The sequence below is a fragment of the Lepidothrix coronata genome, unplaced genomic scaffold (genome assembly GCF_001604755.1).
Source record: "Lepidothrix coronata isolate B3197 unplaced genomic scaffold, Lepidothrix_coronata-1.0 Scaffold9, whole genome shotgun sequence".
In the NCBI taxonomy this organism is placed as follows: Eukaryota; Metazoa; Chordata; class Aves; order Passeriformes; family Pipridae; genus Lepidothrix; species Lepidothrix coronata.
Window position 1 is genome coordinate 656629 of NW_016690189.1, and position 144179 is coordinate 800807.

The 144179-nt window shown below is 39.2% G+C and overlaps 2 protein-coding genes across 5 annotated transcripts; both read right to left on the bottom strand.

Annotated features, from left to right (window-relative positions):
- Positions 1–11883: 11883 nt before the first annotated feature.
- BBS10 (Bardet-Biedl syndrome 10) lies at positions 11884–13959 on the bottom strand. Its single transcript, XM_017804248.1, has 2 exons — positions 13760–13959; positions 11884–13691 (listed from the first exon to the last, which is right to left on the bottom strand). The coding sequence occupies exons 1-2, from the start codon at positions 13957–13959 to the stop codon at positions 11918–11920; spliced, it is 1974 nt and encodes a 657-aa protein (XP_017659737.1). The 3' UTR covers positions 11884–11917.
- A 129-nt stretch (positions 13960–14088) lies between these two features.
- On the bottom strand, positions 14089–100292 carry OSBPL8 (oxysterol binding protein like 8). Of its 4 annotated transcripts, none has more exons than XM_017804415.1 (24): positions 100170–100292; positions 72773–72878; positions 67275–67311; positions 64843–64977; positions 45630–45700; positions 42215–42295; positions 41238–41339; positions 39644–39847; positions 35076–35160; positions 33800–33971; positions 30289–30523; positions 28754–28938; positions 27970–28051; positions 27172–27270; positions 26684–26780; positions 26274–26372; positions 24694–24791; positions 23218–23307; positions 22515–22651; positions 22021–22206; positions 19566–19653; positions 19060–19162; positions 18393–18498; positions 14089–18159 (listed from the first exon to the last, which is right to left on the bottom strand). In XM_017804415.1, the coding sequence occupies exons 2-24, from the start codon at positions 72812–72814 to the stop codon at positions 18024–18026; spliced, it is 2670 nt and encodes an 889-aa protein (XP_017659904.1). In that variant the 5' UTR covers positions 72815–72878; positions 100170–100292; the 3' UTR covers positions 14089–18023. The 4 variants fall into 4 exon arrangements, with proteins under 4 accessions (XP_017659904.1, XP_017659902.1, XP_017659905.1 ...); XM_017804413.1 differs by having other exon boundaries at positions 64843–64980; XM_017804416.1 differs by lacking the exons at positions 67275–67311; positions 100170–100292 and having other exon boundaries at positions 64843–64980.
- Positions 100293–144179: the final 43887 nt, after the last annotated feature.

The following is a 144179-nucleotide window of genomic DNA, read 5'->3' on the forward strand; positions in this document are numbered from 1 at the left end:
TCTCACCAGCCCAGACGGTGAAAAACAGGGGAAAGCAGGGTCAGCCTTCAGCCAGAGCCAGCTGTGCCAGCAGGGACCAGTGGCCTCCTTCAGGACTAGCTCCTGATGGTAGCTAAAGCCAGGTGAGGTTTTAATCCTGCACCATTTCACTCAGTGGGGCTTACAGACACAAGGGTTATTTAGAGATTCCAGCACAGTAAAGAAAAGCCTAGTTTGTACCCTGCTGTTTGGTAACAGCTCATTTCTAGGTCTCTGACTCACTTGAAGCACAGCAGCCATGTACATTGTTTACTGAACTGAAGCAAAATTGTGTGCAGTGCTTACAGATAGTGTCTGATGCTTTGTAGTGTAGCAGGCAGCAAGTGCCTGCTGTGGTTGATTTATACCTGAAGCACAGCAGAGGTACACAATGAAACTCAAAGTTGCAAGAAGGACTTTGGTTATTTCCATAAGGGCAGAGAAAGCAGCAAACACGTAACGTTCTCCTATCCACAGCCAACTGGAGTTATAGCTGGACCAACTTCATCTTTTCCAGAAGCATGTCATTAGAAAATGACTGGGTTGAAGCCATGCACAGAGATAGGCTTAAATAGTGGGTTGTGCTCTAAGAAGCCGACTGGGGAGACCAAATAAAGTCGTGACTAGGGAAAGGCCTTATTGTGAGGACACAATAAGCAATATTTTAAGACCATGAGTAGGAGTGCTTTTTTAGATAATTCATGTTACCTCTGTTGAGAAGGACAGCAATTCCTGCTCAATCTACTGTGTTACCTTATGACAATGCAGCAAAAACCATGCCTGCAGTATGCATCTCAGAAATTGGAGATATGCCAATCATTTAAAGGTTATTTGATCCCATAGCTTACCCAATAATTTCAGGACGCCTGAGGCTTGCTGCTCCTTTGTTGGTGCTGCAGGAGCACTGTACAGACAGCAAGGTGTGAAGGCAGTTGCAGTACTTGAGCACCGCAAGCCATGGTGGCATTTGCCTGGTGTTGCATCCCTCCACAGGGGTTTGGAGTGTGCTCTGCCATCCTCACTCAGAGGCACTGCCATCTCCTCAATGGTCTGGAGCCCCTCCAGCAGCTACTGCACAATTCCACTTTCCCCCACCAATGACACATGGCATGGAGTCAGATTGCTTGGGAGCACTGCTCTGCTCTGCTTTCCACACCTGCCCAGGGCATTGAGCCTAAAATGCTCCCTTCCTAAATGAGTCTTGAGGAACTGGGGCCCCTGCAACGCAGTCCTAAGCTCTATTTTAAAAGAAAACCATGTGAAAATGATCAACTGCTAATAAATACCATAGTCTTGAAGGGTTGCTTGTAGTCAAAGCATAGCATGTCTCAGAATGGGCTGGGAGTGATTTAATACACTGACAATCAAACACAATCCATGGGTTTCGGTAAGACTTCTGAAAAGTCTTCTTTGAGCAAAGCCTTGTGACAGAACACAGCTTCATTTTCAACTACAACTTTCAATACTTTCAGGATTTCATTCATTATTTTTCAGCCTTTTAAAATTTGGTTTTCAGATTATTTCTTAGCTGTTATTCAATGTTTTTATTAGTGTTAACTAAGCCCAGGGAGCATTTGCAGTTTTAGTCTGAATTAATCCTTTATTCCTCATTGTTTTAAATGCATGGAAGTCAACCAAGTTGTTTCGTTTGATGTTCTCCATGCCACGGTGAATTCTGTGCTGGTAGGACTATAAATGGGCCACGTTGTTCATTAATTACTAATCCCTGTCACTCACATTTTCTGGGGAACAAATGCTATATTTAGTCTTTATACTTGGAAAAACAAATTTGGAGAACTTTGAGGCTATTTTTCTCAATAGGAGCCTTTAGAATATTCCCTAAAAATGATAATTCAAGTCAGATAATTCAGTCACGTAAGTGTGAGTAAGTGCTATTCATTAACTATGGTGGAAATTAGACCCTTGAATTGAGAGGCTAATTAAGATAATTATATCTAAAGCCTGAAAGGAAACTACACAGACATTTCTTAAAATTTCATTTGTACTTATGTAAATCTGGACCAACTCCACTGTCACTTTCTGGATTTATACCCAAGTAATTGAAATCACTATTGAGCCCTTCTAAGCTCTCAATATCAGAAAAAGGCATTGAAGTAAAACAATTAACAGTCAGGCTGTGTTTTTCTCTGTAACTTCTAGATGAACTTAATAACACAATGCTCTTCTTTCCAAACATATTTTGCCATTCTGACGGATAACTTATTTTTAAAAAAACCAAACCAAAACCCATGATTAATTTAGAGGGCTGTCATCAATTTAAAGAGCTGCCAACTTTTACAACATTAGCAAATGAAGAAAGTTGAAATGCTCCAGTGTCAACTACTGCCTCTTCCAGAGGGGACATTATTTTTAATCTGTGTCTTTCCTATGACAGGAATTTTCTCCTCTGCTGTTTCTTGTGACTGACAACTTCAGAAAACCATCATTAAGAAAAAAACACTAAATAAATGCTGTACGTGAACCAAGTAGAAAAGTGGACACAGTCAGTGAGGAACATCATTAAATTATACACCGATAGGAATTTTAACAGTGTGCATTCATGTGCAATCACCTGCCATGCAGTCATCAGGAAAGTGAGTCTTTCTTGGCTTGCATTTGGTAGAGAGGGTTGGGCAGATTTCTGACAAGCTATTCTCCCTCCCACCCCATCCCAATGGGGATATGGCTGTAACCAGAGCTGTGCCAGTCTGTTGGACAGGGAGCTAATGTGAAATGAAAGGCAGCCTGCCCAGACGGCTATGAAACACTGAGCCCTGTAGTCTGCTTATCTCTTACATCCAAAATCTGTCATGAGAAACTGGGAGAGTTCATGGCACCCTCTGACCTGGCTCGCCTAAGACAGTTCCAGGGGACACATCCCTCACATCTAAAATCTGCAGACAGGCAGACATTAAAAACGCTAAAGGACCAAACCCTGTCCATCACCAAAAATACCATGTTATTCTATGTTTTGGAGCTGGTTTTCCTCTCAGCCTCAAAGAACTGAAGGAACCAAGAGCAAGAAGCAGCCTGGAGGAGACCAGATGCTTCAGTGAGAGCTGTTGGCAAAGAGTTTACAAAAATATATTAACAGTAAAGAAAGAAGTGGATGGAAAGAAGGGCACCACAAGATAACAGCAGGACTACTAGCTTAGCCAAAGGGTCTCTCCAGTCCTTTAACCTGTAGGTTGACACCTTCCAAACAAATGCTTCAGAGCTTTTCAGGATTCCTAGTTCCTCCATCATCCTTTGGTGACATTTCAAGATCAACAATGCCCGGAGCATGCACAACCTTTACTTGGTTTCGCATGTGGTGTCTGGAGCAGAAAGAAGGGCCTCCAGTGAAAGAAAGACGTTTCCTTTCATCTGGGGTAAAAAAGAGGTAGAGGGGAGCCAGGCTCATTTAGTATATAGGTGCCTAAGCTGCTTTTGCATAAGGCCCTGAAGAGTATCCAGGATACCTGAAGCAGATGTGGAATCTGAGGCTAACATCTGTTCTCATTACTGATACGAAGCGTTGTTTCTTTTTTAAAAATTCTCTTCTTTGGAAGGTTTTCTAGTGCTGCACACAGCAGTCAGAGAAAGACTGCCAGCCTCGGCATGGGAGGCTGCTGTGTCATGGGGAGTGTTAGTTTGCCTCTGGAAGACGGCCAGTTCTGTCTCCTGCAGCTCTGGCATCTCAGTGGGAACTGGGAGTCATTGCCTTGCAGACAGCAGATATCCTTGGCTCGATAAATAAGCATGGTGCTCTCAATGAAACCAGAGACAAATGCAAATAGGCCCCTTCAGTCCAACCCCTGACTCCCATTCCCATTTCACAGCACTTACAGTCTGAATTCAAATTTGTGGAGTCAATGCAAGCTCTCCTGAGTTCAGGATCAACCCTTCCCAAATGTCCTTTGCCTCATAAACCTAAAACCTTCAAGTTGACATCCTGTGGGAACCCATGTTCTGTAGAGTATCTTGAATTTAGGAAATAAAAGAGGTCTCCATTTCACCAAATGCAAAGGGGAGTTCAAGCTCCAGGACTGTACACTCTGTATCTTTTCCATTTGTACTCTGGATTTGATTTTTATTTATTAAGACAAATCACTGCAAGTGACTTCTTTCAGCAGGCAGTAAGGCAAGGCAGCTTTCCAGTTATGCACAGCTCAGGGCATGAGACCAGTCTGTCCCTCCTTGTCATGGCAAAGCCCAAAAAAAAGCTTCTCCCGCTTCCCAGTTTCATCAGTACTCTGACATTTAATGTCATCCACACACTGGTGTGGTTGGGATTCTCCTTTGCAGCAGCAGTCAGATTTTAATCAAAATCTGTTGCTTGATTTATGAGCAACAATAGGCATGAACTCTTTTTTTTTCTTAACATAAAATTGGGGTTTCAGTTGCTAATGGTGTATAATTCAGTTCTCTCTGACTTTTCTGTATAATCTTAAAGGTAATTAGTTAGCTTTTTTAATACAGTCATGCCTCTCTGTCCTTTTCCTTGCTGCTAGGATGCTCTGTCAAGGTACGTGAGGAAGCTAAAGTTCAAAGTCAGAGCATTGTAACAACCTGACCACAACTAACATATGTAACTCTACAAATAAAAATCTAATACTTTACACATTCAGAATACAAGAATTCCTATAGAAAGGGCAACCTGTGAATTAAGCATTCAACAGCTGACTCCCAAGCAACCCCAATCATCTCTTATAACCCCTAAAAGTGTTGCTTTTGGACCACTGGGACAAAATCTGAGTAAAATTACTTCCTCCTCCTTTGTAGATTAGGGCTGAAGCATTGAAATGGGTATTAGGATCCCAGATAAGTATTTTATTTTGAACTAGAGGTTTGTGTTGGACCTGTTATAGTGTAAACACAAAGTTTCTAGCATTTTTTAAAAAATGTGGTCTCCAATAGCTATGGAGAAAGAAGCAAAATATACTATAATATAAGATAAATATAAATATATAGGCATTGGACCACTTATTTTAATGGCAGTAGTAAATCTTCCAAAATGTGGACTATTTCACAAAGTTAAAATTTAGCAATCTAAGGAGAATTGCAAGACATTTTTACTTGTGCTGGTGATTCACAGAAGCAAATACTGGAATTTTGTGACAAGTATAACCCACTAAATGGTCTCTGTCTCTACACGTTTCATTCCAATGTAATCATCCAGTGTTACATGGATAGTCTGATGCACACTTAACTCAGGCTCCCAGCAAACCAAATGACACACTAGATAACAATTCAGCATGTGTTGTTCCCTAAACAGTAGATCTGGGCTTGGATTAAGGAACTAATAAATAAAAAATCAGGCTGCACAGGAAGAATAGAGAGCTTCCCAGGCAGTGCTTTTCCATACACTTCTCCTCCATTGCTTTTAGGAGACAGAGCCAGTGCCAGGCGGTATGGCAACACTCCTAGTTGTCTGACTATGGAGATCATATAATTGACCTGGACACCATTATACCACACACAGGCCATGCAAGCTACAGGAGTGAGGCAGCTTGCCCTTGAAGGCTGGCTCAGTCAGGGATACCAGGGCTTCTCTTCACACCTTTTGGAAGTCACTGCTATGGGGTCTATACCACATATCCTGATTTTCACTTGTTCCAAGCTGCTTGGAGTTCAAGTCATGTGCAATGGCTCAGGAAAACATAGGAACAAACACAGGGCTGCAGCAAGGGAAAGGGACAGGCTGATTTTAAACACTTCACCGTACTGCACACAGAAATCCTTAGTATGCGAGGGAGTCAGTGTTCTATTAGAAGGGAAAGGGACACAGCAGTGGTGCCTACTTCCTCATTAACAACTCAGTTTTCCTACACTAGTCACGGGTAAAGGAAAATACACAATATCTGCAATCTTGGCAGAAACAGTTTTCCACATTTTATAAAAAGATAATTGAGAGATTGAGAGGACATCCAATGCATTAATTTTTTTTTTAACAGACAATGATTGCACCTGCATCCATCCTTGAATTCCCAAAGATTTAAAGCACAGCCCGAACCCTTTATGAATATGAAGCCCACTAATATCTCATGACGAAAAATTATCACATGGGCAATAACTGACTTACTCCAGGCTTTGCAGTAAATAAGTGCCAGCAATGATAAAATCCCGGGGTCCTAAACTCTGACTCCTCCTCTAGCTGATGTCTTCACTCCATGATATTTAACAGCTATTCCTGCAGAAGATCAACTGTTGGTTAGTTATTTCTACAAGAAATGCCTGTCACTGTGAAAAGTCTGAAAAGTCCTCAGCATTTGCTTTCTTTAAATTGAATATTCATATCTGCTGTTCTCTATTGAATCATTCAATGACTCTTAAACATAATTTTTGAATAGGGCAATTAAAAATATCTGAACAGATAAGTAGTAAGCCAAGAGAAACTCTTGCATGTAAGATTTTAACAGAACATGACAACTTTCTACCTTCAGGAAAAAAACCAGATAAGTAATGGCCAGTGTCACATGGCACTTCAAAACAGTGCAAGGGAGGAAAACAAGTGAGGGAAAACACCTGTCACGTTATGGAAACTAAGGACAGGTACACACACACATATTTTTTTCCTACAGATGTGGGTGTTTTTATGAGTGGAACACATTTATTCCAAGTTCAAAACTGGAGCTTTTAGAAAGCTCACGATGACAAGTGCAACAACATTAGGAGCTGTAGAGGCAGCATTTCAAGGCACTAGCATTTATTCTACCTTCTGACGTGAACACCCACTCATTCTGACAACAGAAATCCAGTGGGAATAATGAGAAAGTTATTTCTCTGCATTATAGATTCAGACTTTGTTATGAACCTGAGCAGTGTCAAAATGTAAAGGTACAATTGTTAAAAGGTTGCATAATTTATGAGATACTAAACACAGTTTGCAGGTGCTGCTGGTTCAGGACCCAATCCTAATCTCAGGCACACATTGTTATAAAACTCTGGAAGACAAAATCCACTGGTTTTCCCCAATGGTTCATAGTATCAGATTTCCAAGATACTCAGAGATGTTTGCTGTGTTTTTATTATAATTTGATCTTCGCAGTTAAAATGTTACAGCCAAAGTCAGGCAGTTACTGAACCATTACGAAGCTTTTAAAATCCGATATTAATCATATTTACAAAATCCTAGAGACAGCACAGAAAAAATGGTTAAAGCACAAATATGTTAAATACAATAGCAAGAAAATGATCTATGATCTTGTTCACACATTTTATTTCAACCATGCATTTTTTTTTTTCTGTAGGAAAAACAATGAGAACGGTTATTAAAAAAAAAATCTGGTATCAATCATCATCTGCTCCAAAGTACTATGCAATTAATTTTACTGGGCTGGTAGCCTGTCAATTCAGTATCTTCTGATCACTTGAATACATTTGGATTAGAGGTCTGGAATCTGAGTACGCGAGGCAGAAATGTGCTATTTTCAGTGGGGATAGACCTTTTTCATGGTCACAAGTGCTAGCTATTAAACAAACAAGATGTTGACAATAACAGATTGGTATTGGAAATGTTGTAATCTATAATTTTTAGAATAATTGTTTCTCTTGAAACTGTTCAGTCTTATGAGAAGTCAGAACTACACAAGAAAATTAATTTTTCCCTACAATAAGGAGGCTAATGGCATTGAACTCCTGTTATAATTCACTATGAAAAACAAGCTTTGAGGTCCTAGACAGGCTTTCTATGCTCAAACATAAGTAAATTTAGATTCATTATCTAAGGCCTAGCAGATGGCAAATTTATCAGGCGATGATTTATAACTTCAATAACAGTTCATGCAATCCTTTTCAAAGCAGTAAATGCAGCAGCTTCCCATTACAACCCTGTGTTTTCACAGTATGACCTGTAACATGAACTGGCTCAGTGCTCTCCAGGCACAAGGCACCACACAAGCTCAAGCCCAGAACCTCTGCTCACCGAGGCTGGGGAGCCAAGCACTGTATTACTGATGACCCCTGCCTGTACTTTGCAAGTACCTAGGGATCAAAGCACATTCCAGAGGCTCGGGACAGTGAGGGCAAGATGTGCTATCTAAACAAATGTAATCCACACCCAGTAATTTCTCATCCCCTCCTAGACTCTTCAAGCCTCAGGAACAGAAATGTGCATCTCTTATCTCAGGCTGTCACAAGTTTACAGCCCAGGACTCCCTTGAGATATGCAGACAGGCTGTCTCCACAGCTCCTAATGCTTTCCAAGGTAGCTACTCTCCTACATCAGCACAGGAGAAAATTAGTTTCATGGATTTTTTGTCCACTTGGCAACCATCTTCTGCTAGTCTTCCAAGATGAGAGCAGAACTTAATGCCTTCCTTTTGCTACTGCATCCCAGGGAGGTAGGTGTGAAAGCTGAGGCTGTTTCTTCCCATTCATGGATCTGAGACTCTACATTCTTCCTTCTACATGACAGTCCTTTTCTATGCTCTATTCACCATTCAATCTTCATCTTTTCTCTGCTCTTCCTTTTGAACTGGGTCTTCTTATCTCCTGACTTCTCTTATTCTTGTCCCTCCTCTCCACCCACACACCCATGGAGTTATTACTGTATTACACTGTCTCATGAGCTTCACAGTCACACAGAATAGAAGCAACTAAAACAGGAGGAGAAAATTTCCTGCTTTCTGGATGATTAGAAATTGGCTCCTCTTCATAAATCCAAGTCATGTACATTCTGCAACATTTAGGATTATAGCCCAGGTGCCAAACTTCTGAAATAGAGGGGAGTTCTAGAACAAAAGAATGCTGATAATACTTGCTAATAACTGCTAAGGCTTAAAAAGTGTCTCACTGGAAAATTCTGCAAGGTGACAAAAAGGTCTCAAATTACAGGGAATGCACTTTCCAATACTTGCTCTATTATAAGCACCAGTAGTTGGAAAATGCCAAAAAACCCCTCCACTTACCTACACCACAGCTTGCAAGATTTACTGAGCTGCCAAAATTCATTCATAAACACTCTGGCAAGGTGAACTGTACAGCTTAGGCTAGGCACAGTAGGACCACTCTTAGGTGTGACTGCTGGAGCGCAAGGGCAGAGCTATCCCCAGTCCCAACAGGAATGGCAGAAGCCCTGCTGTGGGGCACTGGTCCTCAGGATTATACTCCTAACACCAGTACTTTAAAAAACACTTATGCCAATAAACACCTCTAGTACAGTCAACACTGATAACAGACTAAATTTTTTTGAGCATTGTGTAACTATTTTGTACCTTTTTCAGTTCTGCATCAGTAATTAGATGCCTCAGAGTATTTCTGATTTTAGAAAACAGCTCCCAAGCAGTTTATTTGCACTATGAATATAATCCAGCTGTTTCTACAATGACTTTCAGTGTTCTAAAAGCAGTGGCATATAAGTATAATCCTTATACATGATATCAGACACGTATCAAGTCTAATGTTAAAATTTTGGCAGACATTACTCTCATCTGGAACTGTCTGTTCTGCCACATACACTGAGAAATCCCTACCATGTGTTCCCTCTCTGCATTCCCATTTTAAGGTAATATTTAATCAGATGCTAAGCCTGCAAAATGAAGACATCCACTGAAAGTAGGTCATGATTATTATCAAAAGCAAAATCACCATTCTGGATTATTTTACTGGGAATCTCAAAATAAGAACAGATTAGAGATTCTGTTTAGTAAAACAATACCATTTTTAAAATACCTTAAATGGAAATTTTATCTTTTATAGTGATTTCTGCTGTAGGTGGCTTAGGACACAGCCATGCAGGACACAGTATTACTGATGTGCCCTTAATCCTACACTAAACCAAAGCCTCAGTGTAACAGTTCTTTTATCTGCTGGTGACTTTGTGAGAAATAAACTGTCTGCTGAACTAGCACAAATGGTGTTCCTATGGAAAACTATATTGCATTCTTTTTGACAGAACTGTTTTTAGAAAGAGTGCACTGCTTGATCTATCACAGGAATAAACACTGCTTACATAGTCTAGGCTTTTACTGAATCATATAATAAAGAAGGAGCTACTATATATTACATCTATTACATTTTTGCTATCATTATTTTTAGTTTTGGAATGAAAAAATTAGAATTTCTATTCCTGGATATAATTATTAGCTTAATATTCTCAGAGGGAAGTAATTTACATAATTCTAGATCCAAACATCTATTTCTAGTCTCATTAACAGACTATAAATGACACCTTGCACAAAATGATGCTGCAAAATTATAATTGTGTTTATTACGCCAATGCATTTCCAAAGCAACTGGTGATAAATTCAGACATTACTCTCTTGATTTGTTCAGTCTTAAGAGCAATAATGTGATAAATGCAATAGTAAATAGAGCAAGTATTTCATATTTGTGTTTACTAGTGACGAAACCACACTGTTTCTTAGATTTCAAGATCAAGATGTAAACAGAATTTTGCAACTGAATATTGAAATAGTTTCTCTCTTAGCATGAGATTTAAAAGAACCTCACTAAAAAAAAAATATGCAAGGGGATGGATTAACCTTAACAAGCATAGAAACAATTCAGAAATCAAAACAGGAGTCTCTACCACTAATAGCAGATTTGTCACATAACAAAAAGCAAATTTAGAACAGATGAATGGAATTCTAGTGAAGAATTTAATCTTCCTTAATCTTCTCACATGGTGTGATTCATGCCCTACCTTTGGGCTCTGGAAGATGATTTATAAAGATAACAACAGAAACCATGCAAAACATACAGAAAAATATAAAATATGCCACTATACAGTTATGCTCCTAAACAAAATGTTGCAGTCCCCTATTCCCTCTTACAAACGTGATTCAGCAGCGTGAGATTTGTGACACAACAGAACAATATTCTTTGTTGTGCCTGGTTCCTATTAACGATGCTCTCTGTATAGCTGCCAAAAGCGCTAAAGGTCAGCAATCAGCTAAGCATGGATGAAAATGTAAGGCCATACTTAGGTTGCATAACTTTCACTACAGAAACTAAGCAATGCCTATTTGGTAAACAGGGAGATAGTGTTCCAGAGATCAGTGAGAAGGACCAGGGAAGGTGTAGAGCAGGGAGCCAGCTGGGCCAGCGGCAGGGATGGCGGCTGGAGGAGAGCTGGGGAATGGAGGCTGTCTCAGTGTGATCCCAGCACCTGTAAAAGTCTGTTCAGACTCGACCCCCACACAAACCAACAAATAAAAACAGACCATTCCCATTCTCAAGAGTTGCATGCAGCATGCGGTTTCAATCTAGTCTTATTGTACATTACTATTCATGCATCTTAAAAACTGTTTTTTAATTAAAAAAAAAAGGAAACTACCTGCCTGTATATGTGAATCTGCTACCTGACAAATAGGATTACTTTGCTTAAAACGCACCTACACTCCTTGCGGTTGGGGTGAGCACCTTCAAAATAGTCTGCTGAATTTCACATGGGGCAGAATGTAAGTTTACCTAGGGCTGCAGAAAGGAGAGTTAAAACATCAAGATTTTTTTAAAAAACATTCTTTTAATCTTTGTCTATTAATACCAGTATGCCTGCACTTTACATGATATTTTGAGTTTGGATCTCAGTCGAAACATGTGTCCATGTGTACCTGACTTTCACTTTGCATGGAGGACAACCCATATTTAGAAATACAATAGAATAACCACACAAAACAGAAATAACCTCTGGGAAATAGTGCATGAAGAAAAACCCATAGGCTGCTACAACCTCAGTGCATGCCCAAACACACCACTCCCTGTGGTGTGTAAACTGAGTCAACACATTCTCCCAAGCTGTCCCAGGCTATCTTCAGCTGGTTAGCCCTTTTTTCCTTTTCTTCTAAAAGAAGTTAGCACATTAGATCTCTAGACTTAAAAAGATATCTTTTAGTCTCTAGCACTGAATTTTGAGACACATCCATTTGACAAGAAGACATAAAGACATAATCAAAACCATTCTTTATTAATGATTTCAAAAGTCATCTTCTGAATCATGGTCCTCAATTTTTTGCACCGGCTGCTTAATACCAATTATTAAGTCAATGGAGAGAAGCTCTGTAACACAATGAAGAACAGAAACAACTAACTGGTATTTGCAATACACTGACTCTAAGCCTTCCTTGTTCCCTGGCAGTGGTTGATTTTTTTGGAGTGAATTAACAGCTTTGAGATAGAATTTGGTAAAGCTGTCTAGTTCTGTTGTCCTGTACAAGGCCTTAGGGATACTTAGCAAAGCATCAGCAACCACATTAGATACGACAGCTACCTCTGACTGCTGACACTGTTTTGCATAGTACTGAATATAATAATGTAAAAGGATTTCAAAGTAACCTCCTACTGGCAAAACTGATCCTGCTTCTATGAGGGAGCTGGAATGATCCTGTGCAATACCTACACAACTCTCTTCCTGTTTAAATGGAACTATATTGCAACATGTTTTCTCTAGACCTTTGCCAACATCCAGGAGCTCACATGCAGTCACTGTATCAGTGTTACATGCCAACACAGCAGTGCTGTAGCTCTTCTGCTTGTCCACCAGTGACCTACTCTTATCAGGGGCTAAAATTTTTGTCTCTGTTTCATCACTAAGTGCTTTCAGCTGGCATTCAGAAACCTGGTTACTATTACAAGAAATATTTTCTACTACAATTTGTTTCTGAGTAGGTGAAGAATCCCAACTGCAAACATCTGAGGCTTTGTTCTGGCTTTCACCTTCCGCTTTGCATTCCCCCCTCTGATCAACTGTTTTAAACAGCTGCTGCAGCATAGTGAAGGCCTCTTGTAAAGCAGCAGCATGTTGCTCATTGACCCCATCGACTGGCCCGCAAAGGATCAGGCAATGGGGCTGGAAGGCACACACACTGGTGAAGCCAATGTGGACACATCTCTTGGAGCCGAGCAGCAAGGGCTGGCAAAACGATGCCACCGCAGTTTCAGTGATTTCCCTGTACATGTCATCACCAAAAGGTGCATAAGGCAAGACGCCTGTGATTTCACTGATAAGGGCCATTTCTTCCGACAATAAGCACTCTACAACAGAAACACCATATAGTTGGGCATAATAGATAACTACTTCGTCTTGCTTCTTGCTCGACAGTAACAGCTTAACGCCGTTGCTCTGCAAGTGTTTCACTAAGGCTTCTGTCCTCCTTGTGATCCAGCGCAGGGAAGCCTCATACTGACCCTCGGAGTCGACAACAAACTCGACGCCGGGGGCCGTCAGGGCGGGCTGCAAGGGCTCGGTGACTAGCAGGGCCCGCAGCTCCCCCTCGGCCGGACAGTAAGCAGCGAAGTCCCTGCGGAGGACGATGCCGGGCAGGATGGTGGAGCTGGCCAGGGGCAGGCCGGGTACGGCGGCGTGCAGGGCCGCGAACCGCCGCGCGAGGAGCCGCAGCGCCTCAGGGCGGGCGGCGGCGGTCGGGGCGCAGCGGCGGCACAACTCGGCGCAGAGCCGCGCCAGGCGCCGCCGCTCGCCAGGGCCCAGCCGGCCGGCCAGGTACGGCTCCAGCAGCGCCTCCAGCAGCGCCTCCGGGAGCCCGGGCGGCGCCGCCCGCCAGTGGCGCCGCAGCCCCCGCGCCGCCGCCCGCTCCAGCACCTGCGCCTCGAAGGCCCGCAGCGCCCGCCGCAGCCCAGCGCCGCCGCCCAACGCCCGCAGCCCGCCCAGCACGGCCGCCAGCAGCACCACGAAGCTCTTGGCGCCGTCCCCCGTCGCGGCGCGGTGGCTGCAGGCGCGGGCCGCCATCACCCTGCGGGCACACGGGCAGCGTTAAGGAGCCGCCGCCGCCGGCCCCGCCCGGCCCCCCCGCCGCGGTACCTGGCCGCAGGCGGCTCCAGCCTCAGAGCCTCCAGCAGCCGCCGCCCGTCCCGCGTCGGCACCGCCTCGCCCGTGGGCCGCAGCAGCAGCGCCCGCCCGCCCCGCGGCCCCAGCGCGCCGCGCACCGCCCCCGCCAGCGCTGCCGCCTCCTGCCACAGCCGCGGCAGCTCCGGCACGGGCTCCGCCATGGCCGCCGCCATCGCCCCGCCCCTTCCGCCTGCCGCGCGTCACGGCCGCGCCTGGGCAAGGGCCGAGGGGCGGCCCAGGGGGGCGGGAGAGCGGGAATCGGTCCGGCCCGGGGACCGGCGCACAGAGCCGAGAGGCTGAGCCGAGGTGCGACACATCTTTATTGGAGGCGGCGGCGGCGGATTCCGCCGCCCTATTACAGTTCAGATCCCTCACAGAGAGCGGTGATCCCGAATGACGGACTGCGCGGGACACGCGGGCACGGGGGAGGCGGGCGCTGTGTCCTAAGGGCTGATTTTCGCGCTTGGCAGAGCGGGGCAGGGCAGAAAGGAGAAAAAGTTAAAAGAAAAGGCCCAAATAATGTCTCCGTGAAGTTCTTACTTCATTATGGCTATTTCTGTATTACTACAAAGTAGTGCAGCTTCACTGTAAACACCCAAAATCCTCCACTTTCGGCTCACCAGCCAGAAAGAGGGAGTAATGTAATGCTTTAAGAGTTTTTTTTTCCCCTCCCAGAGTCTGACTAAGCAGGAAAATCAGTTCACAAAGACAAAAGCCCTAACAAAAGGTCAGATGTTACATATGGCACAAATTTGACAAATCTTTACATGTCTCGGAACAGCAAGAAACCCATCAAGAAGGCACTGTTTACAATACTTGAATATCTGCTAAATTTCCTGTGATTTGAGGATACTCTTGAAATAAAAATAATTAAAACTTACAGATGTACAGAATTCTTGTTATACGTTATTTACACAAACAGTGGTAATAACCAAAAGTAACAGCATTTAAGAAACTATAGGAAACATTGAATCCCAAGTCTATTTCATAAACACTAGTCCAGCAAAAAAAAAAAATTGCCAAAGGCACAGGAGAGCAGCAAACAACAACCAAACCAAACCAAACATGACAAGACAACCAGGCTATATACTCTCATGTAATGTCAACTATTTAAAAGGAATCAACATGTGAAATGCAAGAAACATCATCTACTGCTGAAAATGATACTTGTTGCAATTCACATGGCATATTTACTTTTTCTTAGCTTAGGTCATCTGTACCCAACTAGGCAATCTGTACCTAAATGGCAAATTAAAGGCATAGAGTGCATTTGAAAACAAACAAACCCAACAAAACCACATGGCAACAAATTCTGAAAATATTTCCTGTACAAGAGAAGAAACCCAAACAAAACAAGATTTGTAAATCAAATATGAAGTGCTGTTTTAAACTTCAAAAACTAGTAGGAGGCCACAGCTCTCTGACATCTGCAAACTGAACAATCCATTTTTATAACTATGAGCAGAACTCAGTCTTAAGCAGGCAGGAGAGTCAAGATCTGCTGTACATCATGGTTAAACAGGACAATGGTGATACTCTAAAGAAAAGGCTCCATACATGCCTGTGACCAGCTGTACTGTAAAAATTCAAGAAGTTTCTTTGTTCTATTCAAATGAGGGAACATCATATAAAACCCATCAGAATAGGAATTACTATGTTTTCACTGTACTTTTCAGAATTTATCTAATCATACACTCAAGAAGTCTGCAATTTTACTTTTCAAAAAGTTTCATCACACATCCTTTACCTTTTCAGATCATCACTAAAACCACTTTTACAACAGAATTCAACTCTAAAAAATAAGTTGAAGAGGAAAATAAGCATAGGGATTTTGTCTTGCTCTGTTCAAGTGCTTTACTTATCTTGAGCTGAGCATGAATTCCAGATATGGAGAATCTGTTTAGTCTGACATTGTCCAACACCAAGCTGCCAGCCAGCTTGCTGGGTCAAATCCAGTTACTACCACACGGTCCATGTACAAATACATGCAAACTGTGTTACCTACTGCTCTTGAACAGAAGTGATTAAAAAATGAACATGAAAAGGCAGAAGGACATTTCTATTTACAAGGGAAATAGAAACTTATAACTATCAGTCAAGAGTTTCAGCACCACAAATTTAGCAGAGTATTATTTCCGGGGATTGAAGTCATGGCCCAAATCTCATTTAGTGGATTATTCTCATGTACAGAATATGTTTAAAGGCTCGAACTGGATCTTAAGACAGGTGAAGCTTTGACATCTGAATGCAATAACGAATGGCCAAATTCCAGGCTGAGAACGTTAAATGAAAGCTATAATATTCTGCTTTCTTAATGCTATTTTATACATGGCTAACAACTTCAGTTTCCACTTAGAGACTTAGGCATTTGTAATTTTTTGTTTACAAAGGGACTTTGGTCTTGCCCACAGATGCAAGATCTGCTTAAGGTACCACATTCCAGAAAAATTATTCAAGACCAAACCATGCTAATGTGAAGCTGTAAGCAATATGCTGAAGTTGAGTGCTTACACAATAAACTTTTACATAGCTAAGGCTCAAAGAAGGGGAAAGGTAAAAAAGAAGGGGAGGTGTGTGAAGCTGTCAGCCACAGAAATATATAAGCTAGACAGATAAAAGAGTAAACAGTATTTTCACTAAATACTAGTGAGACTGATGCAGAACAGAAAGGCAGATCACCTGGTGAGTCAAGGAGGCTACTCAAGGCAGAGGGATAACCTGGCCATGCCAAAAAGCCAGACATGCCCTTTGAACTGTTCCACTGCCCAGGATGGATTTGATTCCTGAGAGGATCCCCTAAAAATGAACTTGTCTGCACTTCACATTGTGCCGCTCATCTTCCTGTTGTCTCATCTGGGTAACTGAGAGTATCTTTACAGTACTACAGCTTCTTCTTGACTTGGTATGCTTGACTGGCACAAGGAACTCACCAGATAAACACCAGCACTAAATTTTTTTGCTGAAATTTTACAAATTCTACACATGCATATATTTCTTCAAATAAAAAAAACATTAGGAACCCTGCTTCTGAACTGAAATTTTATCTTCACATTAATTTGTATGGCTACCGCATACTAAGTAGGTGTATTCATGTGTTCTGGTAGGTAGTATATACTTGCAGTAAGGAGGGATTTCCTTCCTCACAAATACTTAGGGTTTCCCTCTCATTTGTTTTGATATATGTGGTGTTAGCCACTGCAAAATTTCTGAACTTTGCCCTTGTAAACACACATGTTTTCATTTGCAAGTGAACTCATGACAGTACCTGAATCCTGTTCTACATTGTCTGCCTTTTGGGAGGTTCAGCTCAAGCTACACACTAAACACACCTCTTCGTCTTCACATTTGTTTCAAAAATAAGCAAGAATTCTGGCATCAGCAGTCTTACCCTGACATGGCCATACACAAATCTAAAGTCAGAGCTGTAGATTTATCAAGACTTACAAACATACCAGAAATTCTTGACATTTGCAGTTCGTGAGAGAGACTAGACCAAGACAGTACCTTCCTGGGTGCTGTACTGTTAAAAATGTGCTCTGTACAGTAGATGCAGGAATGTTTTTATGAAGAATCTGAAGTTTTAAAACTATAAAACAGCTGTCTTTCAAGCCTATAGTGATTCAGGATAAAAACTTCATACTTCCAAAACAAATCAGCACGGTCTGATGTTGCAGATTTCCCAAAGACTTCAGCTTTTTACTTGCCAGTTCCTAACGCTCATGATTTTTTGTATAATAATGTATTTGTTTGCCCTTAGGCAAAAGCTTACTTCCAAACTCCCAACGCCATTTACAAAAGCTGTTGGCTACTTCAAAAGTTCCTTTTTTATAAAAATGATAAGTTTATATGTAACGAAGTATGTTTGTTTATCATTCTACCATAACAGGAATCACATCCTACCTATGAGGTCTGACCTCTGAGTTTTTAACTTCATCTATTCTGTGGTGAAGATTGATCAGTACAGTGTATGATGTAATATAAACAGAAGGCTGATGTCGTATGACTACGAGACAGAGGCACACACCAGGAGCAAGAGTGTACTGGCACTTACACAATTCTTACTTCAACTGGGTAGACAGGAGTATGATTCTGAACCATGAACACTGACGCAAAGTTCTGTGAGTTGTTGCTACACGGTTCTTTTAGATAATATTGCATCATTTAAAGTCCAGCTTAAAATATGGTCCCCAGTAACAGTTTGATCGTTCCAGTTTGAGAAGGCCCTTGTTCACACTTCCTATTTGAACAAGAAATTAATGACAAGCTGTAGTAGAACCAGGAGTAAAATGAAGACATAGTGCTTAAACTGCAGGAAATGGTAGTCCACGGGTGGTGAATTAGAAGAGACTCTATTTCGTAGAGCCATAATGTCCCTGTAAGATAGAAAACAATATCCTGTAAATTACAAACTAGACAATATGGCATTTTCTACTACGTTAAGGCTCCCTATCGAAGGGAGCTTTTGAGAAAAACTATAAAATATCAATGAGCAATCAATATTTGTGAAGAAGAATAAAGACAGCAAGGCTCTAAAGCAGAAAATGGGAAAAAAAGCTATGGAATTACTATTCTCTAAAAAATTTTCAAGCATTTTGATTAGTACTACCTCTTAATGTCTTCTTGTGTTTCCTTTATAGATTCGATGGCACTCTGCAGTTCACCAAGGTCTGCCCCTTTTTTCCTTATTCTTGTATTATGCTTCAGAAGTTGTGCTTGAAGGATAGAAAAGCCAGATGTAATTGAAGTGACTTCAGCCAAAAAAGGAATAAAGTACAAATGACTAACTAAACCAGTTGCAAAAATGAGGAGAAAGTTTTCTAATTATTTTCTACTGAAACCTTTATTTTGGAGTCACCTATAGCACAGAAGGACAGCAATTTAGGCGCTTGAAATATCCTTAACTCACAATGTTGTTTAATTTTTGCAAGCATTATCAACAACAAAAATCTGCCCCCTAGCCACATACTAATCTACAAATTAAAACAATTCATCTTGTTTTAAGAAAGAAAAGAGTTTACAAACACCATTTTTTCCCCCCAGGTATTAAATATGTGCAGTATTTAAGCCTGCCTACCCTGCATTTAAAAGGAAAGTTTGCAATTAAAACCATGAGCTGTTCTGCTCCTTTGGTTTTCCAGAACGTGCTTCACATCGTATCCAACGTGATATAAAACATAATACAGTCACTGAGATAAGAAGAGTATGTGTGACTCTGAACTCTTTAGCTGCCAAATAAATTTATTATTTCTGTATGCAAATGTATCTTTTCATACCTTCACTCCCAGAGGAATCCTGGTTATCAGGCTCCGGAGATGAGAAACCACACTCTCCTTTCTTCTGACTGGCTGGCTTTCGTTTAATTTTTGGAACAGTAACCTAAAATTGATAAACCTACGTGTTGTTTCCAGAGAACCAGAACTGTAGCAAAACAGGACATTCTAACAGTTACAGTTAAAAGAATAATATTCAATAGAAGTCCAAGTTAAAATTTTTGAGGCATAAGGAGCCTGAAGTTTGTGCATCTTACCATTTATAGGATAATACACATTAAACTCCTGAGTTCAAGTTTGCATATTTTATATTCCCATCCATTCAAGTTCACATTTACTGCTTAGGATGCAACACACAAGTGAAAGACTATGGACTGGGTAAACAACATTTTTGTTGGATAACAGCATTTCCCATCAATCCCAGTGCTTTGATGACCTTTATACAGATAATGCATAATATATGCAAGTCCCTGGATCTTGCTGCATGTGCTATCAGAACTGGAACATACCATTGGTGTCCGATGTCGAACTTTGGTTTGGATTGTGCCATCTTTTTCAAACTGGATCATATCATTCAAAGGGTCCCATGGTCTGGTACTAGAAAAAGGAAATATTATTAACACTACAGTGATTTAAATATTTTCTTGCTCAGTAACTACTCAGTATGAAGAGGCTAAAGCTCTCCCTATATAAAAGTCAGACATGGAATAAGTGATCTGATCTTCCACTTATAGCCCAGTCCTAACCTAAAGGGCCAAGAGAGACAAAAAATAAACTTCACATCCAGGTCAAATCCTCAGCCAGTTGGTAAGAGTACAAGCTATTGTATTAACCAACAATATAATTATGAATTTATTTGGCCAGTGATATGCATTTGTCAAACATGGAGAGACTTCCTGCTTAAGATACAGTTATTATTTTAGAACTACAGGGAAATTAGGGGAATTTAAAAATTATTTTAGTTTTTGACCACTTTTTGTTGCAATTTTTTTTTCTTTTAAAAGATGCCTGGGAAGAAGAGGTTAAGAATCAGTTACCTCAAACCTGTTTTCATCCCAGAGGGGGCTAATAGTAATCAAGACTGGCTTCATGAGACACTAATGAGCTATGCACAGTTTTCTTGTTCTGATTTTTTAAGAATGCTTTTCCAAGTATAGCCTGATACAGAACTTAGAAAAAAAAAAAGCGTAAGACACATAGCTCAGTGGAGAGTAACAGAACTTAGAAAAAAAAAAAGCGTAAGACACATAGCTCAGTGGAGAGTAACAAGTAGCCAAAGGCAAAGACCAATGGTCCCACTAATTACAGCTCTTCAGTGGACTGTTTCAGGAAACTGCAAGGGAGCTGCATCAGGGTTGTTCTGACGTGCAGCTTTAGGGAGAGTAGATTAAGCATGGATTTCCTTTCATGTGCTTCTGTATGCCTTTTAATAGTTTGTAGATGTTTCATGTGTGGTGAACATAGTCCTGCACTTAACATCTTAGCTTAACCTGACTTGAATTAAATGCCATCTGAGGTAACTGGGTTAAGAACTAGGCATTGCTCTCTTCTGTATTTGTAATCCAGATGCCTAAATCTATAATCCAGATACCTTAACAAATGCCACAGCTCACTGACCACATCTTTCACAGCGAGCATAAAAGACTGCTCTCTACACGGACCAGGTGGTTAGCCAGCATTATATGTTTAAAGGAGACAGAAGCTTCTTCCAAGGAATGCTGACAGTGCAGGCTGCTTTCTAGCACATAGTAAAATTTCCATGGCAAATCCTTGAACCACAGGGCCTCAAGGACACATGAAATAATGCAGATTAGCAAGATAGGTATTAAAGCCGCAGGGAATAGTCTAACAGATTTGAAGTACAGTACTTTTCCTAATGGTTTTACACAGCGTTTGAGAGTATGGGCAGTCAATTCAGCTGGACTGTTTAACAGGAAGAGGCATCAACAGCACTAGAGGGTTCAAACCAAGAGAGGGTGTGTCACAGAGCATTTAATCTAGTTAGGGAATTTCCCTGCTGCTGGATGTTTTCAGTGCTAAGAGTCTGCACAAACTTAAAAGGAAACCAAGGAAATTCAAGGAAAATAAATTTACTGAGAGTTGCTAAATACACAGGTTCTCTGCTTGGTTCCAGGAAATCTCTAAATTGCAAATTTCTTGGAGACATGAAGAGTACTCAGGATTCTTGTAGTCTTCTCTATACATATACTTAGGCCACTGCCCCAGTATTTGCCATTCTTCTACAGAAAGGAGAAGGTCTCCCAGGTTTAGCCACAGGAATATACTTCAATCATCCATGGCGTCAGAGTTACTCAACTCGGTGTGTATCATCCTTGGATATTTTACTTTTACTTTTACAGTCTCTACAATATAGAACGATGCTGGGTACTGAAAAACAATCAGTAGAATGTGGGTGTTCTATGAAAACCATCACTAGTAAAGGCCTCAGCTCCAAGCTGACTTTTGTGACATTGGTGAGAACACAGAATGCATCCCAGCAGTCAGGGAGACAGCTACATCTTCATCTTCTGATCCAGATCATCACAGAGATTCACGCACACACACGTACACTGGGCATTTTCGACAGCCAGGCAGAGCCACCTGGTCCCAGCATTAAGCATTGCTGTAAGTCTGTTATTCTCAGAGTTATTCTAATACATAACAAATTAAACAGCTCAAATCAACTAAGCACAGGCTTCTCTGATTTTCAGACACTTGATTTTCTGATTTCCAGCTGGTATGGAAAATCTCTGTAGCTGCTTTGGTCAGTGTAGGGGAGAAAAAGGGAGCACAATAAACCCCAAGGTGCCATGCCCAAGAAAATCTAGAACATAGTATAGATTTGTCACTATATGTAAGCTGTACATCTCAGTACTTTTGCTCCTAAAGCCACACGAAGAGGCTCAGCAACATCACCTCAAGCACTTAACAAAGAGTTTTTGCTACAAGCACTTCAACACTCACTCAGCGTATTTGTAGTGCCATTCTCCTGTGACTGAATCCTGATCAAACAGCTTGCATGTCCACTCTTCACCCTTAAGTTTCCTCTCTTTGGCACTCTTTCTTTGAGCTTCTTCCAGAACATATTTCTCCTGAGTAGCTTCTGTTTGGTCTTTATTATTTATTGCTCTTGTCACTTGTTGCCAAAGCCTGACAAATGAACAATACACAGACAGAATCTGGATGACAAAATAATTGCAAATTATTTCCTCAATTATAGGCTAACTAAATAGACCACCCTCCAAACAAAACATTACCATTTGTAATATGTTTATCTACATTTCTACCATGACTTTCCATGATTGTAAAGTTTATAAATAATGATCTTATTAAGTGTTACTTGTTTTACAGGCCAGTATCATTAAACATGGAAAAGAAATTATAATTTGCTTATAATTTGGAGAAGATGATGAGTTTTATTTTGTCAAAATAAATACATGGTTCTAAAGTGAACTTACTTCTCTGACTCAAAGTCATCTTGCTCTTCAAACTTCACTGTGTATCTAGGTAATCTGCGCTGCTTGATATCAGATGTTGGGTTCCAGAATGTCTCTGAAACACCTGTCTTCTTGTCAGTAATAGTAACTTCACTGTCCTGTAACAGATATGGTTACCTTAATTGTAATTATATCAAAGAGTGCCAAAATTACAAAAAAGGGAGGAATAAGCTTTTTTTTTTTTTGTAATGAGAATTTATTTTCTTTTGAATGCATGCAGTTAAGGATATTTAGATATGCTAAGTTTAAAATTCTATTTCTCCCTTTTGTAGTAGGTTCTAACTTGGAACAATGGAATCATTACCACGTTCAAAAACCAGCGAGGCCATGTCACCTCACAAGAACTGGAACAAGCTTAAATACTTCATGTTGGTGCCATAACAATTCTTCATAGTACTAACGCATATACCAAAACATTTCACAAGCTTCATTGTGAAGAAACATTTTACTTTCTTCATTAACTATTCAAACATGCACAACTTCTCCATTTTCTAACAGCTACAAATAGCACTATGTTGATTCTATACCTTCTTGAATACTTTCTATAAAAGCAGTACTTAACTCTTTTTTTTTTTAAACTTGAGTCTTTTTTGTAACTAAGTGCTATTTTCACCTGTCTCAACTGTCAGCCAGAATTTAAAAAAGACCATCACTCACTACTTACCCAGTGACCCTCTAAAAGAGCCAGAACTTCTTTGCCAAGCTTAATTTTTCCTGATATTTGGTTAACACTGTCGTTGTTACCCAAAAAAGGCTGCAAAATAAAAATAAATGGTTTCATGTTTATTTTGATAATCTGTTATTTTTGTTTCTATGTTTAGTGTTAAGGAAAAAAGTGCTTTTATGAAATGTGCTGTAAACAGCCCTGATGGCTTTTAGTATTATTTCTTCCGATTTAATTCCCAAAAGAAGTCTAAAACCACAGTAAGTAGTTTCTTCAGGCTATATTTCAAAAGATTTGATGAGCAAAAGTATTGTCTAAGAAATGTGTAAAGAAAACAGTAAATAATGCAGAAAACAGTGACACAATAATATCCCGAAGGGGACAGTCATTTGCTATGGTAATTTCACCAATTTGCCAAGGACCATTTGTTACGAGATTAACTCTTGCACAAACACAACAACCGGGATTTTCTTTGGCCTTTTGACAGACTGCATATGTATGCTGTGGACTGACAAGGCAAAATTAACAAGGCAAAGTTAACACAGCCTCTCACCTTTTATGTTTCCCCTGTAATTTCAATCACATACAATTTCCCTCTCCAAGTGCACCCTTGTTGGCAACTATTTATTCAGCTTTAAATCAGTTTCTGCCTCAAAGATGGCAAAGGTATTTTTCAGAAGTAGAAAGTAGTAGTATTAGTAGAAGTAATACTAAAAGTAGTTTAGAAACGTTTGTTTAGCTTATGTGAACGGAGAGATGCTCCTACATTATGCTCAGCTGCCAAAAATAGTCCATGTAAACTGTTGCTTAGCACTGGGCATTAGGCTGACATAAATCTTAGTCAACTGTTAGCCTTGGACTCATTTTTATTTGAGGTGTTGTGAGCAACTTAAATTTACCCAGGATGAAAGAGGGGAACATAGGTGTGAGTTCTCCTCCATGGGCTCTCTAGGAGTTTAAAAAGACCCTGAACATTTTCAGAGAAAAAAAAACTACCAAGGTGTATTAACAACAACACACGAAATGCTTGAAACGCTGATCAGATCACTAAACACTTCCCTCTGTTCCTACACTTTCCTAGACACACACTGTTGCCACTGCTGAAGATGAGACAGACCATTGCTTTTTCCCCATTAGAGCTGTTCTTAAGAGTCATACAACTAACTATATGTTTGCATCTGTTATCACCAGACATGTATAGAGCACTGTAAATTTCAGTCAAAACCTTTGGATTCAGAAGAATACATTAAGAAAAGAATGACAACTCCTTTTATTAAAAAAATAAAACCATAAAAACATCACAATTTGCTAGATTCAGACATATGGAAATGTAGCAGTTAAAACAAAAATTCCTCTATTTTCCGAAAGATAATTCCATACTAGATCAGACCATATCTAAGGAGTCACCTAATGATTTTTTTTTAAGTATCACTATGTTCATTCTCCTTTTTGTGCCCACTAGCAGCATTTACTAACCTTGAGTTTGAATTCAATTGTTGCACTGTAGCCAGTTTTCTCACAGGTGATGTTCACTGTTCCTCCAAGCTCTAAGGTCATTGTGCCATAAAGAATTCCTGCAAGAGAAAAAAAAAGGTAAAACGAGTATTTTTAACGGAACAAAACAAAAAACATAAGCTACGTGGGTACAATTCCTAGAGTAAACATGCTTGTGCCAGAGGAAAAGTTGTATTTTCAGATGACCTTTCCTAACGATAATCATGATCTTTCTGCCAAATAAGATAACCCAAACAGAAACAAAAAGATCTAAGTGAATTACAGATAAGCAGGAAAAACAGTTTATGAAGACATATCTTTGGCAACGTACGCTGCTGGCTCTAGCAAGGGTGATGTTTAGTCTTATTGGAAATGATTGGAGAAGGGAAGCTTCTGAGGTTAAGACAAGAAAATAACCTACAACAAAAAGAACAAAGAAAAACTTCCCTCGAGCAGAAGCAGTATGTGCAATCAGACCACAGGTGAAGGCAATCATGGACAACCAATATAAAACAACACTGATCACCTCCCTAAAGACTTCTGGAAGTACAAGATTGACAGTGCTGAGCATACTTTCTTTCCCATGTCTTTCCCTTGCAATCCAGTGCTTGAAACACTGAATATATTTTACATACAGTGGATGGATGTGCAAATACCTTTGTTTCACCATGCACATTCTCCTTCCCTGCATATTCTTCTACCTTTCTCCCTCTCTATTAGCTTTACTAGTCACACTAGTCCTCCTTCTTCCTGTTTGACTTGAATGTATGAATATACGTTATCTGGTTTAATTGTTTAGTATATTTTAGTCACCAAAGCCATAAAAAAATTGAACATAATATTAAAAACTTTAAAAAACAATGGAAAGAGAAAAGCCTACTAAGCTCATGTCAAATTATCTAATTCTTCTAATTGATCTTCATACACCTCAAATGAAGAAAGTATTATATTTGCTGCCTTTATAGTCGGCCTTCTGAAAGAGAATTCTAGCTATTCTGAATGAGAATTTTGGAATATATGGGTAGACAATCCTGAATAAGTTTCACCTTAAAAATAAGCAATTCTACAATGTATTTTGCACCACTACTGACCTTCCAGAAAGCTTTAAAACCACTGACTGGTTTCCCATAAAGACAAATGTTCGTGATTTACACTTGAATCACAAAGCGTAGTGTAGATACTACACTGCCTTCCATGTTTACAAGAGGAAAATATTGGAAAAGCTCAAAATCGTTCTAACAAAAAGGCAACTCCAACAGTAAATTAGTATCATGTAGTGACAGCTATATATATATATATGCTCTTACTATTTCTTACTTTTTATGGAAAAAAATCTTTTTCTGTGCCAAAAAATAAAACATGGCTTAAGCAACAGATGTATTTTTCTCCCTATAAAATATGCAGAAGCCTAAATCCACCAATGTTGCCAGTGTTCAGAACACTCTTCTCAGATGACAGGCTTGAATCCAACACAGTATGTTATTTAGAATAATGAACTATTTAGAATAACAAACTTCTGTTCTCAAAACTTTACCATCTAAAGCATGAAAAAACCCCACTACCTTTGCAATGAGCATATGGCATTGTCATTACGTAATCTTCTCCCCTATTTAAAAATGTTAGCCGTCCTTCTCCATCTAGTATGGCAGATAATGAATTCCCTGAAATTCAAGAACAGAATATCATATTTCTCACCCTGAAAGACAACAGTCAATATTTCCTAATAACTGAGCAATAAAATTAAGAACATCAGTATATTTAGCACTGCAATCTGTTCTGTCTAGTGAAGCCACTATAATACAGTGTCTCCAATTAAAAATTAAAATACTCTAAAAATAGAAATTAGAAAAGATAATACAGCAGTCAAACATTGATTCTTCTAACAGCCTTCTTTCACCCACAAAACATAGCTCAAGTGCACCTATTTTACATTCCTCAATAAAAGTACAACCAAAAAAACCTCATTATTTACCATAGAACTTTGATTTGGCCAGAATGCTACCACTAAGGCAAAAACCATCCTTGCGGTTGCTAACATAGAAGGCAGATATTGGAGGGTGATGTGATACCTGTGGAAAAAAACCCACATATTTAAAAAAAAAAAAAAGAGAGGAAAAAAGAAAACCAAGAACATGCAATATAGTATAAAACATGAGCTAATAATGACAGAATGTAAACTTCAGGCTGCACATATTAGAATACAGTTAATTTATGTGAAATGTGGCTATAATCTTTTAGAGACAAAGATCAAGCAAATACCTACTGAATTTCAAGAGTTAAGAAAATTAGTATCTGACTTTTCCTGGAGTAAGAGGGAACAGAAATGCTGTAAACACCAGTTTTTTGGATACTATTCATACATTTCAATACATTTTCCGAAACTACCATGTCATTTCGCTAGCACAAATATACAACACATTTATTTTTCTTAAAAATATTTGTTCCAGTCATTGCATCTACCTGTTCTGCAATATAAAAAGTCTTGCTATTTGTCCTTGGATGAATCCACATGCAGCGGAAAGTCTCTCCAAGTATAGGATTGTACGGTTTTTTTAGTCCCTAAAAAGAAATAGAGAGTAACCACACTATGCATGTACACAAGCCACAGTCTGTCACTGAAGATAAGACACACACACAAAAATAATAATATATATGCTGAAGTACATGATATATGTGCTAAAGTATATAGTATTTTATTTCATCATTTCAATATTGTGCTCAGTTACTCTGCTCTTCATTCTAAGGAAATTGTCATACATTTAGTACATCCAGAAAACTATTCCAGGCTACATGTAAGGACACACAGAATATAAGATTTTTTTTGGTAGAATTATTACAGAGCTCTTGTCTGAAGTTAGGTAGTAAGTACTTACTTTCAATACTGTTTCCCACCAACATGACTATAAAGAGTATTTAGTGAAAAGCTAAATGAAGTAGTGGAAACATTAGTCCTCCAATTCCAGAACGTTATCACTGAAGAATGATAAATATAGAACTGGTTTAACTTTATCAAAATATATTTAGCTCAACTTCTACTCCGAGGGACAAAAGAAATTGAATAGAGTCTATTTTAAGCATGGCAAGGGACTAGAAAGTTCCATGATCTATTTGTGTAAAAAATAAAACCTAAACACTTAACCTTGCTTTTTTAAAAAATGCATAACAATGTAATTTAAAAGGAAAAATTTACTCCAGCACAATCCTAAGCCCTCAAACTAGACACAATGACTAACAACAAAATAATACATGGAAGTACACCTTTGGCTTTTTGTAGAATCCTGACAAATACCACTTCACTACTTTTTTCATGCGGTTGTAAGCATTCTCTTCAAGAGCAGCTCTGTGAAACAGAACACACAGACTGTCAGCTTATTGAGACAACACAATCAGTATTGTCTCAGCTATAACACACTATCAAATGTTATGACATATCTTGAATCTGTGAGCTGACTAAAACAACAGGTTTATGATTTGCAGTACTGTAAAACTTTCAGCCTAGTGTCACCAAATTCAAAGTTTTCAAATAATTTTCAGAAAACTGAAATCAAACAACAAAATCAGAAATCGTATTTCCATATTTGAGTCTGTTCTTTGTAACAATAAATTCTGTTCCACCTCCACTAAAGTCTTCCATTTATAAGATACTACTCCAGAGAACCAGCCCACTCATGTGCAGAGCTCTGACTTGAATAATATTTCAATTTACAGTCTTTAATTTATTAGCTACATTTGAGCAGGCAACTATAAATCTGGACAGAACTTAACACTGTATTAAAAGTTTAACTGGTACTGGATTGCCATTTTAAATATGCTTCTTTGAGAAAAAATAATTAAACTAATTTTGAGAAGTCTTCTAACCAGTCTTCAGAAGCTAAACTGCAACATGATTGCTATTAAATGACTAAGAGGGGCCAGACTTCAAGATGTACTATATGAGTTCTTAGGCAGTTAGCTTTCAGAAAACAAGGATATCTCACACTGTTGCCCTATTTTAATTAAAAAAAAATGGAAAGAATGAAAACCAGAGATAGAATTTACTTACTCAGACAAAAAGTCTGCATGGTAGTAGTAATCAGACAGCTTGTCCAGGAAAGAGCGAGGTTCCAAGATAAATGTAGGCAGTACAACCTTGGACAAATCCATTCCTGGCCGGACTTGCTTTAATAGTGTCCAGATCAAACTTTTATTTTCTTCTGACACCACTTCTGTCTGAGCAGCCTCTCCTGCCTAGGATGAACCAAAAAACGCTTACAGAAACGAGAAAGAAAATAATCCTCCACAAGACAGGTCAACATTTCCTATGGTTGCAGTGAGAATGGAAAATGGATACTTAAAATGAACCACTCAGAGATGCTGAAGTAACTATGGAAGAAAGATCAGGTTTCTATAAATACACTTATGATACATATTTAATGAAGTATGATAAATATACTATTCAGCATTAAAAACTGTTTGCATCAGCCCTAGACAAGAAAATCTTGAGGTAGAATATTGTTCAGAAAACCTTCCTTAGTCCTTTCCTAGGCATCAAGTGCATTACTCTGTTCTCAGTGCATGACTTATACACCAAAGGGCTGTTCATTCTACCAGCTTTTCCCAACCATGAAAGCTGACACATTTATGCTTTTCTCTGCCTTGACCAGTCAGCAGTATCAGTGGTTTTTCTTAAAAAAAACATATGACTTAAGGGTAAATGAGCAAAATCAGCAGCCACACTCCAATATGCTCCCTTCTGTCTGAGGGAAGATATTCTTCCTTACAGTTTCTGAAATCAAAAGCAATAGTTGTAGGAAAAGCAAGGAAAAACACCTTTTCAGAACAGTTCTAAAATGCATATTCAAGAATTTGTTGTCATCCTAAACTCCTCAGCTTTCCTAAAATATTGCTTTGTCTAGACACAACAATAGAAAGCACTAAAGCATAAAGTATGCAAATTCCATAGGTATGAAAAAATCTCATAGTTAGCACTTGAGGAGAAAGAAGGGATTTTAGAAGAAAGCTTATCTCTATTTCTGTTACTAAGCTTTTTGGTTTACAAATCCCTCTCATATTTGCCTGTGTAGATACATAAAACAACCTGCAGAAGTGGGATGGTATCTGGGGTATCATTAGAATGCAAGGTGACATCAGGAACGCAGCAAGCTTTCCACTAAATTCTGCAGATCCCACAGCTGCTTAACTCCTTGCTTGCAGTAGAAAAAAGAAGTGTCAGTTTGCATTCAAACCTTCAACTTGAAGATTTTTACTTGAAGAAAAACCAGGACTAAGTTAATAAAAATCAAACAGAAGTAACAACAAAACAAGTAGTCATGGTCAACTTCTGCTGCAGGTGGCCCTTTCAAACAGCACCTTCTCTCTAAGCAATATTCCAGATAATTTCATTATCTCTGTTAAAATCTCATACATTAGCACAAGAGTGGCAAAGCAGAGTGGGTGAACAGAACCTTTTCCACTCATTATTACTGAAAATATGGAAAGCCAATCCTGCAAGTCAGCTTTCAAGTGTAATCTGACCCCTAAAATACCAGCTTTCTGTTTGGAGAAGCTGCTTGCTCACTACATCAACAGCATTTATACCTCCCCAAGTTCTTCATGACTCTGTTCTAAGTAAGTAGTTTCCTTGATATCAATTGGTTCCGGATCAACGAAAGAATCATCCTGTCGCTCTGATGTGTCGCTGTCGCTTTCTTCGCTTTTCCCCAATCCTTCATTATCAGACTCCTCGTGGTCATGGTCATTTTCTTTATCAGATTTGTCAGAGTACGTATCTTGATCTTTAAAGTGCTGTCTTTCAACTTCACTGTCATTTAGCCTATTAAAAAAAAAAAGGCTAAATGAATCTTCAGCTTTACACAATAATTTCATTGTTTCCAAACTAGGATCTTAATAAAATATATACTAAAATTGCCAATATCAAGCCTCATCTGGCAGCAGTGTCAAACTAGTTTTGCTGGAAACATATAGGATGTCCTCTTCTCACTGAACTGTCAAACATACCAAGTTTAAAACAGTTACACTGGAAGGGACCTGCAAGTGTTCTGGTCCAACTGCCTGACCAACAGTTGAAGCACGGTATTAAAGGCATTGTCTAAATGACTTTTAAACACTGATGAGCCTGGGGCATCAACCACCTCTCTAGGAAGCCTGTTCCAGTGTCTGACCGTCCTCTCAGTAAAGAAATACTCCCTAATGTCCAGCCTAAAACTCCCCTGATGCAGTTTTAAACCATTTCCATGCTTCCTACCCCTGGATACCAAGGAGAAGAGTTCAGCAGCTCCCTTTCCACCTCCCCTCCTCAGGAAGCTGTAAGAGAGCAATCAGGTTGGCCCTCAGCCTCCTCTTCTCCAAACTAGACACACTGGAAGTTCTCAGTCGCTCCTCACAGGACATGCCTTCCAGCTCTTTCACCAGCTTTGCTGCCTCCTCAGGATAGTCAAGAACCTTCATATCCTTCTTAGATTGTGGGGCCCAGAAGTGCACACAGCACTCAAGATGAGGCTACATGAACACTGAATACAGTGGCATAATCATCTCTTTTGACCAGCAGGTTATCTGGGTTTGATGCACCCCAGGATGGGGTTTGCCCTCTTGGCTGCCAGGGCACACTGCTGATCCCTGTTGACCCTGCTCTCAGCCAGCATCCCCAGACCTCCTTCCACTGCCCCTCAGCTGGGCCCTAAGCCCACTTCATGCCCAACGATCACCTCAGCACCCCCAGGGCTGTGGTGAGAGTAGGGCTGGTCTCCAGCCACTCTTCTCCCAATTTATACTTGTGCCCAGTGTTACTCTGTCCTAGGTGCAGGCTCCAACATTTGGACCTGTTAAATTTCATGCCTAACACTCCAATCTACCCAGATCCCTCTGCAAGCCCTCTCATCCCTTGAGAGAGTCAACAGCACCTCCCAGTTTGGTATCATCAGCAATTCCTACATCCAGATGACTGATAAAAATACCCAACAGAACAGGCCCTAGGATTGAGCCCTGAGTGACACCACTGGCAACCAGCTGTCAGCCAGATGTAGCCCCATTCACCACATCCCTTTGAGTCCTGCCATTCACCCAGTTCTTCAATCAAGCACATTGTGACTCTCCTCATCTCATAGCTGGATAACGTGTCCAGAATGATCTTGTGAGGGACAGTATCAAAAGCCTTACTAAAATCCAGAAAAACTACATCCACTGCCTTCCTTTCATCCAGTAGGCAAGTGATCCTATCATAGAAGAATGCCACATTAGTTAAACATGACTTTCCCCATGCCGACTGTGCCTAGTGATTGCACTGTTCTTTAAATGTCTTTCAACAGCACACAGTATGACCTCTATAATTTTTCCAGATACTGAGGTTAGACTCACAGGTCTGTAGGTTCCTGGGTCTTTCCTCAGGCCTTTCTTGTAAATCTGAATACTGTTGGCTAATTTCCAGTCAGTGGGGTTTCTCCTCAGACTCCCAAAGACTCTTGGTAGATGCTTGAGAGATTTCCTGCCATAACATCCACTAGCTCCTCCAGTACTCTGGGATGTATCACATCAGACCCCATGGACTTAAAAACATTCAGCTGATACACTGATCTCTTAAAATTTCAGTGTCCACAAATGGAAATTCAGTACTAGCATTATTAATGACTGAGGCAAAAAAAAAAAAGCAGCATTGAATGTGCTTGCTTTTTCTTCATCCCTGTTTTTCAGGTGACCATCTTTAACATATATTGGTCCAATGCTTTTCTTGGACCTCCTGTTGCTATTAACATACTTAAAAAAGCTTGCTCTCAGTGGAAGCTAAAATTGCTTTCATCACCTTTCTTCTCCTTCTTCTGCCAACCCCATTAAAGCTAGAGCTGCCAGGTTTTCACTTAGATAGTTAAACACATTAAATAATCTTAGAATATGCTATATCAAAAGATCTACTTAATTAAAGCATTAATCTTAATTAGACTCAACAGCTGTAGCTAATTGCTGTGATTGCAATCAAGGCCAGCAGCTGATATTAAACTACTTTTCAAGAGTACAGATCTCCAGCTGAATTGTACACAGCAGTTATATTGTTTCTACAAGATAACAGAAGGAGCAAAACTGTAGCTGAGCCAAGCTTGGTCATCTGGATAGGGCCTTGAATTGTTGCCAGAGGCAACAATTTGCCTTTTTTGTGCTTTTCTCAGACCATCTATTCCAAAAATAATTACATTTTCCCAGCTTAGGCCTCTGTCTCAAATACAGGAGCATACTCTTAACAGCAGTACAAAATTCCTGCCCTCTCAGAAAAGACAGATGGACAGCAAAGTCTTCATAGGTGGGAGATATTTGAAATAAATATATGTCCACCTGAAAGTATATTGAATTACTGGAAGTCTACTGAGAGAAACTGTTCATAGCACAAGCTTCAGACCCAATTATTTCAAATACAGGACTAAGTCTGTTATAATTTCTAATGCACTTTGGTAACACAGTTGAAGCATTTGAAAACACCATTCATTCACTACACTTGTTTAATAATGTATTTCCACACAAGCTTATGCTCTCAAAAGCTGGCTGAAAGCATTTATTGAAATAAACAGGGAGTTAGTCAAGGGCACTCACACATTAGATACCAAGTGATACCAGCAATTTTAACTTCTATGCATTTAATTTAATAATAGGGTGACTGAATACATCCATGGTTCAAAGATGAGACATGCTGAAATAATTTAAAGAAGATTATTCATTTCTATTCATCCATTAAGAACAGCAACTTAAATTCACATCTACCAACTTGTGCCACATGTACTAAGCTTCTTATCTTCTGGTGAAGCTAACAAGAGACATCAACTTAAAATTTTCATTTTTTCTATCTTGAACAGTTTAACCAAGTACTTAAAACTTACTGATGTGATACTCAGCTTCAAGTTCCTTGGGCCAAACTTTCCTCTGGATCCACTTGGCTTGAAAAAATATTTTTTTTGTTTTATGTGCAGAGAATAAAACACAGTGCAAAGAAGGCATGTAAAGAGAACTCAGGAGCAAAATGAACTGCAGCCTTAATGTCCCTGTGGAGAAGTCATCACTACAAGGTTCTGCCAAAAAGACAATCAGGTTTAGTAATTCATTTACTTACGGTAGGTTTTCTCCACTGTGCATGTTGTTGGCACGAAGCAGACCATAGAAAGAGACATGACTACTGTCTGCTGAAGAGTTCAAATCGTGTTCTTTACCTTCCCTAATCATTGTACGTTTAAGCAGACTTGAACATTTCAGTGCCAGCTCCAAAGCATCCATCCAACACCTGCCTAAAAACAAATTTAGTATTAGACTAAAAATTAAGGATTGAACAGAACTATACTACTTCCATTTTCTAATTGGGAAAATTAGTCTTTAGGCCTGCTTACATTGCCTTTGAAGACACACTTCAGAGTTGTTCCATGTTACATGCATTAGATTTTATAATCTGGTAGGGACATAAGAACAACTTACAACTACCCAGCTCTGGTACAAGGATGGTTCAGAGCAGGACATGCAAGGTAAATCATAATTACATTAGAGTATATTTCAGCATTTCTTCCTTAATAAAAGTCTGACTCCACCCAGGCCCTGACTGTGAATGCCTCCAAAGTTGCCTGCAACCCTGCTCTAATTCTGAAGACGAAGTAACTGCATCAGTTGGCAAAATTTGCCAAGTAATATGATAACAGTGTGGAAAAAGACAGCATATAAATACTGTTTCAAAATATAAAAAGCAGATATTCTAATTTTGTTTAGAAAAAAAATTACTAAAGAAATTTGTGTATTCTTTCCACTTCATAATTTTTCATTTCTGCATATCAAATCAATTTCTCAATACAGAAGGCAAACTATTTTTAAAGTCTGCAGGGGTATGCTTAGTTAACTAGTAGATGAAAAAGCACCTGCTAGAAAGGGTAAACAACAGTCTTAAATTTTGTTTTCACATTGTAACCTTGGAAGGTACTTGCACTGATCCCCACCTTCCCAATGAAGGGTGTTACAAAACTACGTCTTGAGGGAATTTTTACTCCTAGAACTCTATGCAACTGCTGCACTTAACACACAAATGCTTTCATGAGAATGCATGCACATTAGCACTTTAAAAAGGCATTAGCTTGATATTTAGACATACATTAATATAGCTAAATCATAAATAACCCCTTCCCCCTCCTCTACCCTGTCAACACAAGGCAACTGCAAGGAGTTTTCCTTCAATGACCAGGAAAATCTACTAGTACCAACACAAATGAATGTACTAAATTAAGGGAGAACTTTAACAACAATTAAACTGCAATCAAAGTGCTGTAACAGATACAATAAGACAACTGAAACCACCTCTTTCTAATAACTAACTTTTGTCACTGCTGAAAAACAATGAAACATCTATTTACCATCTGATTCTGAAGCGGCTCGGATTATCAAATAACTGCTGGGCAATGGCTGAGTTATAGAACCAACTGCTTCACCTTTGGGACCCTTGAAACAGATAAAACAAGGAATAGCATCAGATATTTTAACTCAGTTTTGCAGTTTATCATTTAATGTAATAACAAGTTGACACACTGCAGGGCTATTTACTGTCAGCAACATCTAACAAAGACATGAATGGAAAGATGGACAGCCCTCTTTTACTGGATTTCTTCTTCAAAGTCTTCATTCTAAGCATAGATAGAACCGAATTCAAGCCCACTTTAAAAAGAATGGTCTTTGGGATTAAAAAATTTTTGATGTGTTTTTTTCATTTTTTTTTGTGTAAATCAGACTTGGCATAATAACTTGGAAATGCTCTGCTGATGCTACTTATAGCAAGATGACAAAAGCATCAAAAGGAATGGCATGGGGGTCACCCTCACTGTACAGGAATTCCTGCAGATCAGTGTAAAGAGATCACAAAGGACAGGCTATTCCTCTTCCACTCAGTATTTCAGTTGAAGAGGTAAGACTGAAAACAAGCAAAACAAAAGACATGCCTGTGGGCTGATATAAGTGAGTTGATTTACAACAAATATTGCCTAGCAGAAGACCCCACATTTGTACAGCAACTGCCTTTTCTCCCCCTCAGCTGTCATTTGCTCTGGATGAGAGCAAAGATTTCTCTCAACTCATAGAAGGATGCTATGGTTCATAGAATAGGGAGACACCAGTGCCAGCCAAACCCTTGCAAAGAATGGGAGGTCTTACTCAGGGGTCTACTTAATGCTTATTTTATATGCCAGTGTGTTTGGTGTCTCAACAGCATCCAGAACTGCACAATTTTTGCCTGTCTTCAGAAAACAGATGAGTCAATTGTTATTTAAATAAAAGGGAAATAACTGCTATGTATTGCTACTGAAACCCACTAAGCCTTTCTCCCTCCCTCCTCCCTCTTCAACTTCTCTACCTATGCAGTAGTTAATTCCACAAAATATTCAGATGCCTAACTGTAAACTTGTCATTTTATCAAGAAAAAAACAAGATGATGACTGGGTCCAGAAAAAAGACATTTAGATGCTTAAGTCTCTCTATAAAGGGCATCGGCAACCGTGCCATTAAGTTCAACCAAAAGATACACAGAGGATATCAAATGCCAAAGTTTTATATTCACTATGAAGTTCTTCATATTTCACATTAAAAAAAAATAAAATCCAAAAGACCTTTCCATTTCATTTTGGAATAAAATGTTAAATAACCATTTTAAAGCCCCTTTCAAAAAAAGTTTACATATGGTAACATTAAGACAATTGATAGGCAAAGAGGGCTGTATAAACATACTTGAAGCTATCACTGAAAGCTGGGTTAAGTCTGCCTAACTGATGAGTTAAAACACTTTGGTCTTCACTGATTTCCCCCAGAGAAGCCTAATGAAAAGCCAGTACAATGTTTAGAAGAGGGAATTGGAAAGCCAGCAGAAGTTTTGAGCAAAAGCAGATAAAGGCAGATTATTTTAGAAGCAAGCAAATGAAACAGCCAGAACGTTTCTGAGGGTGAGAAGCGGGTAAACAAGTAGTCTTGGTGGCACTTAAATACCAATATAGACAAGCTAGTGCTGGTGTAAATGATGTTCAGAAACTCACAAAGAGTCAGCATAGAGTAACAGCAATTGGGTGTTAGAAACAAGACTCCAAACCTCAGTCTCCCTCTTAGTGAGCAGAAAGGTGTGCCTATGAAAAGTCTTTGGTGAAGCAGCAACACCGGGATTAGGAGTTAGTGGGTACCAAGAACCAGAAGGGGCAACCCCATGCATGGCCACTGCTCACCCTAGGGGTGGGAAGACAAGGAAGAAGCCCACTCTCACCTGAGGAGGGGAGAGCACCATGGCAGAGCACCACACCAGGCAGGGGTGGGAGAAGTGCTGGGGTGCTGCACAGAGGGGCCATGGCACCAGCACTGTGCACAGGCCTCAGCCATCACAAGTCCTTAAAACTCTTGGGTCACAGGACATGGACTAAGGGCGGATTTCTGCTCATGAGATCTGTCCTTTAAGTTCATACTGTGGGCACTTTAGGGTATGCTACTTACTCTGTACCAAACCACTATAATTTAGAGATGAAGTGTGGTTTTGGTGTCTGGTTTTGGTTTTTTTTATGCAAGAAAGTTACGGTCCCCCAAGTGTTTTAACATTACATTAAAACCAAATGAGTAATTTATAGCAAACATTTACGTATGTTGACTTAATTTAAATAACTGCTCATGGATCTTGATTTCCTCTAATGGATTGCTGTTCCAAAGGCACTGGATACTTTTCTTTGATACCACCCATTATGGTTTCAAAATCAATTTTCAGTATGTTAGTGTTCTGTACAAGAGGCACATTAGTCTCCATGTGCTAGGTAACTTTATGTGGATTGACTGCTCCTGATGGATGATGCTACAACTACTCCGAGGCAATGGTCAAGTTAAAAATTCCATGAGATTAAAAAACTTTTGAAGTTTACTTCCTACAGTATATTCATGCCAATAAAACTCAAATGCCATGAACCTTCATTCAAAAACAGCAATGAAAACTGATAAGCAGCCAGCCCTGACTAAATTTACTCACAAAAAATTATTCGCATTAACTTTTCTAGTTATTAATTTTAGGAAACTGAAATGGCATCAGGACCAGGCACATGAGAAAGACAAAACAAAGTACAGTGCATCAGCTACCTCATCGGAGTGTAGGAGGAACATCAAAGACCACAGCAACAGGCTTAAGGGAGCATGTGAAGTGACTGGTCACAAACTACTGCAGGAGAGAATTCGCAGTCTGCCACCACACTACAGGAAGTGTGTTCAAGCGAGAAAATCTCTCAGTACTTAACACCTCTGTACCTGTTTCTTGCAATGCCGTCTTCCTGCACTGACTTCAAACAAGGCTCATTTTGCCTTAGACTTGAGGCTCTTTCTGGTAAATCTACTCTAGATCAGTCAATTGCTATTACACTTATGCAAGTTTGCCTCATGGTAATAAATCTAGGACATTATGATTGACTAGGTAAACAAGGCAGAAAAAGATTTCAAACTTCAAGGCCTTTCATCTAATAAAATCCAGTAATTCTCAACTGCAAATAGCCATACCAAAATGAACAAATGCCACTCCAGCTCTCAGCACATTTAGAATGGACAATATCAACTGGTTCAGGTTTAAAATTTGACCTACCTTAAAAAAGTAAAAATCTGGTGGGGCATGTCCTCTAAACTCTAAATATCTAGTTAAAAAAAACAAACAAATCCATTTCTCATTGCCAAGCAATAAAGAAATATAAGACTGATTTCTGATCTTCTGCAGACAGGCCACCACTTTGCAATGTATGTATACATGTCATAAATAAGCACATTAACACCAAACGCTATAGCTTTGGAAAAGGATATGAAGTTTGTATTCTGAAACTGTGAGATCACTAATTACTGAAAAGTCCTCCTAAGCAATAATAAAACAAAATTATTCAAAAGCAAGTACAAATTATTTGATCCACGTTTGGTAAATTTAGATAACATTGATATTGATAACAATTCAGAATGATCACAAGCATCAGGAATTATACTGACTGACTTCCCTAAGAAAAGGATGACAAAATCAATTCAGCATATTCAACAGATGTGACAGTACATCCGTATCAATTTAAGATTTAGAACATAAGATAGCTACTAATTGTACGATTGTAAGATGTTGCAGAGGGCATAATTAATTAATTATGACAAGGTTCCTAATATTGTACGGTAATCTCATCTAATGCAAGATGTCACTTCAGGAGGAAAATATGTTCACTTGTGCTGTGCTTCCACACCCCCTCTCCATGTAAACACAAAACAAGGACTACAATAGTTTATCAGATTGTAAACAATGAGTAATAGCAAGCATTAAAGATTCTTTTGAGAAATTAAAATAAACCTTTGCTGTGCAGAACACACACTGTGCATTTCAACACAGACAGGAGCCGCTCACAATATTATGCCATCTATGACAAGGCAAACAGACATCAGAACTGGATGAAAATATTTATCTTCCTAACATTGTAGCCAATACCGAGTAGACTTGGCTAACAAGTTGCAATATAAGCTATTATTGAACAAGGAAGTTACTTGAATTTCTACTCCTACAAGCAAATTGAACTAGGGTGACATTTTATTACAAGAATATAGAGTTGGACATCAAAAAACATTTATAACACAACTCTTTTTCATTTTGGCAAATCCAACCTTAATTTCTCAGATTTGATTGATGTAAAATACGTTAAACACTCATTCCTTCTGCCAGTGATGGCATTACCCTCTTTAATGGGATCCCTTTGCACACCACACTTCTAAAGCTGTTTACAGAGCAGCATAAATCAAATAGTTTTTCTGATGAACAGGACGAGATGTTGAAGGCTTATATTCAGAATAAAAAAACCACTAAAGTTGTAACAGAAAATGCAGTTCAGTTTTTCATTACGGTTGTCTTTACTCATAGCTCGCTAATGCTACTCATCCTTTAAGAACCATGCATGCTACCACTAACCTTTATAGCCCATATGGACTGCTCCAAAGGATGAAAAAGTTTGAAACAAAAGCCATCTTTTTTAGAAGGCCTCTCGATGAGTTCACAAGCATTCAGGAGCACTGTTCCTACCCACTGGCCATTTTTGGGGGTTTTGTAAATAAGCAACACTCCTGGTTTCAGTACACACCACAGTTTGGTCCAGCTTTTCAAGGTACCACGAATCTAGAAGATAAATAGTTACAGTTATATCTGAGTGAAATCAATACCAACACCATTCCCCTTAACAAAATTAAAATTGAAATTATTTATTAGCTTTTATTTCAAAGCAAAGTTTATCAGGTCTATCAAAAGTTTATCCAGGTTGATCAAAGAATACAAAGGTACAATTTCAATGCTCTCTCTTCTGTTCTCTCTTTATGAGTACTTAATTCTACAAATGCATATACACACATCCAGATATAGGAAGTATGACAATTAATCTGAAACCTTAATGAATTTTCCTATCTGAAATATATTTTATCACTAGCATGAAGACAGGATAATCTTTGGAAACAGAGCTCCTCTGAACACAGGGCAGACTTAATAAGAAAAGCAAGATATTCACAAACTAACTCATATATATTTGAATTTCTTAGATAAAAGCTTTTAGAACAAGTGTTAGCTTCAACATGTATGTGAAATAAAAGAACCTTTCAATTCTCTGAATTTCCACATCTCATTAGACTGCTTGCATCAATTCTGTCAATTCTGGATTGAATGACAACTTGATCTCTGGGCAATATTTTAGCCTGATTTTTGCAAAAACTGGATAAATGTTTTCCTGGCAAGTTACTGTTTGTTTNGATAAAAGCTTTTAGAACAAGTGTTAGCTTCAACATGTATGTGAAATAAAAGAACCTTTCAATTCTCTGAATTTCCACATCTCATTAGACTGCTTTATTCACTTCTGTGTCTGTAGGACTGAATGACAACTTGATCTCTGGGCAATATTTTAGCCTGATTTTTGCAAAAACTGGATAAATGTTTTCCTGGCAAGTTACTGTTTGTTTGTTTTTTTTTTTCTTGCACTATTAGTACAGTACTACTGTACCATTTCTATCCAAAGATTATATTTACAAATGTAAGGAATATGTACAAATATATTAACTGCACTACTGTTGATAACGTTGACTGCTATCTTTGAGAAATTAATTCCTTGCCTTTTGTACCAGTTAGTTCTTAATAGAGGAAAAGAAAATCACCAAAATGCAGAAAGAAACATATATTCAAATATCTGACTGAATCATTTTCACTGCTGTTATGGATGTAACAGAGCTTCACCTCAAAGTGTAAAATGAGAAGGACAAAATAAGAATTGCAAAACCAACTCATCCAAAGTTAATGGCTATACGTGCAAGATGCATGTGACTAGGGTGACTGCAGCAAGTGGCAGTAAGGTTCCTCTATTGCTCCCCTAGGATTTGGGCACAGAGACCTTGGGATGCAATTAGTGGCTGCTGTGTCTGTAGAAAAACATTAACAGCAAGTAAAAGATTGAGCCTTTTCTGTTCTGGTCAGAAAGCAGCAAGCAGCTGCTACATTTTCAACTCAGGTTTCACACTTGGATTCTGACCTTCAACCAGTCAGCCATAACAATAACTGATGGGTCCGTGATCGTGCTAAGTAATTCTTTTGTGGCTCTCTTCTTTTCTTCTCTGTAATTTTTCTTTTGAACCTGTAAATAAAAATATTTACAATGTCACAGCCATAAGCCAGTTATCAGCATAAAAAGGCATTGACCAATACAAGATGAGGAAAAACCTGCTAAATTCCATTTGCAGTACAGATACAGAGAAGTAGCTTTAAAACACAGTATTTGACTTCAAGGTACAAACAACTATTTCATGCTCTGTTTCAAGGACAGCTATGATGTAGCCAATTTCAGATTCTTCTGCAATTTGCTTTTAAAACTGAGGACTTTAAAACTCCTGTTAGAATCACACGGGAGAATAAACAAACAAACCAACCTCCCTCCCCTCTTCCTTTCCTGGTGTAAAGCAGAAAATGAGAATTGGGGTAGATTCAGATTTACAGGTACATTATCTGATCAGTAGTCTTTATCCATCAATTATGTTTCCTCCCCAGTAGAAATTTGTAGCAATGTATCTCCCTCTTTTAGAGCCAAATAATTTTATGTTTCTCCTGACATGGTATCTGCCAAATAGTGGAGTATGGTATTGTTACAACACAGGGGGAAAAAGGCAGTGGAAAAACTACAAGTAATGCATTCAAACTGTAATTTTGATAATTCCATTTATCATTTCATTGCATGTAGATAATATCCTGAGGTCGCTGCTAACCTGAATTATCCTGTAATCTTCTGAGTTATCTACAATCGTGTGCCATCTTAAAGACTGCATTATAGAAGCCCATTATGCAAGTAACAGTACAGTAAAATTTGAAGAGACTCAACAGCACAACTTCTCACAATACATAAATATTCAATAAGTCTCATGATTATTTGGCATTTTTGTCTTCTCATTAGGGAAAAAGGTAAAATTATGTGAATACATTTGTAGTTCATAAGGAGTTACTAGAAAATGAATTCACCTTGAGAGATTCTTTTTTTGTGAGTTTGCTTGAAGGTGAAGAGATGTCCTTCTCAGAGCCATTGAAAAGCTTGGATTCAGACTGAAATTCACAAATCACATAATAAATTACAATGATAGATACAAGGATATATTACTGATGCAGGCACGTTAGAAAGTGTTTGCAGTGCAGTTATGTTTGTAAGGTTCCCATTCCCACTCACTTCTCTACTGTTTTCCCCACGTTAAAAAAAACCTAAAGCAACAAGCCACAACTTGTAACATGAGCTGTTCACCACCTATTTATTGAGTCTCTTTTCATATAGGTTTTATGGGAAAGAAGTCTGTGATTCCTTCAGAAACAGCTGAACTACGTACAGGATGTATTTAGCTCATGTAGCCTGTTACTTGATAGAGCGGGCTTGAATAGTTTGGCATTATTTTAGCAGAGAGAGAATGTTTTAGGCGAATCCTGGTGTTTAAATACAAGAGTCGTTCCCATGATATATGAATCCCAACGTCTTCATCCATTATGAAGTCCTCCAAATGGACTGCTGTAGAGGCACTTACCCTGTAACTCATGCAGGAAAATACAGCCTCTTCAATCTAAGATTCAGTGCTTTATAAATCACCAAAATAGAACTGTCCACTAATGGCACTTGTTCTGCTCCTTGCTCCTTAATCCCACACTATGATTACTTTGCAAGTCATCTCCAAGAAGCTCACAGTGGCAACAGACAGGGGAAAAGACTTAGGTTTGTTTATGACACACAAGTCCTTGTTCATGCAGGACAATAAGCTGCCTCAGCACCACATGATTTCTCCCCCCCGCCTCTTCCACATCTTTTAAGGTTCAAAGTTTACTTGTTGGCACTTGTTGTCTACTAGTTAAAAGGGAAATCAAGCCACCAAATAGTCACTGTGGGATACGGCAATCTTTGGGGGGGGGGGGGCAAAAAAAAGGGAAAAAGAGGAGTCTATCACAGAGTTCTCACATCATTCCTACTGGAGGTCAGAGAACACTGAGTGGGTATCCACTACATACAAACTTAGATAAATTACAAAGAGTTCTATTTCTTTGTGCACTGAAACATAAGCCTTTGGGTGGACCCAAAGCTTCTGCCTTGTCAAAAAACCAAATAAATAGGAAAATCAATGTAACATTCTAAACTGTGTATTCAATTCAAGGACAGTTCATGAAAACTGCTTCTCAAGCTGCTCAGCATTTCAAATCTCAGACTACAGTGTAAAATCTATTCACCGAATTTGCATTCTGGAATACTATAAAATGACAATCAAAAAATATGCAAGCTTTGAGGAAAACTTACTGCAATAATAAAAACAGTGCACTTGAGCACTCTTAACTCACAAGCTGCTCAAAAAAAAAAGAAACAAAAATTAAAGATTTACAAGCAGAATAAAGCAATTTAACTTTATTCTACTTTCACACCTTTTATTCTAAGGACTAAGACTTTACAGGAATCTACTTAGTTACTGTACAAAATATGTGCAGTAACTGGAAAAAATTGTAGTGCAACATTATTTCAATGGTACGTAAATGTTCTTTAATTTCCATACATATCTTAGAAAAACGAAGCAAACCTCTTCATTTTGTAGTAAAGGTATGTTCTTGACATTCAAAATTTAGCTTTAATATGAGCATACACCTTGAAATTAAATTCCTCTTTCTAGATGTTAAAGGAAATACAGTACTTTAAATGTAATAACAGAAGAGGGGAAAAATGCTTATCACTGTCACATAAGAAGAGGTAATGAACTCATTATGCAAGCTATAATGGAGCAACTTAAGCAAAACATTCATAAATATTCTAGTTGCTCACTAACAGAAAGCTAAGACAATCCAAAGGTCATGCATATAAACCAGTAAGTATCACAGGCTACAAAAACTCATTTTCTCATTGTCTCAGTTTTAAAGCTCACTAATATGACACTGAGTAGAGTTCTACATTTACCTGTCCAATGGATTATGAGACAGGTCAGTGATCCGTGTATTTTTATGCTAATAACTTCCTCAGTGTTACATCTACACAAAGCAGATGGGATAAAAAATTTAGAAGAAAACATTTTAAAAGAACCTGCTGCAACTCCCAGCAAGGTACATTCAGTACCAGATTCCAGGCAAGTCTCATCACTGCTTTTCCATTCTCACTTAGAAAGAAGGGCTGCTACTTCATCTCCACTAGTATAATCAAGCGTCACATGCAGTAATTGCAAAAAGACAGATGAAGAAGAATATCTACTAGCAGAAGTACGAATATTGATCTCATCTTTGATAGCAGAAAGACACAAACAAAAGTAACACCAAAGAACACAAAGACTTAAGATCCTGGAAAGAGAAGAACCAAGAAAAAAAAATGTAAGAAAGAGAAAAAAGGAATTGGATAGTTAAAGAGAAGTGATTAAGAGTGTCTGAAATAAATGCAAGTCAAAAGAGACCATATTAATTTGATTTCCAAGTCAAAAATTATTTAGATTTCTGGACCAAAATAAATATTTTGATCAGAAGCAAGCTGGATGGTAAAGTATACTTCCTTGATATTCCTGACAAGGAATCCATTCTAGGATGCAGTAAAGCTAAAAGACACGAAGTTTTGTAATTCCAAGTCACATGTAAGACACCAACAGCTTGAAATGCTTAGCTACACACCAAAAAATGCACCATCAGCTCCAGAAGCTAATTCTGGAGATACCATTTCAACCAGGAAATGCTACTGTAATCTTTAAGTCTCTTGGTTTTCCTTCAATATCTTTGTAACGTTTCCCTTTAAGGCTCTGACACATCAAATATCACAGAAAAATTTGTGTCAAGACCTCGAGTGCATCTCTTCTGTTTCCAAAGTGCGGCTGCCTTGGCCAGGACCACCTCCAAGAGGTGCAGTGCCCACCTGGCAGCAGAGGGCTGTGGGCAGAGCTGTGCGCGAGAGTGGCAAAACACAGGCACGTCTCCCATTCCCGCTGGGAGCTACTTGTGTTCAAGCTCAGGTCCTCACCTGCTAGAGCAGCCCATACCTGCTGCGCCCTGACAATCTGTTTAAGTGTTTGTTATCACATTTGCCTCTGTAAAAAGACATCCTAGCAGAAAATAGAAAACCACAGAACAGAACAGAAACACAGCTGGGTAAGTTAAAGCTTTTAAACTCTACATATGGCAAAGCAACATCCCACCCTAAGATGACAGGAAGAAGAGTCCATATTTCATTTTCACTACTTTGATCTTTGAACCATAAACTTTCACGTGATGTCATCCAGGGAACTATATTAAGAAATTCACTTTAATCTTTACCTATTGCTGATTCTGAAGAGTAATCTTCAAGATTATCTACACAAAAGTTAAGTATATTTGCCTTTAATTAAAAATGCATAACTCCTTTACGTACTAACATTCTTAAGCCAAATTAGGAGGTTGGTTTCCTTACCTTACTTTTTGACATAGAATATGCTGCATCCTCTTTACTTTGTGACACATCATCCTTCCCTCTGTCAAAACCTTAAAGAAAAGACAGCATTGTTGCAATGATCTGAAGATATTAACATTTTGTATGAGCTAGCCTTTGAATTAAATTTGCAAATTGTGTTTAGCATAAAAAGGCAAAGTGCAAGTAGATCGGATTTTCAAATAATGTGTACATACCAGTCTGTCTCATTGGCTGAAAATGTATCAGCTACTACAATATACACTAATTTAATACCCATTAAGAGGCAAGAACAGTCCACTGTATTTGGAAAATGCTGCACCCGATCCAATAAGCTGATGCATTGTAAATATAATGTGCCAACTTTTGTCCTTTTATCTTCTCATTCTCTCCTGCTGCATGCATGTAGGTACAAAGCAGAATACTAAATAAAGCCTTTTCTGATTTGTTCATTTCTGTAGCTAGAAATAATTGTTACATAGCACCTACATGAAACCCCATCTGATCACCAATCATGTTTTTTTTGCAAGAAAATGGAAAAGGTTCCTTACATTAGCCTTGAATTTATACTTTCAACTTGACACTGAATAAGCCTAAGTACAAGGTTTTATATAAAACAGTTGTTGAAATCTCACATTTATCTTCTGTTACTTACAGTACAAACCCCACACTTTCCCAGTATCCAAAAAGCAAAGTGAATCGGTGTATGTGCAACTATGGAAAAGAGGTTCACAACTGGCATGGGTGCTGCCACACAGCTGCTACATGCCACAGAACATACACTGAGAACCTAGCATCCTCTTGCAGAAAAATCATCTACTCTAGTTACAAGACACATCATCTCAGCAATCCATTTTATTTGACAAGGGTGGTGGTAGCCTAAAGCTTTTATAAACAGGAACAAAACAAGTTGTGCAATGCATTTATCCGAGTAAGTAAACATGCCATCATTTGCACACTCTCCGGAGAGAAGGCAGATAACTGTGAAGTCATCCATGGATTTCAAGAACAGCCCAGGCAACTGAGAAGCCTGGTACGGGGGTGCCCTAGAGCTGCGGCCCACCAGAGGGCACTGCACCAGCAGGCAAATTGCATCCACAGACACCACAAGCGCTTCAGAGCACCCGTTTGAACAGGGTCCCAGCTTTGAAACAGAAATTGGTACTTAGAGCTCTGAAGTGAGAAGAGTTATCAGAGAAACTTCTTGATTTCACATTCTTCAGGAGAATGTGTGTATGTGCAGGCAAACTATAAGCCTTGAAAGAATTTTTATTAACTCTCTGTAGAAGTGTTGAGTAGTTTGTTCATTGTAGGATTTTTTTTTTAATTAATATCTTCACCCTTCCACAACTTACAATACAGAAATTATTCATTTATCACAATTACATACATTATTAAAACTATACACATCTTGGGAAGTTTCACAGACTTAAAGAGGCATTAGGTTGATCTTCAAGTTACATGAGAAACTGGAGATTCCTCTTGGTTTTGGTCCGGTAATCAGTCTTTTGTTTCTTTTTGGTTCAGTTTTTGGAGGTTTTTTTAATTATATTTATTACCTTTTGCAAATAGTCTTTATTAAGACCAGGTTTTTAAAAATTATATACTGCAATACAATATTTCATTTTATGTTCACACAAAGGAAACACTACATGCCTTAAAAAAAACCAAACCAAACCAAACCGAACACCAAACAACTTTATACATCTTTGTAGAAGCCATTCTATGCACAGTTTATTAAACCCTTCATTTTGGAATTCTTCAAACACATCTGCAATAGGTTTGTTCAGCTAATGAAAACCTGTAACGCAGAAGACCATTTGATCACAGGGAAGAAGTACCTAGACAGGCAGAAGATTTGTAGGACTAGGGAATCCACAAAAAGGCATGTCATGATCTAGAGACCATAAGCCACATTTCATATGTAACACTAAATACAAAAGCACTTTTTTACAGCACTAGTTATCAGGTGCTGAAACAAAACAAAGGTTGCTTCAAGCCTCAGAGATCTGCCTTAGTTCACTGAGAAGTTACCAGATCAGATGTCAGGCAGTCAAACACACACAAGAACCATAGTACAGAGGCTTAATCCTCACCCCAAAACACAAAAGAAATCTCTCAATAGGAACAAACTCCTACTGAAAATGCAATGAAGGCCTTTTCTAGTCACTTTCCCATTTTTACTGATTTATTTAATGGCACATACAGAAGACATAGTGATGGGAATCAGCAAGAAACTGCTAAGTCAGCATTATTTTAACAGAAGAGAAGTTATAATTCACAGTGTGCTTTCTAAAGCACAACGGCTTTAAAGATTTTATACATCCTTATCTAACGGACATACATTTTTATTTTCACAAATACTTTTTATCAGTATCACCAAGCAGAAATGAAAACAGAAAGAGCTATTCTGTCCCAGAGAACTGGACACGAAGACCAAAGTTCAGTTCCATTTCCATGAATTTCACCTCCTTCCTTTCAGTGCCTTGAGCCCAAGAGGTGTGCATGTCTGCTGATTCATAAACATGCCACCACACTCACTGTTTCCTTCCTCACCCACATGCACAGAAAAGGGCTCTCTCAGAGGTTCTTTAGCAAGGCCAAGTCAGGGTGCTGCACCTGCTGGTGCACCTTGCACTGCTCCATCTCGGCCTGTGAGGAAACCCAGTCAGTCAACTTCACATCCCACATCATCCTACTTGTAACGTCCCTCTGTATAGAAGGGATCAGCTCACTCACAATATAGACGGCTTTTCTCCCTATGTGCTAAAATGTACGTTAAAAAAATTAATCCTAACTCAGGTGCTAATCCAGACACAGCCTCAATCACTACAAAGACACGTTTTTGAGGGAGCCTCTATTAAGATGGAGACACCCCAATACTAGAAAGCAGTCTTACTTCTAACAAGAACAGTTTGATACTAACACCTGGAGGTAAATTTGTACTGAAACATCACAAAAAGTTATATGTGGGACATACACACTTTGCCATGGAAATACTTGGTCAAGGAAACAACAACAACAGAACAATTATACTCACAGAATCATCAATAAGAAACACTGTTTTCACTCTTCCTGCTACCAGTTATGAAGAATAAATCTATGGATTTCTGACAAATACAACAGCAAAGCCAAGAAAGCTGCATCTCTAAAGGTGGGGTTTTTTGTGCTTTTGTTCACCCCAACAGTACTAAAAATTGCACCACAAAAAGTCATTGAATCAGTGTCTGGAGCAGAGACTACCAGGGTATGAGAGGCTAGAGGCAAGGTCTGATAAAAAGAAAGTGTTTCAAGCTTTTCAGTGCTTATCAGCAGTGGTCTTGGACTTAATATTTTAGTTTACCTTCTCTTTCCCATCTTGTAATTCAATCAGAAACTCGTCAGCAAAATAACCTGAGGTCACATTTCACAATGGAGAAATTCAGGTGTTGGAGATGCAGTCCCTTTCTCTACTTTCCTCTCTATTAAATCCCTCGAATTTGTGTATGATTTTCTATCTACAATCCTGAAAGCAATCTTCAGAGTTAAGAGCTCCACTATGTACTGTCTAAAGCAGTTCTCAACACCAGGGATTGTGTTCAAAGCAATATTATATCTTAACAGACTCTCTCCCAGTGTGGCCTTCCATGTCTTAACAGCACAGGCCCCATGGGCTCTGAAAGTTGATCCCAATGCCAGTGCAGTCAGCTGCAGTTCATGGTTCCCTTAGAAGCCAAGGGAAACTCTCCAATAGTGTGTTCCTACTGTGAGCGCTCATCAAGTCCTTTCAAAACTTGCTGGCCAAAACCTACATAAAAACTCGTGATGAGCTTTCACACCGATGCAAGAGCCTGACAACTGCACACAGTTGAAGAAACTAGAACCCTTTGCACACAAGATGTCGATGAAAAAAAAAATCCAACAGTGCTTCTTTAGAGACTGAGCCAGAATATGTAGTCAATACCAAAAGAAAAAAAAATCCTTCAAAACACTGTCGATTACAAACAATGAGGATTAAGTTAAGCTTAAAGACTGTTTAGGATAGAGTCTGTAGTAGAGTACATTTTCAAACAAAACTGTCCAGTTAATACATTTCGATTTTCAAGCGTAACACAAGGATTATTCTTTAAAGTTGCACCCACAATATGTCCCTTTAATCAGTTTTGTGGTTTTGTTCACCCCAAGGGAAAAAGCAAAACTGACCACATAACTCCTACATCTCAAATACTAGTTTTGTACCTCTCAGCAAATGCCATCTGCAATTAGGACACATGAAAAATTACACCAGAAAAACACATGTTACTTTCTAATGTCAGATCTATTTTATCCATAAAAGAAGTAATACCTATTCACTGGGAGATCCTTTTCCAACATACAAAAGAACCAGTAAAAAAGCAAAGCAATGCATTAAAAAATCATAAATAGCAAGCCAAGCAACAATATTACTGACTACAAAATGAAAAGAAAGGAAGAGCCCAATTTGATTACTGGTGTGCATGTGCAGTTGTGAAGAACAAATAATAGAGCTGAAAAATTATATGCTTCTGGAAGAAATATGAGCTACATTTAGTGGGAAATATCAATACTGGTGCTGTACAATAAACAGGTCAGAAAAAAACCAAAATAATCTTTTTAAAGAATTGAACACAGGGAACGATAGTCTTTTTAACTGACTGATTTTCAAAAGCTTACTGACAACCAGTTTTAAGAATACAGTCTCGTATTAACTAATTCAGATTCCTCCATGGATTATGAAATCGAAGTAATCAGAAAAGTAAGCAAAGTCCTTTTTATTTTCTCACAGCTGTGTTTTCTTTTGTAAATGTCATATAAAATAAACAATAACCAAAGACTGTCAACACTAACTACACATGAGCATCTTTTAGACAGGCAACAACTACTCTTTTTTTAAACAAGTCTAAAAGACTACACCTTCCAGCATACTAAGAATGTTTTAAATTCTTCAGAGATATATGAAAAATTCCAAAAGAGAAAACATTTTTAGTTAAATGTTTACACTTGAATTTTTTCATTAAAAAATGCAGAACAAATGGAAAACAGTTAAGAAGTCTTCCATTGTCCACTTACGGACAGCAATCAGCTTCAATTGCAGAATTCTATATGAAGGAAGCAAATACAAAACTAAACCTTTTTTGCTTCAGTAATTACCAGATTACACATATTTGTTTTAAAGGTAGGAAGGATCTGTCTAGTTGCCAGCACCATGCTTTCAGGCTTTGAGATCTTTATTTCCTGAGCAGCTTGAATAAAACAGTGTTACATGCTTGGCACAAGGCTAATCATTTTCTGAAGCAGAGTGAAAGGAAATGTTATAGGGTAAAACAGGAAGTTTAATAAGATGTCATGTCTCCCACCCGCCTGAGGCTGAACACACTGCTCCAATGATTCTGCAAGCCAGGATGCAGAGAGACCCCTAATCACCAGTCTGCAACCTCTCCTATGCGCTGCACCCAACTCTTCTCCACGTCTTCAGAACCAGGGCTTACAAATTCAGTGAGCCCTACTGCAGAAGATGTGCAATACAAAGTGAAAGCTATTTTAGTCCTCCCTCCCCTTCCACCCACGGGACTATGCAATAAAGTGCGTGCGTGCGCATGCACAAGATAAATCACACTGTATACAGAGTAATTCTGGTAAGTATGCACAATTTCTACAGTGTTCCCTTTCAGGAAGAGGTGACCTGGTAACACATTTTCAAGCATTGAAGCTTCCCGAAATAAACTGCTGAAATTCAGGTATCTATATCAGAGGGACACACTATGGACAATGAAACTCTACAAATTTATTTTAATATTCCACTCCTGATTTTCAGGAGACAACAAATCTCAGCAAAAGGCGATTCAAGCCCTTTCAGGGGTTATAAATCTTAAAAATCTTGCACTACAGACTTTAGCAAGGCTATGTTTTCAGCCCTCATTTTCTACCTTGTTATTTTATGTCAAACCACTGATGACAAGCATGCAGATTCTCCTGCAGTTCGAGCTAACTGAAAACCCTCTGTTGTACCTTACTATTTTAAAACAAATCCATTGTGGGGGGCGGGGGAAGGTAGTGAAATGCACAAGGGAGGAAGGCATTTATAAACCCCATCACAGAACACCACTAATTAAAGTCCAAACAACCAAGACATTCCAGTCAGTCTCCATGCATACACCAGTGCATTTTAAAGCAAGATTTGTAGCAGTGTAAAAGCTAACTTACTTATTTGCCCATCTGCAAATCTTGCTACTATGAAGAGCTGTTACCTAAATGCACAGAAGCAATACTCTTTCTGATTTCTACCAACATCTCAGTACATTACTTTCATTTAAGCTTAAAAACTGGAAGTGGAAATTATATCCTATTCTGTATACTTTAAGAAATGCAAGACCAAAACAAACCTGGTAAAGCAGGAGACAGTTCGTTATATCCTCCAAACGAAGCATTCCGGACAAGCTTTCGGCCATCAGCTCTTGGAGAAAACACAGATGAAACCCCAGCACATGAAGAAAACCTACGTCGCACTGGACCCTCTTCCTTCATGAGTTAAGATGTTTGTGTAAGGATTATGTTCTCTGTGAAAGCTGGTTAGCATTAGCTGCTTGGAATAAGAGTGTTGCAGTAACAGCTTTTTACCTCACATTCTGATGAGTAAGATATAAAAAGGGGGGGGAAGAAACAAACGAAGGGCACACATGAAAAATGCAGTGAAGAGACAGAGGCTGCCAAATCAGCAGCAAGCCAAGCAACACTACACTCCTCTCATCAAAGCCATTACGATGTTTAAAGTGGAATGGCTTTGCTTCAGGTCTTCTTTTCCAGAAATACACATCTCATTTTTTACATCTCAGTTTTGGTCCCACTCATTTCTAAGCACACAAAAATGGTGTTTATTTACGTTTTAAGAATTCCTTAAATCAAGTTCCTTTTAGTCTTTCAAGTCCTAAATTTTGACTGCAGAGAGCACAAACTCATGAGCTATGTGGCTTCCCCATTTGATATCGTGGTACACTACAAAAATCTGAAAAGGGAGTCAATGCTTTGCATTATGCAGCCATGCTGAACTTTCCTGTTCAGGACTTACCTAACTAGTTTTTATCAACTGATTACCATAACCTAAACATCTCCATTTCTTATTTAGAAGGTGAGGTGATTGCTTTTTCTTCTCTAAAACTCTCTCATATTTATATATACAAACCAGCCTGACACCCGGAAAAGTTGTAATAAATAATCTCCACAAAAAAGGTTTTTTATTGTTAATGCTCCAAATATTTTATGCAATGAATAAAACACTTAAATGGACCAACTTAAATTTTAGGCTTAAAAAATATTCCAGTAAATTGTGCTTCAAGACTAGAAATCTCCTGGTCCAAACTCTTCTTGCTGACAGCTACCAGAATAAAGTCAAATAAGCTCTCCCTAACCTCCTTCTCCTTAGTTCACCTGCTTCTCTGCCCTGATGACTACCTTGCATGGGCACCCTCTTCCATATTTGCAATTTCCTTCCCATTTGGTGTTTCTCTGCTGATCCTATTTTCCCCACCACACCTTATTTCTGACAAAATAGGTTTTGAAACCTTCTCTGTTTGCAGGAAAGCAGAAAAATAAGACACTAAGAATTGGCTTGCAAATAAGAACTTGCCTTCTCCCTTACTCCATAGTAGATATCTCCTTATCTTACAAAGTGAAACACAGCCCACAAATTAAATCAATGGTAGCGTGAATGTGATTAATTCTCAAATAATACTGTTTACTCCACCTGCTTATGCAAAAGAAAAAACCAAATCACTACAATTTCTTCATGCCTTGTAAAAAACTAATGTCCCAACATATGACAAGGAGAAAAAACAAACATGAGGCATTAATTAGCCATCAAGAGAAACCATTATATGAAATATGACAAACACCACTCACTTGAGCACAGGGAGTGGGAAAAACTGGATGAGCATGTCAGATATGAAACTCTACAAATTTATTTTAATATTCCACTTCATTTATCTTCATTTATCCATTACTGTGTCTCGCACTTCTCTCAGCTGAAGCAGCCCTTGTCCAAATGTCCCGGAAGGAACAGGAAAAGCAGATGAAAAACTAAAGGAGTGGAATGCTGGGGCAATCAGGAAGAAATGCAAGGAGGGAGAACAAAACTTTTTTTTCTCTCTCTTTTTTTTTCTCTTTTAATAAACAGAGCTCTACATCACTTCTCCAAATCTATCTGCTTAACTACCAAACAGAGTAACTACCTTGATCCAAATCTATTCAGAACATGTACTTTCTTTTTTTTTTTCTAATTAAAATCGAGAGAAAGCTGCAGTAGAAGAACTCTCCTTACACCCAGAAGGAACTGTATCCTCTCATTACAGACCTATCTTGCCCAGTTAATGGGGTTATTATCTCCTCTTTCAGAGTCAGGGTTATGACCCTGCCTGGAAAGCTCTGCTGACACTGGTATCAGGATGCTTCCATGTCTTGTACCAGAGTAGCTGCATCTCACAGACTAACGGGAGGGGAGGCTCCAGCATGAGCCGCCCACACACCACTTGGTCTGCATGTGCCAGTTCTGGAGCCCTACTGACCATGACTCTGCTAGGGTGGAAGAACCTGCCTACTTGGTTCTTCCACAACTTAGTCTTCTCTGCCAATTTATGTCCACATTACGAGAAAGTGAATAGACTTCCAGGGGTTTGACGAAACAACATAATCTTGAAGGCCTTCCCCTTATGTCTCTCTATGCCCTCTCAGTTTCCTTGACACTATTCATGTAGCCAAACTGTAAACAGGAACAGATTCAAATACCTCTTTCTCCTTCCTATGACCTTTCCTCCATTTAGAAGTGAAACTGAAATCTAGGGTAGATAAAATTAACATTTCAATATGGATAATGTTACATTTCCTCCCTGTGAATCCTTCTCCAATCAGAGAAGCTGTTACTCAGGTATTCTAAGAACCTTGGACATCGACTAAACAACAACTGCAGGAAAGGCAGGCTCTGTGCCTCTTGCCAAGATATGACTCTGTCTCACCATCACAAAAGAAGAGGAAAAGCGAAAATCAAATTTAAGCTTCCTCCTTTATCTTCCCCTTCCCTCCCCGCCCATCATCTTCATGTTTCACTTAAATCTGCAGCGGTAAAACAGTTATTTATAGTCAAACCATGTAAAAATTCACTAGTTCTCCAACTTTTCAACACCTTGTGATTTATTATGCCTGTGAATACCTCTATACACATGCTCATTTGCTTCTACTATTTTAAAGTAGTATGTGTTGCTCCAGAGACACCTGACAAAACTGAAAGGTTGTTAGAGCAAAAGGAATCTGCAACTTTTAATAAACATCAGGATTCTTCTACATGGTGTAATTCTAAGCTCAATTTTATTTTAACTCTTGAGCATCAGCCTGCGATATTAGAGGAGTTTCTGCTCTCCATATACTCAGTGCTCAAAGCTCTTAGAAACCCTTTTAATTCCTTGCAATAAATTGGATTTCTGAAAGGAAGAAGAGGTACTTTTAAGTAGTTGAAAGTGCTTTTATTTGCATGTTCTGTATATGACATTTGAAAGGTGCACTTCATTAGCCATCACGTATTAGACAAAAAACCCATTAAATCATTCTTCTACTTCTCCCATCCCTGAAAATAAATTTAGACAGAACAGATCAATGTACTGATGAAATCGGACTTCAGTGATCTTAGACTAATGTCCCAGGAAGCCTTCTATCCTTTTGATATTAGTTCCCAGTGCCTTAATAAATTGATATAAAATGTACTAATATACACAGCTCAGAAGTGTACACAGTTTCAGAATACTCAGAAACACAATTACAGCCAAGTCCAACTGCAGAAGTCAGACAGAGCTAAAAAGCCAGCATAAAAAAGAAAGCACCTGCATGCTAGCCTAAATGCATCAGGTGTGTGCCAGTGTATCAGTACATGAAAATATGAGTTTTCTCATAACAAAAGTTTACCACATGAAAGTAGGCACTGGACTAAGTATAACACTGAAAGGGAGAAAAAGCATCCTGGATTTCTCTGTTTTATATAACACCTAAATCAGTAGGAAGATAAAAAAGCCCATATGACTGAAATATTTAGTTCATGTATCTCAGGCTAGAGGGATGGGGGAGCACGAAGGGAAGAAACCATTCTCAGTCAATCTGTTGAACACCTCTCTAGAGAAGGAAAACTTATCTGTTGTATAAATTTTTCTAAAAGGCAGAATGCATTTCTTATATCAGCTATCCAATCAGGGCTTCTTCGGTAGTAAATGTTGGCTGAAAAACAAACCATAATCCTATGTTTAAGACATTCTTCCAGGATATTGCCTGAAGCAAAATGTAAATCTCAGTATACAAAACAAAGTCAAATAGAAGACACGCAATTCGAACAGCTCATGAACGCTTTTGACAAAGCCTGGTTTTAGCTTTCAAACATTTCTCCAATTGAAAAATACTTACAAGCTGAGAAAAACATAGGTTTATCAATAAAGACATCTCTGAATTGTACAGGTATGAGCTCCAAGCATGGAAACTGAACTCAAATCAAATCTAATTGGACTATCCAACTCAGAAATTTTAAATGTAACAATCCTTTTTATACAGATTTTAGCAGTTTAAAATAACAATCACATTACACAAACTGATACTAATGCAGTAATACAACTAAGAGTATATCTAGTGATACAAATTGAAAAAAAAAATCCTTTTCCCCTTAGAGGTATGTACAAAAGGAAAAGCCAAAATCTTCTTAAAACCAAACTCTGTTAAAGGTAAAGGGAAAAGAAGGAGGAAGGGAAACTGTTGGTGTAGTAGAAGGCAGCAGAAGCCTTTTAGACTTGCATTTCAATTCTGACAGTAATTTGCCCTGACATTTTGACAATGCTACCTTTCGCAGTAGAATTCTCTTCCCAGTCCAAGAAAAGAAAAGGTCATAAATAATTCTCTACAGGCAGCATAAACACACACTTTGCAGCACACAGAAAACAGGAAAAACAAGAAGACTGTCATACCTATAAAATTTTTATCCAACACCTGATTTTTGTACATGAACTTGAAGTGAAAGTAGTTTTCTCCTATTTAACAAAAAGGGTATTAAAGATATACTTGCCTTCAGCACTGATATTTGATTCAGAAAAAAAAGATACCTAAACCATGAGGCTACAAGTTGGGACAGTAAGTTTCTTTCACCAAATATTCTTCTGTTCTCTGGTATTTCCAAGTCCAGTGCAGTTTAGCTGAAGAGTAATTCCAGAGGCAAGCCTGAGAGTGGTTTTGAATGACCACCACATGCACTGTTGACAACTGTACTTGGCTGCACCTCCTCACTTGCTAACAGCCTGCTCAGCTGCTCCCACAGAGAGTAAACAGGCCCGCTTACTGCTCAGGTCTCAACCTTTGTCATGTCAGCCCTTATGAGATTCTCAAGGTCACAGCTCAGGTTCAAGTAGGCCAGAGACTGTCATGGGCAACGAGAAATTGCTTGAGCTGTTTCACAGCAATCAGCCTTGCTGTGCTTTTGAAACTCAGTAACACACTTTCATAAAGCTATAACCCACACAGAAGGGAGTACATGCAATTTACCGGAGCCACAAACACTGGGTGGAGTAGCATTGGCAAGTTTTAATAAACACACAATGACTTGCAGAGAGGATTGTGCCAGACTATGCATTACAGTAAGAAAGCACGAGGTCAAGATAATATATTCAGGAGACTAACCACACACAGCAGAATTTAAAACATTTTATAAGAAACTCAGTCTGATAACACAGACTAAAATCAGATTATTTAGGGCTCAAGCTCCTTCCTCCATTACTATGACCAGAACCCCACTCACATCCCATTTGAGACAAGCATCACTAAAGTTATTTGAAGTAAGTTATACAATTTTGTGGAACTGGGGCTTCACCTTCGTGAGGAACTCTTTGTCAAAACCTTAAAAGTGACCACCTGTGTCACTGGGGTCAGGTCCCTGCAGCAGTACAACAGATATTAATCCAGAACTACCAAAAGAACAACCAGTGCACATGGCTCCTATACACTGCTGATTACAAGATACTTCCTCATCATCAAAAGACAAGGCAAAACAAATTAAAACACCTCCCAATGAAGCATCAAGACCAAGAGTCTGCGAGCATGACGGCTTGCAGGGTTTTAGAAAGAATTCCTATGGGGCAGGAGAAAGCAAGTGTTAACATTTTTCTAAGACATTAAACCCACTCTGGAGAGAAGGTGGCTTACTTCAGAAGTAATACTTACTGTTAATATGCAAGTATTAAAAAAAAAAAAAGCTTTTTGGAGGGCCTCAAGAAGGCCTTTAACAGTTTCTTGTCTAGTGCTGAGACAATGAGACAGACTTACGGGAAGATTAAGTGAAGTAACAAAGCATGACAGCCTTAGTAATAAATTGTTCTTATTGTGTCAAGATAGTAATTTAGCCATTCTTCAGCTTCTCTATTCAAAGAACAGACATAGTGAAGGGAAACAGGAGACTGCATGAAGTTACTTCCATGACTAAGTTTGTCTAGATGTACAGAGTAAGCTCAAAGGAAAACAGAAATCACTATCAAAGATTAAATATAACCCAAATACTCAAGAAACAGCTTGATCTGGAAACAGATAGATTGGCAAGATTTTGCCATCTGCAAGCCAAATACTATTATCAAAAAGAATTATTAACACATTGAAAGCACTAGTTGAAAAAAAAAAAAAGGCAGGAACTAGCATTTAAGCAGTGATCAACTCCCAGTGGAGTTACATCCTCCCCTGTGCTTGATGCATCCATCTGCTATAACTATGGGCAGCGGGATTTCTCTCTCCAGCTCCAAGGCAGTTCCTCTCTGCTGTGGTGCCAGTCTCATGCATCCACATGAAAGAACAGGCTCCTGTGACCTCTTGGCAGAAACGTGCTCCAACCACCGAAGCCAAGTGCCCATCTCAGGTATGAGTTGCTAATACTTTGAAACGGGTTCCAGTTCACTGACATGGGGCTGCATCTTTCCTTCTACTGGTCCACAGCAACCTGTCTTCCACTGACAGCTGGTTAAGAGGAGGTGTGTGCTATGCCTCAAGGGCTTCTTGCACACCGACCACCAGTGGCCCAAGAACAGGGATGATGGGTCAGGAGCTCCAGACATTTACTGCCCAGCGAAACAAAATGTGCTACTGCTATCAGCTGAGCCAAACAACCAAAACGAATGTTTTTTAAAAACTGCAAGTTGCACAGGTCAACAACAAACCAGCTTTAACTTGTTTGCTGCCTCAGGCAGACAGTCAGTAACATGTGAGTCTTGTATTTTCTTGGTCATTATGGATCCAAAGGCATCTATCTCATCCCTTCAACAGCTAGTAAGTGTTCTTTAGGACATACTGCTTGAAAACAGCTATTCTTCACTTTCCACCTTCTCTCATATACAAAAATAGTTAAATTTGTATTTTCTCCCAAAATGCAGCATCCTGTGGATTAAAATCCTAGCACTACCACATCCTTCAAATGTTTACTCTGGAGTTGTTTAAAGTACAAGATCAGCACAGCCAAAAATGCCCTCACTCTTCCCCAAAAAATCAGCTTTACCTCCTCCTTCCAAGTCATGGTGATCATCACTACTGGGTGACCTCTAATTTTGTTTCCACTGTCAACCCACCTCCCTGCACCTAAGCCACTTCATTTCTCAGTCACGTAACACAGAATATGTTTTTATCGTATTGCAAATTGAATTAACAACTACTTCTCTACTGGAAAAGAGGGGCAGTTTCTCATCTCAAGTCATGCTCCTTCTGGGCACACACTTCCTTACACACACACTGCTTACCCTTACTTGATCAGCTGACCGGAAAAAGTATTAAAAAAAAAAAATCAACCCCAAAACCACCAAAACCCAAGCCCAACAGCAAGAAGCTGCTAATTTAGCTGAAAGATTTACATCCCTCATAATGCTTTTCCAAGATACTACTCACATTTTCATCCCATCTGCATCTCAATGTTTTGAATAAAGATGGGAAAAATACAGAAAAGTCTGACATTTCAAGCATCCTTTTAATAATACTATCTTAACTAGATTTCTCTCTTTACCACCAATAGAGCTTACTGCTATTTAAGCATCTATCCTGTTTTCATAAAAAGTCTGCAGTATGTTTTAGGAACATATTTATAAGTTAAAAATATTAAAAACCATTTATGAGGAGACTTCTGATTTTTTCATAAATTTTAAGTAATCACTTTTTCTATATTAAACCACTTTATCAAAGAAATAAATCAGTTTGTCTGAGTTAAAAAGATTTACAAGAATCCAATTCACCAGGGATAATTTGACAGATTACATCAGCATGCACAGTTCTGCTCTACAACTTTTGAAAATGTAGTCTTGTACTTGATACTTTTCATGCTAATTTTTTAACTGCAATAAAATAATTTTTTCAATTATTGCTTTTGGTCACACAGCAAGTTAAAAAAGGAAAAATTCCAAAAACAAGCTTGATAAAACTTTAGTTGTTTGTCCATTAATAGTTAATAACATTTTCGACCACAGAATGCAAACACAGAAAATGAGCTAAACTGGCATTATACAGTCTATGTGTCAGCTACTAGAACTGGAAGATGATTTAGTAGTACTAACATCTATATGCACTACACTTAAAAAAACCTGGTCTTGCTGAATTGGCAAGGCCATGCTGCTCACTAAGGCCTAAAAACACACCATCCCACAAACAGAAGCAAAGCTTTACAGATAAAGCTAACTTCCCAAGCTCATTAAAGTTTCCATCGAAAGGCTACTGAATTATTTAGGTCCAATTCCAAGTCTGACAATTCTAAATAAAATATTTACCAAAAAACATACTATGATAATTTAGTATGTTCAAGACATTAATTGCATTATGATCAGGACTAGGTTATTCTGACACTCTAGTTAACTACTTGATGGGCAAGGCAGAAATAAATTAATCCACGACAATTAGAAGTCCATCTCGGGCTCAGTGCTATATATGGCTCACTTAGCATTTCACCACTAAAATTCTAAACTTTCTACATAAACAGGTTAAGATCATATGAGAATGTGATAGTTTCAGCCTAGGCCTTCCTGGAGATGTTGTCTACCACGTGTGAGGGTAGAGTACTGGGCCGTGTCCAACTGTCCTGCTTTTTCTCAAGGGAAGTGGTGAGATTTAACTAGTTCTTTATTTTGTTAGTTACCAGGTTTCTCGATTGTGCATACCTGTTTTGTTTTTGTCCCTTTTTGCCCCTTTTTCCCATTTTCCCTTCCCCTCTCCCCTTTCTTGGGAGTTGTACATAATATCCTTACTGTATATAACTGTATATATGTAAAAATACACATATATTTTGGTATAATTCACTTGGCTTCGGTTTCTCTCAGTTTCTATAATAATTTTTTTTCCCCTTTCCTTTCTTTGCCGAAAAGGGGAGGGAGGGGAAGGGCTTTTGCTGAGCATTGGAGATTTTGGCGGGAAGCCAGCTCAAAGAAAAATCCCTACCATTATTTTTTTTTTAATATATTTCCTTGCTCAGAGAAAAATCCCTACCATTATTTTTTTTAATATATTTCCTTCAAACAACCTTGCTGAACCTTTCTATGGAAGCGAGTCTGACCTCCACACCTACACGTCAGTCAGTAGCCTCAAAGGTAAGCTACTTCAGCCTCAGAATAAAGGACAAAGATTATACAGAACAGCAATATTGTAAATAGACTTTTGCTGAACAATCACTAGACAATGCTGCCAGATCAAACTGTTCTCTACCTTTGTAAAACAAATCTGCACTGGACTCCTAAAAGAAGATTCCTCATCTCCGGCTCAGACAACATACAAAGTTCCATCTCACAAGGTGACAGGAGTGAGGAAAGAGGAAGACGTGTCTTAAGCTAAGCAAACAAGTACAGGAAAACAGAAGCTTTCTGAAATCCAGAACTATGGTCATACAGTATTTATACATGGGAGCACCTAAAATTATAAAATATCTACCACTTACAACTTTACATTGGCACATTACATGGTTTTTCTTTTTCCAAATAGAAAGTCAATGGCCCAAACTGACATTAAATGTTTATCTCCACTTCCTCATATTAAAACTCATCTAGTTTCAACCGTATTTGTAATACTTGTCATTAGGATCTTACTTGAAATACAAGCAGAAGACACAAATGAGGCTTATTCCAGTACATTTGCCATGAGATGGAAAGCATGACTCTCCTTGGACAGCTGCTGGCCAGTCAAAGAATCCAGCATGCATGGTGATGTTTCTCTGCTAATATCAAAGTTAGTGCTGGATGCTCCAGAGATTGCCTCTTGATAGGTTTTGTTTCATTCCAACTCACCTGGTTTTGAACTACAAGCTCTATACAAAACTGGCCTTGCAACACAGGCACTTTTATTCAGGCAGCAGGAAGCATAACCCAGGTAATAGGAGCCAAATAGCATTCGACAACATCCAAGTGTCCAGCACCAAAAGCTAAGTACCTATGTCCCAGCTTTCCTTTATATACATGTAATCAGTTCTTTGTAGACTGTACCACACATTTTTTTGTTTTGATTCTCTTTATCCTGTGCCCAGCATGATTTTGAATTATTTATTTACATTATCTATCTCCTAAAGATGAATTCAGGTGCCAGTGACTAAAAGTAATTCACAGTAAATGCCTTTAAATTCTGTATTTAAACGTTTCCTATCTCATCATACAGGCTTATTGTAAATACCTTTGTTAACTGGATTTCAGTTACAACAATTAACCTCAAATACTCCATCACTTTAAACTCTGTTTTACTTCATATTTTTCAGGCTTCCACAGCATCTCTTTTCCCCATATGTAATAAGCTCACATTTTCTCTAGTACTGGAATTTTGCCATAGGAATAACTACCATAGAATATTCACCCAATTTTTACATATGGGTCATCCCCCTCCGTAAAAATCAAAGTTACACCTCCTGAGTTGCAGATAAGCTACAAGTTAGTAACTGTGGGTTGCTGAAGCCTAGCCCACATCCTATCTTTTCACTACTCAAATTGAATGCAAGCCAAATTTCTTGTTTCATGAAACTACAGCTTTATTTCTAGTAGTGCCCCTGGAAGACTAAGACAGTGATGACTGATGCTAAAAAAGGCACAAATACATTTAACCATCTTAAGTTCACTTATATCAGCCCTGAAATAATCAGAGGGAAAAAAAATAGTCAGGAGAGAGGACAATCTCTGCAAAGAGTTTGATGTAGCACCACCAAGTTTTAGGGCATTTAAAGCCCTTTTTAATGATTTCCTATGAGTGAAAGCCCTAAAAAAACCACAACAGTTTGACTTCATAGATTAGTGGAAATAGCAACACTAAAAAGAAGACTTTATTAGAATATTCAAATACACATATAACTACAGCATTTGTCTAATAAGGGATACAACACAGCAAATAGGGAGAATAACAAAAAAATTTTTAACCCTAATAAAAATTACAAACAAGATATATTTCCAGAAAATATTTCCAGATTAAGCATAACACAAGCCAGAGAACATCAAGAGCTGTTCCAGTGAGATAATAGCAGCTATTAGAAAATACATCAGAGCTAGCTATGGGTAATACTGAAAATACTACCATAATAACTTAAAATACGCTAAAAGATTACTACTTTCAGCATGGTAACAACTATCTTTTGTTTAAAAGTTTTTTTCTTATCTAAATAGTACTGAATGAGTGTGCTGGTTTAAAGGTAAACCAGCAGGGGAAATGAACCCAACTTGAAAGAGAGATTATAAGTCAGAATAACAATTTAATAAAATAATAAAATAAGTACGATTATACAGACAAACAATTGGTTTTAACCCACAAAACCCAAATATATAATCCAGCACCCTGGGGCATGAACAGAGTGGTGTTCGTTGGGCCCCCTGAGTCCAAAGGAAAAGGAGAGGGGAAAACCTGTTGGTGAGAGTGCTGTTGCAGTGTGGTCAAGAGTGGTGATTGCAGTCCAGTTGAAAAGTGGTGGCTGCAGTCTGGTTGAGAGTAGTGGTCTTCAGTTTTCCTCTGGATCCCACGAGTGGTTAAAAAACTCCCAAAACCCCAAGATTATATATCCTCCAGTTCAGGCAGGAGTGCCCAGTAACCTCCCTCAGGGCGGGGAGTTCCACAGTGGGTGTGAGGACAGGAGCATCCTCCAGTCTCGCAGGCCTCTTAACACCCAGCTTATAGCCTGAGGAGTCAGGCTGCTCTGGGCAGATTGTGTAAATGGTCTATTGATAACAGTTTCTGGGAAATGGCATGGAAGGCTATAGAATACACATTTTTGGGTTACACCCATACAGTGATGAACTGGTCCCAGCTGCTCTAACTAGGACAATAGGAAAACAGGAAAATGATTTAAAGTTACCTGAGACACTGCCTTTATTACTCTGACACACTAATATTACTTTGACAAAGCAAGCTATGGGAGTTAGGGAGGTTCATACCAAAAAAAGTAAAAATAAAAAGCCATTTCAGGAACACTACTCACGGGAAGAACTAAAGGAAGCATAGATGACTAGCATGGCTGCCAAGAGTAAAAGGGAAGAGAATATTAATTTTTAAAGCCTGAAGTTTTCAATAAGGACTTCACACCCCCTAATAAACACATCTAATGATATCCTAGGCAATAAGACAATGCAAGCGGTATCCAATGCAAATAAGCACAAGGAGAGCTTGTTTATTTGCTTGGTTTTTTGTTTCTTGAACAGACTATCAACATGACAGGTCTACTAATGAGTTTCACTTCGCATCCAGTCAATTCAGATGGATCCACAGAGAGTTTGTTTTCAAGAGGTTTAGCAAGGCAGAGAGACTGAAAGCTGGCAAAAAGTTGTGTTAAGGCTTTCCTTTTTTTCACTTTTCTAAAGAGAAGGATCTTTCTGTTAAAAGATCTTTGCACAAAGATTCCAGGCTTAGGTGGTACATCATAACACTTCTGCATAAAGACACAACTTAAGTACTGAGAAAAGAATGTTACCATTAGTTACACACAAATATGATTTCCCATTATATGGCCTGTTGTCCCATCATAGCATGCTTTAATAAATTAGTGCACCACATAATGAATTTTTTTCCTGTTTCAGATTAACACTTAAGGATACAAATAATTACATACAACATTTCAATATGCTTTCTTTCTTACCTCTTTATTGTAAAAAGCAGTGGTTTTGAACCAATTTTTGGAACAGATAACTAATATCAGAATTTAAGTTCTTGAAAACCTCTGTAAAAACCAGCTTTGTCTTACCATGGCTATGGGAAGTTCCTGGGCTCAGACACGGCTGGAGTAACTCTTTGGTTGGAGTAAAATAGGCTTCTTTCCCCTGTTGCTGGTTCATCTTTCCTGGAGTTACAAGCTGTGATTCATCGCTGTTTGTTACCACTGCTGAAATACAAAATGATGCTCAGTCAATGATGTTACGTGCTTGTGCATAGATTTCTATTAAGAACTTCACTGCTATTTATGAAACTGGTATTCAACTGCTGTCTTGCAAAACATTTCATTGTAGAAAATGAGGTTTTCAATCTAGAAATTTGCTTTGGAAAGGATGGCTAAAAGAAGCCAATAAGACTGGTCTAAGACACGAGACACGAGATGAAAACAAAACTAGGAGGAGGTGAAAAGGTTGCTACTGAATACAGATATAGCATTTAGCTGTAACTTCTGAAATACTTCTTTCTTTGCCACTTTTGTGATAGCCACAATTCAGTCAACCCAGGAAACAGCTTTGCAGTGAAATCTTGGCAAACTAATCAAAACCTGTAAGTCTCAAAACCCACACTCAGTTTCTGACTCATCTTCAAAGCCCTTACACTTTCCAATGAATTTACATGAGAACAACCGAAATAGGACTTCTATGGGTTTTTTAAAATGTCCCTGGGGAAGGCCTCATCTAGTGAAATTATGAGGGGGGGAAAAACACATCCTATGAAGAAAGTTAAGAGAGTTGGGGTTGATCAGCCTGGAAAAGAGAAGGCTCTGGGGAGACCTTACTGCAGCCTTTCACTATATGAAGGGAGTTTATAAGAAAGACTTTTTACCATAGTCTGTAATGACAAGACAAGGACAATGTTTTTAAACTCAAAGAGGGCAGGTTTAGATTAGATATTAGGAAAAAATTCTTTACTGTGAGGGTGGTGGGGCACTGGAACGACCTTCTCTGGTTGCCCAGAGAAGTAGTGGATGCTTCATCCCTGGAAGTGTTCAAGGCTGGGTTGGATGGGGCTCAGAGCAACCTGAGCTAGTAGAATATGTTCCTCCTTACACCAACGGGGTGGGTCTAGATGATCTTTAAGGTTCCTTCTATTCTATTATTCTAATTCTTCTTAGGTTTCACATGCCATTTCTGCCACTTGAAAAAAAGATTTGATATGCATATGCTCAATGTGTCTGAGAAGACATACAATGGCATTGCCAACCATTCCTTCCACTCAAAGGCCTCAAAGTGGTGATTTGTTTTTAGACTTTCACTCAGGCTTCAGAGTAGCCACCCAAGAGAAAGACCACCTCTCTTCCTACCTTCCTTCAACTGAGTGAGTTTAAACTCGTATCATCTATCTTCTTGAAGACAAGTAGAAGATAATTTTAGAGAAGAAACATTAATTAGTAAATGCCAAAGCCTCCTCATGACTCTTTAGAGGGCGCATTTCAATACCAACAGAACTGTTATAGTTGAGAATACATACTTTGTTCATTTTCATCATACTGGCCATCAGATTACTAATACACAGTTTTTCAGTACAATTCATGCATCGAAGAAATACAAATCAGGGTATTTACAGCCAATTTATTTCAGGTAAGACTATGAAAGAAAAAATCTGAAGTGTCAGATTCCCAGTTCTTCTGTTTCTATAAGGAGCATATGAAAGTGCCTATACCCCTGAAAATAGTACAATGACATCAGATATAGGAAAAGGTTTATTATGATTCAATTCAACATTGTTTTCTTAATGTCTGTAATAAGTCACGTCAGCTAAGACCACAGCTTCTTCACAGATTTCTTATCAAAAAGAAACAATTTTTACCTGCACCTCTCCTTTCCCCACGCATGCAAACTCTCAATCCCAGGCAAAACTATTCTGCCAATCATACTATCATCCTAATGCCCATGAACCAACAGCACCAACAAATCCTTGGCTGAATGCAAGCGTATAAATACCCACGTCTGAAGTTTTCCCTATCACTTCACCAGATCCATTTCTGGAGTATTACAGTATATACGCCTGGTCAGTTCTGAATATGTAAAATTGTTGAAATTAAGTAACCATATAGCACTATAAACAGACAAGCTCAAAAATAAAAGCACTTCTGAACCATTATTTCCATATCTTTACTATCTATACTACAATAGCATTTGAAGGTTTCATTTCAAACACATAAAAATAGCTTCTTCTCTTCCAGATAAGTAATATAAGAAATATATTTTTGGCGGCCATGACTGAGAGAGGTGAAGAATAAACTTTTCCCGCTTAAAAAAAAAAAAAAGTTAAGGTAGGGAAACAGTCAGATGAGTGGCATGCCAGGCAAAATACTTTTCCAACAGCAAATTTTCATCATACTTCAAATTGTCAATTATGATACAGAAGAAAACCTAGTATTTAACCCAGCAGCCCCTATGCAAAATATATGCTATTATGAACATATATGCAAACATACTGTAGGAGAGAGGAGTCACTTACTTGATGGTCCATGAGAATCTCTGTTCTCACCATGTTGCTGTGTACACATACAATTGAAGAACGAAGAACAGCAAACATAAAAATCCAGGCCAGGAAGAAGCAAGTGCACAAAAGCAGCAGCAGCGGGAAAGAAGAAAGACAATTAAAACAGTGTTAGTTCATAACTAAAATACAACATGCACCTCAATGCCAAAGGCAAGACCTCAAGAGACTTAGCAGACCTTAGTTCAGAAAAGGTGAAGCAACAAAACTGACAAATATGCTTATAGAAAAGCCATTATTAGAAGCTATCATTAGTAAACAGCAACTACCTCAACTGCTTATTCTGAGTGGAATTTTTCCACCAGCAATTTAGTGCTAATATGACTTGATGCACAATGTTTTCAAAAGACTGAAGCTCTGAAGAAAGCTGAAATAACACAAAATTTGTTTCCAAAACCATTCCACTTTCAGACAAGAGTTTTGGAAAGAAAAAACCTTTAACACCATCAAAAACATGCAAGCATCCACTAATGCTTGATCCAAACCTAACTGCTTTTGCACACAAACACAAAATTAGAAGCCACGGATTCAGCTCATCTACGAACACAGGTAATATTTTAAATGGCTTAGGATGCAAGACAAGCAGTGCAGTTTTAAATTTAAGAGGACATTTTACATCATCATCATCATGGCTAGGCTTCACAAACGAAGATTTGGGAAGGACATCAAAGTACTTCCAAAGAATCATGTAAAAAAAATTATTTGTGGTCCACTGAATGCATCAAATATAGGTCCTAGTGAAGGGTAACTACATCGTAATAGCCTGTACTCCTTTCTGATATCTGATCTGAAATCTTTTTTAAATCATTGCTAACCAAGACCAAAATCAAGGCTAAGATCCCACTGTGCTCAGCTATGTACAGATGTAAGGTAAGTTCCACCTACGTGTTAAAGGATTTACTACATTTGAAGTCTGTGAAAAGGAGAAAACAAGTATACTGATCAGCATGAACATTTCCTCCTTAAAAATAAATCCAAACATGATGTATCTTCTATATCCCCAAGAAAAAAAACTTATATTCCATAAAGAAGAGAAATTCTTGCCCTGCTTTATAGAGGATCCAATCTTGCCTCTCTTTATCAGGACTAAACAGCAGGAAACAAAAGAGAAAAATCATAATCAAAATCTTTGCAAGTAAGTGTCTTCGCTTGCACTCTTGATCTCAAAACAGATTTTTTAATATATTTCTTTTTGTTAACTCTCACATCTGCCTCTGGGTGTTAAATTGACAGTGCAATGTGCAAATGTAAAGTATTGCAGTGAGAATATAGCAACTGCAGTACACATCATTAGAAATGTGAGGCAACCCTTCTTTCATAATTCTGTAGTTTCCGTAACAAGATTTGATTAAACAATGAAGGCTGAAATAAAATATAAGCAAACGTGGTAAATAACCTTCAATTCCTGTCAGAGACTAAATTTACATCAGAGTGAAACCCTGCTAAGCAACCCATGAACTTACCAGGCAGGTTTCGGTACTAGTACATGAAAAGTATTGAAGAATTCAATGGCTTTCAAGGCAAAGTGTTTCTTTTAACGTACAGATAATATAACTGCAGATTAGGAAACAATTTATGTTTTGACTGGAACTGTACTACCCTACACTGATTTTAGATTCAAGAGAATAGTGACTGACAAGAGAGCAAGAAGCCTGCAGTAACTGTACAGAGATCCAGCAACTGACTGAAGGACAGAAAAGAACACTGCTATTCAGCACTTCTCTGCTTTATTTCACACTAAAAGTTGGAAAGCAAGAGCACAGATCTGGAAAAATACATTGTAAATGGACATATAGGATCAGAAGTGTCAGAGACTGAGACAGCATGTTCACTCGCAGTGAGTACTTACATGTTGAAGAAATAAGAGTGAAAAAGCACCGCAGCAGATTCGGTCTCACTGCCTGCCTCTCAAGCAGCCCTGGCCAAGATACAACATGACACCACAGAGCAGGGTAACCTGTCACCGGAGACGATGGTGCAGGGGCTTTTCATGTAAATATTTTAGCATTGCATGGTTAATCCTATGAACTGGTACAAACTGCTCCTACACCAGAGGCTGAAACACAAGCCTGTCTAACTCTGTCCTTGATCTTCTCCAACAGACATTCTGTTTACACACCAAACTACCTCCGTTGCTGGTCAACCTCCTCTCTTCATTAGATGTATTTGGGCCTGTGTATTTACCTAAAACATGCAGAATATATATTTCTAAACACTGATGCAAGATGTTAAGGTACTGAAATGAGATGATTTTGGGCAAAAAGACCTCTTCATTTTCTAGTGGCCTACTGCACCTCTGTCATCTGCAATTCATATATCTGCAGATTTGGGATCCAAACCACTAAAGGAACAAAACATGACAGTTCTACTACTTCAATGTTTGCTCTGAAAAGAATGTTCTCAGAACATTCCTGTCCATCGCCTCCCACAACTCTTATTCTAAATATGCAAAATTAAGAGAAACATATGCATATTTCCAGAGACACAGCCTACTCTTACTTTCACATTATATAATTGATGACTTTGATTATTACAGATTACAGAACAAGTCCTTTGACAAGGCAGGTTCTCAACACTACATGTTTAATTTAGCTTCTACTGAAGCACAATTTCCTTGAAATGTCACTACCAAAACATACAAAACCTAGTCTTCCTCACAGTAAAGTTTTTGAGTAAGATTTAGGAATGAAACCAGCAATATAAAGCATCCCATGAGACAGCAGCCATAATTCTGGTTTTATACAAAGGCAGCTCATGTGCTTCAGAAAAGCACTATTTTTAGACATTCATTTCTCAGAAATAAAACTAATAACAACTGCTACTAAACTTTAAGTTACATCTTCCAAGTTGTCCTGAAAAACAAAATCCTTTTCCTATTGAATATTAGGGGAAAAGAAAAAGCATATGTCATACTAACATGTCTGAATCTCATACTACAAAAGATAAGTTTTTTAAATAGATTTACTAGTTTTACAATCAAAACCTACAGCTACATTTTTGATAGAGTTGAAATGCACATTCTAAAGCCAAGTTAGAGTTTTCAACCCTGCTGAAGATGGACTTTTCCTGAAGGCAGTCACTGAATATGTGTAAATCATTAAGATTATTCCAGTTACATTTAAATTCAGGACCACTAACCCAACCTGCAAGTCTGATCAGTAGAGAGGACTTCTATTCTATGCTTCAAGAAAAAAAGGTACTTCTATGTCTATTGATGTATTTAAATAGCAAGGACTGACTGTACAAGCTATATCACAGGCAATTTATTTATTAAATATATGTTTTGGTAAAATATAGAGGCAACTAAAAATTAGTAAAAAAATAATTTTGAAATAGAATAGTTTTTACCAAACATTCCCATGTAATGTTCTGAATTCTGAGCCAGTGAGGGCTGTTTAAATTAAACTACTATTTTATAGAAAGATAGGCAAAAACTGTTCTCAAACAAGAACTCAAACCAAAGGTTCTAGTATTTTGCATTGTTTTAATGGTGCCAGACTACAAAAATAGTTTGCTGAGTTGTCACAGCCTTTGTGTTCAGATTTATTGCAGTATGTATAAACTTAATTGTTAGAAAATATAAGAATTTAATGTAAGACTTTTCTCCCTATATTGATTCCGAAAAGATCACAGTATTAAGTTCTGTAATCTCCTCCTCCGTTTTTTGGTTGGTTGGTTGGTTGGTTTGGTTGTGTTTTTTTTTTTTTTTACACACAAGCCAAAAAAAACAAATTAGAAAGCTGACACCTCTAAAAAAAGGGCTTTTTCAGGTACCTCCTAGAAACATCCTGAAGAACTTAAAATGGTGGGAAAAAAATGTTGATCAGTATTCATCATGCATGTTCCACCTCATGTGTTTAATAAATTTTCATCAGACACATGGAACTTAAAAAAACCTCAAAACCAAACCAACCTATTGCAGCTAAAAGTCTGGAATACAGAAAACTTTTAAACATGATTTCAAAAAATTTAAAATTCTGGGAAGAGTCAGGATTTGCATTGATTCAAGGTCTTCAAAATTACTGGGTCGATCTCTCTTAAAATGTATATGGGGGTTTTAATATTTAATTTTCACTTTTTTTACTATGATGTACACCAGATCAAGAATATTAGACTACCAGATAAGCTTTCAAAAACGTTTTTAACACCTGCATGCAAAACAAAAAACTTGACATTGTAACTGCAGTTAAGACAGACATTTGCCCAATAGCTGATATTTTGGTAAGAAATGCTTAGAGTAGCCTATAACAGTATACCATCAGTTAAAAAAAATTATTCTGAGATTACACTTTAGGTGCCTAAGCACATAGGACAAAAGGCAATCTATTGTTACACTAACGATTCTCCTGAAGGAGACTTGGTAAGACACACAGGGACTCATTTCAAGATACCTTTTAAATATCATGCTATTCTGAATGCACGTCACAAAAAGAAGATTAGCACATTTTATGTTACTTTGAAGTGTTTTGTAAACTGGTACTTTTTTATTTTAGGAAACAAGGAGCAGAGCAACTGAACTAACAGGATTTTTTTAAAAAAAAGTCAACAGTCGATACTCATAGTACGTTGCATCTGGGATATAGATGTGTTGTCCATGCAACAAAACAAGGAATTTGTTTATTACAGGAAAAAGTCAAGGATTTTCTTAATGCACTGCAAAATAGTTTTTCTACAAATTCATCACTTCAGTTAAAAAAAGTAATAAAACACTTGAACAAATTAATAGCTCTGTGTAGTAGCTGACTGTCACAAATAAAGTTTGTCACTAATGAAGTGTTAAACTTGACCTTCACCACAGTTACAGAAAATATATCTTATTTTTGCCTTTGGGAGGCAGTGCTTTCTATCATAAAGCAACTCTGGAAACTGAAAAACATTTCCTGCTTCACCTATTAGAGTGCTTCTACATAACACAGCTTGTGGAAAACCAAATTCTTAAATAATTTCAATATTACAATGATGATGAAGTGTGATACTACTCACTAGCCTTTCCTGGTTTTAAACTGTGCTTAGAAAGAGCTTCGCTACATCAGAAATTTTGTTATCAGTACAGATTATCAACTCTTAACCTTAGATTGCTCTGATAACATATAATTATCACTCCTCCTGCCTTTTCTCCTCCTCATTCCACCAAGAAATACATTATTTTTACTACTGTCCATAGTCACTACCTAGCAAAATGCCAGTTAGACAGAGGAATACTTTTTTTCTTTGGGACTCTGAGATAAAATCCAAAAAAGTAAATCAAATCCAAAATCCAAATGTTTTTTGACATTCAGCCTTCTTGCCATGAGAATCTAGGAAATGGTACATGATACTACACGATATTTGAAATACATTCACCAGAAAAGTATCAATTCAAACCAAAACTGACAGATTCAAGCCATTTTACCCTCTCTCTGCAAAAGTATCTACACATTCACCTCATTACACAAAGGCACATTTAAGTTACTCACTGAATTTCTATCAAATTCCCCATCAACTGGAGTCGTCTCCATGCTGAAAGGGCCTGTTGTCTGTTTCTCTATCAGTTAGAGTTCTTCCATCCTGCTGCTCGAGATCCTAGAGAAGAAAAATACAGTAATTCAATTCCAATCTGTTAAGAGAGCTACACTTTATCTCCCATAAGTTTTAAGAGTGTAAATAGTCCTAAATGCAAACTCTGCATTTTACAGTTGCTTGCAAAACATGGACATTTACCCAGAAAAATCAACTTTTTAGGAATGGATAGAACAGTTTCAAATAAAATGGCCCATACAAAAGCTACTCACACAGGCAAGCATTAACTATTACAAATAAGGAAAAGTTATGCAAAAAACCCAGAAACCCACAGGTTTCTTGCTGTATTTCCCCTTGTTCCAGAGTTCCCAGCAGCCACAGCACTCCCACCCCACAGGCACCCCACAGGCACACAAGCTGTTTGGGTACAGAAAAAGCTATTCCAGAGCAGTCACAGTTGCGGGCTTCCCAGCATAACTCCAAAAACAGCCATGTATTGCTTTGTGGAACCAAGACACAGAAATTAAATAATTTGTGCAAGCCAGCACCCTCTGTGGCAGAGCAGGCTCTCAGCTGGGTGTCACCACACACAGACAGAAAGCAATGCCTCATTCTTTAAGTGTTTCCTATTTAATTTTTTTGCAAGAGAATGAAACCTACAATGAATCGTAGTATTCACAGCACATTTGAAGTCACAAGTGAGACAAGAAAATGCTTTGGAATCAGGCAAAACTTGGTGGAAAAAAACATGCTTTAACCACTTATTCATTTAGTGGGTTTCAGGAGAGAAGCAGATCAAATTGGGATGCGCCTACTGAGATGTCCAACTACAGTCAATGCTCTGCTGGTCTCTACAAGGCCTCCATCAGCAAGATACAAGCAGATGAGAAAGCTGTACACTGAACTGTGTGAAACAGGACAGTCAGTATTCCGCAGGAAGAAAACCTTGTGGTTCCACTTTCAGCAAAGCCATGCTCTCTCCACCCTTACCACCAGCCAGAGAAAGTGTTTGATCAGAGAATTACCCCAAGGACACGTTTTTCCCTTTCATTTTGTCTTGGGTGGGGTGAGGGGGCAGGAAGCACTAAATTACAAACTAGATTGCTAAATCAACACTTGTGCAAGAGCAGGGGTAGCATGGAGATGGTGGGGGTTTTTTAAGATAGGATGTTATCATATCGTGCTTAATGCATATATCAAGCTACAGCAAGCTTTAGTAGAAACAGTTTAAATGAGGACAGAAGGGTGAGGTGGGAGGAAGTATCCCCACCAAGGAACCTGAGGAGCATCCTGCATGCAGGAGAATGGGAGAAAGTCAAACAGATGACCAGAATACGCAAGGTCTTGTGTTTCAAGGCCTGCCTAAGAAATAGACACTCATGAAAACAAATATCACTATAAAGAATAAACATTTATTCAACTACTTTTAATGTTTTTATTATCCTGTTTGTTTTGTATTATGTAAAGCACATTAGAATTAGAATTCTTCTTCAGGAAAAACATACAGTATTAACACACTATAGCAATTTACCATATATCACTAAAACACAAGAGGAAGCATTAAAAAAAGTTTAACAAAATGACTGAGTGCTAACAAAATTGCAAACTTAATAGTTCCCTATGACTTAGTCCAAAGAACTGATGAGGATATTACTCAAGCCCCTGAGTAATTAACTGAGGTGGCATGTAACTGGAAAGCATAACTGGTAAGTGTATGGCTACATGTTCTCATGTAAATTAGAAACAGCAGACATCTGAAAGGAGATTACTACAAGTGATTAATTTGTATTAATAAAAGGAAAGATAGCATTACCACAGAAGGAGGAATTTGCCCCAGAAGGTCTGTTTCCTGGAGCAGCAAGCACTGCGACGCATACCTTCCACATCCCAGCGCAAGGATGCAGAACTGGGTAATGACTGTTCCTTGTCATCTCTCCCCCACATGCCCATTTTAGGTTCTCTTATTAGCAGGAAATTCAGCAACACCAGACTGCATGCATATTCAATTTACGGAAACACTAAACTCTTTTAAACAGGATGAAAAATGAGTTGCATAACAAACAGATGTATGCACTGATATTTAAAGCAGTTTGCCAGCTTTTTTTAGTTATGCAAACTTGCAACCACACTCAAGTTATCTGAATAAACAGATCTTTCCTGACACAGGAACATTTACCCTAAAAAACTTTTAACCCATCTCTATATTTAACATTTTTCAACTCTTAATTTTTATTGTCAATGCTCCTGGTGTATTCTGCTCCTCCATTTGTTCACATGACCACAGCCACTACATCCCCTCCTTATCTCAGTCTCAAGAGCAGTATCATCAGACAGGTACCATACTGTCTAATCCCTAGCATTCATGGCCACTTGTGGTGTCCAAGACACTCATAATCCAGCAGGGTCTCAAAAGCTGCAGTGAAGTTTTCTGGGAGAAAATTCAGCCTGCTCATGTTTGACCAGTAAAGCAGGTGCAGAAATGGTTAAGGACTACCTTCCCTGACATTGCTTAGCTTATGAGTAGACAGCCAGCTTGGCTTATTTTTTTTGGCAAAATGAAAGCTAAAAGTGAACAATATTGCTTCTGAAATATGCCAAAATAAATATCAAGGAAGGAAAAGGGCTCTATCAGCAAAAGAAGAACATATTTATTTTGAAAATTACAGAATGCTTCTAACCATCTGAGCCCCGAGGCTTTGAAACAACGTTCTAATCAATGTAGGGAAGGAGAATTTATTTGTAAATGCAGCCAGGTTACTATGAGGGGTGCTTCCACAAGTCAACAAGCTCTTTTTTACTTCGGCTAACACAACATTAGATTTGAAGATACAACCAATATATAATTGTTTGGTTTTTTTAGTTTGTTTGGGTTTTTTTTAGCTTTTGGGGGACATTTATGACATGCCTTTGCTGCTCTCTCCACATTCCCAAGTGTTTGCAGTTTGGTTGTTTTGAGGTTTTAATTAACAAATGTTCCTTCACAATCAGAATTCTTAAAAGCTTAAGTGTTCAGGAAGACACACACACAAGCTGAAATTATTTGAAAATAACTATATGATGGCATCCAGCTAGTCATCCATTTTTCTTTTATAGACAATGGATACAATCCAGCTCTTACAAAGGTATTGCTTATTTTAACGCACCTGTACCTATCAGACAAATCATGCCACAAAAGAAGCTATTTCTCTCCAACTGTGAAGAAGGTTGAACAGGTCAGAAACATACCTTTAATGCAGAAGGGAAATGCATCCCTCTTATCACATGATCCATAACCCGTTCTGTTAACATCTGTATTCCATCTTAACTTATGTTTGATGATGATACCAAAGTGTGTGGTGTAGCTGATGTCAAGAAGGACAAAAATGCACCCAGGTCCTTGCTGTGGTCATCCTCATAGTCAAAAAATGTTTCCTGATGTTGGGACAAAACCTCCTGTGTTTCTGTTTGTGCCCATTGCCTCTTGTCCCATCACTGGGCACCACTGGAAAGAACCTGGCTCTGTCACCTTTATACCCTCCCTACAGCTATTTATACACATGGATGAGATCCCCCTGAGCCTTCTCTTCCCCAGACTAAACAGTCCCAGCTCTTTCAGCCTTTTCTCATAAAAGAGATGATCCAGGCCTTTGATCATCTTCATGGCCCTTCATTGGACTCTCTTCAATATGTCCATGTCTCTCTTGTACTGGGTTGCCCTGAACTGGAGCCAACACTCCAGATGTGGACTCACCAGTGCTAAGTAGAGAGGAAGGATCACTATTCTTGACCTGCTGGAAATGCTTTGTCTAATGCATCCAAGAACACCATTCCCCTTCTTTGTGGCAAGGACATGTTGATGACTCGTGTTCAACCACTCATCAGGATAACCAGGTGAACCGTAGGTAAGCAGTTCTGAGGTGTGGTTATCAGTGCATTCAGTTCTGTAAGGTCCATAAGGAAGTTTAAGCTAACACTCTTAAGAAAGGTATCTAAGTGCTGAAACAAACAAATAAAAAGGAACAAGTTTAATAGAAATTAAGAGCTAGCAGGTATAGGATCAGTTTTAAGAGATTAAAGGAAATCTACTTTCTAAATCTAACTAGGGTGATCAAACCGAGGCTCTCAATCTAAGTGTAACTCATGCTGTCATTGAATCCAGTGGACCAGAGGAACTGCAGCCTCCTAGTTGTAGCATAAGGCCACAGATCATCCATCTCTCTTAGCTAACAAGTCCACACACCAAGTACACTTCATTAACAAGCTACAGATGAGGCCAATTTCTTGCACATGATACAGTGCTACTGCATGCCAAGTACTCTGTGTTTGTTGTGATTAGTTCCAAGAAAGCAGGAACTGAAGCTCAGTTACTGGTAAACATGGAGGAGGGACAACAGGGTAAAACGATTCAGCAAAATATCTGGTAAACAAAGAAATCACAATTTTTCCTCAGCTCTCAAGCTAAGCATCTTACACTATTAAGAACTTGGAAGAACTAGGAAGATGTTGCATTGTGCAATTCTAGAAGAGAAATTCGAGAGTTGAGTAAATCTCTAGGTTCCTTCTACTGTTAAATCAGTCCAAACAGAAGAGCTTGACAAAAATCAGTAATTATATAGGAGAAGTCATAGATGACAAATGACAGTTACATTAACTCTGAACTGGAATGTTTGAATGCTCAAAAGTCTGCTATGAGTATAAGCACAGCAGAACTGAACAACTGCCTCAAGTCCCCCAGGTATACTGTGATCACTTAATGCTATCAGCCACCAAATCTACCTTGTACATAACACTTCCTTCCACCCCAGGTTTCATCACCTGCCTCTTCATTTCCCAAACAGTCCACATGCAAAGAACACTATTTCCTCTGTTTCTGTAGTGCTGTTTTCAGAAGGGGAAAAAAATATCAAATACCAAAACACCAAAAAAAGGAAAGTTGAAGCTTAAGAAAAAGACTTGAAAACATCTCTAGAAATAAGTTAGCTGAGGTATCTGGACTGTGCTTCCACTTGCCATCTTTTGAAAGAGTTAGACAGCAATGAACACCAAGGAAAGTGTAGCAAAGTTCTGAATATCCACTGCAACTTTAATAATTACTACCTTAGAGACAAACTTTAATAGATTACTACCAGACACAAACTTGTCCTGATAAAAATAGAGTACAGAAGAGATGGTAAGAATAACCATCAGGTAATAAAATCCATCATCCTCTCCAAAAGCTAAAGCCCAAGGGTTCAGGAGTCCTTTGGCCATTGAAATACACTTCAAAGCTCTCCAACCTGTCCAGCTCTTCAAGATATATATTCTGCAAGACTGTTCCCATAATTCAAATGAGTTGTTAGACTTAACAGTAAAAATGTCTATTTCTTCACTTATAGGTGTCTAGTTACTTGAAGCATTACACAGTTTGCCTCCACAAGACATTTTTACCTAGGGCTCAATCTAACTTTTGAGTATAAGAATAAGAGAGGCAATAAATCATTGGTTTTGTTCATTTAAGCTAGAATCAGAGAGATCCTATGAAGCTTCATAAAATATCCAGAAGATTTTTTTTTTGCTTCATTGTGAATTAGGCAAAGAAGATTTAATCTAACCTTACAACACCAAATCTAGCATTTTATTTTTTACATTATTTTACTGCAGTACCAACCAGTAAAATAACTATCTGGATGCTATACAGAACCTTAAACAAGGTTAAATTGGCCAATGACAGTTTTGGTTTTGAAGAAAAAAGGATGCACTCAAAGTAATGGTTAGACACATTGCAAACCATATTCCTTAGACACATTCCAAACCATATTCCTTTCAGAACTCTGCCCTGCAACTTAAGGGTACATTTGCTATTTGGGCCTTGCATTTTTCACAACAACAAAATCTAAAAAAGGTTTAAGAAAGCAACATGTTAAATTTAGTACTTTAAAGTCAAGGAATCCTGCCTTTCTTCTAACAGCATTAGCAGTTTTCTTTCACATCTGTGAAGGTAATACTAATAGTCTTTCACACACATGCATCTCCTCAGATATCTAGTTAATTCATGTTCATCTAGAATTTTGCATTAGAAACCAAGATGCCTCTCATAATAGCTCAGAGTACACAAAAAAAAAAAAAAAGAAAAAGGTTGTTCTGCACTGTGATGAGAGGCCAGATGGCACCTTGTCATTTTTTCTCTCTCATTTTGGCAGCTGTATGAAGATGCAGTGTGACACATTCTTCTAGAGACAACTGAAAGGGATTAGGAGATTACTAGTCCCCCACACCTAGTCCTTACCACCTCTTTTCCCACTGTGGCTTCTGCCTTTCTGAACTGTCTGTGCAGGTGCTCCCTAACCCTCTTCTGTCACAGAAACGCCCCTATTGCAAATTATTTTAAACACTCACAGAATGCACATAATCTAAACTGAGCTAGGTCATAGGACTCCTACAGGTCTGGCACAGCAGCAGTAAAGAACAGTTGAGGGTCATCTTTTAACTCACCTCCCTTACAACCATAACAGCCTCTGTAAGCACAGACTGTGCTTAAAACTACACACTCGCCCAACACCTGCAGGATATGAAGGGAATCGAGCCAAGGCAAAAGGAAAAGCAATGTTGTTTTTTAAGGTTTTTCTGAAATGAAAAAGTAAGATAAGTCAGCAGATATGTTTCCCCAGTCAAGTTGGATAGGTGGCAGAACAAATCCTTCCATTTCTGATGCCGGAGTGGAATCAGTTGCCATCCTGAGACAGGAGATAGATCTGGATTTCCTCTGCATGGAACATTCCAAAATAAAATCCAACCTTGCTTTTCCTAAAAGAAATACTTCACCTTGGCAGACATTACTGTCAAACAGAGAGTCAAAGCATTAAAAAGAAAGAAAAAACAATACTATTTCAAGACTATGAAAAACATTTAAAGAATATGAATAACAATTCATCCATTGTGCTGAAAAAACCTCAAGAAGGTATTAAAAGTCTAATACATCAAATGATGTATCTAAACATCTTACAATGAGATGATAGATATAGAAATATTTTAAGCCTTACTTGCAGGTCAAAAATACAATCAACTGTATAAGGAATAAAGTTGCAGAAAGCTGTTCTGAGAGTATATATAAACGATTGCTTTCAAAGGTAGCAAGCACCGCTGGAAGTAGTAATAATTTTTTTCACCAGCAAGTACTGTTGAAGAATAGCATTAATGTGGAGTGAATAAAATATATGATCGTTATTCATCCAGAGCTCCCAAAGACCTACCAGTACAGAATCACTTTTCTGTACCCCAATGGCTGTTTCAGCGAAATAAGAACTGATATTACCTCTCTGGGTCCTGCTAATGAGCATCATGAATGTATTTCACAGGAGCTCAGGTAAGAGAGTAACAATCCTAATTTCTGCTCTAAACTGAAATACAGAAAATAGAAAAATCAATGGAAGTTCTAAGATTAAAAGTGTGAAAGAAGACTTAACACAGACAAATATGTCTGAGTTGAGCTGTGCTTAGCTGCAACACAGTTATATTATGTTTGAGAGGTTTTTAAGAAATGGACTTTCTACAGGATTAAATTTGGATATTTCTAACAGGAACCTAATGTTTATTCTCATGTACAATTTAATTTCCGTATCTTGGCAGCAGTGCCTCTTCTTGATATTAAAATAGAGTTGATGACAAAAGAGATGGCCTTCATTTGGATTTCTTTTGGCTAGTGCTAGAAGGTAGTTTCCACAATTTGAAGATAGATGATATCTGTATGAAAATTTAGGAACAAAAGGTCAGAGTAGCCTACTGCAATAGGAAAAACTCTAAAAATCCTAACTTAAAGTAGCAGCAGGTTCAAACAGGCAGTGATACTATCTGGCTTACACATCATGGTTTATTAAAAAGATTTAGAAAGTCTAATTTAGATTTCCATTGTTGATGCCAAGTTTATTTTTTTTTCACTCTAATACTGAATTAAAATAAGCTGATGAACATAACTTTGCTTTTCAGGTGTCAGTGCTATTCTACACGTTTGCAATTCAGAATCTTTCATAGGTTTTTTGTCGGGGTTGTTTTTTTATTTGGGGAAGTTGGTTTTTTTAATAGGAGTTTTTGCATTGTTTTTGTTCTGTGGGGGTTTTCTCAAGACAGGAAAAAAATATTACAAATGGACTTTGTACAGCCTTAACAAGGACTAGTGCTTTTAGCACCAAACATCCAAGCTTGTCTTCTGAAGCTACTGAGTAACTGCTGATCAACTTAGATTTGGAACTGCTGCAAGAATCTTACACAGCTTTTAGTTAACCAGGATACCAATAACATTAAAATGACATAGCTTGATCCACTGGAACTGTAAAATATTGTTGCATTGCAGACTTGGCAAGTGACCTAGCACTAAACCCCTTGTTTACCCACCTATTTCTACAAATTACATGCTCCTCCATGACATTTCTTTGGACGAGGAGAAGCACCTAGCCTGCCACAACAAGCAGCTATGGAAGAATTACAAGCGTTATCAAGTGACAAGGGACCTGTAATTCACAGCCCTCAGAAATCAGGCCAATATCACTGCCTAATGGAAGTCAGGCAACTGCTCACACTCTTTGCAACAAACAAACAAGAAACTTATAAAAAAACAATTTTTGACAGAGCTGAAAATAGAAGGTAAGCCTTTCACACATCAAAGCCAGCCCTCAAGCACAGGAGTTAGACATTTTGTTCCCAAAGCTATCCCATTTCTGAAGAGCAGAATGCTTTTTGCTCTCAGTATTGGGAGGAGACACCAAGATTCTTCACAGCAAGAAACACATATCATCAGAGTACATTTAACATTTTGCTTCAGGGACCAATAAAGGAGATACTTTCTTCTCTGCCTGCATGAATTTAGTACATGTCATGGTTGGGATAAAGGGTTCTGTTCCCTGACAACCAGGGAGTGGTTGTAAGCATGTACAGGAAAATAAAGTCTTGACACTTCCTTGAAAGTTCTTTGAAATGCTTCAGAGAAGAAAACAAAGAGAGAAAAAAAAAATAGCATCCTGGACAAAGAATTATTGTGTTCAAGGCTAAACAAATATTTAATGGACAAGGCACCTCCTCCCGCCCCTTCCACCCAGTCTACTCAAGTAGTGAGAATTCTCTTTCCCATAAAATGGTTTAAGAGGGCCATCAGATAGCTTGAACACCTGATTTAAAGTGAATACAATTCTCTCAGCTGTGCAATACCATAGCATTTTGTGATAGGAAGTTTTGAATCCTGCTTCTCCACCATCCTCTATCCAGCCCCCCAATGCTCATTTAGTTAAGGGAGTCAGAACAGCACGGTGTAGGTTGTGAGAGACATCGCAGAGTTCAGGAATGCAGGGTCAGACAGAAGACAGGCACAAGTGCTTAGAAGGAAGGATGCAACACTTGTGAGCTCAAACAAATTCTGTTGCTATTTTTATAATAAGTAAGAATAATTCCAAGAAAGAATGTATTTATCTTTCAAAAGAAAAAAACGACATCCCTCCCTTTCACTGCATTACCTCATTCCAGTACTGTCACCCAAACTGACAAGAGTTATCAGTTAATAAAATTTTATAATTTACTTTCATATTTAAAATTACACACAATACCAAGATAACACGAGCTAAACTACCAAGATAATATTAGCATAAAGCAATTCAATACCCTGTATCTCTGCCACAGCAGTTAACTACACCTCTGTGTATAATGTTACACATTTTATTCCCTTGGAAATACATGCATAAACTGCTTTCAAGTCTGGCATGTAGGAAAAGAATGAAACGCTAATTTCTATACTTCACAATGTATATGGAGCCAGGCAGCAATAGCTCAAAAGCTGTAACTGAACAAAAACGCATGTCCAACTTACTCATAGAGTAAGAGTCTGTTCCTGGGGCACATCCCATCTCTGACGCTCACTTTCACACATTGCACTGGTATGTCAGAAGGAGGAAAACTGCATGTACCCCTTTAGACTTCCTGCGGGAGCAGCTGTAAGAGTAACCAGCACTACATGCTTCCAACTATGTGCAACACTAAAAGGGGCGATGGGAGAAGCCTTGTGGTCCTGCATTTTCAGTTCACTGTTAACTGAGTGCCCAGACTGAATATCCAAAACCAGCTGTCACAGATACAAACCAGTCAACTTCAGCAGGTACACTGCAGTTATGACTACAGTCTTTAACTTCCAAAAACTCTGATTTATCGAAGAAATCTTACAATGAACATGTAGGAGAGTAAAAGTTTGTTGGTTTGGTTTTTTTCTCAAAATTGTCAAAAAGCACATGTAATATTGATTTCAATGACATCAACAAGCATGATCTCAAAAACACCTCAAAACACCTCAAAAACACAGGCATACATAATCTTTCCCATAAGAAAGGATTTTGTTCCTTCCTTTTGTAACCCTCAACAGAATTCAGAGAAGGATGAGTTGTCCGCCTCCTGATGATCACAACCTGAGAAAAAATACTGCAAGCCAGTAGTTCTTAATACGATGGCATGTTTTACACTTCCGTGATGGCTTCTAGAAAGTCTGTGATATTCATAATTTCAGCATTTTCATATTCAAGTTGTCTGCAACAGACACTGAATATAAAATTAAGGTAACTCCAGGAGTGCTATTAACTTGATAAAATCCAGATTTAAAGTGAAAAGCCAGTTGGATATTTCAAAGCCCAAACTGTAAAATAACTGAGAGGCTTACCTATCGAAACCACCTAACAACAATAAGCACACAAGCAATCCAGATACATGATGAAGTAATAAGCAATTTCCGCCCCAGGAGAAAAGCACTATGCCAACACTTCACATACAAAGACAATTGACTGTTCCCAAATGTTGGTAAGTATAATTAACCTTCATAACCCTGTCTTTGGCCTTGAACATTAAAGCTGAATTCATCTTGAAAACCAATTAAAATGCTAAGCAGTCTATCTACTCTGAGACTGGAGAATAGCATACTGCATTCAATCAAAACACAAAGCATAGCACAATTGTCTCCTTAGACACCTTCAAGGATCTGTTAGCTGTTTAGTAAAAATCATAATTCATAAATAAATCACATTTTAAGAAGAACTGAAAAATTCTTTGATTCTTCACAAAGATCCCAAAACACATACAGTTTATGAAGGCAAAATTGAAGGTTTAACAGAAAAAAATATCATCTTTCCTAGATGATAGTTATTTCCTCTTAAAAAATCATGCCTACTTGCCATGAAATTCAGATGCATGTGAATCTCTGATGATCAGGTTTCTTTTCAACGCCTTGGTTTTGTTGCAGCTGGGGCAATCACTATGTTACTCTATTACTACACCCTTGAATAATGAAGGGAATAGAAGACTATAGTCACACTCCTAAATACCAAAGGAAACAGAAGACTGTAGTAAACATATGCCCAGTCACTTACAAGAGCCTTTCAGAGTACCCAGACTCTGAACAAAGTGCTATTCCGCATCACAAATGCTGTCACAGGTGCACACCAAAAGCACTCTCTAGGTTTGCTTAAAAGTAAATTATTACCATTCCTGGTTTCCAAAATTTTCCATTTGATGTTGAAATTCATATTATACTAGAAGATTTTAAGCCAGGTATGAAATTCTGCTCTTTTAAGGACAATACAAGTTTTTCTAAGCTGTTCTGGTACAGGAGGCTGTTGCATCATAACAACAGAAAAAAAAAATCTGTATCTCTCTGTACTTTCTTGTTGCATCTATGCCTTCATATTAATCATCATTATTAGTGTTTAGCATCAGAACAAATAAAGTCATGCTTTTTTTTTTCCAGTTAAGACACTAGGTAGAAACATTACTTTTTCAACAGAAGGAAAAGCAGGTAAAGCAATTTGTGATTGTTTAGTGATTTTGAGCTGATGAGCACCATTTTATAGTTACAATTCAGTTTAAACATCAGAATTTTGTTTCCAGTAATATACATGCTATATCTTACTATAACTTTATTCACTACTGAAGTTCAGAGTGGTGTTAATTATTTTTTTCCATTTTTAAAATTTATTTTCAAATATACACAATATATCTGCTCAACAAGCATTTGTTTGGGTATATAAACAACTTTGAACTAGCTCTTCATTTCAAAAACAGATCCTTTATGAGGTGGCTAAAAGTCAGAATCATCTCCATGTTCAGTTAAGTCATATTTCAAGTCTTACAACTTCCAAGGAGTTCTTTTGGTTGCTGTTCAGTTACCCTTGACAGTGCTGTAGATGGCAGTATTTCACAAAGCTGACCTCCCTGCCTCAACCCTGGGCAAGGACCGCAATACAGAGAATATTGTTGAATATTACTGAAATACGCTGTAAGGGTGCTGCAAGAATCTTCAGTTCAGGCACTTCCAGAGCATACCTCACATGGTAAAAAAGTATGCAAGATGCATTAATTTGAAAAACAATTTTCTCAGCTCACTAAAGAAATAGTAATAAATAATGCCAGTTAAACAAAAATTTTTAAGGTGAGATCATCCTTAAAACAGAGATTCACAATAAACTGTTCCTGCTATGGGATTTGAGCACATTCAAGACATTTCATTTCAGCTGACCAAAATGAAATTAGGTTTTCTCTAGTAACCCTGAAATCCTGACGAGAAAGTGCTGTTCTTGTGCAGGTGGGTACACCTGGACCCTCTGAGCTTTCAATTGACCTGAAATTCGGGCACTTTCCAGAAAATAATGGCCTGCACAGCAAACATCTCAGTTTCACTGTGAAAGATGGCTAAACACACTAAACTGTCAGCAACACAGTTTCCATGTAGAACCTCCCAGAAGCAGTCACTTTTGTCTTAAAGTTGATTGTCCACATCATGAGCTTCACAAGAACAAACTACTTCTCGCTCCTGGAAACAGAAGTCACATGAATCCATGTATACATTGCCTTGACCCATAATTCCCTTTCTTCCTAAAATTTTAACTGTAGTTGACAAAAGCAAAGTACGTTCTATCCCATTGCAAAAACTCTTAGAGATTCTGCTGCACATCAGAAGCAAATTGAATCAAGAGCAAACTATGCAAATCCCGTGCCACCATCATGGGGGGTTCACATTATTTCATAATGGGTAGAAAAATGGCACAATCACTACCAAGTCAGTAGCTTTAGGAACCACCTCACCAGCAATTTCAGTGCTCCCCCAGATAAATGCCTCCTCCTAGCTGCGAGCCTCATTATGCATCTCAAGCGAAGTACAAAAACACTAGCTCTCAGAACACAGAGCATGCAAGCTTCTCTTTGTAATGCTCACAAATCAGAATTCATAAGAGGTTCATTTCCATTCCCTATGAGGAAGGACGGCCTGCTAAAGATCAAAATTACTTTCTTTTCTACTCAGCAAAATGTTTGCTGGCAACTAGAAAATGCATGAGATAGCAGAAACAGTGACAGGAGGAGCAGAAGCCAAGACACAAAATAATATGTCATCTTCGTTAACTCTGCAAACAAAGTCCAAGGATGTAATGGAGAGCAGACTGATACCACTGCATTCCACCAGATCTGGTATCAGCAGTAGGGCTCCTACAAGTAGTGCTCCTAGCAAATAAATTTATGTTGATGACAACCTCCCTGGACACAGTTTTGGGAGGAGTGGAGTGTTACTATATTTGCTTGTACAGCTTATGCTTGCAGTAATTTGTTTGAGGAGGGAGGAGACGCTGACATAAGCACCTGCACTGCAGCTTCTCTCACACTGTTACAATAGCAGGATCTTTGCAAGTTAAGCAGCAAAGACTGCCACGCACAGGATTCAAATAGACATTTAAAATTTCACAACTGCAAAATATGCATGCATCATGCGAGCTTACATCAGCGAACACCTGTATTTTCCTTCAGAGAAAGTAAAGCAAAGAACAAGAACACAGAAGAATGCTACTAGGTTTCTGAATTGCTAAGACAGATAGGACAGCAGCAAAGAAGAAACAAATATGCTACTATATGCTTAAGTGAAAGAAGAGAGCTAAACGTGTGAGGCTAAAGATAAAACTATTATGCATGGAATACTGCTGGGATGGAAAAAAGACATTTAGAAGTGTCAGAAAATTATAACCAAAACAGTTAATGACATAGAGTCATCGCCTAAAACATGGTTCCAGCAGGACAAACACAGAAATAATTTTTTTAAAATAAATCTATTTTTTTAAAAACACGGAACAAATTTCAAGCAAACATGACCCGTAACAGAGTGGTGACTAAGGCCCCCAGACCTCAAGGGGACTTTCATTCCGTATTGAGGGCAACAGCAACATTGCGTCAAAAGGAGGACAGGTTATAAGTGAAGTTGGAAAACCATACCTACTACAACTGGAGGTGGTAATAGAAAAGCCCCATTATTTCTTCTCTCCTCCTTCAAGACTCAACTCTTGGGACCCCTGACACCAGAAAAGGAGGTGAGGACTTAGTGAGAGCTTTCAGATTGCAAATTAAAACCCCAATAACATGCACACACCTTCCTTTACTCAGGTCTTTTTCCAAGTCTTCACCAACATCAAAGTTGTTTAGAAATTACTTTTCCTACTCTACAATTTCCCTTGTCTGGGCTGCCCTGCTGCAGAACACAGTGTGCAGCCTGCAGAAGGTCAGCTATAGCAAGTTACAAGTCATAGAAACACCAGCTACTCCCTGACAAAATAAAAACAAACAAGAAAATCACAAAAACCCACCGCATTTCTCTCTTCCTTCCCTCCTCCAAGAGTTTACAGACAGAAGTGCAAATTCAAACATCATCTGCCTATCAAGGCATTAAACCATATTCAGAAATTCATTCTACAAGCCAAGCGCTCACTTCTACAACACTTCCCCCAACACCTTAAAACCAAATGAATCATATAAGATGCTACTCATCTGGCAAGAAAGACAACCCATGCTTCTTAAGTCTGCATTTTTAACATCTGCTAAACAAGAAGTTTTAATCACCTACAAGAAACTAACAGTGAAGGACAAAAACAAAATAAACACCAAACTGTTTAAATGAAATTGTTTGTTAACAATGGAAACTTAAGCATTTTTTAAAACCCACAAAAATGTCTAGAAAATGCCTATAATGAATCACAGTCCAAACTTACGTTTAATACCTCAGACATGTTTCAGCTATCATTTCTGGACACTGTACACTAAGAGTAACGTTAGGTCTCTGTCACTCTAGTTTCCTCTTCCTCTACCATGCCTGCTGGCACAAATGCTTTTGTACAAACTAAATTCACAAAAGGTCAACTGCCAGACAATATTCTGTATACAGAATTAAAAGCAAAAAAGTTAAAACTCATTGTCTGTAGTTCTTAAGAACAATACACAATCGATTTACCCTTAACACTGTTTTTTTAAGATGCAACAAGCCTTAGCTTCCTGAAGTTTAAAATTAAAACCAAAAATGTCAGTGGTTTGAGGAGCTGTTTGAGAAGTGGTTTGAGCCTGCTGTTACTACAGAGCAATACCACAGTGTTACAGAAGAATTACTGGTCTCTTTTACGAAAAGTAGACTGAACCATGCAGTCATCTAATTTTTCTGCTGGATCTTCATCAGCCTGATGCATAAGCTATTGTTGCAAGTTCTGATGAAGAAGACAGGAAGATATAATTTTTAACTGTTCACAGCATGAGAAGTGTCATACTGATAACTATTTCAGAGGCATAATGAATTCTTGTAGCTGTAATAAGAGGAAGGAGGAGTCCACAAATTATAATGCAGAATAATTAAGGAATGGAGTTCAGAAATAAATCCATGTAAGGGAATAAAGAACTATAATGCAGGAAGATAGGCAGAGAAAGATCTGCAATACATTTGTCTGAGATTCCTATTGGCAAATATTTAATCTATAGAGCCTGTAAAGGTAAATAATTTCTTCTCTCTTCAAATGAAAGACTACAGGTGCTACTTGGAAGCACTCACAGACTACAGCAACTGAAACAGTACAGCTCAATGTTGACTTTTACCTTATTCTTATTCATGCCCCAATTCCATCTATGCCGTTTATATGGCAAATGCTAAAATGGAGGTTATTTACATTAAGAGATAACACAAGTCCTGTTCACAAGTGGGTTATATTTACAAAAACAACCTGTCAATCAGAGAGGAAAGTGACTTAAGCAAAAAACAACCAGTTTTCTTCATTTCATAAAAAGGGATGAAATATAATTTGATAACTGATAAAATAAACAGTAAAAAATGTGTATTTAAGTTCTTTTCTGGTCAGTTAGTAACAAAAAATAAATACTTATACGCAAAAAATGGTACAACATGCAGTCACTGATTTGTTACGCTTGAAAAATAACCCCCACCTACCAGATCTTTAATCTTTTTGACATAAATCAAGCTCTGTATAGGAAGAAGGTAGAAATCAACAATGAGATATACAAGGACAAATTTTTAAAGTTCACTGAATACAAATATTGTTTATAAGCCAAAAACATGAGGAAAGTATTAAAGATTGTTTTAATTGAACAAGAATGTGTCTGATCAGCAAGGTAGTACAATTTGTAACATGTGATCTGAGAGTGACTAGAGCAGAGATCTCCAAATTTAAAAAGAAAACAAAGCAAACCACCAAAAGCCAAGCCCTCTGACACCACAGGCCTCATTTCCTTACACCAGTTCTTAACTTGCATAGAAATAAAGTATGTTTCCCTGCTCCGAGCTGAGAACCAAACGGAGTATATAACACTGAAAGAAACTGATTATTAAGCTTCAAAGAAAATATTCTTGTTAATGAACAGAGAGGAATATTGAGCGCTGTTCTTTGAAGCACTGACAGTAAGTGGGCATAGTTAATATTTAATTAAAGTAGCTGACATGGTACAGACCCATCTGAACACTCTCTCAGGTTTCTTTTTCACCATTTTTTCTCATTTTATAGGGCAGCTCATTGATCTCTATTCTGTGTTCTACCTTGATTAGCATGTACAAGCTTTCTGCTACGTGCTTCTTTGCCTTAGCAGACTTGCTTTTTTAATCAAAGAAGAACTTTTTTCATCAAGGTAGAACATTCATTCTTGTTGAAAATTTCAAAATTATGTCTTAGAACCTCTCCTTACATTCAGTAATTTTGTGCACCATTTAAATAGATGTAATCCTCATTTCTGAAGAGGAGGTGTCTCCACTCAGCGGGTTAGAGCATGGTGCCAGTAATGTCACAGTTGTGGGTTCAATCCCTATATGGGCTATTCACTTAAGAGTTGGACTTGATGATCCTCGTGAGTCCCTTCCAACCCAGAACATTCTGTGATTCAGCTTACAAGTATCACAAGCTTTAAGTCCATGCTTTCCCCTTATGATTTTCTATTGAAGGTATTTTAATGTAGCTGTTTGCATTAAGGTTTGTCCTGACCCTTTTCAAGGCAGCACAGTTTAGTGACAGTTAAGTATAACTACAATCCTATTTGCAAGATACAATCAAGGTACTGTTTGTAAAAACAGCAAGCAGTAAATCTTTACAGGTAGGTTAGTGCGGGGTCCTTAGTTCAAATATTAGTTTATTGGCTTATCTCTACAATCACTAGGAGTACGTTTTAATTACCGATGAGATTTTTCATTTACTAACAAAAGAAACACTACAAAATTGTAATTTCAGTACAGGAAATATGTGCTATTACATGAATCTTTCAGTCTCCAACAGATCATAAAAGACAGCCAGCAAGATCTTTAGCGTTAGAATTGCAACTTTTTATGTATTGTGCAGATCCAATTTAAAGTTGGATTTTTTTTTTTTAAATACACTAATTGAAGCAAAGATATACCTTCAAAGTCTACAATTTGCATCATACAGATTAATAAAAGTTGCTTTACTTACCCATACAAAAAGCTTCATTTCTCTAAAGAAGGCTGCAAATAATGAAGTTATTTTATATGTATAATTTTATCATACATAGCATATATATTTATATTTATAGTATAGAATATACATGTTATATTATTAAATAATATTTATTAGTATATAAATAATGAAGTAAAAATAAATTAAGGACTCCAGGTCACAGCTACCCCAACTGTTGTGTTAGCCTAAAGACCTAGCTGAGAGCCCTGAACTGAGGATTGCCAACTAGCAGTTCACAGGAGGTCATCTCCTTCCAATGTCTTACTAGTATGTTTATTTTCAATGCAAATATATACAGGCACACACGCAAATTATGTTCAGGTTCAGCAAGTCCTTGCAGTGAAGCAGATACTGCATGGGCACTGTGTATATCACATAGAGACAGCACACACTACTGTCTAAATAACACAAGGAGGCCTATCGCTTCAGAAAAAACAAACAGAACAACTAAAAAGCCAATCCCCTCCCCCAGCTAGTAGTCCTCCGCAGTGTCTGAGCTATCTGGAGAGAATACAAGCCACAGTTAGTCAGATGGTGCCTACAGTTACAAGAAATGAGAAAGAAAATTCCCTGCAGCACTCTGATGGAGACCAAGCCAGGGGAAAGATGGAAGCATCCACCAAAATTGGAACAGGTAATGTAGCTGGAATTGCAGGACAAAGTAGACAGGTCATATCTCGCAACAGAAAGCAGTAATCCCGAATGCTTTTTTCTTCAATAAAACTAACAAGAAGGCGGCCCTCGCTATTCTACTTACACAGAAAAAATGGATGGAAAAGAAGCAAAAAGGCCACCTCAACATTAGCACAGCAGATGCCATTACATTAGGAACGTGTTGGAAGTCTTCTTCAGTCACAAAAGATATTCCTCCATTAGTGATGTGCACCTTTACATCCACCCTCAGCATGTTAGACATCAGCTACAAGAAGTGTGGCCAGATGTTCAGTCACACTAAGTTAACCCTATCTGTTACTTCAGATAAGAATTTTAAGACTTCCTCAATCCTCCTGCCCCTTTCCTCCATGTTACCATAATTTTCATGACATTGCCTTAATTGGAAAAGAGTATGATTAGGGACAAAAACCACAAGACAATACCACAGAGAACCACAGAGGATTGTAAGGTCTCCCCATAAGAAATGGAATGAGCAGAGGAGCAGATAACTCATTCAGAGGATTACTAATGGTCAAGCATCTGAAGAGCTGGAAAATATGCAAATCTAAACACTATTATTATTGTTGCTGAAATTTCCTCTAGTAAACCTTGTATTTTGGCTCCCCAGCACAACACCTAAATGACTTCTGATGTACAGACTTCTCTCTTTGCCTCCCAAAGGGGAAAGACAGCATTAAGAATAAATAGCACTAACTTCTGCTGCAGCATAATCAGTTATTCAACTGTACAGCTCATACTAGCAAAATTTAACGTGTTTTCTAAAATTACATTGTCTGGTATACTACACTCAGAATAAATGTATGGTGGCTGTATAGTACATATAATAAATCCACTAAGATTAGTCAAAGCCAAATTTTCACTGCATTTGCCCCAGTTTTACAGTGCAGAGTATTAAAGTTTAGCTGGTGCATAGTACATCCATGTGCCAATATTGTCCAGAAAGATAATAAGCAATTGACCCCAAGTTGCTGCCTATTTCTGGCACAAGTCTACAGAACTTTTCCCTTGCATTTTTTCCTCCCAATAACACTAGCTATTATTTGAAGTCTTCTACAAATAATTTTTAAGCTTTTTTTAATTTATTTAACTCTGCTTCAGCTTCCAGACAAAGCTATTTCCTCTGGACTTGAATTACACATATTCACAATTACTCAAGGACTGTTTGCTAAAAGGAGCAATAGCTGTGCCATTTCCAAGTCTTGTCATTTTTATCATGTTAATATTTCAACTCTGGATCACTCCTATATTTTTAGGACTAGTATACTACAAAAAGTTAACACTTCCCTTAGTTAGCAACCGGATGTCTTCAGATACTTTATTCCATATTTATACATGGACTACGCATTAATAAAATCAGCATGTTTCAAGTACTTAAAGTATATATCCTTTTTTTAAAGTTACTCGGTCCTTTTTGAAAAAAAAATCCAGTAAACTTGAGTGTCCAATAGTCCCTCAAAAAGTGCAGTGCAGCAGCTTCCATGACATATGGAAAAACAGGGCAACATTGGCATTAGTGTTGCCAGTGTATAAGAGTATGTGATTTCTACCAAAAATAATTAAATTATACATCCACCTACTTGGGGAAAAGAGGTCCACTTTATAAAGCACTTGGTTGACTTCACAGGTTCTCTTCACCTGGAAATGAGGAAGGCCTGAAACAAGGCTTCCCCAGGTGTTCAGACCGCCTCCACCCAGCACCACTCCTAGCGTTTACATTTAGTTTAGCTCCTAGTTGTAACTCTCTGGAGTTACTCTGTGTTCAGGCAAGGACACATACAAATGCAGCTTCGAGTTCAGCAGCCATAGTGTAGGTGGCAACACTGGCAAGGAGTCTGCACTACTGCCGTGTTCACAGGAAGCACAAAGATTATCTGTGCCTGTCCATGAAGTAGATACACCAGCGGTAAACTGCCTAAGAAAGAACAAATAAATGAATCCATCAAGCAGGTGAGGTGCCTCATTTTCATACTACACATGTGAGGGTTGGGATAAGGGAGAAGAAAAAGCTAAGTGGTTCACTCTCAAGAGTCAAGCCCAAGTAGCACAGACTGCATTATATGCATTAAGGTATAACACATTTGTTTCAACCAAAACATTATCCATGCATTATACAGTCAATTGCACTACTCTAAATAGACATCTAAACTGGCTCAGTGACACAAATAAACTTGTTCTTGTGATTGCTTTCCACTGGAAAAAATACTGAAAAAAATATCATGAGAGGCCTGCTTACATCAAAAGCCTTAAAACAGAGCTCTTATGAGACAAAGGTAAAGTCGTGCAAGGAAGGAGATTGGTGATCTTCTACAACAACGCTAAATATTTGGGTTTGCTGTTATGTATTTAGAGTTTCAGACAAACTCTAGTATGTTTCAGTCCCTCTCAGACTAGTTCCCAGTGAGGAACAATGGTAAACCCGCTCTCCTGGTACAGTATGGTGCTGCTGGATGCGACTCCCACAGTTGCAAAACAACAAACTGCAGTTTATTCAGGCTCACTGGTTTAATGTCTAAACAATATCCTAGCTATCCCTTCTGTGTTAAAGAACAGTATTTGGTTTATGCAGCATAAAGGTTCACAAGTTGCACCAAAATCTCCACTGCAAATAAACTGCCTCCTCCTTCTCCTCCTAGCAGCACTGGCATTCCACTGCACAAAGAACAGAACTCCTACGCTGCTCCTCTCCACCACCCATCCCCATGCACAGAGGAGCACGGCGCAGCAGGTCCCTCAGGCAGCCACCTCTGAGATGAGTCTGGGAGGAACAGCTTGAGCAGGGGGTGACAAATTTGTGGAGATTTATTTTGAAAGCTTCATATGGCTGTGAACATTATTTTTCCCTAGCTCCAGTCATACACTTCACAGTATTTACATCCCCTGCAGAAACAAACCATGCTATGGCCTGCTTCTAAAGAAAAAAGAATGGCCCATAAGCAGCTATTTACATCAGAACTAAATGTGCAAGAATAAAGAGAAAAATATGCTATTTAATACTTAAAATGGCTTATATCTATTACCACGTATCCTCATACCAAGTGATCTTTCCTGTTACACTTCAGTTAGACAAGGGAAGCTAAGGTTTCAAGTTTCTTAATTCAGTGCCATTTAAGGAGTATCTAATCACAGATTTACAGCATCATCACACTTCTTTTTAAAACCTGTAAGGACTGTAAGACCATAAAATATGAATATATTAACTAAAAAATTAGGTCAATGTAATATTTAAGCAAACATCACCCATGTTACCAAGAAGAAGTATTCATTTTGCCCATAAAAGCATCCTTTCTACTACATGTCTTTGAAGTAATTAGGAAGAAAAAATCCACAAAATTTCAAGCAAAGGAACTTGCTGTGTACCTGGCCGAAAGTATTTCATGAATCTTAATATGTTGCAATTCGCCTTTAGAATAAATCCAGGAATCTTTTATAATTCATGAACTAGAAACCAACTGAATCTATAATTTACCACACAAATCTTGTATCAACAGTATAACACTCTTTTTAAGTATCACCATCTAGTTCTAAGTAATAAATTGTTTGCCTTAACTCTCCAAATCATCTGTCAGGAATATAAAATCTAAAGAATATTTTTTGAGGAAAAATATGCAATCACTGAGATGTGGCCACATGAGGTATTTAGAAAAAAACCTACTGCACATGAGACAAAGCCAGGTTTGGAATGATACTTATGCTACTTGAAGAGTCAAGGAAATCATTTACAGGTATAATTCATTATGTTAGGGTGGAAGGAGAAATGAAAAGTGCCCTTTAATTTATTAAATCTTGGAAATGCTTTATCTTAGGAATAGATAAATAATGCCCAAGCCACAGTCAAGTACCCAACCTGCTTTACTAGACCACCTTCTTACTACCAGTTAAACATGTGAATTCTAAAAAAACCCACCTATTTTCTGATGCGTACTTCCTTAAATAACTAGAACTGTCAATTAAAAGAAGTGTCCTACAACACACATGCTTCCATAAGCTGTGCAAGAACACTAAATTTAATAAAAATATTTTTTTTACATGTTCAAATGACCTGTATTACAGCTGCACGTCCAGGTTCAATCCTTTTCAAAAGCAACTCACTAGTCTTTTGAAATAATCTTCAAAATACCATGGCTTCTGTTTGCAGGTATGCAAAAGATAACTCTGGAAAGAAACATGCTGGTTTTCCTTATCTCAACTGAATAGTCATATTAACAGCTTCTGCAGTACTACAACACAAACACTGGGTGACAGGATTAATGCACTGGAAAATGTATGAACATACAGACAGCATATGAACTACCTCAAGCTTCGATGCAATGAGAACACTTTCAAATGGACGAATGAATGCTTGAATGAAAAAAAGAGTAAGATCATATACACACATTCCACTACTGTGTCAAAGTCACTGTTAACCTTTAAGAATTTCCAGACAGATGTAGTATTTTTAGTGGATGGATGATCAGTGCTGTATCCTGTACTGACGGAACATGCAGACATAAAACCTCATATCCACAGTTAAGAGTGTGAAGAAAATGAGGTTTATTTATTCCTCTCCTAACACCAGAAGTCCAAGCTATTTCCTCAAAATTAAAATCTCACTTCCAAATGCCTCTTACCATCTGTCAAGCAGTTTTAGCTGTTCAGAAGAGGCTTCTTATGCTACTGTATATGTTACATCTGCAACAGATTTTCTTCTTGTAGAGTACAGATGGAATAAAACATTGTTTTATAACAAATATAGCAAAATACTGCACCGGATTTCAACTGTGTACAATTCAGAACCAGTTACTCTGAATAAAACACTTCTAACATATCTGCTACTAATCAGTGGCCTATTATGAGCACTGGGTTTTTTTCCAAACTTCACTTGATCCATTTAGAGGATTCAACACCGCACATAGGCCTTTTTTTTAAAAGTCAATGTCAGTCCTCGAAACATCAAGATCCACCAAGTCTCTTTACTACAGTATGAAATTACAAAAATGAGAAAAACCACATGCAACTTGCTGTTCCCACAAGCTGAAAAAGTGTATGTTTTAAGATAAAGCTACATAAAGCTGCTTCAACTGTGTCTAAACTGATGGGGTTTCTTAGGCAGAGAAACCATCTCCTCAATCAGAAGCTAATTTATAAAAACATCCCTGAAACTATGCAGATTCTTCAAGTCCGGGGTTCTAATTAGTCCATGAGGCTGCAACAATATATCTCCTCTACTAATTATCAATACCTTGAAGTATTTATTATTCAAAGTCAGTGACTTATTTTTTATACTTTCTGGTTACAATTAAACCATCTAAGATCTAGAAAACTTGCAAAAGTCACACCAGTCTCAATATTTGTTCGTACGTTCTCAACAGAAGCAAGAGCTTTACAAACCCTTCACATTACTCCAGCTTTAAACTCAAAGCATGACTCTCCACTCTGTATAAGTGGGAAAGCTGTAGGTAGCAGACGGAAGGCAGGAAACTATTGACAGGCTGAAGCTAAACAGAGAGGTTATCAACCCAAAACAAGAGAACAGCGAAAGAAATCACTCAAGCAAAATCCAGAAACAGTCCTCTAAAATGAGTCAAAGCCTTTGGGAAAAAAAAAAACATTTTTTGTTGTTATGGGGGTTTTTGTTGGATTGTTTTTTTCTTTGTTTTTTTTTTAAACCAAACCAAACAACCAAGACTGCCTATCACCTCTTCTATCTTAAAGGATATATATTTCTGAATTATATTAGCACCAACTACCTATTATAATAAAAGTTAATTGTAAATATTGTCTAAAAAGCCAGGAAAGATTAATTAATTCAACATCATTATGACAACGTAAGAATATGGAGGGGAAAAAACAGTAAAAACAGTTCAGTCCGGAAAAAATCTAACGAATCACTTGACATTTAGAAGTGCTTTTTTTTACTTCCTCACCAATTCACTGAAATAGCCTAGGCGAAGAACTACGCTGCTTCACTTCCTGTAAAAACAGCAACTGCACAAATACCTGCCTCAAAAAGCTTTCTATTACTGCTCCTCTCCTCTCCAACAGTACATCTGCTGAAGAAGCAAGATCTTCATTAACAGCATACTGTATTATGAACCACAATTTACCCAACCAAGATGTCCACATTACAGTTTGGGGAACAGGATCATTGACTTCTATGTTTATACTACTTCTATCACACTGCATAGACTGAAGCAAAACCCACACTTGTAGGTAGTAAGACTATGCTGTTTTCTACAGCTATCACTATTTCTTCACAAGGTCTTTTTCTGTCTTCCTTTACAATTCTCCATTTTGTTGAACAATAAAAATTGTGTTTAATCATAAATTTGACTAATGAACAGCTTGATACATGTTCATTAAAAAGAAACAAAGAAACAAAACTAAACTAAACCCCATTGCTTGACCCATTGGGAAGTTTTAAGTATATGACATCAAGTAGTTTCTCCAAAAAATTAATTTTCTGTTCTGAAACAGAAGACCAAGAGACTAACAGATAAGTTATCTGACAGCCAAGATCTGACAGCAAGAGGAATTTCACAGCACTAGGAGGGAGAAGTGAGCAAAAACCCTTAGAAAACTCCCCTGCATGCTTCAGGAAACAGAATTTGTGGGAAATAGGGGGGGTGGGGGGGCAGGTGGTAAAACAGTAATCAGTGAAGAGATGAAAGCCTAATAACTGACTTGACACAGTTAATTAAAACTTGGCTGAGTGCTCCATGCAAAGATTTACTGGATGGAGAGGAGGCTGGGGCACAGCTTCACAGAATACAAAGTATGCATTTTCTTGTACTAGGTAATTGCACAACCATTTCTTTGAAAGCATAACAGCACACAAAAGAAAATGGGTAAGTGCTGCATCACCTCAGACCCTTTTTGATCACTTCAACAGAATTTAAGAAAAGGCTATCTAAAAATGAGCAGTCTTCAATCAACTTCCTTTCTCCCAAAATTACTTTCCAATAATTCCTGCATTTTATTTCCCTTTTGAGCAAAACCCTGAGATTATACAGCTAGCACTATTAAAAGAACGGGAGAAGCCTGACTTTCTGTCCCAATTCAGTTCCCTGCAAAAAGTATACAAGTCCAGCATTTTTTCCTGCAAATTAGAAAATTCCTCCTTATGTTGTAAGAGTTAACAAACTTTCACAAACATTTATAGAACAGAGTTTGAAGTACCCTGGAAGTTTACACGTGCAGCAGAAATATGAGCTGGATGGCCCTTTACTGAAAAGTCAGTTTTTAACTAATTTGACAGAGCAGCATGTTTAAAAGGAGCTCTTTCCCTCACCCATGATTAAAGTAGAAAAAAAGATCTATTCATTGCTAGGTCTAAGCTGTATCAGCCTCGACAAATTCAGTTTACTTACAACACGATTTTTAGAGTCTTTTCCAAGCTAAACGACTATGCTCTTCACAACTCTACAACAATAAAAAAAAAGGAACCAAAGAGCCGACAAGTGACCACAATCACCCATCTCTCTTTTCCCAACTAGTTTCAATCCTGAAGCAGATGTATTAAACCAGCATCCGGAAAGGAGGGCTCTAACGCCAAGTTTTGGAAAGTTGTATAATCACAAAACAAATTACTTCAAAGTTCAGGAGTTTTGATTAAAAACTAGTACATGGCTAAAACAACAAATGACCTCAAAAGCTTTCAGGGAACTCTAAAACAAAATAGCACACAGAAAATTTCACCAGTCCCTTCTACAGCTACTTGATAGCCAACAAATGCAATTATGTTCTTCTCTTCTTTTTTATGTCGTTTAAAACCAGAACTGTATCAATTCTCAATTCTCACTTGCTGACGAACAGACCTGACAAAGACAAGTGGGAAGCACGACTCCATATATACTTCTGCTACTGTCCATTCACTGCAGACTAACAACTCAGTATCAACTCCTGTCTCTTTAGCACTTCAAACATGAGGTTGATAATTAACAAGCATCAGCAGGGCCACAAATACATTAAAACTTAATGGATCAAACAGATTTATATTTTCTATGATTAAATTGAAACGATTAAAATTATGAAAATTGACAGATGAAAACCAGCCGTTCTAAAAAGGTTTCCTGTCCTCGGTCCCAAGAACTGTCTGGACAGCAGCAGCAATGAAACTCGTTAGAAACATCTTCAGTAACACATTGAATTGATGGCTTTCCTCCTCTCACAGAAGGAATTCTATAGCGCGTTGCTGTAACACACAATTTATGAAGACTACTATTTCAAGAAAACGTCTGAAGCTCATCTGAACGATCACCGAGTACGTTAAGCCCAAACGCTCTCAGACAGGAGGGGAACGCGCTCTTTCGGAAGTGAGCCATTTAGAAGGCCTGCTAATAGAGTCACAAGCGCGGCTGGCAGCAGCAAGGGACCAGGGACAGTAACACGGATCTAGGTTTCATTCCCCGCGGCATTGCTACGTTAGAAGACTGTTTTCCCAGTGGGAGGGGAAGGAGGCTGCCGACAGTCAAAGGAGCTAAATTTTAACTGCATTCCGCAGGCGGTTTCCACCCGTGGCTGGCGGACCCCGGGGTGTCCCGGAGTGTGATCGCGGCAATCAGAACAGCCGGGGATGGCGAGGCGGCCCTGCAGCCCCCGGCCGAGGTGCCCCGCCTCACCGGGAGCGCCGGGGTCCGATACCGACCCGACCTGTCGCGCCCCGCTCAGCCTCCGCTGCGGGACCCGGTCCGGCCACCGCCGAGCGTCCGGCAACACCCACCGCGGGCCCAGCACTGCCGGAGACTCCGAGGGGCTCCCAGAGACCCCTCCCGCCCAGCGGCGGCGGGGCGGCAACACACACACCACCTCCTCCTGCCACCGCCGGCAGCGCAGCCCGGCAGGGACCTGGGTGGCATCATGACACACCCCCACCCTGACTCCTGTCCGCTGCCCCTGACTCCTGTCCGCTGCCCCAGACTCCCGTCCGCTGCCCCAGACCCGCCGCCGCTCTCACCTCTGCCCGCAGCCCCGTCCGGCGGGAGGCGCGGAGGGGCAGCTGTCCGGTGCGGGGTGGGCGGCGGCCGGGACCCCTCCCCGCCGCCGGCTCCGCCTGCCCCGCGCGGCACCAACCGCTCCTCCTCCTGCCGCCGCTCCTGCCCCGTCCCTGCTCCTGCCGCTGCCGCCGCTCCGGCCCCGCCCGCGCGGCGCCACCCGGTCGCCGCTTGATCCGCTCATCCGCTGCGGCGGGAGCGCGCGCGCAGGCGCGGCCCCAGCGGTCCCGCCCCGCGGCCCTGGAGCCGAGCGAGTCCCCCCGGCCGGGAAACTGCGAGTTGGGGGAGCCCGTGAGTGAGCCCCGCAGCTCACACGGACGCTGCGGTACTGCTTCCTTCCAGGCAGCGCTCTTCTTGCAAGCAGGAGCTCTATTAGCGTGGTGTTAAGGAATAACATAGGAAGCCGAAAGGTAGTAACAATGGAAATAATATGCGGTCTGAAGGATACCTGTAAGTCAGCGAGAGACATGGTCTCTCCCAACATCCCAACAGGAACCCTGCATTGCTTTTTTTTTTTTTTAACTTCCATTTTTGTTCCATCTCAAAATGGGACTTCTCAGAATCGCAGAATCAGTTAGGTCAGAAAAGACCTCTGAGATCATCGAGTCCAGCCTATGACCGAACCAGCCTGTGGTCTACTAGACCATGGCACTAAGTGCCACATCCAGTCTTTCCACACCTCCGGGGACGAAGTCTCCACCACCTCCCTGGGCAGCCCATTGCAATGTCTAATCACCCTTTCAGTGAAGAAATTCTTCCTGATGTCCAGCGTACACCTCCCTTTGGTGCAGCTTAGGGTTGTGTCCTCTCGTCCTGTTGCTGGTTGCCTGGGAGAAGAGACCAACCCCCACCGGCTACAACCTCCTTTCAGGTAGTTGTAGAGAGTGATAAGGTTACCCCTTGAGCCTCCTCCTCTCCAGCAGCCTCCTCTTCTCCTAGCAGTTTTAAACACATCCATGGTAAGAAGATCCACCCACTGTGAGCAACTTAGATCTGTTACTGTATTTAAAATAACATCAGGATATACCTCAGGTTTTCATCAGCTGCCAGTTGACAATACTGAAAACAGTTGTAAAATGCTGCATAACTTTTGGAAATACTGAGCATCTTCACTTATTTCGAGGGAACGTACTGTCAGTACATTCAGAAGATATCTGGCACCTTCAGCGCTGATCTGCTCACTAATGACGCAGAAAAGTTGACAAAGGATTAATGTTTCCAACTCTGAAAATAAGCCTTTTAGCTCAATCTATTTTTCATAGAATTATCTGCTGTACCTCAATTATGTAGCAGTGTCACTAGGAGTCCATTATCGTGGGCTAATGTTCCACTCACAGTCTTTTCATTCTGTTTCCTTGAATAATCAGTCAATTAAAAGGCTGAGTATTCCTTCCTCAATACTTTTTAATACTTCTGTAGAAAGATAGGCATATATTCCTGACTGCGGAAAATTGCTTTGTCTTCTCAGCAATGAGGTATAAAATGCTGAATAATAGAGAGAGCAATTCTGTTTTCATCATTAGATATGAAGCTTCTTTGTACAAAGCTTTTTATAATTAAACAGTATTTCTCTCTGTAATGAGATAATTCACTCTTGCAAGAGTTACAGGGGGTTTCTTGCTGTAGAGCTTTAATTCGCAAGGCTGCTCATGGTCTAGGCAATGGACCGAGTCTAGCTTTGGGAAGCAGTCCTGCACATGTGTGCAATTTGTGACTCATTTATGTCTTGCCTTGTGACAGAGCAATGCTTTAAAAGCTATTTTTAAGGTCACAGTATTTCACACTTTAACACTTCGAAAGTTCCATAAAAAACCATGGAATTATTCAAGTCATGCTTAACAACTGTGGAGGGGTTACAGTTTCAGAGGTACAAAGGATATGATACCAGGCTGTTGTGTGCAGCTGGAAATTGATTCGCTGAGTGAGTGTGCCAGGTGAATCCACGTTATGGTTACAAGCCAGGGGAGGGAGGGATAGCAATGAATATTCATATGTCATCTGATGCGGCCACGCAGCCCACCTGGCGCGGGAAGTTCGAGAGGGTTTTTGGTACTGGTCAGAATTGCTCCAGGGTCTCCCTTCACTGTCATTAATCATTCCTGCCACACCGGAACAGCAGCAAAGCTGCCTCGCTGCTCCGTGCCGGGGTCGAAGCAGCCCTGGGGGTCGCACCGTTGCCTTCGCCACTCACTCTCCGCTCAGGTGGGGAAAGAAAAAACGTGAAACTCATCGCTGCCACCACGCGGGACCGCGACAGCCCACATGGGGAGCCCCAGCCATTTTCCCGGACCACTGCCGAACTGATCCAGATCCCACTGCATGATTCGCTGCTCCCGCTGCTTGCTTGTGCCATGTAGTCCAACCCCCCAGCAAAGTGCCTTTGTCTAGACCAGGGTGCTCAGGGTCTTGTCCAATCCAGCCTTGAATGTTTTCAGAGATGGAACATCAATCACCTTTCTGGAGAACCTGTTCCAATGTTTTACCACTCTTCATTATAAGAAATTTCTTCCTTATATCTAGTCTGGATCTGTCCTCTTCCACTTTGAAGCTATTCCCCCTTGTCCTATCACATGCCCTTGTAAAAAGTCCCTCCTCAGCTTTCTTGTAGGTCTGCTTTAAGTACTGGAAGGTGCTGTAAGGTCACCCTGGAGCCTTCTGTCCTCTGAGCTGAACAGCCTCAACTCTCTCATCCTGTCCTCAGAGGAGAGATGCTCCATCCCTCTGGTCATCTTCATGGCCTTCCTCTGGGCTTGCTTCAGCAGGTCCACATCCTTCTTATATTGGGGATCCCAGAGCTGGACTAGGGAAAGCATTTGCCTGCATCTGTGACCAGGTATAAACCAACAGGAGGCCCACAGCTAGTAGGGAAAGAATGATCTATTTTTTCTTGTAGGAACACCACAACTACCAACCTTGTTAATATGAAGGTCAGAAAAAGGATATGAAAACTGCTGCATGAAAGGGGAGAAGCTGTTTCATCTTTGACATAGGCTTTTAATTAGACCGTGTTTCCAACCCATTTAAAATAGCAGGGATTCAAGTAACTTTAAGGTGGATCTGATGTTTGAGGTTGTCAGGGAACAGTAAGAACAGGATTGTTCCCTGAAGGGAAAGTGAGCTAGGAGTCAAAAAGGGTAACTTAACTTAACAACTCTTATTGTCAGGGCAGGGACTTCACCATCCAGGACCCACTCTCACAGTAGTTGAGCCAGGTAGACCTAGAGACAGAGGTAACATTCAGCCAAGAGTCCAGATCATAAAGCAGTATCAGAATGAAGAGAGAGATCCAAGGTGAAGCCAGGAGCAAAATCCCTCAGTCATGGTTAGGGTGAGGTCCAGCAACCACCAAGGCAGTGAGACCAAGCTGATGTCAAGCCAGGTAGTCAGTCCACAGGTTGAGGCTTGGATCAAGAAGTACTATGGCATAGACTTAGTACTCTTCTAACATAGCTCAGGTGAAGACTGAAGGCCCAGGGCTAAGCTTAAATAGAACTCTTGGGCCTATGGGTATAAGTAGGAGCTGCAGATGAGGCTGCTCATAGCCATTAAGGTTTATTAATGCACTCGGGACCACAAAGAGTTCATCTAGTTCCTTTTATCCTTACAGGATAAAATTTACAATAACATATTAAACCAAGCCTTTCACCTCAGCTACCTACAGCTGCTCCCTCCTGACTCAACTCTTGTAAAAGGAAGGCTGAAATGGTGAGCAGAAGAGCTGTGTGCTAGACATGAGGCTCAGCCACAGGCAAGAACAGCTTCCATGTGGAGCCTGGGAGATTCTGACAGTGCTGCCATCTCATGGTTCATTCCCAAGTTCATCTGTACTTTAGAGCTGAAGGTGAACAACAACAAAAAGGCAGAGTGTTTTGTTTTGTGGTTGTACATATCTTTGATTATGATGTGCACATGATTAGGGCTGGTAGGTGCTATAGGAACACAAACAAGGTTTGTTAAGAGAGAAGATAAGAAAATTTGCACTATTCTCAGATAACACACTTGCAGAGTCACTAGAGGATTATTAACTGTAATCCTGCTGGGTGTTATCTTATTATCTAGTGGTAACACTCACCACTTGGGGCTTTAGGGGTAAAGGAAAATGGAGAAAGACTAAAAGCAACAGTAAAGTCTGAAGTAAAGTGAGAAGTCTACAGTCCTGGCAAGGGAGACTTCTGCACACATTCCCTGTATTTTTTGATTTCTCTGAAGTGTATAGTAGTTTCCTGCTACATCTGTAGGCGCAGAGAGCTCTGACAGCTAGGGAAAAAGTAACAAAACTAGAAGTAAACTAGAAATATTGTATTAAAAACATGAGGAGGAAAGCAGTTTTATGTTTTCAGGGAAGCTGTCCTTCCCTTGCTCTTCCTGAAAGTTTTGGCTTCCAACACCTGTCAAAGAGAATGGAGGGTTTTGTTCTCAGCTTGAAAAAGAAAACATTTTTGGTAAAAGTTAAAATTGAGATCTTAGTTCTAATTAACAAATCTTGGTTTTAATTAAAAAGCAGCTGGGGTTGAACAAAGTAACAAAAGACTTTTTAGGCAAATGCTCACCTGAAATGGTTTTAGCCTGTTCTGATGGAAAGCAGCATAGTTTTGTGTCCCTCTGTGGGAGACCCTCAGTGCTCCTGACAGAGCCTTCAGCTCTGCAGCCACTGAACACTTCTGACCTCTCTGCATAGCTCCGTATTTTGGATAAATTATCTGCATTCTGACATCAATGAAATTAAGAGTTTTAATTAAAATTAGAAAGGGTTATTATTTGGTGGTAAGTACATTGTACATGGTATGAAACAATGTTTAGTAGTAGCCTTTTTGTGATGGAGTTTGGTAATACATGGCTGTTTTACAAGCAATGTTTTGAAGCTTTAAAGCTACAGACATTGCTAATTATTTGTCTCTAATTTGAAGTCAGCATGTTTGTGCTAATTAAAAATGAGATGACAATGTTTTCACTTTGATTCTAAAAGCTGTGTGGCAGGTATCTGAAGTATTTATAATTTTCAGTACAGAAAATCTCATTGTCTTCAGCTTCTTCACAGTTATGAATGCTATCCTTTTGAAATTACTTTTGCTGCAGTAATCCATCACTTACTCCAGTCATGCACAGGACTAACATAAAAAAAAATCAAACTTAGTTTTCCAGTGTTAGATCACATTTTTATTTTATAAGGTGTAGAACTACTCATTCTGTCACAGACATTGGCACTACAGAATGTTCCTCCTTCCTTTAGATCTAACTTGTCTCTATGAGATATGTCAGTCCTGATCTTTTGCATTATATTTAGTTATTTAGGACATGATGTTACAGGATTTTTAATTCAACTCAGGCATTTTTCAAGTACAAGCATATTTTTATTCTTCTGCATCACCAGTTCAAGTATTCTTAGCCCTGATCTGGTTTGTCATTTTTGCAGTTTTCAGTATGCTCTTGTCTGACAACTCCTCTTTAAATATCTGCTGTATCATCTCCTTTTCTGTTTTGAAGAAGCTCTTTCTCCCCCTCTTTTTAGCCTCCAACTTTCATGCAGAGAGCTTCACATTTCTCATATACAGAGGACTGATCTTGATAAGATTATATTTAGCTGTATCAGTAGGATTTTAATCCAGTAATCCTACTGAGAGGGAGTTCTTCCAGCAAGGAGACCTAATGCACCTGTTTCATCTTCCACTTAGCTTGCACATCTTTGCAGTCAGTTTTCTCAGAACTTTTTGTATTAGTGTTTGTTACTGTGAGGAAATAGAAAACAAAAATGCATCTACTCTTGCACTGAATGGTAAATGTACATGAAGGATGTAAAACATTCACATCATACAAAATGTCAGTTCTTTTTGCCTACTGGGGGGAAATAGTAAATGAATTCCTTATTTTGCTTTGCTTCCTACATGGCTTTAGCTTTCCCTATTAAACTCTTTATCTCAGCCCACAAGTTTTCTCATTTTTTCCTTTTGGGTTCTCTCCCCATCCTACAGGTGTGTGGGGGTGGGTGAGTGAAGAGCTGCATGGGACTAAGATGCTGGCTGGGGCCAACCCATTGGCACCATTCCTTTACTACATGGCAATTTTTCAGGCAGGAAGGAAGACATGCGAACATTAAGATCAGGATGCTCCAGGCTGAACCTTCGTTTCCAGAATTTCTGGCTGACATGTTGTGTTTTCCTCAGTGTACAAAATGGAAGAAAATATACTCAAATTCATAAAGAATATGTCTTTCAAAAGGACATAGCCTACTTGTTGCAGGAGGAAGGGACCTCCATAGCTGTGAGGTTTCTTTCTGGTCCTTTGTCAAGTTACTGGGCAGAATCTGCTGGTCCTTCCATCACAGGCTTTTTATCAAGGCTCTCTTTTCAGTCTCCTTTTGGAATGCTTTTGTTCTCTGGATGATTCTTTCACTCTTATGTTTTTTCCAATAACTCTCTACTATATTGAATGCAATACTATTATATAGCCTAAATTTGGAAAAAGAAAGTTCAGTTAATTCGGAGTGAGTCCAGGCCCTCCCTTTTCTCAGACCTATTTTCAGTTGCTGGCTATGCAAGATCATGCAGCTAGACCATGATAGGTATGAATATGGTTCTCTTGTGACTAGCTGTTGACATCAGTGCTTCAGTGGAAACAGCAATTGCAATTGGTCCTTAGCAGACTGCAAATTAAAGCTTGTGTATTGCTGTAAGCCTCCCTCCTGACCCTTGATTGCCAGCTTGATTCATACCCTTGATCTATGTAGGTTTTGTGTCTTTATGTTGTATGTCATTAATGCATAATCCACAAAGCATACTCTATTTCCAGGCCTCATCTTAACCTTAAGTAGTGTTGACCATGTATCAGTTCCTTCATTTTCTTGGCAGATAGCTAAGTTCACTTAGCTTGTAAATGCTTGGTCTCTAGTACATCATTACTGAAAACAAAACATATATTCACTGCTCAGGGTGGTTATATAGTCAGTGCTTGGGGGATTTTGTCAAAGAAAGTCTACTGTCACATTTGATTTCCTCTCACAGACAAATATTCATTAATTCAGTGTAAAGAATAGACCTCTCTCAGAGTCTTATTAGGATTTTTATTTAGCAGTAGGGCAATTGAATCAAGACTCCATCCACCTCTGCAAATGTGTGTTGTGATTATGTGGTCTCCAGCCTGTCAGAAGCTTATGAAACATTTTCTAATCAGGGAAAGGCAACTCAGGCAATTTTCTCTAGTTCAGTTCTCGTACCACACAGTTCCTGTATTATCTGACACTTTGTTTATGTCATAAGAAAGTCTGATGCAGAGAGAACTATGTTAAAGCAATACATCCCACGTGTTTTTAGGTCCTTACCATGTCATGCAATTCTATTTTTCATTCTTCATCATGTTTTTATTACCTTCTTAATGTGTTAAAGGCCAGTGTCTCACATCTGGACTTGACAGCTGATCTTTATATGCTGAGAGCTATGTTTATAACTATAAACATCACAAATTAAATACGATGTGTATGCTCACCATTGCCCCAGCTACAAAAAAATTCTTGTCATTCCTCTCTGCTTGTAACCTTGCTGTCTGCAAATAGAGTTGGAAGTTGCCTAAATGGCTCTGCATTTCTGTCTCATGAAATATCTGAGCTGTCTTTTCCTTTTAGGTTTTATTTGTGTGAGTGCAGTTGCCATGAAACTTGTCCATGAGCAACAGCCCAGGAGTCCTGAGCCCTTTATTTATTTCCAGAAGAAAATATATTTTTGAGGATGAGGGAAATTCTAGAGGCCTGTGAAATGGAAATCACAATGATGGTCTTTGAAAGGATGGAAGAGAAGAAGAAGGGAACCACAGAAAATATACTTAGCCCACTTTCACTTCCAGGATAAGTTATCTCTGTGTAAACACTAGAAGATAACAAGATAATGAGCAACAGCTGGCATTAATAAATCAGAAAAAATCATGTTGAATTACCCTCTTTTCTTCTACCTAAGGAAGTTTCTGAATAGGAGGAAATCAATGTGATATGTTTTAAATTTAGTAATACCTTAATACATAGGAAGACACAGTCTAAATATAACATCTGGAGAGTGGGAATATAAGCTACTCTTAATTTTAGCTTTCTGGTTTGAAAAACAGAAAAGTTGCCAGTGACTCTTGTGGGTTTTAGAAAAGGGTTAAAGGTAATATAATAGTATCCTTAATTTCATGTACTCTATTGAAATAAATGTGAAAGTTCTCTGGTAGCGAGAACTCTGGTAGTTATGCTGCTTTTTCTTCTATTTTTGCTTGTGTAAAGGCTTCGTGAAGTCCAGCCAGTGCATAGCATTTGTTTGCTGAAGAAAAGCATTTGCATAGTTTAAGTTGTTGTCAATAGCCATGAACTCATAGGACTGAAAAAAACCACTGTAGTTGGACACTTTATTACATTATTTTCCAGTGTGTATTTCTGACCCAATTCTGCACTGTGGTACTTTTACTACAGAAATGAACCCACCTCTTCCAAGTGAGTTGCACCAGTGGGAATGGGTGTAGATTCAAGCTTATTGCATCCTGAAATCTGAAACCCAAAATTTCAGGGGCTGATTTTTTTCATGAAAGTTTTAACTTGGCAAATAGCTCCATTAAATAGTGCTTCTCATAACTAAAAATGGCTGAATCTGAACCTAAATTATTACTTCTAATAAATTTCAGTGATTCTGAATTCAATTCTGCCTTCCTGGGTAGGGTTCTGTTAAGTCAATGGAGTGATCATTACAGTATAAACTGAGTAGGACTAAAACCACCAGCTGCTTCCCCAGTACTCCTCAGAAAAGCACTGCTTGCTAGGGGAATGTGTTTTGAGCTGCTATGCTTCATACAAATGATACAGCTGTGAAGTCTAGAATAAAAAAAAAAACAGCAAAGGAAGGCATAGGAATAGGCATAGGAGAAAAAATGTGGAGGTGAGACCTGAAAGCAAATGAGATGAAAAGAGAGGGCGTGTGGGACAGCAAAACAGTGAAAGGCACAGCTGTGCAAGTGGGAGGGGGGGAGAGCAGCTACAGATAGGTACACAACCTGTAAGCCTCTGCTAAACCAGCCCAATTCTAGGATTAATAAAAAACCTGGGGGGAGACAGTTTTGAATTTCCTGGAATTGCAGGAGGGGAGAAAAGTGGGTTTGATTTTTTTTCTTTTTGTCCTGTTACCACGTGAAACACTCTCAAATCAGGGAATTTTTATTTACTCCCAATTAGGCCCAACTACTGATCATTGATTCAGATACTGAGTGGGGAAAAAGAGAGAACATAATTAAACACTTTAGGAAACATGTTTCCTTCCTCAAGCTCTGCTTTGGCCGAACATCTCTTCTGCTCCCATGCCAGTCCCCTGTTTCACTGCAGGTCACACACAGTCATCCCAGGGGGAGGTGCTGATTGTGTGATGGCTGCTCTCTGCCACTCTTTGTTTCTCACTCCTTCACCTCAGGCCTCCCTTGGGCTTCATGTCCCCAGACAGCATCTTCCATGGCATCCCCAGCTGTAACAAAGGTCTTAAACACCTTTAACGTCTGCCAAATCCATGGTTTCCTATGGTACTGTAAAAATGGCTAGACAGGCGTTTGAAACACATGCTTTGTATGTCCTAAAACATGGGCTGATGGCCTTTCAAAAGCAATATGCATTTTATTTCACTGTAGAGTGCATTTGCATGTTAAAAGCAATTTAGTAATATAGAAATGGCTTCACAATATCTATAAGAGCTACGTAAAGTATCCTCTTTTTTCATAAATAGAAATGCTGAAGTAGAAAGTCGAAGTATTTGACCAAAGTGACAAAGAATAAGCATGCCAGGATTTCTGACTGTTTCTCAAACAGAGGAAAACTTTACCCTGAAAAGCCTGTTATGTCTGTGAGTGATGCATTGGGGTATCTTCAGGAGGAGCTTTCCTCCTCATCAAAAAACCAAGGTAATCTACTCTTCCCAGGGAGCTGAAAACCTTCATTACAACTGATCTTAGTATACTTCCACTGTAGTTCACAGCCACTTGTGTACTGAAGTTTCCTCTTGCTGGTGTCGAGCCCAAATATAATAAATGGACTATAGGATCAGTTTATAAAGCTACAGATGGCTCCTATAGGCACTCTCACTTATCCTCTGTGCCCGACAATGCATAAATCACTAGCTCCATCTGGCGCTATTTCTTTCAGCATCTTGGGCATTATAACTCATTAGGAGGTGGCAGGGAAACTCATCCCAAACAGCAAGAGCTTTACCAAAAAGCACAAGACTTTCAACCCTCAGGAAAACCCATGCCTCAACATTTTGCTGGCACTCTGTCGCAGGAAGAAATGCCTGCTTTATTTTGTACTTTGATCAAGGTAGAAAATGGGCTATTCAAAGCCTGGAATATCAGGCAGGAAATCCTCATTCCCTGTTTTTCTGTACTTTGCAGTGAGAGAGAGTGATGATGAGTTCATATCCTGGCAAATCTCACCATCATTCTGTTTGGCTCGGAGTCACTTGCAGTCACTCCTGTGCTTGCCTGCTTACTATAAATAACGTACAGTCAGAATAAAAGAATTCACAGCTTCTTACTCTGTTGCTGGCAATAGGAAGCTATTTTCATGCTGCTTTTTTAGTATTTCGGGCTTTGGCTTGGATTTCTACAATCATGTCTAGAATAAATCACATTAAAAGCAGTTCACTTGTGATACATGTTGAGTTTTGTTCAAGGAAATTTTTACTGGAGGATGAGTAGGGGGGCAAGACACCAGATGAAGGAAATAGTTAATATTGTCTCAGCTACAGAGAGTGAGCAATATGGGATGATGCAGTCTGAGGGAAAGGCTATAGGAAAACAATAGGGCAAACAGAAATGCTTAGGGTGAGGAAAAGAACTTGTGGGCAAGAAGAGGACATCTGTAGCTGGAGCAAGGCTGAGCTCAGTGGCTGTGGGAGATAGAGACTCAATTGCTGATTTGGTAAGGGTGGGCTCAGGAGAGAGAATTCTCATTTCTACTGATGGGTGTGGCTTTTTTTCTAACTAATAAACCTTTACAAATTTTTAATGATGATGATCTTCTTAACATGTTTGGAAATTGAATGTTCTCCCTAGCATCTATTACCTTTAAAAGTACCCCTTTTTTGATCTCTGAAAGCACGTATTGTTTACTTACTATTACTCACTGCTTATCCCCAGCGCAGGTATATTCTCTGTGCTGTGTTCAGACAGGGGTCCTGATTCAAAAGAGGTATTGTACTGGGTGAGTACTGCATCTTGCCAGACACTGAAACAAACCAGCAAAGGCACCCTTCTCTTGGTTATTTTCTGGATCTTACTGCATTTCTCAAACACTGATATTCTTCTAATGCCATTTTTTTGGAGGGTGTGGCCTTGCATGCATAAACCTGAGTGGTGTTGAGATTCCTAGGTGTCTAAGAAGCAAGAACAATCAAACAGCTATAAAATAAGGATGTGCTTACAGTCTTTTCACTCACAGGCCTATGAGAGAGAAGGTTTTTCTCTAGCCTTGGTTTCTAGAATGATGGAAGCATTATCAATGGATTATCCAGAAGATGTTTTTTGCTCTTTTAAGCAATATCCAGTGACATATTTCAAGTCTTATCCATATACAGAATTCAATGACATTTTTAGAAATTGTTTACTTATACCAGTGCAGGCCAATATGTAGGTAGCTCTAAGTTGTTTTATGTTGATTTTTTTCAAGCTGATCATCCCAATAAGTAACTGATAAACTAATGCAGATATCTGCATGGGGGTGTTACATTAGACAAACCAGTTGAAGTCCTAATGTAGATGAAGTAACAAAAGTGTGTCTGCAAGCAAGATTCTAGTGTGTATTTTCTATCCTCACTTAAACATCATAAGAATTAGCTGTCTAATTTTTCCAGTTTTTTTATTTTTACATGTTTTCTTCATCTCCTTGCATTTCCTGCATCTCCTTGCATATATCCATCTTAAATTATTTACGACGTTGCTTTCTGACACTCCCTGAGAAAATCTATGATGTTCTTATCTAAAATACCTCATGCACACCAAGGAACTGATTTTTTCACAAACTATTTTTCCTGCATTTTTTTTCTAATTCCGTGTGTGGCTTTAGATCAGAAAAGCTTATTCTTGTTTGAATGTAAAGCATCAAAGGATTCCAGCATTATATTCTTTTCTAGTTGTACGATGAAAAGAAATGATAATCTACAGCAGTAGCTTATAACAAGGAAAACATTCTACCTAATGCCCAATGCATTTTAGTCAGGCTGAAGTTTATGGTAACTGCTGGATTGCTGCAAATGCACAAAATAGAAATCGGTGGAGGTGTGTCTTGCAACTACAACTTCAGGCTGTAACTTTGTAATAAAATCATCCAAAGCCCTCATTCCCCGTCAGTAGGTGCTTGACTTCCATTATGCAGAAAATTCCCTAGAACTCAGTGATCTGCCAGACGTAGATTATCAATCTTCAGATACACTGCAGAATGTGATTTTTCTTTCTTTTTTTTCTGCAACTGTCCAGGAGGGAACAAGCAGTAGGCTTGATGGATTTTCACCTTTTCAAAGAACGGACTTCAGATTGTTCGAGAAAGGTCCTTTTACATGATTCTTCATATTAGTCTAGGTATCAGATGCACAGAATGCAGAGTGAAACCTACTGTTTTAATTTATGTACTTGAAGAGAGAAATAACATATAAGATCAAAGATACCTTAGCTACCTTCCCAGATTTTCATGTGCTCCTTTTTGTTTTTTCATAATGCAGACAGCTATATATTAGGCCATAAATCATTCTGTTTCTTTTGATGGCGTTACTGCAGGTGACCAAAGCAGAATAACAGTGTTCAAAATATGAGTCCCATTGCTTTCAGTTTCCTTGCTTTTACACATGGTAGAAAGAATAAAATAAAATTTTTTAAACCTGTGACTTGCAGAGTTATGGAAGAATTTGACTCTTAGGTTGTGTGTCATTATAAATGGTGTTTAAAAACTGGGAGTCTAGAGTATGTTGAACACTGGGGCTACCTTGTGGTAGTAGAAGTAGTGAAACTGAGGAAGAATAGAGCAAAAAACTTCTCTGTTTGCCTGGCTTCCTGCTGGTTTTTGTTATGGTCCATCGTATCACAAAAGCTAACTTAGCTGGAAGAAAAATACCACGAGTATTTACAGGGGTAAAGGGCTAGTTAGAGTTGCAATAAATGTCTGTGATACTGCCAAGCTCCATGTGACCCCAGCAGACCCACCCAGGAATGCATTCCTGGTGTTTTTGCTCTTGGGTTTGCTGCAGGAGTGAGGATGGTGCTACTGGAGAAGTAGCATAGAAGAGGGCCATAGCTATTGGCTCCAACAATTGCGTCCATCAAAGCCTTGGCAGATGGAGCCAGGATGCACAACCAAGCTCGTAGGCATGTATGTGTGCGTGCATCTAGACCTGGTGTCCTGTGTTTAACATGGGACATAAACACCATGAGGTAGTGACGGCAAATATGCCAATCTTCTGTCTTCTTTGATAAAGGTCTGGAATTGAATGCACTATCATAGGCAGGGCTGTTGCCATAATGTATTCTTCCTTCAGATAACTTGAATTATGTTGAAACTGATAACAGGCTGGCAGGATGGACAAAAAGAAACTGTTACCATGCTTTAAATATGTAATGAGCCCATGTTCTGTACTGGGTTGGGGTCTTGAAGAAAGCTGACTGTGAAAAGGGTCCCAAAGAACTGCCAGCCCAGTCTTCCACAGCATTCCTTTCATTACAAGGGACAGGTAGTGCATGGATCAGCGCTGCATTTGCTGTGTGCTTTAAGAAAAAATGATGGTCAAACTTCGCAGCAGGCAATGGAGTTCAAGGGCTTCTCTTTGTTTTCATCATTAGATAGCCTCCAAAGTCTGAAAAAGTATCTGCTGTGACAAGTGCTTTGGTTGAGTGGCTCAGTCCACCTGCAATACTGGCCAGGATTTGAAGAGCTGACTTAGGCCATTTCTGATTCCAGACAAAGGCTCAGGCAGAATTGTTGGTCCTGCTTCCTAGGAATAAGCTAGTGGGAAGTTGCAAAGTAATAAGTAAAGAGCTGTACTGGATTGGAGTGACATTATTGGGTTAATTTGCTTATATTCTGTTGTAGTCTGCATGAAAAGCCTGCTTTTCAGAAACATACTAGATCAAGTCACCTTATACCTCAATAAGTAATAAACTATGGTCAAGTAAGCTTTTTTCCCCCACATACAGCTTCTAATTACTATGAATGAAGTGAAGCTGTGTTTGCCTCACTGTGAAACAGCAGTGGGAATTAAAAAACTGAGTGAATATCCGAGATATCAACACATGAATGCACACAAGTGACTTAGACAAATCTTTATGCACACAGGATCATTAAACCATCTTAAACTTTTAAATAAAATAAAAAAAGTACTGAAACAACAATGAGATGAGCACATGAGGTACAGGAGGAATAGTTACAGCTGCAGGAACCAGAGAAGATTTTCTTCTCTCCAGCAGATGGTAGAATTTTCTCAGCTACGAACAGGCAACAGGAAGCTGAATCACCCAAAACCTAATCTCTAAATAGGCAATCTCCAGCCTTTTTTGACTTGCAGATCCCTAAAAAATTTTGTCGAGTTAGGAGTTCAATGAATAACAAAATAAATAATCACTTCTGATGGAAGAGATTTGAAAGTTACCTGGCAGGACTGGTAGCTTCTGTGTAGCTCAGATTTACTGAGCTGAATTGTCATAGCTTGTCTATAGTACATAGGAAAGCCCACAGAGTTTTTCTACATTACTTTGACATGCAGTTTAGGAAGATCAGACAAGCAAATGTGCTAGTAGAAGGGTAGTAGAAGGATAATTCAGCTTTTGTGACAGCATTCAACATCTGTTTTCAGCCACTGATGAAGGTCGGATACTGTGCTAAACAGATCTTTCATATGACATCATATGGCTGCTCTTGTGATACTTTCCTGTGTTACTTACTGTAGTAAATGATTTAAATAATGTGAGGAAATGAAATTTTGCTATAGATGTTATTTAGGTCCTTATTCACCACTATGTGCTGAAGGAGCTGCTGGGTAAGGCAGCAAGGTTTTAACTCCAGGCATCAGTACAGATATTCTCTGTATATTTTTTGGCAAGTCACTCATCAATCAGTTTTTCAACTTTCTACCTGAAGATTGGGTGCAATGCCCTCAAGAGATAAGGTTCTATTCTTTTGATGACTTCATCTTTATTAGGTGCTCAGACACAATAGAGAAGAGTTAGAATAATGGCTAGGAAGTTGGACTGTAAGCATGAACTCTTTATCTAAATACATCCTTTTAGCTAAGCTTTGAAATAACTTCTGACATCTCATATTCTGCCAAACACTGCATTTTAGGTTTTTTTACAATAACCATTCATTCTTTTTTTGTTGTTGAAATTGTTGTTTGAGGGTTTAGAAACTTAGAATAGCCCAAGTAGGAAGGGTTTTCTTCCACTGGGAACAGCAACTAGTTATCATGTAACTCATGTAACATATTACTCATGTAACTTGTGCCAAAATTGGGGTTTTTCTGTGTTGCTTGATTTTTGGGGTTTTTTTTTGTGTTGCTTGAAATTGGGGTTTTTCTGTGTTGCTTGATTTTTATGATAAATAAATAAAATGTTTTTCAACTACAGAAATATGTGGTCAAATAATTTAGTTTTTTTTCAGAGACCAGTTCTGGCACATTTCTTATTTGGTGGCCTATCCTGCAAGTAAACCCATTAGAATTGGTGGCTGTTCCCTACTCTCCTACTAGCTTCTGCTCTCCTCAGATTGTAGCCTAGCTGTGAAATCCTGCAATGAAATGTAATTCTTCTGCCTGTGCTCTCTTAATACAAGCAGAATTTAAAATAGATGAAGATTCAAGAACTTTTCCCCCCTCTTTTCAGGAAGGTAGTAGGAGAGGATTGAATTCAGTGTGATTCTGCATTAATTCATACATTCTATTCAAAATCGAGGTCAGCGGAACAAAGTAACTTAAAAAATCAGCTGTTATATGTTTCTTGTTCTTTTAATGAGCCATATTAAATAAGGGTAAGGAAGTACTTATTGATCTCTACAGATGTGTAGGTTTTATTTATGCTTTGGCTTCTGAGTGAACCTTACCATGTATCTTTTGTGCAGGTTTAGAAGTTTCGGATTAGCAGAATTCAAGGTTTTCCATAATACTTCCCTGTGTTAGCAACTTATGAATTGATAGATATTCAACCATCTGTCATGGGCATTGTTTACAAGGTGGCCAAGTTGGTCCTTCAGCTTGTAAGGTAAGAGACCCTGAATAATTTTGCTGCAGTTTTTACTCTGTTCAGTCCCAGCCATCTGTAGTCCCTGGAGCATCACGAATGTCCCCAGAGCTTCTAAACCTGTTTTCCATCTGTTGTCTTCTCACCTATAAGCAGTACTAATATGCCCCAGAAGATTTTGCTGCTTTCACTGACAGCAAGAGCAACATTTGGAGCCTTCTGTTATGTGCTGGTGCTGCTGGGAGCTGCCAGGCAAGCAGCAGGAATTAATGGCTTCAGAGCCCTGCAGATTAGGGTTAGACTCGGAGTTAGACTGTGGTCAAAGCCATGTACTAGTCCTGGGAACGGAGAAGCTCCCCTGCAACCTTAAGGGTGCTACCAGGACCTGACATTTGAATGTTCAGAGCTGTTAATATGATTCCCCTCACCACAGGTAGCTGGACAGAGGGTGGAGCCTTCATTCCATTTTGGTGTACTTGCTGGTCAGACCAGCTGACCCAATTTACCAGCTGAAGCAATTTGCTGCTGTGCAACCGAGGAGTAAGGAGAAAAGGTGAAGGTGAATGTGAGGTGTCTTGTGGACATAACTATCTGCAGGATGGCCAGTTGCTCAGAACTGAAGGCTCAAGCACAGCTGACTTCTCTGCATGGTGCAGGGTGGGTGGAGAATGGAGGCAAGTTTTTTATGCTTTGGGGGATGGGATAATATCAGAGACAGGAAAAAGCTTTCAGAGCTAGTAGAGGGAATGAATTTTTGGGAATAATACCCCAAAAAAAGAAATAATATCTGTTGATTTAGTGATCTTACCTCAGGTCTGGGGCACAGAATCTATTAATCTTTCAGATGGGGGTGCACTTTAGAAGTTCATGGTTCCCATACAGGCTCTCCTTTCCTCGACCCTTCACCTTATAAATTCTATGCCAGCCATGTGTTGCCTAAAAGACCGAGGAGAAAAAAAGACTCCAGGCCAAATTACATGGGAGATAAGATAAGGGAGCAGAAGCTTTAATGAGCCTCCAGGTCCCGGGAATACAAACCATCGTGCACGCCTTCTGACTCAGGTGCTACAATTTTTATAATTATGTCCATCCAATCCCTGGTCGTCCACCCCCCGGTTCTGCCCCGTTCCGCCTCTCAGCACACCCCTTCGGGAATTGAGTCTGGGGGAGTTTGGGACCCCTCTTTCATCATCTTCATTCTCCTCTCCTCTCATTGAGTCCTTGGAGGCCCTCCAAAGTTCCAGGCTTGAAGGTCGTTGTGCCTATTTTTACATCTCCTGGGGTGCAGACATTAAGGTGCTTTCTGCAATTCCACCTTGAAAAGAAGACTAAACAGCTAATGGACTTTTGAAGGATTGATATGAGACGGGGTTTGGTATGTGCAACTGTTAAGCTGCTGCCGTTACTTCTACTGGTAAAAGATTTAACGCTGTGAGAAACATAGTACAGCTACATTTAAAATCTACATTCACTACATAACTACTTCAAAAGTCTATAAAAATTAAAAAATCAAAAACTCTAAGGCATCAATGTGAGTGGAAAACTGGAGATTGTTGCCATACTTTCTTTTCACACCTGCTTCCCTGTCACAGCTAGAGTCACATAACCATGTTTCATAGAGAAATTACTGGTGACTCACAGAAAGTAGTATTGGAGGGCTCATTCTTATTTTTCTCCAGGCACTAAGGTGCATCAATAAACAGCCAAACAGTTGTTTCCTAATGCTTCTTTTCTATGTAAATGACTGCAGGAATTGGGATATTATGTGATTGTGTTGAAGTGATGGGATAGCATCAGGAACCATATCTCTGTAAGGAGAAAGGTGCTTCATAAGTGAGTCTGAGAGGCTGATTAAGTCTAATGATAGGAAGAAAAGAGGGATAATTGGAGAGGGAGATATCCATCCCCAGTTTCAGAAGCCAAAATGTGCAAAAGGAAGAACAGAGTAGAGCAGAGCAAAACTCTTAACAGAGCGGAGCTGAATGTGGTTTGCTAGGGATGTATTGTGAATCTTGTGCTGTAGAGATACAGCAATTAATGTTGTCAATATAATTTGATTTGATATCATGTTGAGTAATAATCTGGCCCCTCCCAGTGATCTTCAGAGCCTCTTTCGGGTAATGTGAACATCGAGGTTAGGAGGTGTTATGATCTGCTCCCGAAGAAGAGGGTAACTCAGGTTCTTGTCAATAGATCCTCCTCAGCCAGGGGTGCAAACCCAGCCTCATCAAAACATCCCTCATCTCCACAAATGGACAATTGTTTTGCGTCATTAACCATTAACACTTCAACCTCTCACAGGAGGTGCTTCATGGAAGGGACCCTTTCATTCAGCTGAATTTAGGAAGAGCAGCTATGAGCAACAGGAAGGCATGGACACTCTTCGGCCGCCACCTTGCTGGTCACACAGAAATTCCCCATCCTGGCAGCCTCACTTGTCTCCATGGCATGAGTGAGTGCTGCTCCATATTAAAACAAGTTGTCCATGTTGCTATGGAGGCTGCTTTAGAGATGGAAGTTCATATTTGGCAGGGTAATGCCCTCATGTCATAAATTTGCTATTTCCTTGTCTCCAGACAATAGACCATTTTTGAAAAGGTTGTAAAGTACTCCAGTAGCTCAGTTAATGTGAACTCCATAAAGACTTGTCAGAGTTTGGTGCCCATTTTCCCAGGAAATCTGATCTGCAGTAAGCACAATTCTTGCCCAAGCTGAAATGCGGGGAACAGCTCCTTCTGGCTGATGAAAACTTTGTGGTCCTTGACAAAACATCTGAGAGCAGTGAGCCAGCCTTTTGAGGATTTTCAGTACTCCTTCTACTGCACCAGTCCTGGCAGCAACAGGACAAGAACTGAAGTACATTAGGTAGTGATAGGGAGGTAGAGTAGAGTGGTGAAAATGGGCAAAGTGTTTAGAAAGAAGACTGGAGCAGGGAGCTGTTGGAAGAGGACAAACACTGGAACCTGTATAAGACTGCATAAGGATGAGGGATTTCACTGTTTCAGGTACTTTGAGAAAAGAGTCTGGAATGCAAGAAAAATTAGTTTCTCCTAAGGAAAAGAAACCACATTGTGACAGTATGAAAGACCAACAATCTATTTCCAAATAGAATGGAATCAAAAGTCATAATAATTACCTAGTAATGGAAATTAGAAAGTAGAGAAGACAAGAAACAGAAGAGGGAGTAGCAATAAAATAGACCTGCAAAGATATTGCTTGAAACATTTGGATACTGAAGGGGCAGAGGGAAGAGAATAGGAAAAGTAATTTGAAATATGAAACTCGTGATAGATAACCAAAATAAACATGAAGATGACAAGAGCTGTCAGGAAGCTTTACAGACCAGCTTTAAAACCAGAAACAGCAATTTCCTGCACATCTACAAGACTTTACCACGTAAGTAAATAGACCATATCTCATGTGGTATCTTATACAACTGTTCTTTCTAGAAGAATTTACCCTCCAGCTTCCTAGACTAATTGTTGAAGGACTGTTACACCTGTGATTTCTTTTATAGTGTTGGCAATTTAGAGGAACTGGTAATGTTCAGTCACGAACAAAATTATCAAAATTCTCTCTTCACTTCTGAGTGTTCCAGGCACAATAAATAAAGGAAGGGAGTTGAATTAACAGGATACTGGTAGCTTCGTTATTTGTCTGTAGAGCTCCTGGAGAAAGACTGAACAAGATTAACTGCAGAAATGGAAGAGGAGAATGAAAGGAAAAGAACAAAGAGAGAAGTGAAAATGGACTCTGTAGCAAAGAGCTATCTGATTAGGCACCCTCTTGCACTGTGAGTTAGACCGAGAGAAATTTCATCCTTGCTGCCCATCCATTGACCACTGGAGACAGAGCAGTATTGAAAAAAGCCTTGGCTCTCTTATGTTTTCCTTGTAGGGAACATTAAATAGAAGAAAAGATAAATGAGATTCTGTTTCTAGCTTTGCCACTAACTTGTCAAATGATACTGACTTGCCAAAATGATACTGTTTATGTGGTTAGTTTCTGTGTAGGATTGTCTTTCTCACTCCTGCTACCTGGAAGCCGATGCAGACTTTGCTCCTTGTGCCAGGCCCAACTCTTGGCCAAAAATGTGTACTTCAGGACTTGAGGAGCACAACAGTGCCTGGGATTGAGGAGAGCACGGGTGGACCATGCTGTCCATATCTCCCGAAGTTGAGTGAGGTTCCAAAAATATTCATGTCACTGTTGTGATCAAAGTACAGCACCTTCTACTGCAGCAATTGTCTTTTGTTTGCTGTTGATGAAAGCCTCTGTGAGAAACCACAAATGGACACACAGCTCCATCACACCTCTCAAAGCAAGCAGAAACTCTGGGAGTCCTTTTCACTGCTGCTTTTGTGTTTCATCTCTACAAAGCTTGGTTCTGCAGAATACCGTATGGTCTCATTTACTAATGACTCTGAAGCTCTTTTATCTTTAGAGGAAAGGCCTTTAATGACAACTATAATGCTGCAGCCCTATATTAATCTCTGGAAGTCTGGTACAAATGGGACTAGAATGTGTGTGCATTACCCAATTCAATAAAGAGCAATGTAGTGTTCTCAGCAGACCACTGAACGGCCTTTCTAGACTTTAAAAAATGACATATACATGTTTGTTCTGCCTAAGCAGCACCATCTTCTACTAATATTTTCTCCTTGACTGGAAACCAAAACCAAATTACTCAAGCAAAGGAACTTTGCTTGTGTTTAACAACCCCAGTCCTTCCTGTCTAGCCCACCACTCTGCAATCAAAATCTCATTTCATACTGTAGAACTATATGAAAATGTTTTTTGTTTGGTTGGGGTTTTGTTTGTTTTGTTTTGTTTTGTTTTTTTTTTTTAAGAAGAAAAGCTCCTTGTACTTTGTTTTTTGTTATGACTACATATGTTCACCTGGCACTAAATGTTTTGTGTCAATTATAGCAATTACTGTGGACCTAATACCATAGAAACCATTTTAAATCAACAGAGTCCACTGGATGATGTTGTTATGCTGCTCTCTACACAGAAAGGGTCCCTTTGGTTTTTTTTCAAATCTGCACAAATCTGCAAATTCACTTGTAAACCTGCATAGACTTCCAAGGAGTAGAAAAAAAGGTAATACCTTGGAAAAGTAGGCAAGAGGCATGCATGGCTGAAAAGAACAATTATTTCTAAATTAGCAGTAATTGTCTGTAAGGAGTAGTCAGTAAAGGAAGGCCACATCTCTCAAAAGGACATCTTCATAGGGCACAAGTTTGGGTGGGTGATAACCAGAGCAATAGACAAATGTGACACTGATAGATAGCTGCTACCCTGCCGACAGAGCTAAGGAGAATATGTTCATTTCAACTTACAGACACAGGACTAAAACTGAGATGCACAAGAGAGTGTAATATAAGTACAGAAAATCAATGAAAGAATTAATTATCATCTACAAAAAGTGTCTCTCTCAATGACTTTTAATCCTTTCTGATTTTTTTGTGTTTCCATAGACAGATCAAAGATTTAGAGATGGAAGGTTGAATTAGAAGACACTTCAAGTTGTAATCTAACAAAAAGACCTGTACTGTTCATTCTTTTCTTTGTCTTACATTTGGGATTCTTAATTTGTGGGGGAGGTTATCACCTCCAATTCTCTCACTATACTTCACAGTATACACAAGGTTAATCTTTTTTTTTTAACTTGATAGCTGGAACAGTTGAAATACTACTACAAAATAAAAAAAAAATAAGTTAGGTGTTGATAAAGTAATTGAAATGCCAGTCATCAAAATGCCACTTAATCAGTGAATCCATCTGTATTTGTGCACATTGTTGTTTTCATAGCTAGCTTGTGACATATGTTCCACCCTCTGCTTGGAAGGAAACACTCGGTCTCTGCACAATTATTTATTTATTTTAGCAGGACCCCTAATAATAAAAGCAGCTGGACAAAGTTTCATGAAGAAGTAACTGCTCTTATAATCAGTTTTCTGTGCCGGTTGTAGAAACTGTATTTGTGAAATAATGTCTTAGAAAAATGACAGGGGAAAATATAGAGATGACACAGAGAAGGGCGTAACATATTTTTACTCTGAGTCAAGTCTGTCAACCTATAAAGTTTCCATTGCCTAATTTTCCTTTGTCCTGACTGCCCACAACATTTCTCGGCATGGCAAACAGTAGCAGACTTGGGCTTTTAATAAAATGCACATTTAACCACAAGAAACCTTGGGAAAACTTCCTCAAATCCCAACCACCCTCGGCTAGAGCAGCACAAGCTTTTGTTAGAATTATGTAACCCTTTGGGACATGTAAGAATAGTGCTGTTATGTGTAAAGTGTAGCCACTGTGTTTGTAATAGATGGTAAATTAATCCCTTTCCCACAGTCGCCATCTGTAATAATGTCACTTTAGAAGGATTACGTTAACTTCCTGTTGCTTTTAACCAGCATCATTTATGTTTGTTAGCCACAGAGGCTGTACAACACACGCAGGCATGCAGAGCTTAAAGAAAAGGAGTTCTTGAAGGTCCTTGGGTTTCATCTCTTTCAGATTCCCTCAGCAGGCCTGGCTGATAGTTTCCTTTCAATTTCTCTGTGTAAGAAAGCCCAGTAACTTGGCTTTGTAATCCATAGTTCACACAGATACTGCCTGCTGCAAGCAGTGCTCTGCTAATCTGCTGGGACACCTTCATCATCCAGAGGGGAGAATGTTTCTTCGTGCTTTGGCTGAGGGTGCCTTGGAGGCCTTTGGATTAAAAGACCAGATCAGCAAGGCATAAGTGACAGGGGAGCTTCAGAGCAATTCAGAGAGCTCAGTCTTGCACAGACGAGTGAAGTTAACTTGCTGTTGAGAAAAATCTGCCTGTTACATCTTTGGCAGCCACTTGTCCTCAGAATCAGGCATGCTTCTGAGCTCTTCCACTATTCCTCCCTGATGGGAACAGCACTTCTTACAGAGCAAGGGTATTTTTCATAGAATCAAAGTTGAAAATTTTGTTTTCTGCAACAGTAGTATAGTCTATCTATTATACTACAGGCTGTTCTCAGTCACATCTGTACCAGTGTTGCTTTTCTGCATCCCTTTCTGCCACCCAAGGGTATAAAATACCAAAAAAAGGTCATACCAAGCTTTCGCAATATTGCAGACCACTGTGCTTAGTTGCATGTGATTTAAAAACATTGGCCAATCCTCCAGACTTTTTTGAATGGAAAATACTCCTTCTTTACTGATCAAAGAAATATCCAATTTAGTTTTGACTTTCCTCTGTAGTTCATGTAATCAATTCTTCTGTCTTAAGTGAAAAGCAGTTCTGGTCCTGCAGAAGTAGTTTATCAGTTTATCATTCATATGTCCAGAAATACCTGATGAAAGCAACACAGATGAGAGAGATTTTCAGGAAGACTCTTTTTAACACAGGAAAAAAAAAAAAAAAAGAGAGAGATTATTTGATGTGACCAGCAGGCAAGGTTTTATGTCACCAAGCCACCACCATAATGGAAATGAATTGGCAGCTTTTCTTCATGGGGGTGGTAAAATTGATGCAACGATACCTAGCAACTTTAATTCAAATAAAATGTTTTGTTAAAAAGCTTGCAAAAAATCAAGAACAATCTTTTGAATGTGGCTATACCACTGATCTTTTATACATATCTGTAATGGCAAATTGTCATGAAAAATTTTTAGTGGAAGCTGTATATTTTTTTTCAGGGCAGTCATTAAGCATCTGCTGCCCTAATTGAATTGATATAATTCCTCACCATAAAATGAGACTTTTCCTGTGCACAGCTTGTAATTTTTACTGCCTTTTAAAACTCCAGCACCTACTGCATGTATATATTTTGATTATTCTAATCAGAAATTAACAAATTAACAACCTCATAGTTAATAAATAAACATTTTTTTTTCCCACTGGGCATCTGTTGCTAAAAGAAGAGACAGTCTTGAAATGTCAGGTAAAGACACACAAATGGAACCAACATGCAGAACACTCAGAAATATCCAGACACATTTGACACTGGCAGCCAGTAACGAGACCATCAAATGCCAGTCGAATTTCAGATGTTTTAGTTGTGAGGCTCGGTGATGCCTGTGAGCACTGCCAACAGATTGTTAAAATAACCCCAGGAACACACCCTTTCTAGGTCAAAACCAACTGTGAAGCTGAGTACACTGTAATTATAGTGCACTAAATGAGTTACAGCTTGAGCTAATCACACCCCACTGAACTAAAAAGCTGTAATTACACAGGGAGATAATGTGAGCTTGGCAGGATCTCCTATGGCAGCCTATGGCTGTGAGGGAAGCTTCACGTCCAGTTTGCTGGTCACTGCAAGCTGGGGTTCAGGTTGGCCAATTTGCAATTCAACAGGTAAGATCAAGTTTGTGCTCAACAAAGCAAAGATCATAGAAAGAATGGTTCATCTGAAAATTTATTTGAAATTAATGATATCTGTCAAACCAACCAATATGATACTGGTTTTATGACAGCATTGTGATGTTTGAAGGAAGCTGATATAATTTATCAATGTAACTATATGAAGAATTGGGACTTCTGCATTTTTCTAGTGTTCCATGTGTTCCTCCTATGTTAAACGGGAGTCTGGATGAGTTATCAGATTTAGGGCTTCACATTTAAACCTTGATTTTCTGATTTTCTAACAGTCTTTTTGCTTTATCTTTGAAAAGGTATAAAATACTATTTAGGCAACTTTAACATCATTCTATTAAATATTTAATTACTGATTAGGTCTTAATAAATGGATGATTTTGGCTCTGTTTGTGATGCATATGGACTCTGTTACAAGTAGAGCATTTGATATACAGGACCTCCTTAGCAGCCTAGAAGTCCCACAGAGAACAGTTCACAGAAATAACTTTATTAATCTTAAACAAAATGTCAGATTGTCATATTTAAAAGCTTCTTGGTGACCTCTTCTTCCTAAAGGAGCAAAGCTGTGATAAGTGTAAGTAAGAGTGGAGGTATTTAACTTACATTTAACAAATATCAGCAGCCTGACCTAGCTGAAGCTGTCCCCGCTCGTTCCGGGGACTTTGACTAGATGACCTTTGAAGGCCCTTTCCAACCCGAACTATTCTAGGATTCTATGAAATAGGAAGAAAAAAGGAAGAGACTGGAGAAGAAAAAGTCATTAGTGAAATACTGGGTGGCTAACTTAGCAGAGAAGTCATACTGCATGAGGTGAATCCTGAGCCTTTTGGTGGAATATTTCTAAAGACAGCCTGGGAGACAGTGGTCTTAATAGTAATGGCTTTTAGTCTTGATCCGCTCCTTTAATTGGTGGAGAACTGAATTTAGACTTTGTATTCATTCACACAGTATGACATGCAAATTGTTTTGCTACAACAGTATCTCCTCCAAAACGTGCTGTCTACCACAAGCATCTCTGTTGCTGTTAAACACAATCTGATAACTCAGTCAACTAAAATGCAGCTTTTCTTTTCACTGGGAGATGTTTCCATGTCACATTTCAGCTGTCCCCTCCAACCTTTGGCTGATAGATCTGTGCAAGAAAGGTTGCTCTAATTTTCTGGAAAATATTGCTTACAGAAGAGGACCAGATGTTCACTTGTGCCAAAGAGCAGAGGATAATGCAGGAACATTATCCTGCAGGAACAGTGGAATGAAAGGGGCTCGTTGTGCTTCTAAGAGGAGGCCTGTGTAACCTGCACCCTACTGGAGACACATGAGCCTCCAGCAGGCAGGAAAGAGAAGATATCAAATCATCAGCTTCAGGAGCAGCTGCAGTGAGAGATCCCAGGATAAAAGCTACCTGGGCAGAAAAGTGACTATGTGGGTACACAGTGGAGAGGGGTCTGCCTGAAGCCAAGAGTGGAATCAGGGAAAGTGTGAGAAGGTCTCTCAGAACGGGTTTCTGCCAGGATGGACTTAAGTGAGATGACCTTACCTTGTGGTTGTTGTAACCTGTCTAATTCTCTTCCCTTCTTTTTCTGAAAAGGGGTGAAATGGAAATTGCAGATGAGGTAGGAATTCCTGCACACATCTGGCAGGTGGTCACCAGGACATGGCAAATTCTAATACACAAGGTTTTGTTCCTTTCTCTTAGTATTGCGACTTGTCCAAACAAATCCCCACTATGCTGGGTTTAAAACTGGCCTTTCCTTAACTCTTATTCATCAGTGTTTATTTCCTGGAAATCTCTGTGAGAACCAGATAATCCTGGAGCAAGTAGCTGGTTTCTTAAACAAGCTTGGAGCCAGGAAGAAATGTGGGTAATGAGAGCAAGGGATGGGGCATTTTTAACACTTTCCCTCAAGAAATTGAACAAGTGACCAGTGATAAAATGGTTTACTTAACTTTTTTTAAATCTCACACTTTAGGGACTGTAGGGCAGATGGGATGAACTGTCAAGCTTAGTTTTGTCAATAAACTGCAGAATGTTATTGCTCCTTCCGGAATCTGACACCGAAAAGTGGCAGAAACAAACTCCTTACACTAATTTGTAGGTGTTAAAAAAGGTGGGGTTTTTTTCAGCATTCTGGATATTTGGAGGATAGCTCCTCTAATTGAACGTGCCAAATGACAGACAGGACTTTTTATTGCACATATTCATATATTTATATATTCATTAAATAGGCTTGCTTACTTAATACATATTCATTAGTTTGCTTTACGTAGTCACAGCCCTATTGGAAGTCCTTTTTTTGTCCTTCCAGGTCTTTGTCATCTTGACCTCAGATCTTGAGCAGGCACAGCATCATTGTGTTTCACCATCAAAAATTGTAACGTTTGTTCTTTATCTTATCTGGGTACACAGAGCTTAGTTTACATCCTGGTTTTTTGAGTTACATCCCTTATCTAATTCTCTAGGACTTATCTAAAATTATACTGTTCCTTATTTGGGCATTCTGGGATACTGTGAGTGAAGTTTCTATTTCTCCTACCATATCAGCCAGAGAACTTTCCTTGTAAATAAAAGCCAAGAAATGCACACTGTGACTGAGAATGCTGGTAGCCTGGGAGTGCCCCCTCCAGCCAGCTACTGAGCTCCATGTATGACCACAGGTGAGATAATAAAGGAAGGAAAAGGCAAGGGTGATGGGGAATGAGGCTGCTTGGAACAGAGACATACCAGCAAAGGTATCTCTGCAACTGAAATAGGTGGGAAAGCTGGGAGAAGTAAAATAGCCCTCTCCAATGCACAAACACAGTTTTCCTTTCTTAAAATATTAATTGGCTATTTTTAAGCCATGGGGCAGTTTGTCCTCCCTCTGCTCCCTAGTCTTATTAACTTCCTTGCTGTGTTCCCTTCTGCCATCTGTCCTGACTCAGCAGGCAGGGAAGCTACTCTTGTGGAGTGACAGATTCAAGACTGTCAGTGGTGCTGGTTTAGCACAGCAAAAAAAGCAGCCACTTGGAAAAGTCTAATGGGTGTTGGGATGCAATAATTAAACAGTGCAGGGTAGCAGAAGGAAGGAAAGAATCAAGGCTACTAGACTCTAGGTTGGTTTTGATACTCACAGCAGTGAGCAAGCCTTCATTCCTGAGCCAGGTGCTGTGGTTTGTGCCCACACACTGTAAGTCTGGGGTTTGTGGTCTGGATGGGACAGGCTGCTTGTTCCTGCCAGTCTTAATTCCTCACCACTACCATGGTGCAACAGTTTGCAGTAGCCCTTTGCTCTTTCTCGCTCTTGGTCTCTTCAGCAGATGCTGCACTCATGTCTTGCTTGACTCATGCACTTCATGCACTTGGCACATGCTGCATAGGGAACAAGCCAAATGGCCAGATCAGGGACTGCTCAGTGCTCGGCTTCCAGTAGAGTCCATGCTGTTGCTCAGTAGTGATGATACTGAGGCCTGCCACTGTCCATTTTTATCCCTTGAGGTGTAGCCAGATAGATCTGTGCTGGATACAAACTATCCTGAGGTATGAATGCAGTTGCTTGATATACAGGGAAAGCATGAGATATTTGAACCACTCCCATTATCCAGATATAAGCCATAACCCAGGTTCTCTTGTAAAGAGAAGGGTTTGGGACTGGGACACTACATCATTTCAACAAGAGGAGGTGCCAGATTCTGCACCTGGGATGAGGCAACCCCAGATATACAGACAGACTAGGGAATGAGATGCTGGAATGTGGTACTATGGAAAGGGATCTGGGGGTCCTGGTCGATGGCAAGTTGAATATGAGTCAGCAGTGCCCTGGCAGCCAGGAGGGACAACTGTGTCCTGAGAGGCATCAGGCAAAGCATCCCCAGGGAAGTGGTCACAGCACCAAGCCTGCCACAGTTCAAGAAGTGTTTGGATGATACTCTCAGGCACATGGTGTGGCTCTTGAGGATGATTCTGTGCAGGGCTTAGAGTTGGACTTGATCCTTGTGGATCCCTTCCAACTCAATATATTCTGTGATTCAGCTTCATGGGAAAACCAGTAGAGAATAGAGAGAACCATATTCAAATCCTTGTGCCAGGAGCTGAGTTATTCTTCAAAATCAGTGAATTTTCTTGTCAACACCCAGGCCCAAGAGGAAAAGGGCTGCTATGCAAAGACTGACTATTGTCAGCTGGAGTCAGCAGGTTTACTGTAGGTACAAAGGAGTGAAGTCTCTGGAAGCCCTTCTACAGGTCCTCTGTCCCTGCATGATCAGTGTCTGCATGTTCCTGGTGAAATGTATACCAGAAAAGAAAGGGCCATGATAACTATTGAGATTTTCATGATGCCCACATGGAAATGAGTGCCCGTGAACTCACATCCTTAGCAGAAATGATCGGTGAGGAGTTTGGTTCATTTATTAAGGTTTGAGCTGTTTATATGTGTCCTAGTTAGAACAGCTGGGACCAGCTCATCACTGTGTGGGTGTAACCCAAAACTGTGTATTCTATACCCTTCCATGCCATTTCCCAGAAACTGTTAGCAGTAAACCATTTACAGCAGCTGCCCAGAGCACGCCTGACACCTCAGGCTATAAGCTGTGTGTTAAGAGGCCTGTGAGATAGGAGGATGCTCCTGTCCTCCCATTGTGGAACTCCCCACAAGGTACTCCCCACAAGGGAGGTACTGGGCATTCCTGCATGAACCTGAGGATATATAATCTTGGGGTTTGGGGACTTCTGGTACCTCTCATGGGATCCAGAGAAGGACCGGAACTTGGACTGGACTGCAACCACCACTTTCAACCAGACTGAGACCACCACTCTCGACTGGACTGTGACTACCACTCCCAACCAGACTGCGATCACCACCCTCAACCAGACTACAACCAACACTCTCACCAACAGGTTTTCCCTCTCCTTTTACTTTCGGACTTAGGGGGACCATGTGGGGCTCAGCATGGGGAGGGGGCCCCAATGAACACCAGTCTGTTCATGCCCCAGGGTGCTGGATTATACATCTGGGTTTTGTGGGTGAAAACCAATTGTTTGTCTGTGTCATTGTATTTACTGTATTATTTTTATTAAATTATTATTCTGACTTATAATCTCTTTTGAGTTGGGTTCATTCCCCCTGCCGGTTTACCTTTAAACCAGCACAATATGTACTAAGGCAAAGGAGCCAAGCTGAAAGTCTGGAGAATGAAAAGCACCATATACATGTTAAACACTATATTTATATATTTAGATATTGTGTATTGTATTTATAAACCCTATGTTCGTATTTTAGCATTAAGGTACTATATAAATGTAAATATTAAGCTAGTTCCAAAGTTTAATAGATATTTTTTATGCTACAAAGAAGGTTGCAAAGTAAAGTTCTTCTTAGAGTTTTCTTTTTAAAAATCTCCACTAAAAATAACTGGCTTAATTCTTATATTCTTATTTTTTTTAACAAAAATGTCAGTGCAGAACAACAGTGGTTCTGCGTTGTGCCTGCACTTTCCTTCCCCAGGAGTAGTCTCTGCCATTAACCTACACTGTAGCAGCTCCCTGGAGCCTCAAAGTGCTACATCAGCAGTTGGAGCACTGCTGAGACAGGTGGTGCAGGATCAAGCCACCTCCACCCTCTGCACCACTGTGGACTTCTCTAGTTTTGTAGGGACCACTGGATGTAAGATGACATTCAAACAATCACCATAACACAGAAAGACTACAGTCACCCAGAGGCTTTGAAAAGCTTGACTCTGAGGCTGGGGGTCAAGGTGGTCAAGCACTGGAAAAAGGATCTTCAGAGATTAGTGACTCTCCCTCTCTGGAGGTGTTCTACTCGTGATGGGATTCTGAACAATCTATTCTAGCCATACCTTTTTTGAGCAGGCAGCTGAACTAGGTGACCTCCAGAGGGCCCTTCTAGCTTGAATTATTCTATGACTTTATTATCTTGGCAGAAAATCCCATTCTACTGGGTCATACATAGAAATTTATATTATTTATAGATAGCTAATAAAAGATGCTTTTATTGCCTTAGTTGTTGGAAATACATTGGTTTCTTGTTACTGTAACTCTCAACAACCTCTGTACTTGTCTGACCCCACTGAGTAGCTAACAGAGTTCTCTGAGTAACACTATCCATATACATTGTTCAATTTAAACCCTGTGTTGCTCATACTCTGGTGCTAGCAGCTTTTTCCAATTTTCTCCTTTACCCGGGCATGCAAGTGTTTATGTCCTAAGCTATCTAACACTGCAAGGGAAATAGCAAATGAGTTTTTCTTAAGAAATTCTTGGCATTTTAACAACAGTACTCAGGCTGGAAATGATTTAAAGCATACAGTGAAAGTTACTTCGAGTCCAAGACCATTATGAGAATCAATGACACATGTTTTGAAAGCATGAAAGATGTGCATATTCTTTAGATCAGGTTCAGTAAACTATTTCGAATTCCCTTAAATGTATGGAAGAGTAAGATATTTGTGCTGCATCCTTCAGTGGGGTTGCATCTAGGATAATGCTGTCCATCTTTCACTGTCAGCTGGGGAATATTTCAAACCAGGACCCCAATTAAGTATACAGTATTCATGAACTATGTCTGTGTTATTTACAGGATTACACTTCATTAATAAACACAATTCCATATTGCATGGTTAATGACAATAATGACAATCAACATAATTACGGTAACCTGGAATTGCTTCTGAGTTATAATGAAGCATCTTACAAAAAAAAAAAAAATTACTCTAAGACTTGAGATAATAGGTTTAAAGGAACATTATTCTGTTTTCTTCTCCCCCCCCTTTCTCCCAAAGTCCAGTACTTTTAAGGCAATTCACCTCAAATGTGCAATTTAGAAGACCATGATCAGCAAAGTGGAGGATTGGAAGGCTGGAATTGATTAAGATGCTATCTTTAATGCATCCCCATGTCTCTAGCTCATCCTTACTACAGTAGCCTAAGCATTATCAAGATATAGAGAAGTCTGTGTGTATGAACTTATACATGTGTTTATGTACGTACACAATCACACTAGGCTTATATATGCAACAACATGACAAATCCCTGTGTTTTATACTTTAAAGAAGAAAAAAGGTAAATTATTTGGTAAAGGTATTATTAAAAGTCCTTCAGTATCAACCTAAGAGACATCTGATAGCTGCAGCCTGATTTTTGCCAGCAAAACTAAAGTGAAATTACTGGCTATTGCATGCAGTTACCCAGTCTTGCAAGATTTAGATAGTGTAAAGTGGTGCAACCTCATCAATAGGAAGAGCACTTCCTTTCCTTGGTTATATTTTTGTACAGCCAAAGAATGACATCAGCAACATAATCTCCTCAGCCAGCAATTCCCTTGCATATGGGGACCCTGCAGCTGCCCTGTGTTCACACAGCTTCTATCTCTTCTTATGTGTCCCACAGAGCAGTTTCACCCATCCAGTTTTTCCATAACTATTAATGGGATTTAACCTAAACTGCTAGGTTGTTTCCCAAACTGTATACCAACAGACACATTTAATTTTAGATAATGAGATCCTAAATTTATTCAGATTTTTCAATCCTTGTTTCAATTTACAAAATAAATAATCTTTCCTGAAATCCATTTCTCTTTCTTTTCCCCTCTCAAAAAAATTAATATTTATGCTTTCCTAATAATTCCTTGTTGCAAGGAAGCAACCAAGGAAGCAATCTTTAATCTCTGAGAATTCCCAAACCAGTATTAAGCACTAAACCAACGTCAAAGATAAAAGTTCTAGGTACTTCTTAAAATTTATTTTATGGAAATGGAGGCTAGATTCCCCTTTTTGCTTTAGTCAGCATAGGGCTTACTTGAGAATGCTTCATTTATATGTTTTCAGGATATATCACAAATGACAAGCTAAAATCTTTCATCTCTTGTTTGTACACAGTTACTACCACTTGTCAATAAGCAATTTGGATTTTGCCCAATTCTTGCAATGAAATGCTGAAACTTCTTGTTTAAATGAAAAATATTTACCCAGTACAAATAATGGTGTATTAATTCCGTATGGGTGCTGATCATGCTCATTTTGATTACATTGATTTTCTTCCACAGCTTAAGGATTATTTTTATCTTATCTGAATATCATGCATCTATTATAATTTCTTTTTTATTGAGTTACTACAGAACAAAGCTATCTTTTGGGTTTTTTTTTTTGGTTGGTTATTTTATTGCATTTGCTTGGCAAGGTTATGGTATCAGGGGAGCATAGAGGCCCAGAGAAGGTGACTTTAGTCGCATCCCCCTTCTCCTCAGACCACATAATTATCCAAGGGTGACTTCTCTGAGATTCTGCCAGAAGCTTTCCCGATGTCTGACAAGAGCCAATGTCAGCCAGCTCCAAGATGGACCCACTGCTGACCAAGGCTGAGCTCATCAGTGATGGTAGTAATTCCTCTGTGATAACATATTTAAGAAGGAAAAAAAATGTTATTGCACAGAAGTAGTTTCAACCAGAGAAGAGCGGAGTGAGAACATGTGAGAAAAGTCTTTGCAGACACCAATGTCAGTGAGGAAGGAGGGATAGGAGTGCTCCAGGCACTGGAGCAGTGATCCCCCTGCAGCCCATGGTGCAGACCATGGGGAAGCTGTCCATGGAGGTCCATGGGCGAGCAGCGATCCCCCTGCAGCCTGTGGAGGAGACCCACGCCAGAGCAGACGGATGCTCAAAAGAATGTTGTGACCCAGTGGGAAACTGACGCTGAAGCAGGTTCCTGGCAGGGACCTGTGGAACCATAGGGAGAGGAGTGAACACTGGAGCAATCTGTTCCTGAAGGACTGCACCCTGCAAAGAGGACCCATCCTGAAGCAGTTCATGGAGAACTGTAACCCATGGGAAGGAGTCACGTTGGAGAAGTTTGTGGAGGACTGCCTCCCATGGGAGAGACCACACAGGAGAAGGACTCCTGTCCCTGAGGAGGAAGCAGTAGCAGAAACGACGTGTGATGAACTGGCCATAATCTCCATTCCCTGACTCCCTGTGCTGCTGTGGGGGAGGAGGTAGAGAATCAGGAGTAAAGTTTAGCCCAGAAAGAAGGGAGGGATGGATGGAAGATTTATTTTACTTCTCATTATCCTACTTTGATTTTGACTGGTAATAAATTCAACTAATTTCCCTAAATTGAGTCTGTTTTGCCCATGACAGTAATCAGTGAGTGATCTCTTGCTGTCCTTATCTCAACTCATGAGGCTTTTGTCATATTTTTTCTCCCCTGTGCAGCTGAGGAAGGGAGTGCTAGAGCAGCTTTGGTGGGTACCTGTCCTTCAGCCAGGGTCAAAACACCACAGTTATGCTTTGTAAGCATTTTTATTTTCCCTTTGCTTGAACATAAACAGTGGAAACAAAGTTAATGAACTTTCTTAATTTTCTTGTCAATAACTCAGGACGTTCATCATGAGGACATGCAAGAGAAGAAGAGCGTATTCTACTGTGGATAAGTTTTTAATGTGGACAGTCCATGAAGAGATACAAATAAAAAAACCCCACACGACCCAAAACAAGAAAAAAGCAAAATTTCGGTTTGGAGAAAGAGGTGTCCAATACATATAGACAGGTGTGGGAATAGCATAGTGACAATACTCAAAGCATGCTTTCATATGTTCAGATGCTCAAAATGGTAGTGCAAGCAGAAAAAGAGTATGAACCCTGGGGAAAAAGAAATGCACAATGCTCAGTTTAGGTGTTGAAAACAAAGTAGAGGCATCACTGTGCCATTTGCCAGGGATTTAATCTTAGCGATTTCTCAGCAGAGCTAATAGGCTGAGTGAGCACCTTCAGGAAGGGAGCTGTGCTCTGTTAAGCTGATTCCAAGTCATCACTGATACATTACACCCCATGATGTTATCACACTCCTTGTGTTACAGGCACAAGGGAGATGTCCAAAGAAATAGCTGAGGGATTCCCTTAAGGAATCTCTGGCTGAAAGCAAATGATAAAAAAGATGATGTTCTACCTAAGGAGAAAAGGAAGGAACTATCAGGAAGGAAAACACAGCACCTGCATGAGACAAAATCAGTGAATCTCTCCACAGGATAAAACCAAGGTTATGTTTACCAACTCTGATGGGTGGTACTTGTTAATTAACACCAGATACAAATATCTAACATCTGTGTATTTCAGTTCAGTGGAGAATAGGAAAAGAAACAGGTTGAAAAATGTTCACTCTGATGTAAAATGTGCAGCTGTCTTATTTGCTTAGTAACTAGTCAATGCTCAAGAAGCTTCTGAGCAACCAAGATGAACATCCGTGGACAAGTGAGGGTCTGTCAGGAAAACACTGAGCTGAGGAACGAAGAGGTCGGTGACATGTACGTTGATGACCTGAAAATTCTTTGTTAGAATCAAATGATGCTAAACATCAAGAAAAGGAAAAAAGAGAGATTGTTAGGGTAGTATTGAAAGTCTCAATCACCTGTATTGGACAGAACAAGGCAAATAAAAGCCACTAAAATTAGGATTATGAAAGTCAAACTGGATGGTTCTCTCAATTGATGAGGAAAAAGAATTTCAAGCAAGATACAGCTTTTCCAGTCTAATTAAGCACCTTCTGAGAGGAAAACTACAGGAGCAATGACACCAGTCCTGTAGATAAAGAAGAGGACAGACTTGGTCACTGCTTTCTTAGGTGCTGTTTTGCACCAAGAGGTGCTGCTTTTTTATGATCCCAGTAAGAAAGGCATTTAGAGTCTGACAAGCTGTGTTTAAAATGCTATTTATTACCATCAGTGTTATAGAGAATGATAGGGTGGTGTAGATAATCTTATGTCCTTTCAGATGCTGGTAGCGCTGTGTTGTGCAGCTTCAGACAGGCCTCCAGATCCCATCCACGTAGGCGCTACACCACCATTTATTTTTTCTTAATTTGAGCTCTTTCAGGATTTTCTTAAAACCAAACAACTCTATTCATAATTTGTGCTCTCATATAAAAAGGATTTTCACAGGAGAACTTGTTGATGCAGTTCAGATAAAGGCAAGGACATGCAGGTGGTGACCAAGTGGGAGCTGCTCGCAGGCTCCTCTGTTACAAGCAACTACAGAAGTTTGCCCTGCAGCGAAGGGATCTGTGCAGCACAGCATGGGTTAGGAAACTAAGCTGTAGTGGAGCACACCTCCTTGTGTGAAATGCTGTGTGGATCACTTGTGCATCAATGTACAGTGGTCTCCTGGTCATGAACACAGTGTCTGCTTGCTGCATCTGCTTTCTGTAACTCAATAGCTAGATTTAGCATTTCTGTTACTATGTCTTTATATAATTAGGCAAACTTTATGAGCAAATTATATAAAAGATAACCACAAATAAAAAGGAATGCAGAAGCTATTCGCCTAAGTCAAACTTATAGTTCACTTGGAAGAATGATATATTTGGCACATGTGAAGGAAGAACTTTAACTGAACCATAAAGGTTAGAGAGGTTAAACCTCTGAAACATGGTTGCTGGCAGGTTTGGATGCTTCTCTCTGGAGACCCTTTAATAAATAGCCCTGTATAATGGTCTACTTGTGCAGCAACAGCCATAAATATGCCAAGTGAAATGCAAGCTAATTAGAAAGCACTTATTCTAGTTCTCCAGAGTGTATTACAATGGAAAGTTTCACTTTCAGTCTACAACTTACTCCTTTCTTGTTCAGTCCTATTTTCCTGTTGCATTGCTAAGATTCATTGACAAGACAGTACATCTACATTGATAAGCTTTTCAATGTAGATTTCTTTCTGTGGTCCTGCTGAGTAGAAGTCATTGTCTGGGGAGAGTCAGTCACAAAAGTCCTTGAGGAAGTGTGGCATCAGCTTTTTTTGTCCATCCAATCAATTACTCCTTGCTCTGCTTTCCCCTAAGCAAACACACGTCTCTTTAAAACTTAGAACTGGTGGAACTGGGCTACCTCTAAATAGGGCTATGGGACTTATTAGACTTCCAAAGGGTATTAATACTTGCTGGTGCTATATGTGCTCCCCAATGGAATAACGCAGTACTGACTCCCTATGTCTATGTTAAGACCACTCATTAAATTTACTTTGTGAATTTGGTGAAACAATCTAAAGAGACCAATACATTTATTTAATGACAAGCAAGTTACTTGGAGATTGGATGGTGAAATTGTTCAAAACTGAACAAAGTTAAATGAAATAATATCTTTACATTCCTGACATTTTTTGAGATAAAATATGAACTTCTAGGGTCCCTATAATTAAACCAGTCCCTTCTACAGCGTTATCCTTGCCTATGGTTCAGTTACTGGAGCAATACTTCAGCTTTGGTTCTGTCTACAACTTAAGTCTCAGACAGACTTGCTTGAGCTATTCCTTACAAGTGAAAATATTGATTCTATTGACAAGGACATTTAACTCCAGGTGCTGTTGGAAAAATGCATTGTTTGTGCACTGATCCTATTTCTCTTTATCTATACTTATGACCAATGACCTCATCTCTCTTGGCCTTGTTTGAACACCACCAGTTAAAGAAACAAGAAGCAAAAAGTAGTTTAGAATAGAGCTGTAGTGTTTGAGTCTTAATTTTTTTTTTCAAATTTAGGGAATTGGAAATGGACTCCGGCCCTTTTAGCTATTTTTGAAGGTTATCCTGCTAGAAGTTGACTGGAATTGGAACTACAGCTGTTGGAGGAGGGATATTGCTAGTAGGAGAGGAGAGTAGCCTTTGAGATGGAGGGTCTTCAGACTGGCTTTTGGGTGAACACTGGGATGGGCTACTTGGATGGATTTGAGTTCTCAGCTGACGGGGTATAATGATGTAAGGTGAACACAGACATTAAATTTATTAATTTCAGTTTTACGCATTGAAAGCCAAAGACTGTGGCTCTATATAGGAGATGGAAATCTCCTTCTGGGCTTGGTCAGATGTAGGGATGGCGTGGTAGCCATTACATTATCGTGTGACTAAATCAGGATTTGGGGACCAATGCACAAATCTCCCAATCCCTTGCCGGGCTTGTGGGTGTGCTGCATCTCTGAGGTCTGACTTTGAGCAGGAAAGCAGAGGACAAAGGAGGGAAAGCGCTATCTTGTATATGCCGCAAAATTTGAGCTTCTTATTTCTGATACCCTCTATTTTACTAGATATTTGGCAATTGCACCACCAGAGATGGGCAGAGAAAAAGCTGTGACATGTATTAAAATTGACCGCAACAACAGCTAGGTCACGACCACAGTCTGACAAATCTCTCAGGTTGCTGGCTGACATAACTTGCTCACATTCCCAGGGCTGAACTAATTGCCAGTTTTGGTGTTTATTTCACAAGGAAGGAAATTTTTCCTTCATGTCAGATTGTCAGAGGCTGAGCAGCTTTTGATTTCCAGTGGGGCATGGTGCAGGGTCCATCTGCTAGAAATTCTCCAGGGATGTCTCAGCTAATGGCAGTGCTGTGCCTCTCTTATATTCTCTTTAAAGCAATGCTATGGTGTAATTTTTGAGCCTTTTTTCCTTTTGTGCTATCAGTCTTGCAATGGTCTCAGAGACTGCTTTACAGTATGAGGTTTAGGTGGGGGAGCAGATACTCTGAGGATCCATCTGATCGTAGTGTTGATGCCATGACAGTGTGATCGCAGGGAGTTGAATTCAATGACCTAGAAGTTCCTTCCCAGTCCCACCTACTGCCTCACCCCCTGCCAGCTCACAGGTACCATGTGTCCCCCTTTTTGTTTCATTTCCCTGTTTATCTGCTTCTCTTTAATATTCTCTTCTTTACATATATGCTTCTCTACCTGCATATGAGACTACTTAGCAGTCTAAACAGAACATTTCCAAAAGAATTGAATATGGTTAATGACAGCATCCTTGGAAATTGCTATTCTGATAATTCTCACCCATAACTTTAAATTCCTGAATTAGTTTTGAAGCCAGTATTTCCACAAAGTGCTGGAGTTGGAGATGAATGCTTCATATAGCTTGGAATCTGTGACTATATGTTTTCAAATGAAACATGGCATTGTTTCAAACATAAATCACTTGAAGGCAGCAGCCACTTAAATTAGGTCATAACCAGTGAATCAATGTCGCGGTCCGAAGGGAGGAGGGGACAGGACACGAGGAAGGGTGCGAGCAGAATCCTTTATTCAGGCGTGTGCCCGATTCTTAACCATCCCGCCAGGGAAAAGGGGGCAGAACATAGGGTGGGCTATCAGACAGACAAACAGGGGAGCAAATCAGAATAGGGCACAGGCAAAAGGGGGAGGAGAAAGCCTGGGCATGTGCAGTTGTGCACTGTGTAGAAACCACATAATAACAGTAAAGTCCATATGAAAGTCCTGCCAATTACTGTATGCTTTTCTCCATGCCTGGAACTGTTCCCATCATGAATCTTGCTTCTCTACAAATCAATGCAAGCAGAGAGGACGTTAGTGAAAGTAATGTGATTTTTATCTTCAAAATCTCATGAACCACTTAGCCTAGAAAACAAACTGCTGAATGTCTTTGGAAGGCTGGACCAGATGATTAGCCTCCTAGTGGCATACTGCATTGATTTCTGTTCTTGATGATCCTTAGTCATCAATAGTCAATGGACTTTCAAATCAGGCAAACACGCAGGCCTTTTTCTGGACAGGACAGGATGTTTTCTGCATCTCAAGTGTCTTGAACCACTTACTGAATATCATCTGGCTCTGGTGAAATAAGGACTAGCCAGCAGGAGTAAATAGAATTCTGTTGCCTGATTTTCTGATTCTGTATGCATTGGTTTTGGAAATATGCTTTCTGTGCAAAGCCCTGGGGAAGAAAGTAAATTCTTTTCCATTTTTAAGTGTCTGGGATCTGTGAACACTAGAAACAGGCCAAAGCTTTGATGCTATTCTTGACATTTTGAAGTCAGCTAAGCTAATACCCAAATACTGCTTAATCACAGAAACAAAAAATTATGGCTAGTATTCCACTTCAGATGCATGAGACCCCATGGCCTTGTTCCCTTGCCCCAGCCTGCAGGCTGTATACATTCAGTAGCAGAAGATTTAGTGCAACTGAAAAATGAAAAGCAGTGCCTTTATGATTAACAAACACTTGATGAAAAAGAAAACTTTGTTTCAAGAGACGATGGTAAGAAATCCCCTATTCTTTCCCCAGCCACCCTTCTTTTGCTTCTTTAGTACCCTCTTTCTCTGCCGTTTACTTCCTGCTGTAATGGTTTGTCTGTCATTTTCTCTCTTTCCTCCAAAGCCTTACTGACTCATATTTTTTCCTTTCTACTCAAGGGTTTTTCTCTGGTTTCTTATGTGCCCCATCCCCTGTAGCCCACCCCTTAATTTTCACCTTGTCTGTTCCTCTTTTTATTTCTCAACCTATTTATTGTGAGAACGCTACCAGCTTAAGACAAGGCTACTGGCAGAGGGCAGGATCTGGCTTCACTCCATAGGTGAGCTCTTCAAGGAACAATCTGGGAAGTCATTAGATTTAGTAATCTGCACTGTGCCCCTGGAGACAGCCTAATGTCACAGAGTGACAATGTGTCACTGGAAGAGCAGATGCTGATCTCAGAGCATTGACTGATGGAAGTCTTAAGTAATTTCATTGATATTCATTATATCATACTGTCTACACCAGTGCTTGCAAAGATACCCACTGATACTTTTGGTTAAGACATGACCCCTGCAAATATGGGCCTGATTCTCAGCTATCTTTGCTGAAGTTTTGCACCAGCAGAACTTCACTGCTCTCTGTGGATAGGCCAAGTTTTATGATAAATGAGACCAGGAGTAGCAAACCTAGCCTGCATATTTTCTGTGAGTGCTTTCCCAAGTCTTCAGTTCTGTTTTGAGAATCTCTGCATTTCTGTTCAAATTCACTTATTCACATTTGGCAGAACCTGCTCTGGCAGTATTGTGCTTTAAAAACTGAAAACTCCTCCAAGGTATAGTACAGAAAAAAAACTCAAAACCCTGCTATTGTCCTTGAAGAAAACATTGCAAGTCTGCTGGTTCTGTTCTTTCAAGCAGACTGATAGCTTTTTGTCCTATTGTGTAGTTCATGGTGGCTGAGTGTGTTCTAAAACATCTCAATTACTTTCTATTTTACAGACATTTTTATTAGATCTATAATCTCATGCCTTGTATCCACAGAGGGTTCTCAGTGCTGTGCTATTGCTAAACAACTACCAGGAGGATGTATTTTCTCCCTCATGGATTCTAAGCTTTTCTTCCAGAGGCTAGATTTTATTGCACATTATATGTCAGGACAGCAGAGGCTCCTTGTTTCTTCTTAATTGTTCCCACTAGAAGTGAAAAACATAAATAAAGAAAGAAAAGCTGAAGTGATAATTCAGGAAAGAGAGAGAGCAGTTTTTGTTGTCCAAAATTCTCATAAAAATTCATTTCGTGTTCCTGCTGACCTCCTCCTTGTTGATTCATGGCAATAAACAGAACATGTATCACTTTTTTCCTCTGTTTTAATGCATCAGAGAGGCCAGGCTCCTCTCTTATACAGCCTTTTTGCTGCAGAATAACAAGCTACAGGGAGGCAGATAATTTTGCAATCTTTTATATTTTGGCTGTTCTTTCTGCACAAGCCTTTCACCTAGTCCTCTTCATATCCTTAAAAACTCCATACATCACAGGTAACCCTAACCACCCAAAAGATCACCACTGAAAAAGCATGTTAATGCTGTCCCCAGAACATGATACTTCATATCTGTATGTTGTGCTCTGCATTTGCCGCAGCAAAATCACACAGGAATATATTCCCATCTTTCAGATAAAGGTGTGAAATTCATCAATCAGCTTTCTAATTAATATGAAGTCTAAACTTTCATTGTCTTTTCTCTAGTCATCACAGTAGCAGTGTCATAGATACATAAGACTTCTTAGAAGCATTGCACGTTACATATTTTATTCATATAGTAGGCATTTTCAAATATATATTTTAAGGAATACATGTATTAATGAATTAAAAGGGCAGGATGTGAAGGAATCAGGCTAGACTTTTCAGTCTCAGTATTTGGGAGATGTCTTACCAGGTGGCTGCTATGAAATTCCCAAGACTACAGACTGCTGACATACTTTAGGATCAAAGGAGAAGATGGGGAACCTGGAAGACAGCAATACTTTGAGAAATGAAATAGCAGGACTATCACAATAGACTTTCTTAGCATAATTCCAGTAAGTCCTTACACAAGCATTTAAGACAGTAGCATTAGGTTTTTCACTAGAAGGCTAATCACTACAATGATTTTACTAATTTTACTGAAAAAAATGTTGGATTTATGTCTGCAAAGGTATCACAATTTGAGGCTATTGCTGCCAAGTTTTTTCATTTACTGGTCTTGTCATTCTGAATGCCTTCTTCTCCATGCATTTGACAAGCACTTGAAATACCACTACAAAACAAATGCACACAAATTAAAGCCAGCATCCTTCAGCATAAAAGTATTATCTTCAGAAACACCTACATTACTCTGGAGCCCAGGTAATTTTTAAAAATATCTCTCAGAGGAGTGAGAGGGTGAAATTATATCATTCCCCAAGGGAGTGCCAAAGGCAGTAGACTCTGTTGGGGTCACTCATTCTCTCCCAGGCTAACACAGTGTCTCTTAGGTTTATGCCTGAACAGGGCAATAGCTTTCACAGGCAGGATGTAGCGTCTCTCCCACCAGCTAGAGAAACTGGTTTTTTTTTACTTAGGGTGCATGGGAGAAGTCGGATTGGCTCCCTCATTAATCACCTATCTCACCAGTAAAAGTCTGAAAGGCTTCATTCTCGCCAGGCAGCAAATTTGAGAAGGACATAAATATTCATGGTCAAGAGTAAAATATTTCATGTTTCAAATTCACTGGTTTGGGGTTTTTTTTCAACCAATTTCTTGCAAAGGTTACCAACTCCCTACTTTCCAATTCTGGTATCTGCCTGCGTGTAGGAAAACCCATGTCTTTGTAAGAAAGGAGCTCACAGCCATAGATTTGAAGTGCTCAAGCCTGATAAGAGATAGCTTGCAGATTTAGAATGACCACAACCCCAATGTTGTGGATCTTCTTGTATTGCTTCTTTAAAAGAATAACACAGTTGCAGGTGGCTCCATTTGCTGCATTTTGCATTTCTGATCTGCCTTCTATTTGGATCTACCCAGGGTTTAGGATAGGAACTGAACATTTGCAAATGGCAAACTATGAGGACTGATTGAGTTTACAACCAAACAGCACAGTGCTTATACAACATAGCTTGCTATGAGTTGTGCTTCTGTGTGGTGACTCTGCATTACACTGTCTGAAGTCTCTTCATTTTCTCCTTTAAACTGAAGATCTGTTTTGATTTGTTGTCTCTTTCTTGTACAACCAATATTGTAAAAATCCTTTGAACTTGGTTCTAATGTGCATCTCTGACCATGTGTGCAGCTGGCTCTGCATGATCCCGACCCTGATCTGGGTTCACATGAACTGGCTCTGCTAATTCTGGAGATGGGAGCCTTAGGGTATTACCCGGCTGGCATCTGCAGCAGTGCTGCTCAGTTACTCATTCTGCCACTCAGTCAACACAATGCCTCCATGCTGCACCTGTGGGATGCTGGACCTCAGGTCAACCCATGCTGAGGGTCTCTGTGTTCCACTCCATCCTGCAGAGCACTGCTTGTCCCTCCTTGACACAGAAATGCACAGAGAGGCTTCTAGTTTAGTTGGGTTTGGTTCCCTTTTTTTTGTTTTAATATTGTGTGAGTGTTAGAACCAACTTTGTGATGATGGATAATTATCTGCAGAAGGTGCAGGCTATCATTTAGATTGTGGGTATCTATGTTCTTGTCTGCTTCAGTAGACTACCTTGGGGCAGAAAGGGTAGGAAAATATTTGCCACACAATTGTGAGGGAAAATGAACCATGGAGTCAGAAGAAAGGATTTTATAGATCTACTCAGTATATGAGAGGAGCCCCAATGGCACCACCAGCTCTGTCTGCTGCTGCCCACACTCCTGGGGCTCCCCCCACACTGCCCACCCCATGTCAGCCCCCTCAGGCCATAAGCCCCTGCTCCAGAGATGCCATGGCATGGCCAGTCTCCAGCTCCCCACAGCACTGCCCATCCTGTCTTCGTCTCCAGGGCAGTGACCAATGCTGGGCCTAAGCTGGCCTGGTGGCCTCCCACTGCCCCCCTCCCTGGTCCACTGGGTGCCCAGGCAGCAGCAGCTCTGCTCCTTTGCCTGGAGATATGGGGCATTGTGCTAGGAAGAATTACTGGGTTAAAAACTGAGAATGCCAGACATTAGCTGTCAAGAAAAATTAAGATATTCTTAAGAAACTAAGCATATGGCTACTAGGTCTGTAATACATTTCATTTCACCTTCATGGAATTATCCCTTCTCCTTCTGAGACAGGCAGGGACTGGGTTAGTGTTACACAGGGGAGCTCACATCTATGTAATTGCCAGAATATTCTCAGTTGCAATATGCCGACCTGCAGCTTCACAGATGAAATTGATTATTTTTGCTGTCAGCCCTCTC

Bases quoted from the DNA above. Each gene is read 5' to 3' on its own strand.
- BBS10 (XM_017804248.1), bottom strand. From the start codon at position 13,959: ATGGCGGCGGCCATGGCGGAGCCCGTGCCGGAGCTGCCGCGGCTGTGG. The intron at 13,692-13,759 runs GTACCGCGGCGG...GTGTGCCCGCAG, and splicing joins CTGGAGCCGCCTGCGGCCAG to GGTGATGGCGGCCCGCGCCT.
- OSBPL8 (XM_017804413.1), bottom strand. From the start codon at position 72,814: ATGGAGACGACTCCAGTTGATGGGGAATTTGATAGAAATTCA. The intron at 41,340-42,214 runs GTGAATTCATTT...TTTTATTTACAG, and splicing joins CAAAAAAAGAATCTCTCAAG to GTTCAAAAGAAAAATTACAG. The intron at 30,524-33,799 runs GTAAGTAAATGA...TTTTTTTAATAG, and splicing joins CACAGTGGAGAAAACCTACC to GCTAAATGACAGTGAAGTTG.